At 48.3% G+C, this 122963-nt stretch overlaps 7 protein-coding genes and 1 non-coding gene across 31 annotated transcripts; 3 read left to right on the forward strand and 5 right to left on the reverse strand.

Moving 5' to 3' along the window:
* The first annotated feature begins 9601 nt into the window (after window positions 1-9601).
* REM2 (RRAD and GEM like GTPase 2) lies at window positions 9602-17772 on the forward strand. Its single transcript, XM_035136595.2, has 4 exons — window positions 9602-10820; window positions 11745-11818; window positions 15345-15552; window positions 15732-17772. Exons 1-4 carry the CDS (start codon window positions 10547-10549, stop codon window positions 16004-16006), a joined length of 831 nt encoding a protein of 276 aa, XP_034992486.1. The 5' UTR covers window positions 9602-10546; the 3' UTR covers window positions 16007-17772.
* A 5602-nt stretch (window positions 17773-23374) lies between these two features.
* RBM23 (RNA binding motif protein 23) lies at window positions 23375-40203 on the reverse strand. 19 transcript variants are annotated; one of them, XM_035134789.2, is made up of 16 exons: window positions 40061-40203; window positions 35005-35133; window positions 34814-34894; window positions 33066-33113; window positions 32868-32938; window positions 32733-32783; window positions 32010-32189; window positions 31071-31124; window positions 30058-30175; window positions 29681-29833; window positions 29035-29172; window positions 28861-28926; window positions 28176-28383; window positions 25625-25726; window positions 24886-24970; window positions 23375-24272 (listed from the first exon to the last, which is right to left on the reverse strand). In XM_035134789.2, exons 2-16 carry the CDS (start codon window positions 35038-35040, stop codon window positions 24269-24271), a joined length of 1395 nt encoding a protein of 464 aa, XP_034990680.1. In that variant the 5' UTR covers window positions 35041-35133; window positions 40061-40203; the 3' UTR covers window positions 23375-24268. The 19 variants fall into 19 exon arrangements, with proteins under 19 accessions (XP_034990680.1, XP_034990679.1, XP_034990685.1 ...); XM_035134788.2 differs by having other exon boundaries at window positions 40035-40201; XM_035134794.2 differs by having other exon boundaries at window positions 25625-25723; window positions 40031-40201.
* A 1293-nt stretch (window positions 40204-41496) lies between these two features.
* Window positions 41497-63334, reverse strand: PRMT5 (protein arginine methyltransferase 5). The gene is made up of 17 exons (XM_035136194.2): window positions 63200-63334; window positions 60668-60786; window positions 59329-59414; window positions 57697-57831; window positions 56605-56720; window positions 55614-55663; window positions 55319-55482; window positions 53981-54142; window positions 52985-53062; window positions 52313-52371; window positions 50979-51101; window positions 48170-48345; window positions 47748-47857; window positions 46665-46758; window positions 46304-46420; window positions 44280-44344; window positions 41497-42085 (listed from the first exon to the last, which is right to left on the reverse strand). Exons 1-17 carry the CDS (start codon window positions 63310-63312, stop codon window positions 41933-41935), a joined length of 1920 nt encoding a protein of 639 aa, XP_034992085.1. The 5' UTR covers window positions 63313-63334; the 3' UTR covers window positions 41497-41932.
* Window positions 63335-63770: 436 nt separating this feature from the next.
* TRNAR-ACG (transfer RNA arginine (anticodon ACG)) lies at window positions 63771-63843 on the forward strand. Its single transcript has one exon. It is a non-coding gene; the product is annotated as a tRNA-Arg (tRNA).
* A 1916-nt stretch (window positions 63844-65759) lies between these two features.
* Window positions 65760-82203, reverse strand: HAUS4 (HAUS augmin like complex subunit 4). 4 transcript variants are annotated; one of them, XM_035137132.2, is made up of 10 exons: window positions 82117-82203; window positions 79513-79585; window positions 79145-79287; window positions 77409-77525; window positions 71647-71787; window positions 69931-70027; window positions 69374-69519; window positions 68244-68374; window positions 67121-67189; window positions 65760-66020 (listed from the first exon to the last, which is right to left on the reverse strand). In XM_035137132.2, the coding sequence occupies exons 2-10, from the start codon at window positions 79559-79561 to the stop codon at window positions 65843-65845; spliced, it is 1071 nt and encodes a 356-aa protein (XP_034993023.1). In that variant the 5' UTR covers window positions 79562-79585; window positions 82117-82203; the 3' UTR covers window positions 65760-65842. The 4 variants fall into 4 exon arrangements, with proteins under 4 accessions (XP_034993023.1, XP_034993025.1, XP_034993024.1 ...); XM_035137134.2 differs by having other exon boundaries at window positions 82107-82203; XM_035137133.2 differs by lacking the exon at window positions 82117-82203 and adding an exon at window positions 81958-82098.
* Window positions 82204-82480: 277 nt separating this feature from the next.
* On the reverse strand, window positions 82481-95760 carry C13H14orf93 (chromosome 13 C14orf93 homolog). 3 transcript variants are annotated; one of them, XM_060281845.1, is made up of 7 exons: window positions 95589-95760; window positions 91385-92033; window positions 90441-90686; window positions 90188-90249; window positions 89513-89616; window positions 88882-88994; window positions 82481-86619 (listed from the first exon to the last, which is right to left on the reverse strand). In XM_060281845.1, exons 2-7 carry the CDS (start codon window positions 91904-91906, stop codon window positions 86218-86220), a joined length of 1449 nt encoding a protein of 482 aa, XP_060137828.1. In that variant the 5' UTR covers window positions 91907-92033; window positions 95589-95760; the 3' UTR covers window positions 82481-86217. The 3 variants fall into 3 exon arrangements, with proteins under 3 accessions (XP_060137828.1, XP_060137827.1, XP_034993059.1); XM_060281844.1 differs by having other exon boundaries at window positions 91385-92039; XM_035137168.2 differs by lacking the exon at window positions 95589-95760 and having other exon boundaries at window positions 91385-95509.
* A 1286-nt stretch (window positions 95761-97046) lies between these two features.
* PSMB5 (proteasome 20S subunit beta 5) lies at window positions 97047-102505 on the reverse strand. The gene is made up of 3 exons (XM_035136647.2): window positions 102194-102505; window positions 100338-100644; window positions 97047-97403 (listed from the first exon to the last, which is right to left on the reverse strand). The coding sequence occupies exons 1-3, from the start codon at window positions 102440-102442 to the stop codon at window positions 97105-97107; spliced, it is 855 nt and encodes a 284-aa protein (XP_034992538.1). The 5' UTR covers window positions 102443-102505; the 3' UTR covers window positions 97047-97104.
* Window positions 102506-105620: 3115 nt separating this feature from the next.
* On the forward strand, window positions 105621-110422 carry PSMB11 (proteasome subunit beta 11). Its single transcript, XM_035136985.1, has 2 exons — window positions 105621-105773; window positions 109637-110422. Exons 1-2 carry the CDS (start codon window positions 105621-105623, stop codon window positions 110420-110422), a joined length of 939 nt encoding a protein of 312 aa, XP_034992876.1.
* The last annotated feature ends 12541 nt before the right edge of the window (window positions 110423-122963 follow it).

Below are 122963 nucleotides of genomic sequence, written 5' to 3' on the forward strand. Positions count from 1 at the left end.
GCCGGACACTGAGGTCCAGCGCCAGGGGCCTTCTGACAGTTCCCTCCCTGCGAGAAGTGAGGTTACAGGGAACCAGGCAGAGGGCCTTCTCGGTGGTGGCCCCCACCCTGTGGAACTCCCTCCCATCCGATGTCGAGGAAATAAACAGCTATAACTTTTAGAAGACATGTGAAAGCAGCCCTGTTTAGGGAAGTTTATAATGTTTAATGGGACCCAGGTGGCGCTGTGGTTAAACCACTGAGCCTAGGGCTTGCTGATCAGAAGGTCGGCGGTTCGAATCCCTGTGACGGGGTGAACTCCCGTTGGTTGGTCCCAGCTCCTGCCAACCTAGCAGTTCGAAAGCACGTCAAAATGCAAGTAGATAAATAGGAACCGCTACAGCGGGAAGGTAAACAGTGTTTCCATGTGCTGCTCTGGTTTGCCAGAAGCGGCTTTGTCATGCTGACCACATGACCTGGAAGCTGTACACCAGCTCCCTCGGCCAATAATGCGAGATGAGCGCGCAACCCCAGAGTCGGTCACGACTGGACCTAATGGTCAGGGGTCCCTTTACCTTTACCTATAATGTTTAATGTTTTATCATGTTTTTAATATTCTATTGGGAGCCACCCAGAGTGGCTGCGGAAACCCAGCCAAATGGATGGGGTATAAATAATAATTATATATTTGTTGTTGTTGTTGTTGTTGTTGTTATGCCTTTGCAGGGGGGGGTCAGACTGAATGGCCTCTTGATGTTCCTTCCCAGCTCTTCTAACAAACATATCTACACACACTTCAGATTGATTTAACTAAGCAGCGTGCAGTAAATTCAGTACTACAAACAAAAGGTTGGCATACAGATCAACTTCTGTTACCTCTTTGCTAAGTGTCCAAATAGGGAAACATTGGGATGGGAAGCTTTGCTAAGAAAACGGCACGAGGGGAAGTGATCAGCTACCACCACCCAACAGGATGAGCTATCTTATTTGCAAATAACCCTTTACCAAGATTATCCCTTAATACCTTTTTTTCCCCAGCCTAAAAGTTCTTGTGGGTGAGGGGGTTTTGGAGCCATTTCAGCGACTGCCTAGGCCCGTTGGGAAAGAACCGCAGTTGGCACAGCTGCCAGGCACCAATAAACAGGGAAATCCCAGCAACTGTGTGTAAAAAAAAAATAAGCTATTGATTTTCAGTCATAAGGTTAAGGGGTAGCTTTGCTCTGCATGGCTAATATCATGCAGGCTGCATCGGGGGCCTTGTTCACACAGAAAGCTTTCCACATGCCGCACTGCTGTGCCAAATGGGTGGTCATTCTGGATTCATTAACACAGATGGAAAACGGAGGCCCAGAGTTTGTCCCTTTCTCTACCGCCGCCATGAGTTCAAATCCTCCCCGGGCTGCAATTAGGGCAAGGAGGACGCCTCGCTGATTGCAGCTGAGGCTGAATGTGTGTGTGTGTGTGTGTGTGTGAGTGTGTGTGTGTGTGTGTGTGAGAGAGAGAGAGAGAGAGATATGCCAAAAGCGCAAGGATGCTGAACCAGGGCTTGCAAAGCGACCAGGTGTGCTGTCATTTGGATGCCTCTAAACCTCTAAACACAAAGGAACAGAATCAGCAGTCAGGAGGGGGCGCTTGCCCGCAGAGGATCCCCACGGGCCCAGCCAGCCTCAGCCTTGTTTCCTGTGTCTCCCAGGGGGGCTCCCTTCTCTCACCCTATGGCAGGCATTAATTATGCCTAATTAGCATCCTCCCACCCGTGACTAACTCTGTAATTCCCTCCCCCCTGCCTAATTAGGCTGAGCAGCTAATTCAGCATCATTAAAGAGGGAGAGAGTCTCTCCTGCGCGCTCGCTCTCATCTCTGCCCATCCCCTTCCTATACGAAAACCCTTCACCAGTGGATGCTCCCCGCCCCCCCCCCCTCCCCACGCTCTTGGTTTCATTCTCCATCCAATTACTTTGTTTACTCTTTCTTCCTCCCGTGACTGTTTTGAATATCCATTTACCCACCTAACATTCACCGTCTTTCCACATCATCAGTTGCCTCGACGGCTGAATCCGTGTTTTGGATATACTGTATTTTTAAAGCCGTTTAAAATATAGGGGCAGGTAATAATAATAATGCATTGTTTTGCTTTTGTGTGCGCCCATGTTTTCCACCCTGGGCTCCTTTGGGATGAAGGCGGGGGATACAAATTTAACAAACCAATAAACACACACTACCTGCCGAAGTTCTAATTAGAGTAGACCCATTGAAATCAACGAACCTAATTTAGCCATGTGTTAATTAACTTCAGTGGGTCTGCTCTGCTGCAGGACTAGCAGCGGCTACAGCAGAGTGGATTTTGCAAATGTGCTTTCGCAATCACACAAATTGCCCTTATCAGTCTTTCCCTTAATCCCCCCATCCATCTGTCTCCTTTGTTTATCCCTCCATGCTCACTTTCTCATTATCTTATATGCCCCATACTCACTCTTTGCGTTAGGCTGTCTCGCTCTCGCTACTCCTTCCAACAAATACCCGCCCCCACACACAAACAAATATACACACACACCATATTTCTTTCTTTGGCCCCATTTGTGCTATACAGTACTGTAAATTTAAAGCAGTATCATGCCACTTTAAAATAGTCAATGCTTCTCCCAAATAATCCCGGGAAGCAGGGTCCCCCAAACTTGGGTCGGCAGCTGTCTTGGACTACAACTCCCATCATCCTTAGCTTGCAGGAACAGTGGTCAAGGGTGATGGGGATTGTAGTTCAAAAACCCTGCTGGGAAGTGCAGTTTGTTGAGCATGCTGACCGCTGTTAGGAGACCCCTGTATTCCCTTCAGAGAGCTCCCTGAGAAGATGGACAGACAGTTAAACCACTCTGGAAACCGTAGCACTGCAGGAGGCGGGTCTTCTAAAAACTCTCCAAACTGCAGCTCCCAGTAATCTTTTTTTTGGGGGGTGAGGGGAGCCATTGCCCTATAAAATTGTATGACGCTGTTTCAAATGCCTAGAACAGATGGGGGTCACCATTCCAGATCCTCAGTGTCTCTCACACACAGATATACCTCTACTGTATTGTTAATTTTATATTGCTCTACCTCAGGCTTCCTCAACCTCGGCCCTCCAGATGTTTTTGGCCTACAGCTCCCATGATCCCTAGCTAGCAGGACCAGTGGTCAGGGGTGATGGGAATTGTTGTAGTCTCAAAACATCTGGAGGGCCGAGGTTGATTGAGGGAGCCTGCTCTACCTACAGTGTGTGCAGCATGGCTCGCTTCCTTGAGTCGCCTGCAAGGCACTTTTACCGCAAGGCACCTTACCCACCCTCTTTGTGGACACTGGTCAGGGGGAAGGGGCTGGTGGGTGTGTAACCCTGTCCTGCAGCTGAGGGAATCGGCCACAGCACCTCCAAGCCCAGTTCTGAAAGGTGTTAAGGACCAATTGGTTGGGCAATGGCCAACCTAGCTCAACGTCCTGTTCTCACACAGTGGCCAAGCAGAGGCCTCTAGGGAGCCACACAAGCAAGACCTGGGTGCCACAGCGCTCTCCCCAGTTGTGATTCCCCCAGCAAGTGGCAATCAGAGACACAAAACAAAGCCCATGCCATGTCTTTTTTCACCCTTTCATCATGTTGGGTTTTAAACCTGGGGTTTAGTTGCCGAAAGGCAGAATAGATGTGTGTGTGTGTGTGTGTGTGTTCTCCTCCTTTGCCTGTCTCTCTTCTCCCTCAATCCACCAGCACCCTCGTCCCCCTAAGATTAATCAGCCTATTGATCCGTTCCCAGTGCAAATGTCCCTGCCTAGCAATTTGCCAAGCCATGCACAGATCCATAGGCTTTCTTAATCCCCCATATACATGCCCTAATCTTGTTTCCCATCTGGCTGTGCCTCCCTCCGTGCACCTCTCTCCCCCTCCCTCTCCATCCATCCTCCAATCATTTACTGTCTCTCTCTCTCTCTCTCTCTCCCCCCCCCTCCATGCTCTCCCCTCTCCATAAACACACCCCCTTCGCCTAGGTCCACCTGTCTATCATCCCAACACATCCCTCCTGCTAATTCTCCCCCTTCCTTCCTTCCTCCCTTCCTCCCTCCCTCCACATTTGGGCTGCAGGGAGCCGTGGGCATAACCTGGGATCCCCTCCAAAATTGGCATCCTCGCCTCTGGCTCTTGGCGTTCCGCGAACAGGTGGGTTTGAGGACAAGGACCGGCCTCGCAGTTTCCAAACATGTGCGACGACTCCCCTCCAGGGCGGGGCATCCCCAGGTTTGTTTGGATTATTTTCCCCCTGCTATTTTTGTGTTTTAAATAAGGGAGGGGAAGGGGTTTTAAAAGGGGAGCTTAGCTGGCAGCTCTAGAGGCAACAGGAAGAAGAAGGCAGATATTTAAAGGAAGGGGTGAAGCTGGTGGTGAGCTGGGTATAAATGTTCTCTGGTGTGTGTGTGTGTGGAGGGACTGTAGGTGGGGGAAGGCGATGTGGGTGGGTGTCCCCTTGACAAGGTATTGTGCCTTTGTCGCCGTGTCTACGACAGATGTCTGTGAGAGACAGCGTGTGCCAAGACTGGCATTGTTGCACAGATGAGTGTGCCAGCCAGGGTATGAGCGGAGAACATGGCAGAGCATGAGTGCCTCCGCCGGAGACATGAGATCAGAGTTGCCGGTGCCTCTGCGAGAGAGAGGGCCCTGACAGTCAAAAGCCCCCATCATCTGACAAAAGTAGGCTGCTGCCTGACTGCAAACGCTCCTGCCACAATCTAAGCGGTGATTAAACTGGTGCGCCGCCCTGCGCACTTTTCTGACCTGGAGAAACAATTGTGGCTATTCGAACTCTAGTCCACCTTGCTCCCATAATACTAGATTGGTGGGGAAAAGCATCCAGAGGAAACTAATTGCCCTAAAGGATTCCAGCAGGAACAACTCTTCCAGCAAGGTAGATTTTGACAAGCTTGGGGTGTGTGTGGTGGAGTATGGGGGGGGGGGTGTAAAGGGAGATGATCAAACCCACCACACGGTGGGCTCCTTCAGACAACTGAGTACCACTGAGAATACAATTCAGGCAGCCCATCTCGGCTCAACTGAATTCGCCTCTATGGTGCATTGTGGATTTTGCCTCCAAGTAAGAATCAGATGGGTCTAATGTGCGGTGCTTGCCAGTGTTGTCACAATGTTCACGAGTTTGTTGCAAGTTGTCTAATGTGGTAGCCTCACCGGACCCCTTTAGGCAACTGGTCACAGCTGCAATAGTCACAACTGGGGAAAATCATTGACATGTGCTTTGGTGTGCAACAGCCAAAAGTACAATTTAATGTTCGTGTTCCTGATTTTATGGTGGTGTTTGAGGACACGCACCTTGTCTGCATTGGGTGTGGGTGCTTGCAAGCAGCGTTCACAAGGAACGAGAGGGTTTGTGTGGATAAAAGAGTGTGTCTGTGGCATCAGCGAGATTGGTGCTACCACAGCGAGTGTGCCATGGGTCCCCATGCAGAAGTTGTGATTATGACAAAGGGTCTGGAAACCATGCCTTATGAAGAATGGTTGAGGGAGTTGCATGTGCTTAGGCTTGGAGAAGAGAAGACTTGAGAGGTGATAAGATAGCCATCTTCAAATATCTAAAGGGCTGTCACATTGGAAGACGGAGCAAGCTGGCTTCCTGCTGCTCCACGGGGTAGGACCTGAACCAATGGATTCAAATTGCAATGAAGGAGCTTCCAGCTAAATATTAGGAAGAACTTCCCAACGTTAAGAAGCGTTTGGCAGTGGAACTGACTCCCTCGGAAGGTGGTGGACTCTCCTTCCTTGGAGGTTTTTAAGCAGAGATTAGATGGCAGGGACCTGTGAGGGATTCTTTAGCATTGGATCCCTGCATTGCAGGGGGTTGGACTAGATGACCCCTGGGGGTCCCCCTTCCAACCCTACAGTTCTGTGATTCTAACCCATGCTCCGATGGAGCAGCTATATTTGGGCTGGCTCTTTGTTCTTGCGGCTCACGAGGTCGTGAGTGACATGCCGTAGACGTCTGTCATTCCAGTAGTCAATGAAATGGAGGGTAATTAGGTTTGTGTAAGTATTGATGTTTGGAATGCTATTATCTCTGCTATTAGGCTCACAAGGTGAGGAATGTCGATGTGTCTGTGTGGCGTTACTGCGCATGCCTCCATATTCCTTCAGTGTTCAGTAGACAACCTATGCATCAAATATTTGGGTGCCTGAGAGATGCATTGTGATGCCCGCTTAAACCTTAGCTATGTTTTGAGTCTGAAGCTGTGTACGCACGGTGCATTTGGTGCTTCTCCCATAGAATCCTGGTGCACGGTGCTTCTCCCATAGAATCCTGGGAACTGTAGTTTGCCAAGTGGAATTGCAGCTCTGTTAGGGGTAAACTACAGCTCCCAGTATTCTTTAGGGGTGGTACAATTAGCTACTAGTTCAAGATGCTAGTTTGGTCTATACACAGTGTGGGACCAGGACACCTGAAATATTGTCTCACCCCTTATACGCCCGCTCGATCTACAGCTGAGGGCTTCCTACAAGCACCACCTTATCAGGAGGTACGTTCCGCACAATGAAGATATCAGACTTTTAGTGTTGTTCCACCTGCCCTTTGGAATGTCTTCCCCTTGACCATCAGATGTGCGCCATCTCTGTTGTCTTCTAGGTGCTTGCTGAGCCCAAACATCTTCAACAAGCCATTGAATTGGAAGTCTTTCCCAGTTTGCATCTGTGCCTGAATCGTTTTTTTCAAGATATGCTTGTTGCTTAACCCCTTGTTTGCTACCCTCGACTCCTTTGGGAGGAAGGTGGGCTGGGCTATAAATGCAGTCAACACACACAGTGTGTATATACAGCCACGGTGTGCAGTTGCGCGTGTGCGCACACATGCCCTCTGCCAATGTGCGTACACAGCAAACCTGTTAGTTTTGGGGGGGGGCTCTGCGTTTCGGTGCCTACTGAACCCATCATGTGGATTGAATGAGGATATAGTTTTAACCCAAGCATGCATGGCGTTTGCAGGCACATGGCGATCATGCTGTTGTGCGCACGCCGGCCTTGTGACCCTGCCACATGTATTGGTGTGTTTCTCCAGGGAGGGACCACATGCACATGAGATGCAGTCCTGTTGTGTATTGGTGTTAAACTGACACTGTCTCTTTTGGTTGAGTATATTGGCTGGGCTGGTGTCATTTTCTGTGGGTGTGTCTGTCCGCCTATGTGAGCGGAAGGCGTTTGCTCGTTCTCTCGTTCTATTTGTGCATGCTCCTAAGCAGGGGGACGTGTGTGGGTTTTATCGGCAGGCCCTGGCTTTTCCCGAAGGTGTGTTTATTCCTGTGTTGTGTAGAATTAGAAAGCTGTAAAAGCAGCCCCCTTTTCTGCCTAAAGCCAGGATCCTGTTCCCACCTGTCCTTTTAAGATGGCCACTCCACACACCCCAGCAAAGCTCCTCTTCTGCCTTGTACAAACTGCACGCTAGGCAAAATGTATTCCGTTATTGCACCTCCAACCTAGAGAAAGCTCTGCCAGTTGAATTTCTGTCTGTATTGCAGAATAGGAGGTCTGCAAGGGGGAAAGAAAAAAAGCAGCGAGGTGGGGGAGCAACTTCACTTACTCAAATTCCCCTGACTTAGAAGGAGAGAGGCCCATATGCAAACCACAACAGTAGAACAGAAATAAACGCCCAGGTGCCGGGTAGCTCAAGAAAGCGAGCCAAGCTGCGAGGGATGGCAATACACGTCAAACTACGCAAGGGTCAACCCTGGTGAAAATTCTATGTGCCAATTCAGACATCAAAGCCTCAACCCCGGGTGTCTCTGAAAAACCATTTATTTCCCGTGGAGCAGAGAAAAAGACTTGACCCACTGCTTTCCTATCAAAATCGTCATAATCAGAGATCCTCCTGAGTGTGCTATATTGCTCAGAGATATTCCTGATTTGGAAAAGGGAAAGGGCCTTTTCAGTGGCTTCCTCCAAAGGGAGGCCCGCCTCGTAGCTTCTCAAATGGCTTTACTTACGACACTCCAAAATCTTATCTTGTGGTGCACAAAATCTTATCAGTGTGGTGTAGTGGTTAAGAGCGGTGGACTCGTAATCTGGTGAACCGGGTTTGCTTCCCCGCTCCTCCACATGCAGCTGCTGGGTGACCTTAGGCTAGTCACACTTCTTTGAAGTCTCTCAGCCTCACTCACCTCACAGAGTGTTTGTTGTGGGGGAGGAAGGGAAAGGAGAATGTTAGCCGCTTTGAGACTCCTTAGGGTAGTGATAAAGCAGGATATCAAATCCAAATTATTATTATTATTCTTATCTCTTTTGAGGGAGGACGGATATAAATTGTTGCTCCGTTTTTAGAAGTGACAAGTTGTATCCAGCTAGATTAGACCCACTAACCTAAGTCATGTCTATTCACTTCAATGACCCAGCAGGACTAGCATTGGATAAAAGCCGTAGCAATTGCTATGGTTTAATTACGTTTGATTGATTTAATGATTGCCGTACTGTTTCTCTTCTAAGTGTTTTATGGCTGCTTCGTTGAAGGCGATTAAATTGTTTATTAAAATTGCAAACTAAGCCTGGTGCCCCATGCTCACTTATTTAGTAGAAATATTATTACGTTTTTAAATTTTCATTTGACACTTGCAAAGTACCCACTATTTTTAAAGCACTGTACGTATGGTATATTAAAAAGTACACCAGCCCCTGCCTGCAGGTTCACAATCTTGAGTCATGATGCAAAAGGAATAACGAATGGGGAGGGAGGAGGAAAGCAAGCGTTTGAGCAGCTGAACATTCACTGGCCAATGGATGGGGCCAAGCTGGTCTGTTTCTTGCCCTGATGTAATTTCTGGGAGAATAGGGTACAGTCTTCTTCTATACAGACATGTATCAAATTCCACCATTATTTTCACTTGTATGATCACTCCTTGATCTCATGGAGAAAAGGCAAGGTGTAAATATTTTGAATAAACAAAGAGAGCATTGAATATTGTGCCTGCCTGCCTTTATACTCTGCAATATGGGTAGTTTTAATGTGTTTGTGAAGTAGAGAGTGTGCAAGAGAAGGCGGTAGAGAAAATGTGCTTGTTTGTGTGAGAGAGATGTGCATTGTTTATGTCAGGCTTCCTCAACCTCGGCCCTCCAGATGTTTTTTGCCTACAACTCCCATGATCCCTAGCTAGCAGGACAAGTGGTCAGGGATGATGGGAATTGTAGTCTCAAAACTTCTGGAGGGCCAAGGTTGAGGAAGCCTGTTTTATGTGCTTTACTGTGTCTCTAGCTGTGTGTGAAAAAGAAGGGGAGTTTGGTGCTTCTAACCAAAGTGTGATTGTGTGTTGTGCCATGTTGAAAACCTGCAGAACAGACACACGGTATTGCACACACTTTGGCTACATATACAACATAGATTTCAAGCACACACACACACACAGAGGAATGCTGGGAACTGTGCATTATGAAAGGGGCTGGGAATTGTAGCTCTGTGGGGGTAAACTACAGTTCCCAGTATTTTGGGGGGGAGAAGCCATGACTGTTAAAGAGGTAAATGGATTGTAAATGAACGGTGTGCACACTCAGCATCCTTCCCTCCTTCTCCCTCTGTCATGCCCCTGGTGAATATATTTGTATTTTTCCACGTGGGAACATAGGCATTGCCTCAGAGAATGTGTGCTATTAGCCTGGCACATGAGCCTAGTTGGTATTCTGTGTGTGGCATGGAGCTGTGATGAAAATAAAGTTTACCATTTAGAGATAACTCAAGATTTCCTCAAAGATACTTGTGGACATCTCAGCTACTAAAGGGCAAGCAAAGAAAACCCACAACAATTTTCATATTCCTTTTTTTCACACATTATTTTGGGGGCAGAGAGTACACTGAGTATCTTTGGACAACCTTGTGATATCTCTACACACCCTGTGGTAAAATTAATGGGATCCATTCGCTATTCCAGACTGTCCTTTTATGTAGTAAAGAGCCAGTGAGTGAAGAAGAACCACACAAGTATCATAAAGATATAACCAACATTATAAAATACAAATGCAAATAAAAAGAATTAAAACGGCAGCACAAAACCAATACATTCTGGGTTTAAAAAACTATTTAAGAGTCCATTTAAAGCACATGGCTTCCCCTCAAGGATCTTGGGAACTGTAGTTTGTTAAGGGTGCTGTGAATGGTGCCTCCGTGAGGAGGGGTAGCCTACAGTTCCCAGCATCCTTTGGAGGAAGCCACAAAGTGGCATAAATGTGCTTTAAACGCATGGGGCAGTTGTGACCAAAGATAATTCACTTGCCGCTGATAACTCCGCTATCTGGGTCACAGGCAACCTCAGACCCTCCAAGTGCCCCTATTTTCCAGGGACAGTCCTGGATTTAGAGAAGCCGACCCAGTTTCTGATTTGATCGTGGAAGCTCCCACTTTTCCTTAGGATGTCCCTGTTTTCTTTGGAGAAATGTTGGAGGGTAAGGAGTTATCTTGCCCCTGAGCCTGAGTGAATTGCACCTGAAAATGTTTTGTGTGCATGATGTGTCCTGGTGCTGAAATGCTCTGACCTCTTGCGCATCTCGCCCCTGTTCCTGCAGCTTGCCGTCCACCATGACGTTGCCCGCGGCGCTGGTGGGTGCTGGACCACGGCGTGGGAGCATGCCTTTGCCCATCAAGCACCAGCTGGTGAGGGCGTCGGCGGTGGATGAACTGGACTCTCCCCCCAGCTCCCCCGAAGTGGGAAGCACTGGGGGGGCAAGCCCCGCAGGAGGACGCGGCCCCTACAAAGTCATGTTGCTTGGCGAGAGCGGGGTGGGGAAGACCACCTTGGCGGCCATATTCGGAGGCCTTAGAGGAGGCGCCCACCATGAGGAAGAGCACACAGGTGAGCCCAAGAAGATGCCAGGGGAAGGCGTTGCAATATTTCACTCTGCAAAAAAAAGCAAAAGTTCAACGGGTCCTGCTTTTCCTGCCATACATGCAGCAGACGTGGAACAGGAGAGAACGGCGTGCTCCACCTGAGGACATTTTATTTTTATTGATTTAAATAGACAGGAGAAGAGCCATATTGGATCAGGCGTCCTGCTCTCGATTCACCTGTTGAATTTCTGCCTTCCATAGCATTGTTGTTGAGGAAGGGGAAGGTAGAAACTCGCCAGATAAATGGAGGTTTTGTGTTGAATTTAAGCTGTTAGGCCAGAATTTCAAAGTGGCAGCTGTGGGAAATGACTTTGCGCTGGTGATTTTCTTAAAATCCTGAGGGGGTAAGTATGGGAAGCTGTGAGATAGATCTTCTGAAAAAGTTTCAAATCGCTGCTATCTTAAAAACCTGACATCATATAATATATGTGTGTTTGTGTCTAAGGCTGTGTACACACTAAGCCTTCAAAGCACACGTGCAAATAAATAATGGGCAGGATGTAAGCTAAAGGTTGCTGGAAATTGTGACTCGGTGAGGGGTAAACTACACTACCTTGAGATGTTTCTCAAAAAATAATTCCATTTATCTAATTCCTACCCCACATTTATACCCAGAAGGCTCCCCTGAACTTTTCAAACTATTAAATGTATAGGGTTGCAGCTAGTCCTACTCAGAGCAGACCCACTGAAATTAATGGACATGGCTAATTTAGTCCCATTAATGGTTTCCTTTGAGTAGAATATGGTCAAATCCTACCCATATAACTTGACAAATCAGCCACAAAGTGGATATTTGATGGTACAGACATATCTGGCAATAGTTTGTAAGGTAATATTCAAGTTATACTAATCCTCTCTTTCCCCTTCCACATTTCTTTTATTCCCTCAGAGGATTCCTACGAAAGAAATTTCTACGTAGATGATGAAGAAGTCACTCTAATATTATACGACATCTGGGACCAGGTAGGTTCATTTCTGTCGCCTTGCTACCCATTGAGGTGGGATGTACCCAGAGTGTTAACCCCAGGAAATATTACAGGAAGAAGTTCTCTTATCCCATCTAACGGCTACAATGTTTAGTCATAAACCGATTTGAAAGCCTTTGACCAACTTAAAAGCGGATAAATCTGGCAACACACCAGAAAGAAAGATTTAAAAAATTATTATTAATGCAAGTAGTTGCGTCAGCCATAAGATGGAAGGCATGACCATATAGAATTATCTCTTACACACAAACGAAGGAATACCTTTGATTCTAAAATAAGCATCTGTTGGGACACAGACCACTTGGAATCCAAAACAACAAAAGGTGATAGTCAATGAAGTTTTACCCAGTGCAGACCCACCGAAATTAACGGGCCTAACATCGTCATGTTCGTTCCTTTCCAGTGGGTTTACTTTGGGCATGACTTATCTGAATACCACCCACAGAAAATGTGCTCTGGTCTTCAAAGCTGTTGGCTTGTTCATAAGCAAAGGCACGATGACTGAATCAAAACTCATAACCGGACCATACAATGGAGACTTGTGATTTGATCTCTCATTCCTTTTAGTTTTAACATACAGTGGTACCTCAGTTTAAGTACACAATTGGTTCCGGAAGTCTGTACTTAACCTGAAGCGTACTTAACCTGAAGCGAACATTCCCATGGAAAGTAATGGAAAGTGGATTAATCCGTTCCAGGCGGGTCTGTGGAGTACTCAACCTGAAGCGTACTTAACCCGAGGTATGAGTGTAATTGGTTCTGGAAGTCCGTACTTAACCTGAAGTGTACTTAACCCGAAGCGAACTTTCCCATTGAAAGTAATGGAAAGTGGATTAATCAATTCCAGACGGGTCCGCAGAGTACTCAACTGAAGCACACTTAACCCGAGGTAGGAGTGTAATTGGTTCTGGAAGTCCGTACTCAGGGCCGTCTTAAGCATACCTGGCGCGAAGATCCCTCCGGCGTTCCCCCGCCCCGTTTCCCAGCGCGGCTGTCTGGCGGGTGTAGCGCGGCAGCCGCAGGCACAGCTGTGCAGCGCCCCCGTCGGCCCGGCACCCCCCAGCCTTGCCGTAGGGCCGGCCCCGTCCGTACTTAACCTGAAGCGTACTTAACCTGAAGTGAACTTTCCCACTGAAAGTAATGGAAAGTGGATTAATCTGTTCCAGGCGGTCCACGGAGTACTTAAACTGAAAGTACTCAAACCGAAGCATACTTAAACCGAGGTATGACTGTACGGTACAGCTGTCACCAGGAGCAGAAGGGGTGGATTGCAACTGTAGCGGCATGGGTGGGGAATTTATCTTCCTCCCCAAACAGCATTTTGTGAGTCACGCACCCATCTACCAAAGTGGATTCATTGCCCCACGAATGGTAATATATATCTTTAGATGGGTGACAGCCCCAATCTAACCAGTCTAGCACAGTACATAGCAGGCTTCACCCTGACGAGATTGAGAGTATTTATTTACACCTTTGGTTCCAGCATCTGCCCTGGTTTTCTGTTTTCAAAATTGGGGTATTCCACAATTTTTCAGGTCTACAGAAATTCTCAGTTACAAATCCAGCATTCTGAGAATCTCTGTTGTTATTGTTTATTTGAACCAGTTTTCTACATCTTAAGTCTTAGGAGAATATTGTGGGCAATGCCAGGCAATATCAGAATGTTTTAGAGATTGTCGAGTGGGATTTCCGGTTGGCAAGGGCATAGTTTTCTCTGCAGTTCTTGGGTTACTGCAAGGGGCAAACGGAAACAAGACAAAATTATGCAAAAAAAAAAAATATGGCATGGTTGTGAGGAATGTATGCAATTATATCCAAGATTTACGCAAAGCTAGACAACCGGATGGAATTGCCTTGTTTTATTATTGTTTTGTTTTAGCATTTCGTTTGCATGGAAATGCGTTCCAAAATTGCACAGCATCCCTGAAGTGAGGGAGAGTGGTATGCAAATTTATGCAAATCCATATTAAATTAACACAGCCGTTTGGGAGTCAGGCGTGGGTGTATACCACTGACATGCATGGATATGCAAATTGTTCTGGAAACTGGCAGCGTTCTTGGGCGGCTTGATTGCAGCATACAGTGCTATTATGCAAATATATGGAGAGCATATTCAACTGCCCAGGAGAGTAAGCAATAGAACCCCCATTATCTGCATTCCTATTATCCAAATTCCCCGATTATCAAAATCTGCGTTTTCAAATACCTGCATGTCTTCTCCCCTCCCGCCGTTGCCAATTCGGAAGGGCCCAGGGAAGGATCCTGATGAGCTGCTCTATGTTTCAATATCATCTTAATTGCGATTTTGATTATTGTGTTTTGACTTTAGTTGTAAGTCACCTTGGAACAATTTGTATCCTTAAAGGTGAGGTGTGAATAATTATAATAAAAAAATATGTAAAACACACTCCTGTTTATCTGAACTTTCCAGTAACCAAACACACCAATCGGAAATGTTCAACAGCCACCCACCTTAATATCGCTGTCACGTTCACTCTGGTAACATGCTGGATTGATCCATTACATTTTCCAATATATTTAAAAGCTGCAGCTTTGGTTAACGTACCGTAGTTCTTTTTAATATCACCCACATATACAAAAAATGCAGGTAGTTCTTGGGAGAGAGAGAGAGGTTGCTTCTTTTAACATGTTGCTGATTATGAACAATTTGTTGTTTCTTCAGAACAATTTGTGTGTGTGAATATCTTTTTAAATCTCATACAGCTATAGAAAAATAAAACTTGCATGATTTACTAGCTAAGATTTAACAGGGGAAATGTCCATAGCAATAGATTCTGTATGTAGCTGTGAACTATAACTGGGTTATTGTTGTTGTTTAGTAGTTTAGTCGTGTCCGACTCTTCGGGACCCCATGGACCAGAGCACGCCAGGCACTCCTGTCTTCCCCTGCCTCCCGCAATTTGGTCAAACTCATGTTCGTAGCTTCGAGAACACTGTCCAACCCTCTCGTCCTCTGTCGTCCCCTTCTCCTAGTGCCCTCAATCTTTCCCAGCATCAGGGTCTTTTCCAAGGATTCTTCTCTTCTCATGAGGTGGCCAAAGTATTGGAGCCTCAGCTTCACGACCTGTCCTTCCAGTGAGCACTCAGGGCTGATTTCCTTAAGAATGGATAGGTTTGATTTTCTTGCAGTCCATGGGACTCTCAAGAGTCTCCTCCAGCACCATAATTCATCACCAAATAAGCCACACCAGCGTGGCTCTCGTGTCTCCATCCCCACCCCACCCCTCAAATATATGAGAGGCACTGTTTGGGAGGCAGGAGTGGGTTTCCCCCCATTTTGTGGTCCTGTCTCTTGTTCAGGTGGGGGAGCCGTTTTGTCTTATTATGCCACACCCCCAATGGCGGCCATTTTGTGACTGGCGCCCACGGCACTTCCCCCCAAATGCTATCAAACAAAGTTTGGCAGCCCCTGATCTGGACATGCACATGCCCTCACTTTCCCTGACTTTGACCTCTTCCCTCCCCGCAAACTATTTCCGCAGGGAGATCCCGGAGGCTGGATGCAGGAATCCTGCCTACAGACGGGAGACGCCTTCCTGTTGGTTTTCTCGGTGACCGATCGCCGCAGCTTCACACGGGTCCCCCCCACCCTGCTGAGCCTACGGGCAGGGTGCCCTCGGACAGACCCCCCTATTATCCTGGTGGGGAACAAGAGCGACTTGGCGCGATCCCGGGAGGTCTCACGCGAAGGTGAGTTGCTAGAGGTCCCGCTCCCTAAACGCTGGGGAGACCGTCTGTGCACCGCCCAGGTGGCTTCCGGCCTACCATTTGGGAATAATTCGTTCTTTCAGAAGGGCCGAGGCAGGAGAAGAAACCCAGGAGAATTGTTTGCTCGTTTATTTTCTCATGTTTCTTGCCTCCATATCCAGAGGGCCGCAGCCTAGCTGTCATGATGAACTGCAAGCACATCGAGACGTCCGCGGCGCTGCATCACAACACGGAGGAGCTCTTCGAAGGCGTCGTGCGGCAGATACGGCTGCGCCGCCATCGGCGCGAGGGCGATGCCTTCAGCAGGGAAGGGGCTGGGGGCCGGCGCGAGAGCCTCACCAAGAAAGCCAAACGCTTCCTCTCTAGCCTCGTGCCGAGGAATGGACGCTTCTTCAAGCAAAGGTCAAAATCCTGCAACGACCTTTCAGTGCTATGAGCCCCATCGCTCTCCATCGCCAGCCAGCATGCCAGAAATCTCTGCAACGAAAGGAAACACGTAAGACTCCCCTTACCCCCAGCTGCATCAAGTTCAGGAGAGCAGCCACGTCGGCCGAGGGCAGTTCCCAAACATAGCAAGGCTCCCAAAATCCTCCTTGGCTCAGCTCTCCTCCCATCATCTTCAAAGCATAACCGAACAAACTATTTGCTCCTGTCCTCTGCACCATCTTGGCTCTTCGAGAGGCCTTCTCAAACACACACACACACACACACACGTTTTTACAAAAAACACACATTTAATATACAGTATGCTTTACAGGACTGGAGGCGCCTACTGCTCTCCAAACTCACGTGCCTCTCACTTTTTCAAATATTGCTCGTGGCGCTCTTGTGAGATTTAAATTTTTTTGTCTGCCTTTAAGGGCGTCTGTCTTAAACGTGCCCAACTGGTACAAAACGCTTCAGTAAAGAGACTCAGGACTTTTGTTCAGGATTTCTGTTCTTTTCTTGTCCGTGACGCTCAGGTGCCCATAATCTCTCATGGGACAATTTTTCCCCCCCAAGGCACTAACTCTGGAGTGAAACGTTATGTCTACTGTATATGTAAACAAATGGCCCCTAGACTCTTTGCGCAAAGCCTTACCCCTCGTGCTATCTTAGGAGGCATTATTTTGCTGCCCTCTGCGTCTGTACATATACCGAAGAGGATACAGAGGATATGAAATGCTAGAAGTTTATTCTCTCTATAGTCGTGCGGCGCACCTCGCTTTTAAGAGGCCCTTGCTTAAAGGCACCAACTTTAGAATGTATGGTCTAGCAAACAGGAATGCTTTGTGTTCGCTTAAAGGCACCAGCTGGGGGATATTTCAATCTCATTGCATCGATACGGTGGAGGAATAGCATCTCTAAAGCTTTGTGTACCTCACTTTTAAAGAGCACATAAGGGCGTCCCCAAAACCTGTGCTTATTTCAACCATCTAACTGCAGCTTTGGAAAGCTTTAATTCCTTTGCTTAATGATGCTTCCTATGCCAATGCTCACCTTTTAAACAATTGCTCTGTTTTATTATTAAGGAATTCATCAAAGGAATTGCTGTTTTAAATACACATATGCTTCTCTTTTTAATATCACCATCCACCTGAAGGGCATGCTCTTCTTAAGGAGAGTCGTTGTGGAAGATGGATGATCAGTTAACCGCCATATCTAGCACATCGTTTTAAAGAAGCCATCGTGACAGCAGTCTTTTCCATTCAGCTACAGATGGAGAATCCCCCACATGCCGTAGCTTATAACCTCCCTTTTAAGAGGCAGACTAAAGGCACAAACCTCAAAGAATTTGAGATTGTGGGGCAGGGATGTGTGTGTGTGTGTCTTCTGACTGACTTGCTGGACCTTTTGTTTCGAAGGCTACACCAATAATGAAATGGAACATTTAATGATTAACCAGCTTGGAGCCTGGTTCTTTTAAGCAGCTCTTAAAGGGACAGGAAGAAAAAGACTGCTTTCAGCTTCCAAAAAGACGGATTTGAAGGATGTAGCCTTATATGTACACCCCACACCTGCCAAAAACAAACAAACAACAAAACACCTTGAGGAAGAGTGCCTGACAAATGCTGTGTGCTTATTTTCCAATTAAAGCCATTTTCTATTATAGTACCTTCATTTATCTTACCTGTAGCGTCTGGGCCAGGGGTTGCTCAGAAGTGGTGTGGGATGTAGAGAGCAAAAATGGTAAAGGGACCCCTGACCCATTCGGTCCAGTCATGACCGACTCTGGGATTGCGGCGCTTGTCTCGCATTATTGGCCGAGGGAGCCGGCGTACAGCTTCCAGGACATGTGGCCAGCATGACAAAGCCGCTTCTGGCGAACCAGAGCAGCACATGGAAATGCCGTTTACCTTCCCGCTTGGAGTGGTACCTATTTATCTACTTGCACTTTGACGTGCTTTCGAACTGCTAGGTTGGCAGGAGCTGGGACCGAGCAACGGGAGCTTAGCCCGCCGCAGGGATTCAAACCGCCGACCTTCTGATCAGCAAGCCCTAGGCTCTGTGGTTTAACCCACAGCGCCACCTGCAAAAAAGGGATGCAAAAGGATGGGCTGGCAGGGGAATTGCAGGGAAGGAGGAAGAACGCAGGAGGCAAGGCAGTGAGTGGTAAAGCCAGGAGATGACTTGTGGAAAGGCCATTAAAATTATGCGATCCTGGAAGTGCACAGCTCCTACTCAAGAAGTGGACATTAGCATGATTTGACAGCAGGGTGGGGCATAGGATGAGAAGCTCAAACGCAGTGGACCTCCATTGTGTTCACAACTGGATCAGGGCAGTTATACGTGATCCCGTTTTCCATGTTTGTGCCTGCAAGAGTTTCGAGGGAGACCGGCTGATCCACACCTTTGCTCAGCCCGATTCCCCTGGGTCAGAGAGCTTTTCTTGTCATTCTGTGGCTCTGCCTTGCACACAAAAAAACCCCAATCTTACCCACTGAATTGGATTTTATCAGATGCACAGAAAAATCTGAAGAAATATTTTGCTGAACTGAACTTCAGCTCAGCAGGCAAGATCACATTTTCGCAAGGCAGAACAGTGAGAAAAGCTCCCGAACCCAGAGGAATTAATCAGGAAGCAACACAATCGAAACAAGGGTCAACCCAAAGGGTGGCTAAGCTCACGGCTTTGTTTCCAATCAGCACGTGTCCCTTAACTTCCTGGTGAAATCCTGCAGGATTTTATACCACAAAATGCTCCTTTTTTGTTGTTGTGCTTTCGTGCAAGAGCTCCCCTCCAGACTCAGCAGTGGAGGAAGCATCGCAGAACGACTCGTGAATTAGACAGGGCAGTGTAAATCCTCCACCAATTCCCTATTAGTGAGTCATTACTAAAAGAAAGTACTTCTTCATGCAATGCATAGGTAAACTATGGAACTCACTTCCAGAGGCGGCAGCAGCAATGATCAACAATCAAGGTGGCTTATAAAAGAGGACTGAACCAATTAATGGAAGGCAAGGCTATAAACAGCTACTAGGCACAATGGCTAACGCTACCTTCGCTGAGACAGTCATGCTTCTTGAATACCACTAGCTGGGAAGCACAGGGAGGATGCTGTTGTGTTAAAATCCCGCTTGCGGGTTTGCAGGATGAGATGGGCCACTGGCCTGATCCAGAAGGCTCTTCTTAAAATTGCAGGGTGCATCCACACACAAAAAAGCCGAACAGAAAACCCACCGGTATGGAGGTCCCTCCAAGATGTGATTTCCTCTTAGCTTTGCAGGGACCTGGCTGTGACAAGAAAGGCAGGCCTTCTGTACATGCTCTGTTACCAGTCCATTCCTTCATCTGTTCCCTGGGCTTTAACCCACTCAAGAGCAGGTTTCAAGGGGCTGCACTTTGCCTCTATAGGCCGGGGGTGGGGAAAGGACAGATAAAGGAGCAGGAGAGGGAGAAAGAGGAGGGGGTTTGCCTACAGAAGCCGAGGCCTGATGAGCAATGAGAGCGGCAGAGCAGAGGAAGGAGTCAGCGGGGCTACAAGCGAAAGGCAGCGCAAGGAGCCTGCTTAAGATGCAAGCCGTGTGCCTCCCCTCATCAGCAGAGGAGACAGGCTGACGGTTCAAGCTGTCAGCGCTTTCCAGGGGCCCTCCTACGCCTGCCTTAAAAGAGAAGCACCTGCAACGAAGATTTCTATTCCCTCTCCACCCCTCCCCTCCCCTCCCTGCAAACCTTTGCACAGATCCTGAGCATCCACTGCCACCTTCAAAACATCCACCCTGAGCCGCCTCTGCCCCTGTGCCTTTACCACTGCTAAGGAGTGGGTAGGGAGAGAAAGGGGCTTATCAAAAACTTCAGAAGCACTTGCATTTTCTGAAGGGACCAGCTGGTCACACCTCACAGCCACAAGGCAGATTTGAGGTGGGCGGAGGGTGTCTGAGTCCTGTAGAAGAGAGGAACTTAACACCTGGATGTGTTATGTGTTATGCAACCCCTTTGCCCATTACAAGTTCTTAAACTTGGGAGGGCTTTAAAAGAGAGCCAGGCCAATCGAGGACGCAGAAGCCTATTGAAGGTAAAAGGTAAAGGGACCCCTGACCCTTTGGTCCAGTCGTGACCGACTCTGGGGTTGCGGCGCTCATCTCGCGTTATTGGCCGAGGGAGCTGGCGTACAGCTTCCAGGTGATGTGGCCAGCATGACAAAGCCGCTTCTGGCAAACCAGTACCTTCCCATCGCAGGTATTCGAACCGCCGACCTTCTAATCAGCAAGCCCTAGGCTCTGTGGTTTAAGCTACAGCGGGGTCCCTGGGTTAAGAATTGAAGGTATAAACAGGTATATATATTCCAGCGGTGGCCACTATGAAAACAGGATTCCTGACTAGATGGACTGCTGGCTATAGATGCATTAACACACACACACCTCCCTATGTATATTAGAAATCCTTACATTACACATTCTATGAGTATAACACTATACTGTTGGTGTACACTGGTTGTATACTTGCTGAATGTAATGTGTGAACACCCCTGCAGTTAGCTACATAGCCAAGTGGGGATTTGAACATCTCCCAGCTCCTAAACCAACGCTCTGAGCATGCTGGTCCTCAAAGTGAATCTGCCCCCCCCCCCCAAGAATTGAACCCACAAGAGAACCAACAGAATGCATCCTTGAATTTCAACCAAAGACGAAAAATGCCTCAATAATATAAACTTTCCCCTTCACACGTCTCCAAAACCAGATAACTGGTTCGAAGCAGACCCTCTCATTTTCATACACGGGAGCACATAAGACAGATTGCTCATCAACTAACACAGGTTTGTTCACCATGAAGATGGCTCTTTTTTTTAATAAAAAGGGGGGAGGGTAAAAAGAGAGATCATTCATTCAGTAAACACCTAAATGCAATTTCAGGTCACCAAGGACGGTAGTTGCCGCCGTACAAATATTGCAGAAAGAGGGTGCGATCTTTTTGCACAAGGAGCAAGGAATGCTTTCGCCTCTGCTGCCTCCTAGCTTAGCAAACCCAAACCCACATTGCAGCCCCTTATTCTCTCTCCCCTCCCCAATCCCTTCCTTTGCCAGCGAAAGCTATCAAAGCTATGACACTTGAGAAAATGAGGAACAAAATGTCTTCCCCTTCCCCTCCCCTCCCTTTCCATGGCTCAAGTGCTCAGAAATTGGATGAGCAAGGAAAAGGGGGGGATGGGAAGGAGATGTGCATCTCTTCACCATGGAAACACCCTTGTGGGTCCACAGCTGGGTGGTTGCCATGGAGACAAAATGTTTCCCATTGCCATAGCGATGATCATCGATTAAGCAAGCTGGCAGCCAGACTGCCACCCTAGCCTTCTGCAACCGAAATAAAGGACAAGGGGCTTGGGGGCGGGATATAAATAAAAAATTATTATTATTATTATTATTATTATTATTATTATTATTATTATTATTATTATGTGGAGTCCCCACAGATGAACCCAGGCCTGTAATCAGGGGAAAGGAACGCCATTTGGGAAAGAGGAGAAAAGGTTAAAGTTATTTATGGATCATCACTCTCCGTGTCCCTAGGGGAGGCCATGCAGGTGTACAGCTAGAGGTTGCGGGAGGCTGGGGGGGGGTAGATGCTGAATTTGCTGACAGATTTCACAGGCGTACATTCAGAGCCATCTGCAGCTCACAGCACCTGGGAGCCAAGGAGCAGGCAACCGAGAAGCCCGCCTTGCACAAAGAGCAGGAGGCAGCAGAAGAATGGGTCACATGATTTACTCCTGGGGTGTGCGCACACCCTCCACCTCCAAAGGAAGAAGGAGAAAAAGATCTGCCAAGATATCCATGAGCAAAAGCAGCATGGGGAAAAATAATAATAATAATCTCACACCCTACAAGTCACGCATTCCGTCACAAGGATGGCAGAAGGGAGCCTGGAGGGTTGCCCCTCCGCTCCCACACCAGCTGGATCCCGTGGCTTTCAAGCGACAAACAACAGCCACAGCTGAGCAACTGCTCTGGCCATCTTCCTGCAAGACCAGGAGCAAAAAAACCCCCTGAAGCGCACCAATGCATGTACATCTGCACTCACCCAAGCAGTGAACGTTTGACCCAATTACCAACATATGCCTTGTATTTCACAACTCTCTAAACGCGGCGAAGAGAACAAGAGGAGAGCATCAGAAAATAAGACAAGGTGGCAGCTCAGGGCAACGTGCGCTGTGAACAGCCATTTTCTCTACACTAACCACTCTCTCTGCCGGGCAAGGGGATCACGCATACTCGAGGAACCCCCTGGGAATAAAAGCTGCAGGAAATCCTTTGGGGGGTGGGGTAGCCCAGGGCTCTTAGCTGTTTCCCACCAGGAGGCAAGCTTAGGTGGGCCAACCAGGATCAAGAGACTCCTTTGAGTCACAAGGAGTGTGTGTAGGGGATGAGTGATGGCGAGTGGGCTGAATCTGGCCCAGGGACACCCAGGCAGCCTAACCGCGGATGTTGACTTGCACAGTTCAAGCAAGGCATCCTGCCCAGAGCCTCGGTGGAAAACAGTCCGTCTCCTTCTCAAATCAGTCGTTCCTGAACAGGGAGCCATGGGAGGGAAGACTGGGGATGTGCCATAAACAAGTTAAAAAACCAAAGGCTCCTGGCAAGTCGACAGAAGGGGAAAGCAGATCAAGATCTCATGGTAGATCTCAAGATCAGCTGTCGGGACCAACAAGGTTTCAGACTCCCAGTTATTTGACAGGAGCAACAAAAATGCGATCTCTTCTGCCTAAATCAGGTTGCTGAAACAAGCTGACAAACCGTGGACTTTTTGTGTGCCCAAATTCTGGCGCGGAAAATGAACTTCAAAGGCTGCTGAGGCACCTTCTTACCCTTTAATTCTAATTGTATAGCTTTCGGACCTGGCTCTCATTTTGAGGAAACAAGTGTTATTCCAGCAAACCTGAAAGTCTGCCTACCCCTAGTCCAGGGCTGCCCTGGACTTCCTTCCTTTGGCCTTGGGGCCTTCCACTCATCGACTCTGCCAGGGGTGGCAATTTTGCCAATTGTCTGGCATGAGGTATGAGCGGACCCATCAATCACTCGTGATGGAGAAATGCTTGGTTAGTTCTGAGGATGTTTCCGTTCTGACTTAATTTGGTGTACATGACTGAAGTGTGCATCTGCCCCCAGACGGTTTGGAAATGCTTATCTAGACTAAGAACCACAGCATCCGCCCTGTCTCTCCAACCAATACCTCTTAACCTGACAGACCCTCCCAATAACACTTTCAGCCCCATATTTCAGCCTCAACCTGCAGATGTGCATCACCTCTGCCCCTCAATTCCAGGAGTAGAAGCAACCTCACCTCTTGCTGCCCTTTCACTGCCACAAAATGAAAAACACACCTAGCTACATTTGGTGACTTTTTATTATTCATTTATAAGCAAAAAAGAGAAAAAAAGAGAAAAAAATTAAAGAGACAGATAAAAAGAAAACCAAAATACACCTTCAAATCTGGGGGTGGAGGGGGAAGGGGAAAGATGTGATCCAAGGGACTTGTTGAAGGGAAGGTGCAGCAGAAAACGGGAACATCAAGAAGAGGATACAGACCCAAGAAAAAGGAGGGGTGAGGGAAAGGAAAGGGAGGAACGGGACGACATCCCCACACTATAGGCAACCTCAGAGAGATCGAAAGGGGATTACAAAACACTGCTTGGGAAGGAGGGGGGTATCCCCTCAGGGCCAGGCCTCCCACCCAAATGCTGGTTCTCAACTCTCCCCATTTCCTCCCTCTCTGCTATGTACAAGACAACCACGCACACCCATCTGCAATGAGCTCAATTCGTGAAGCTGTCCAGCAAATACCCACGACACACCACTGGAGGGTGGGGAAGAGGAATGGCAAATGTACACCCTGGCACTGCAAGCCCTGCAGGGCCTCTGCCAGGAGGCGGCAAAAAAGAAGAGATGCTGAGAGCCCACGTCTGTGGGGAAAACGGGTCCCTGGTCCTCCTGAGGGTCCCATGCAGGGGATTTAATGCAACCCCCCCCCATTTGATTATGATTCCAGAATCAAGGGAAAGAACACCAACCCCCTCCCACCCCCAGGCTCCTGGTGAGAAGGGAATCGGAGTAAAATCAGTTCGCATTGAGAAGGGGCCCCGAGGAGGAGGGGGTGTTCCTTCAGAGTCCATCCCGCTCTGCCTTTCATTCAATGAGGGCGGTGATGTGGTGATGATGTGGAGATGATCATTCCCCTCCTGGCTCCGTGGGAGAGGGAGGGCAGGGGGGGAACTGGGTTGAGTTACCTGGGGAGAGAGAAAGAGAGACATAAAGGATTAGGAAGATACAGTATAAACCCTCTCTGTCTAGCATCCAGTTGCACAGATTCCATGCAAGCACAAACCGTAATCAACATAAAATACTGAGAGCAGATTAGGCCTTTGTGTGTCGGTTTCTAAAAGTAGAGTTTTCTGAGCCACAAGGTTGCAGAAAAGAAAAAAAAGGCTGGAAAACCAATTCTGGGAAACCACCTCTCTCTTTCCACCCCACTTCGCCACATAGGTTTCATGCCAAAATATTGCAGCTCAGAAAAAAATCACACAGAAGTTGTTTGATGTGAAAACTGAGTATATGCTGAGGAGAACTGTCAGAACACTGATGGACATCCTGACATCTGTGGGTAGCAAGTTTAGAAGTGAGGGGGACTCAGGGATAAGGCAGGAAGGGAACAGCCTGGCAGTGCATTTTGGGAATGCGGGAGAACAGTAGGCCAGGAGGCCTCCATTTCCACACACCATTTTAAGAGAGTATCAGCAAAATCTGGTTACGGGAAATTAAACAGGCACCATTAGATTTTCCGGCACATAAACCACAGTCCTTGCCCCCCACCCTACCCGTCTCTGTGATTCAGCCACTCACATTGTCTGGGGAGTGAAGAGGCCCGAAAGCTGGAAGCACTGGGAAGCCAACGTCTGTGAAGCCAGGTTCAGTGCTGGACTGAGAGCTAGAAGTGGAGAAGAACAGAGGAAAACATTAAGATATTTTTATTTTTTTAAAGGAAGCAATTCTCAAACAAGACAGTGGTAAAATGGCTTCATGCCTTAGGGTGCCACACAAGCTTCTTAGCAGAGCCCTCTGTAAGCAGGCTGGGCAAATGTCTGGTTGGATTATGGCCAGGGTAGCCTTCCCCTACTGGGTGCCCTCAAGAGGTTGGGCTGCAAATTCCCATCAGCCCCAGACAGCATCGTCAATATTAAGCAGTGATGGGAGCTTATGGTTCAATAATATCTGAAGAGCACCAGGTTAGGAAAGCTTCATCCACTGGAGAATAGCACAATGCATGCCTTGAACGCAGAGTGACCCACCTTTCCGTAATCTGCAGCATCTCAAGTTTAGAGAAGCTCATGCAGCAGAGGTGGAAAGGACCCATCCTGAAGACTGTGGAGAACTGCTGCCAGTCAGAGCAGACAAATGGGGCCGATGACTGGCTCAGTATAAAGAGGTATCTCCAGACACAATTCCCAGGAGTGTCCAACAATGGTCAGGGATCTGTCTCCTTGCTGAATATGCTTTATTAAAGATTGTGGCTGGACCTCGTGTCTCTCAAGTTCTCTCCAAACAAGCCCATCCGATGGATCGCACACATTTCCCACCTTACCTGTCAGGGCAGCTGGGTTCAGTGCTCCCAGGGGTATCGCTCCATTGAGCTGCAGGGCCGCCTGAGCTGCAGCTGTAGTTGACAATGGGATCCCGGAACCTGCTGAGAGGGGAGAAGCCCCAAAGGAGGCACTCAGCCACAGACACATTTTCATTCAACAAGCATTTCCTTAGCAGAAGGCATTAAGAGATTTAACAACTCTTTGCACTAGGCTGCTGCCCAAGCTACAACTATATTGGGACATGAATGAGGACCCTTTCAAAAGTTCCCCCTGCACTCCCCCCAAAACCCAATCTGAGGTTAGTGATATGCACTTTTCGGTGCGCCACCCCTCAACTGCAGGTGGCCACACAAACTCTCCGAAGCAACTGAAGAATCCAAGGGGATCTCTTTTTCAGTATGACTAAGTGCTCAAAAATAGTAAAAGCTGCTATGTGGATAACGTTACGATGAACCCAATGAACTTTTTTTTGCTCTCCTTCCCACAAAATGGTGAACTATAATCTTTTCGGACAATTCTGCAGGAAACGCAACTGTCCTCTTAGTGTCTCCTCTCCCCGTCATATTATTCTGATTTCCTTCCCAGCATATTACAAAGGCCCAGAGAGGACAGCACCCTCTAGTAATTTATCCTCACAAGCTTATGAGGCAGGCTATCTGGAGATCATAGCAGAGAGCATCGACCTCTGTAAGAAGCAAGACTCCTGTCATGTTGAATGGAGGGGTCTGGGGAAGAAGAGAGGCAGACCCGACTCTGCAGCCAAAAGGAGGCACAGTGTTCCTGCTTCTGCCACACTAACTCTTTTCTCCATGAGAACAGAAGATGAAGTATATTGAAGGGTTCTAATTTAGCAGGAGCTGTTATGTGCTGAACACAGACAGAGGAAGGGATAGATTTATTCCATCCCCTCGAATAGAACCAATGCAAGAAAAGGTGTAATTAGCCTACAGGGGTGGGTGGGGCTGAAGTTCTCTATACCTGAACTAGGGGGCAACCTACTTCTTCTTCTCCACTGCCACAACTGTTAATAACGAAAGAATAGAGGAGAGGCTGGAGATTTGTGATTTCCTCATCCCTCTACCCCAGCATTTCTCAACCGCTGTTCCGCGGCACACTAGTGTGCCGCGAGACGCTGGCTGGTGTGCCGCGACGAGAAGGGCGATTTGCATTGTCACGTGCCTGGCGGCCGCCAATACACAGCACTGGCCTGCCGGAAAGCAGCAATTGGCAAGTGTTTCTTACAGTCATAATTATATAGTCAATATAGGGCGGCACAGAGTTAATTTTTTAAACTTTTTTAATGGTGGTGTGCCTCGTGATTTTTTTCACGGAACAAGTGTGCCGTGGCCCAAAAAAGGTTGAGAAACACTGCTCTACCCCACTCTCACCCACCCCTAGGTTTACATAACTTCCAGCTTCGTTAAGAGTTCTGGAGAACTTGGAAGGTTGCTCAATGTTTTGTGACATTTCAGTTGGTCATAATAAAAGTATTAATTATACAGTGGTACCTCTACTTACGAATAACTCTACTTACGAATGTTTCTACTTACGAATGGAGCTCCGTCCACCATCTTGGATGCGGTTTAGATAGGATTTTTTCTACTTACGAATTTTTAGATAGGGTTGCTTCTACTTACGAATTTTTTCTTCCAATGCATTCCTATGGGATTCGACTTACAATTTTTTTCGACTTATGAATGTGCGTTCGGAACGCATTAAATTCGTAAGTAGAAGTACCACTGTAATTATGAAGTTTTCTATACCAGCCTTCATCCGAAGATCAGAGGGCAGTTCACAATATAAAAACACAGAAATATATAACATAACACACACACAATACACTCCCCGCCTGCACAATTAAATTCGCCAAAGGCCAATAGAAGAGGAACGTTTTCATCTGGCACCTAGAGATATGCAATGAAGCTGCCAGGTGAGCCTCCCTGGGGAGAGCATTCCATAAGTGGGGAGCCACTGCAGAAAAGGCCCGTTTGTGTGTTGCCACCCTCTGGACCTCTTGTGGAAGAGGCACACAAAGGGCCTCAGATGGTGATCGCAGGGTCCAGGTTGGTTCATATGTGGAGAGGCAGTCCTTGAGATATTGTGGTCCTGAGTATTGCCCAACAACTTGATTTTGGTGTGTTCCCAGTTAAAGAGAGTTCAAAGTTTTTAAGACCAAAATGGCCTGGGAATGGGATATCTGAAGGACCGTCTTCTACTGTACAATCCCTTGAAAACAAGAGATCTAGAGATGAGGTCTTATTTGCAAGCTAGGCAGACGTCTACTAGAAGCAGGTGCTTCCTGGTGGTACCTTCCCTTCTGTAAAATTTACTTCCTTTCAGATCAACACCCTCAATTGTAGTGCCAAGCTTTTAAAGACTGCTGCTCTCCAGATATCCGCCTTCTTGTCTCCAGCCTGTTTTAATATTGCTTTTATTGCTCCCTGCATGGCGTATCACTTCTTAATAAACAAATCAGTTTGTTTCCATGATTCATGTGAAAAAAAATCTCTCCCAGTTTCCTCGTTGCTCAATTCCTACCAGGAAACTCACCTTCTGCCAGTTTGGCCATGAGCTGGAGCTGGGAGCCAGTGGTGCTGAGATTAAGGGCCGACCGCTCGGTCTCATCACCATCTGGGAAGGTGATGTCGGTGGTGCCGTCCAGCCGCTCAGTGACCTGCCCCACCCGCATGGGTCGGCCGGCCAGCTCGAAACCATTCAGCTGCTCCAGGGCACGCCGGGCACACTCAGCCTCTGCAAACTGATAGGGGAAGAAAGTGCTTTAAAAGGGAAGTATCCAGGGCCGTCTTAAGCATATCTGGCACCGTGGTGCAGAAGGGGCGGGTGGCGACGTTCTCGGTGCTCCTCCCCCTCCCCGTCCCCTGCGCTGGGCAGCTTGAGGCTCACTTGCCATGCAGGCTTCCCCAGCAGTCCCGCTACTGTTGCGGGGCGGGCAGGAGGGAGAAGGGCGATGCATAGCTTTGTACACCGCTGCCGGTGCTTCCTCTCCCAAGCAGGAAGCGTGGCTGGCTGTAGGAAGAGCCGCCGCCGCCGCCACCATCCAGCATACCCTCGCAGCTGTTCCCAGTCAGTCCTGGACTCCCGCTGCTGGGTGCCCCTGATGGGCGGGCGCTGTGGTGCAGGGCGTCACTAACCCTAATGGGTAAGATGGCCCTGGAAGTACCGGTATCTGAGGCTCTCCACCCACCTTCAAAATCAGGAGAGAGGAGATACATACCGTGATGAAGCCATAGCCCTTGGACTGCCCGGTATCCTGGTCACGCATCAGCACAATGCTGTCAATCTGCATGTAGGGCAGAAAAGCCACAAATCAGAATTCCGTGAGCCCCCACCACACTCTGCCCACTCGCTCCTCCACCCCTCCCACCTCACCCCAGTTATGGCCTCCTACCTTGCCAAAGGGCTCAAAGATCCCACGCAGCATCTCTTTGGTGATGTTGCAGTGAAGGGAGCCAACATAGAGCCGCATGGGCCCCCCACTGCCTTTCTGAAGGTTGTTAGCCATGGCTGCCAGCCGGTTCTTCTCTGCCTAAGGCCAGGGAAAACCAGGCAGAATTAGAAACAGCCGCAAGCAATAGGCACCATTTTTTAAAAAATCAAAAATCAATTTCCCCCCCAAATATTTGTTCCCACAAGATGGCTCGCAATATTAAAAAACAGTAACAGCATTAAAAAGTCGAGAGCTGGATATGAGTCTTACACAAGTGTAAGAGGCTCCTCATCCCCTGGCATTTGGGAGGGAGAAGAGGGCTGCACAAACAGGCCCAAAGAAGTATCTTACTAACTCTGGGCTTGGGCTTTAAGAACTTCAAGCCCTTTCCTTAAAAACCCAACCCTGCCAGTTCCTCCCAACACTCCTTTGCTCCACCTCTCTGCATCCTCCCTAGCTCCATTTTCTGCCATCAACGTGCTCACCAGGTCACATACACCTACCCCATTCCACACCCCTCATTCTCTTTCTCAGGCCACACATACAAAATTTCTTTACCCGCCCCCTCAAACCTCAAATGTTGGCTAGTTCACACCCCGTCTCGCACCTGGGAGGCCTGGACAATGATGGGCACCCCGAGGAGGCGCTGCCCTGTCAGCCCAATGGCCAACGGTACCGACTGGATCTCACAGAACTCCACGTAGGCGATGCCCTTGGAGCGGCGGGAGTTTCGGTCGGAGATGATCCGCACATCACGCACCTGCTCAGAGGTACAAGGGGAGGCAAGTGAGAGACTGAATGGCTGCAGGAACCCCATAGAAGTGCAGCTGAGGATGACTAAAAAGGCGTTCCTGGTTGAGATCATACCATACAGAATACAGAGGGAACTGTGGGTTTCAAGTCTGCACTTGAAGGGGGTGGGGGGAGAGAAATAAGCAGATGTCAAAGCCCAATGGAGGGAGGGAGGGAGGGGAGACGGCCAACCTTGCCGACAGCGGAGAAAAAGTCCTCAAGGTCACGTGGGCGAATGCGGGCAGCCAGCTGCATGCAGAAGACAGTGCGGGCATCACGCTCCTCTGGGCTCAAGCTGCCCAAGGGCTCCCTGTGGGAGAAAAGCAGAAGTTGCCAAGGAGCAGAAAAGGAGGTTCAAACCTGGGAGGAGGAACTCAACAAGCCTTATTGGTTCTGGGGGACAAGGGGTGGGCAGGTGGGGAGGAATCCCTGGTCCTGAATGGGGTAACTGTGCCCCTGAAGGACCAGGTGCAAAGCCTGGGGGTCATTTTGGACTCACAGTTGTCCACGGAGGTGCAGGTTAATTCTACATGCAAGGCAACTGTCTACCAGCCCCATCTGGTACGCTGGCTGAGACCCCACCTGCCTGTGCCCTGTTTTGCCAGAGTGGTGCATGCTCTGGTTATCTCCCACCTTGACTACTGCAATGCGCTCTACATGGGGCTACCTTCGAAGGTGACTTGGAAACTACAACTAATCCAGAATGTAGCAGCTAGACTGGTCATTGCAAGCGGCCGCCGGGACCATATAACACCAGCCCAAAAGGATCTACACTGGCTCCCAGTACATTTCCAAGCCCAATTCAAAGTGTTGGTGCTGACCTTCAAAGCCCTAAATGGCCTCAGCCCTGTATACCTAAAGGACCGTCTCCATCCCATTGTTCACCCTGAACACTGAGATCCAGTGGGCCTTCTGGCGGAAGTGAGGTTACAGGGAACCAGGCAGAGAGCCCTCTTGGTAGTGGCACCCACCCTGTGGAATACCCTCCCATCAGATGTCAGATAAACAGCTTTTTTTTTACTTTTAGAAGACATCTGTATAGGGAAGCTATTAACATTTGATATTTTGTTGTGTTTTTATATTTTGCCCAGAGTAGCTAGGGCAACCCAGTCAGATTGGTGGCATATAAAAAATTAAATTATTATCATTATTATTATTCTGGCCCAAGAACCACCACCCAGCCCTCCCCAGTTGCAAACACTCACCGAAGGGGGCTTTTCTCTCTGTACAAGGGACTCTTGCTGTGCCCAAACCGACGCCTGAAAGGAAAGGGAACGGGACACAATGCAAGATGGCCTAGTTCAACCACAAGAGCATAAACAGAGCAAGCACTGTCAAAATACACAAACCACCAAGTCCTTTCTCATTTGCTTGAGATCAAAGCCAAGAGAAAACATCCCAATGCAAGTGACAGCCTGGCTATCCAGGGAGATGCTCAGTACCACTGCTACTATCTGCTGCCATATATTACCCACTCCCCAATACTGTTGCTTCTTTTCTTAGGTCTTTCACCTGAAACACCTTCCAGGGCAGGGTTCAGATAGGAAACAGCAATCCTACACTGTTTATATATAGATTGTCTAGCCAGTGCGGGGAACCTTTGGCCGTCTGGATGCTGCCAAACTACAACCCTCCTCAGCCCCAGCAATAACGACAAAGGGTCAAGGATCATCCGGGTTGTGGTTAAGCAAACATCTGGAAGGCCAAAGGTTCCCCACACTTGATATGTACATTGATTATTGTACATATCATTTGTATTGTACAATAAATTTGCATCGTTTGCGTATCGTCAGTCACTTTGGGCTTCCAGTCTGAAATTCGTTTTTAAAGAGAGAGACTTGTGCATTTAATGAAATGCCGGGGAGGGGGGAGATTGTTTCTGGGATACACAATGGGTGGAGAAAGTTTCAAGCCATGTAATGGAGATGCTGCTGTGGCAGAGAAGGCCGAGGATTTGGGAGACATGGAAAGGAGATGGAGGGAGAAGTTCAGAGGGAAATGGTCCACTGCTATAAGATTGGCATAACTCAGCCTTTCTCGCCATCCCTGATGCTGACACAGCTGAGATGAACTATTTCCTCTCTTTGCGTTAAACATTTGATCACCCGGGGCTTTTGTGACAGGACTATGGTGGTGTCCCTTACCCAGGGGGTGGGGGGCTCCGGTAGCGCACTCTCTCGTCCCGCCGGCGCTCTCTGCTGCGAGACCGACTGCCCCGCCTGCGGTCCCGGCTGCGGCTCCGGTGGCGGCTTCTGCTCCGGTGGCGGCTTCTGCGATCTCTGCTGCGGCTGCGCCTGCGGTGGCGGTCTCGGTCCCGACTACGGCTAGAATAGGTTTGAAGAATGAGAAAGGCTTATGAAACATGGTGATCTCCCCCAAACTGCCCTTGTTGCGCCTCCTACCACAGGACCGTGGGACAGGGAACTAAGCGTGCTGGGCGATAACCAGGCCCTCCTTTCACCCCACGGTGCACGACTCATTCAAAGTACATTCAGAATCCTGGGAACTGCAGTGTCCCCCCCCCTCACAGCGCTACAACTGCCAGGGCCCTTCTCCCGGGAAGTCTGCGGGGGAAGTTTGCGGAATGCACTTTAAACGTATGACGTGGATCTGCCCAAAGATACTGGCTGAAATGCACGCATGCAGCTAAAATCCAACCAGCCTGGCCAAAATCCTCCAATCTCTCTGGAGCATGCAAGGGGAAGTGCTTCCCCTCTTGCACTCCCTGGAAAAGGAAGGCAATAAGCTCCTGACAGCTACATGTTTGCCAACCATGGCAAGTGGGGGTCCTAAGCTAGCAACCCACACAACTCCTTACTCACTGCTCAATCCTCTCTCTGTGCTCATTGGAGCCCATCCCTACCTACCTATGTCTGTGGTCACGGCTCCTGCTACGACTCTTGCTCCTCTTCTTTTTGCTGCAATCGGGAAGGAAGGAGGTGAGAGATGCGCAGGAAAGAGAGAAGGGAGAAGGAAACGCCAGAGGAAGCAGACCAACTCACCTGCTGCTTTCCCCACTGCTGCTGGGGGCGCTTTCTTTCTTTGCGTCCTTTGCTTGCTCCTCCTGAGGTGGCTGGAAAAAGGGTCGGAAGACAGAAGAGAGGGGGGTAATATGCAGCGCCTGCTCCTCCCTCGCATGCCCTGAAGCCCAGCCCCACTCTGCCCCCCCCCAGCAGCTCCCGACCGCATTCATACATTACCTGTGCTGTGGGGGGATCAGCTGGTGACTTTGAGGGTCCTGGCTGGGCCTGGAGCAAACACAGGAGGGATGGGCCCAGCAGGGAAGGGTCACTGAGACACACAGGGAGGGGGGGGCATACATACACACACTCCACCATTCCTGACCCCACTCAAACCAAGAAAACAACAACCCAAAACACGTTTCTTTCCATATGTCTAGCACAGAACGGCACATCTGAGGGACCTGGGAGAATCACTGGCAGTACGTCCCAGCTCATTAATTATATGAGCCATGGCAGGGAGGACCCAGAACCCCAACACTTAGAATTAAAGCACCTGCACCCTCCCGTTCCTTGGAGGGTGCAGCTGCTTTAAGATACTACGCTTTGAACGTTTTGTCTTTTGTAAACATTGGGAGCACACCTGCAAGCACAACTGAGTACTTAAGCTGCCTCAGCAGACTGGGATATAAGAGCAAAACACACACATGCACCCCAATATAGGCTTGTCCCCCACCAAATGCTGGGAGGGGGACCTCCAGGGCTCTTTGGCAGGGAGATAAGCCACTTTTGAAGTTTGAAAACCAAAGTTTTTATTAGGAAAGTTAGAATTATTAGCTTTTCAAAACTCCCCCTGCCCATCATTCTACTACCAGGAATTGTTTCCTTTTAAAAAAAGGGCAATATTCTGTTCAACACAGAATTGTCATAAGTAGCTGATATTCAGCAACTCATCTTTCATCCCCTCTGCTTAAAGAAGGATCAAATCTGCTTGCCTTACACCCACTTTGAAACTGGTGCAGGATTTGCTTCCCTGAGAACCCCAACTTCTACTGTAAAGGAAAAAAACAACAACTTTTCACCCACTGTTGAGCCTACCCAAAATACCAGTGACACTTAACTGAGTTCTCTCCTATTGCCAAGACCCACTCTAGGAACATTTACCTGGCAAGTATTCAGTTTCCCGGGACGCGGGAACCTGCAGTCGGAATCAACAACAACAAAATTCCTCGATTTAATTAATACAGAATTTGTTGTTTTTGAGCTCATAACTGCATGAGCCAAGGCTCTGCATGGGGTGCTGCTGTTTTGGTCACAACAGCAAGTGGGGCAAAGTACTGCATGCAACCAATGCTTAGGGAGAGATAAATGTCACCACGGCCCAAAATTGTGGCCAGATTCGCACCCAATGATTTCTAATGGGAGCTGCTTCTAAATAAGTGCATTCCAGAACTACCTTAAATAAATAAAGGCCAGGGGAAAAACAGCATGTCACACAAATGCACATAGCTTTCTTTGGAATGGGTTATTCTGCTGCAAAGTTTGGGTGATCTTTGGCAGGGATGGAGAGGACAAGTGGTCTAAGGCTTATGAAAGAAAAGGAACGTTTTTATTTTATTTTCTAAACTCTAGGCAGCATGGTGACCGAATTGTGGCAAGCAACTGGCAACTCCTGAACCAAGAAGCTTGTTTCTGAATTATCATGATTTCACATCTTTAGTGGGAGCTGCCCCTGCACCTATATGCAGGCAAATAACCAATTTCTTTGGTGGCCTCACATTAACAATGGAAATAATAAAATGCAGCTACGTAGGTTAGAAATGATGCTTTAAAAAAAACAAAAAACAAAGTTGAGGCCCTCAGGGAAGGGAGCTACACAAGGAACTGCATTAGGCACTACACTGCAATCTTGGTAGCATGGCTAAGAACCTCTTTTTTTCACAGGCTGGGCATGCTGCTGCTGCTGCTTTCAAGAACTCACTCCTTACCTCCTCTTTCTTGTATGGGGCCTCCAACATGGCCTCTATCACGATATCAAAGTCATCCGAGGCCATGCCGTCCTCTTGGCTCTGCAAGTAGGAAGAGGGGGGAAAGGGTTAAATGCAGAGTTCCCTGCAATGAAACCCCACAACACTACCTTCCCGAAGAATAAGAGAAGGGGGTGAGGGTGGGTACTCACTGGGTCCTGGGATGGATTGGGGAACGCCGGATCCATGGCTGGCCCAAACGGGTGGGCTCCCCACCACCCCGAGACACAGGAGCTGCTAGTGGAGAAGGGCTTCTAGCAGGCAAAGAATTCGATCACAGCCTGGAGAAGATGGAGGCATGAGTGAAATTGAGAAGTGGGCTACGCAGGGGTGGGCAGGGAGGGTCGTGCATGTTGCTTGGATACGCTAGAGTTCTAGAATCTACGGATCTGTAAAACCAACTGGAGCCCACCATGTGACCTCTGGGATTCTGGAATGCCAAGACAAACATGAAAGAGCATCTCAAGTTGCCTGCCCACCTCCCATGCAAACAATACCTCTCCTCTAGCAACCTGCCCCTGCCTCCTTTTCTAATCTAGAATGATCTCAATCCATCCAGTAAACTCCTTCACATGGGAACCTGCACTCCACACTCCTTCCAGAGACCCCACACTGCAAAACATATATAAACACCCCACTTCTCCATCTGGGTAAAGGGGTGCCTATCAGATACACCTGCAAAATACTGGTTGCAGTATTTTTGCTTTAGAATGAGGTGGGCAGGAGTGGATGCAGGGAAATAATTATTATGTGACGTATTTTAATAAAATCAAGGTTTGGGCACAGAAACTGTATTTTTAGAGGGGGAGCAGAGACAGGACATAGAGGGACTGTGTACTGGCAACCTCTGTATTTTTACTCTAGAAAACCAGAGATCTATAGTGACACCTCATAATCTCAAATATCTCCACTCTGAACTGCCTTGCACTTAGTTCTATGGGATTTTGCATAGGATGGGGCAGTTAAGTCTTTCGCAAACAGGAGAGCTGTTGTTTTCTCTATAGCCATGAAGTCTTCACAGGCAATACCTGATTTTACATGAAAATGGTGAGATTCTTGTCTCATACCATTGTAGCAGTACTGAATTTTAGGCACACACCCCAATGCCAAAACACATGGTTCTTCAAACATTTTAAACTCTCATATTCTTCTGTGTTTACCCTAGCTACCTGAGCTCGGAAGTTACTATGCAGAAACCTTGCACCCTTTTTTTTACGTTTACTGTGAGTGTAAGGATCTGAGCACTGGGGCACTAATCTAACACTGGCAGTAGGAGAACCAGAAGTGGGCATCTCTGATCCCCTCCTACAGCCAGCCAGCCATTCAGAGAAGAAGGAAGAGCTGCTTGATCAGAAACTCTAGTCTGTTCCCTTCCTCTTTGCCGCCTTCACTGTTAGCAAAGTAGATTGGGTGGTTGCAAACTTCTGCTGCCAGGAGGAAAGCATATCTGGCTCTGCCTGTTGCAGGATCCACTGCCCTAAGAGTACCCCACAGTAGATTCACACAACCGAGAGTAACCCTAAGGCTAAGAAAAACCTTCACCTTTTGGATGCATGGAATTCACATAGTTTGTGCACTATCAAAGACCTGCTGAATAGTGAGTCATAGTCTGTAAACATGCAGGTTATGAGAGGCGTCCTCTGAAATTCCTAAGTATACATGTAGGAAGGAACCTTCATGTAGCTTTCCAACAGGGAAAAGACTATCACAACATTGTTTTAAATTTTAAGTTGATTCAAAGTTTCTAGTCCTTGTTGTTTCGTTCTAACAATTCGTTTTCTCACCGCTATGGAATTCTCCCCGTCTTTGCCCTGGAGTTTTTTGGGATTTAACTCTTCCATAGAAAAAAAGAGAACCTTGCTCTAGAATAGCAGCTGATCATTTACTGGGATACAGAAGCAACAATTTCCCACCTTCCAGTGATTTACTCAGGCAGAAAGATCAAGTGACAGTATCTGCTAGATATAACAGTACAATTAATTTCTTCATTTCTCTCTATAAATGCCTAGGCTTTATTACAACAGTGACAGCTTTTAAAGGACACACAGTCTACTGAAGACTCAGAAGCTAAAAATGGACTTCAGAAGTATTCCCAATGGTCATGCATGGCCTAGAAAACTCTCCATAACTCCTACAGGCTACCAAACACAGCCTAGATTCTGGGTTGGGTGGTGGTGTCCGTTCTTGGGTTTTTTTTAGCTTAAATATTCTGATGAAGCCTAAAAAGTGCCCCCAACAGACCATGCATATTGCACACATGCAGATATTTGCCTAAGCTTGGGTTTTCCTTGGAATTTGGAATGTGCCCAAGCTTAGTTAAGATCTCTCGTGGTGTATAGCTGCATTCAGTAGTGACAGCATGCATGGGCTTCTTATGTTAACAGACAAAAGATGCAGAGGAACTGCTCTTCCAGTCACTTGCAGATGTTTTCTGGAGTATCCAGAATTGCCCAGTTCGAGTCTTCATGGTACAGTAGAAGCTATTATGTTTCCATCATGAGGAATTTAACCACACCAAAGAAGGCTAGCAGAGAGAGGCTAGAACACAGGATCTTAACCACCCTGATAAAGAACTCACTTGGATCTCAGGCTTTTCAAATCTCTGTATCCCCTAAAACAGAAGCAGCCAACGTGGTGCCCTCCAGAAGCTGTTGGCCTGCAACTCCCACCACCCCACACCGCTAATGTGAGCTGGCAGTCCAACATCCAATGGAAGGCACCAATAGTGACTACCCCTGCCCTAAAGCATGAAAATGATAAAGCATCTATGAAGATCGTCAAGCCTCAAATTTAAGGATTCACTATGCAGAACCTGCTTGCTCCCTACTCGCCCCAATTCCAGTCTTTAATTACTGCTCAGGTTTTATTACAGTGTGCAACTTTTCCATCATGAAATCTATGACCAGCTTGATACCTGTAGCTCCAGACACCCACTAGTCTAAGGCAGTTGTGGGGAGCCTTTGGGCCTCCAGAGCTGGTTGGACTCCAACTCCCAGTAACCATTGACAACAAGGCCAGTAAGTAAGAGGTGATGTGAGTTGTAGTCCAGCAATATCTGGAAGAAGAAGAAGAAGAGTAGTAGTAGTAGTAGTAGTAGTAGTTTGGATTTGATATCCCGCTTTATCACTACCCGAAGGAGTCTCAAAGTGGCTAACTTTCTCCTTTCCCTTCCTCCCCCACAACAAACACACTGTGAGGTGAGTGGGGCTGAGAGACTTCAGAGAAGTGTGACTAGCCCAAGGTCACCCAGCAGCTGCATGTGGAGGAGCGGAGACACAAACCAGATTACCAGTCTACTGCTCTTAACCACTACACCACACTGGAAGGCCACAACATCCCCACCCCTGTTCTATCATGTCAGATATAGGTGAGGTGGCCACAGGACAAGTCCTCTTTAATATCAAAACAAACAAAACATGCAACTCCAACTCCATCATTTGTTTACTAGACTTTGGTCAAGGAGCTCACACATGTATTACAGAAGACCAACTCACAGCCTACTCCAGCTGAACTATTCCCTCTCCACCACAGAGCTACCTACCACCAACTGCACTGTGGGAAGGATTCTCGCAGGCAAAAATCACCCCAGAGTATACTCTGGCTACACTTCCTTCATTCTCCCATAGGGCAATACTACCAACAATGGCTGGATGGGAAGAATTGTGAAGGCTTTTACTGATGTTGTTGTTGTTGATGATGATTATTATATGTGTTTGAATGTTTCTTGCAAGTTGCCTTTGAGGAACTTGCAGCCTGAGTTATCCTGAAAGGAGGTTTTAAAGAAATGAAATGAACAGAAGCCACCATATTCTCAGGGGTAGCCTCCAAATGTTCTTATACTACAATTCCCATCTCCCCTGACTATTGGGCATGTTGTGTTCTAACAACATGAGGAAAGCACCACATTGCCTACCCCTAGCGTTAAATAAACCCTTAGTTTGACTTTTCCTAATATAACTCAGCTTTCCAGACTTCAATCAAGCAGAATCTAGAGACAGACAAGAATGGTTCACAACGTTCCAAAGTTCCCCCCTAAATAATATCCCTAGATAATTCCACTCCAGCACCTGCTGGCTCTTCTTCAACTCCCTGCCTACCCCAAATAGTCTACTGAACTTTGAAATATTAGATTCTCACAGCTCACTTAATACCTGTTCTGCCTTCAACTCAACTGTCAAAGTTACACATACTTCAGAGTTGATGAGGTTGGCAACAAGGGGACTGCAAACTACAAGAAGAAAAACAGCACTTCTTGTGCTTCAGGGACTGCAATACCATGCATGCTAACCTGAACACAACAGTGTTTACTTTTTAGGAAAGATACACAGGTCTATACTAGACCTGCAGTCTAACAGGGAACCCAATAGGCTGCAATCATGTACAGTACTTGCAACATCAGAACCTCACAGCATCCATACCGTATCTATGTACTATATGCACAACCCACTTTTCCACCAAAGTCTTCAAAGGGTCTCTTCACGTTTACCGAAGTACAATGGATACACCACAACAGTCACCTCCCCCACTCCAAAGTGTGGCCTTGAGGTTTTTCATCCTGAGGGGGGTTGGCCCTCCTCGAGTCCTAACTCTCTTTAAAATGGAGTAAGCTATACCACCACTCCAAAAACAAACACCGCCTGCAAGTAGGAAATGAGCCACATACATCTTGAACATTTATGTTGCAAACCGCCCTGCGATTCTTGGATGAAGGGCGGTATATAAATTTAATAAGGATGAGCATACATACATATATAAAACACACATACCGCCATGTTTAGCACCCCTCCCCCCGCTCTCTTTTAGGCTCAGAGGCACCATCTTGTTACCTGTCTGGAAACCCCCTCCCCACCCCAATCGGAAGGAGACCCTGCACCGCCTACCTGGCCTTTCATCCACCACCTGCCCCCGCCCGCAATGCGGGAGGCGGGTGGGAAGGAAAGCGGGAGGGCAACCAAAGGCCAGGCCAGGCCACGCCCCCTCCACCCAAAGCCCCGCCCTTTGCCTCTGCGGCCCTTCGGCCCGCGCTCCCGTCTTTTTCAGAACAGCGGGGAGCCCTAGAAACCCCTCCCGCTGACGTCACCGCCGCGGCCGTGACGTCACCGCCGCCACTTCTGCCCGTTCGGCGCCTCCGGGTTCTTCCCCCCTCCCTCCCCTCAGGCCTTTCTCGAAGTCACTCACCCACCTCCCCCTCCCCTTTGGCCGTTAGACCTCAGAGGTCTCTTTCCGGCCCGGGTCAGCTCCAAAGTCTTTCGCTCTCTCCTCAGACACGGCCGCAACAAGCAGCAGCGGCGATGCTAAGATGGCGGCGAACACTTCTCCCTCCAGAAGCTTCCCCCTCCCTTCTCCTTCGCCTCGCGAGGCCCCAAAGCGCATGCGCGTGGACTCTAACGCTGTTGATTGGCTAAGAGCGGAGGAGGAGGAGAAAAAAAGAGCAAGAATGGGAGGGGGGGTGTCATTACAATAAAGACGGCGATTGGTCGGGCTACAGTACGAAGGCGGGCTTTCAAGCTGTGATCTCGATGCTCACTCGATAATGGCTCAGGAACGTTTGAGGTAAGGTTTTCCTTTCGCCCCTGCCCCCGAGTGGAACCAATGGTTGCGAGGCGAAGGCGGGCCGAAGGCGGGATATACTTAAATGCGATTGGCCGAAACGACGGAGGAACTGTGAGGACGAAGTCTGATTGGGTAAAAGTGCGGAAAAAATAAAGTGTATTGTTCGCCATAACAATCAGTGTTGGCTGTCATTCCTCGAAGGAGAGGGGGCTCCTCGAGCTATCATTTAATTATATGAAAAGTTTAGGAAACAGCACACAATCGCTTGAGCTGATTGGACGGAGGCCTTCGTGGTGGAAGCGAATCCGATTGGCCGCTTTGCGGCAGCGGCAAGTCCTCTTTCCTGGTAGAGGCCAAAAGCCGCTGAGCTCCTGTAAAAAAGATGGAACGGAGGGGAGGAGGCTGTGCCGCGCAGTTGCCATGGCAACAGAACCACAGGTCTGCTACGACTCCCGCGGTCCTACGGGCCGCGGTGGAAGCCAATCACCGCCCAGCCCGATCCAAGATGGCTTCCCTCCCCGGGGCACCTCTCGCTCCACCTTTAAACCATATAGTGTAAAGTGGGGGGGGGGCATATGGGACACCCAAGAGCCATATTTTGCCACCCCTTCATATTCCCGGTGAATCCTGCATCAAGCATAAAAAGAGTCATTTCCTTTTAAATACCTTTGGGGGCAAAGGGCACATCACCAAATCAGATAAAATGATAATGGCAGCAGTACTTCATATACGCTGCTCCTGTGGTCAGAGCACATACCAGATTTAAACTGGTTTGCAACTAGTTTTGGCACCTGCGGGTCCACAACCCTGACCAGCAAAAAAAGAGCTGAAGCGTTTTGGAATGAGAAAGCTATGTGGGTGCTGAACCTGTTTGGGCACTTTGGAACTCCCTGCCTCTTGACATCAAGCAGGTGCCTCTGCTGTGCTCTTTTTCGGCACCTGCTGATGCTTAGGAAGTTGAAGGAATTTTAACCCGTTTTAGTATTTTAACTTTTGTATGTTTATCATAACAACTGTTGGGTGTTCTGCTTGGTAAGACCGGAGCGGCTCAGGGATGCTTGGGGCCTCCAGCTGACGTGCATCCTGTTGGCCCTGATTCCTGATAGACTGCCTCTGAACATGGAAGTTCTACTTAGCGGCGACAGTTAACAGCCATCAGCAGGGCTATCTTCAACTGGTTTTGTTGTTTAAAGCCATCTAAGTTAAGACAGAAGATGGCAGCTAATTCTATAATGGTTGTATCGCTTTCAAAACCCAATATTGAAAACGAGTTCCTTGCTTCATTACAGACAACAGCTCCAAATACACATTTGAATGACTTTATTGAAATTTCAGACCAGAAGCAACACATAGAACAATGGCAGGCATTAAGAATCGACCTTTCCTGGACCTAAACCCGCAGCGTGGTTGGAGCCCCTCCAGACCTCTGCACAGTCTCAGATGCTACTCTGAGTGGAAAGAGGATTTCTTGTCGCTCAGGGCTGGCAGCAAGAAGAACTTGGTTAAGGGGAATGGACTTGACTCCCCTCATAGTCCAATGGTGTAGGAACGTCCTGTGGGGTTGTGGATGACGGAGCACATGGGAGAGACTACGGCCCACTCGTACCACACTTTCTTCGAGTTGCTGCAGCGCCAGAAGGCCACACGAATGCGCTCGCCTGCCTGCACGTTCATGGGTTGCTGGGGGGGGGGGGTAGGGAGAAGAGCATTAATAGCTGGGGGTCCATTCATGAACCAGGAAAACACCACCCCAACACAGTATTAAATCAGGAACCTTTGTCCACAAGTCCTTTTCCCTCAGCAGTCTGCTAAAGACTTTTCTTCCCTTCTCTTGTTTGGCTGTAAATCACTTTGGGTTGCCTTGGGCAAGAGAGAGGTTTAAAGACTCTCTCAAGGCAAATCTAAAAAAATGTAGTATAAACACAGACAACTGGGAAACACTGGCCTGCGAGCACTCCAACTGGAGAACAGCTTTTACCAAAGGTGTCATGGGCGTTGAAGACGCTCGAACTCCAGTGTTGAAAGCAATGATTCTTCAACATCAACTTCGTTGGACTGGTCATGTTGTGCAGATGCCTGATTATCGTCTTTCAAAGCAGCTACTCTATTCTGAACTTTAAAATGGAAAGCGTAAAAACTGTCTCAAGGCAAATCTTTAAAAATGTAGTATAAACACCGACAACTGGGAAACACTGGCCTGCGAGCATTCCAACTGGAGAACAGCCTTTACCAAAGGTGTCATGGGCGGTGAAGGCGCTCGAACTCAGGACGAAAGGGAGAAACGTGCTAAGAGGAAGGAACATTTGGCAAACCCTCACAGTGATCAGTTCCTGCCCAGAAACCTATGTCCCCACTGTGGAAGGACGTGTGGATCCAGAAGTGGCCTCCACAGTCACTGTTAAAACCGTTTTCATGGAAGAAAATCTTACTTGGCTACGAGTGATCACCAAAGAAGAAGAATGCAACTAACAATGCGAGAAATAATAAATAATTTCCCCGCTGGAGGCAGTCTACTAGGGCAAACGGAGCACTGCTCCATCAAGCTCAGCCTGTGCTCAGACAGCTCTGACTTGCCTATGTATTCAAAACACGACCAGTTGGGAGGTGCCAGCCACTGGCTGCCAGCTCCCTTGATGTTGCCTTTGTAGCTCCTCCCTGCTAAGTTAGATTTAGTTGGCTCAGCCTATCACTGGGCTCTGGCTCTACCTACTATTACCCACCAGGCCTTCCACCCTTACCAGCACTGCACTGCTTTTCTCCCAGACAAGAACTTGTTTATTTATAAGATTTTATTGCATGCAGAGGAAAATGACAAGAAAGGGTTCGTTTAGGTGTGCTTGCCCTTGCCCTACACCTGCAGCTGGCTAAGATGTGAAAACTTGTGAGAGTAAGTCAAGAGAGCGACTTGGCACAATCTAAAGTATAAATACCCATGTGTTTGTAGCACGTTTGCCTTGGGCCCCTGCCCCTTGGCTAGAAACTAACCTGTGTTTTATTATTTTTGCTGTAAGCTGTCTGTTCGGAGAGACCAAGATTACTTTATGCTGCAACTGCATGTAACTGCTAAGATACGGATCTGCATTATACTTTGGACACTGAAGGAACTGACCTCACCCCAATGCCTGGTGCTCTTTTTTGACAACCCCATTCCAGGTTTTCCATTTGCACATTCAGCTGGCGTGTTGAATGGGCACTCTGCACATGCCCCAACAGACCTTGCCACACGGATCCCCCAAAAGTTACACTTTTGACATTCCTCCATATATCCCCAACCCTTTAATTTCTGGAAGTAAAAACCATCACATTTTAGAACTGCTTTGTTGCTCCTGTTCTGCTGTACACCTAAACGGAGAAGCGGCAAGCCTTCCTCCCTCAGTCCATGCTACACGAGAGCCAGAACCTGGTGCCTCCCACCCTACTCTTGACGAAAGCCTTGTGCTCTCAGCCCTAATCTTAAAGCGTTAGGAATGTGTGGGCTAGCTGGGAGAATCCTGTTTTGTTATTTCCCCCCGCCAAATAGGTTTTCTTATAGATGTGAAAACCAGTTTAGAAGAACCATCCAGTCCTACCACCACCACTAACAAAAAAGGAAAAAAGTCAAAAGGAGATCAAAAGCAAAGAAAAGGTGTGTAAGAGGGCAGAGGAGGAGACAGTGGGGGAAGAAGTAGCAAAGACAGAGACGAGGAGACAGAAACCGTGTTGCCTTAAATAGCATTTGATTATCCTGGCACACATTGTTGTGTTACCCCCCACTGAATGTAAAGCGCACAAAACGCCCACACCTCCTACAGCTGTTCTTATCACCTTGGAGGTTCCCAGCGGTAACAAGGGATGCCTTCCTCTCCCACAAGGGAGCGTTCAAGGAAGCACTTACCTTGAGAGGGAAGAAGATAGGGAACCATGAAAACATGCCAGGTGAGTGAGTCTCAGGCCGAATACCTAGGCGGAGGAAACATTGAAAAAAGGCATGTTCTGCAACATCAATGAACATCAACGCAAGATCGCTCACTCCACACCTTCAACCTCTGAGGGGGGGCACACCTGGTGGCTCCCCACCACCTGAGCTTCTGTTGGCCTTTGCTAGGAACCAAACCTTCAGTGTGACAGGTTCCCTACCCTGTGGAACTCCCTGCCATTAGAGGTTCAGCAGGAACCATTCAGAAGGAATGGCTCAGGACTGCAATACCTCAACTCCGCCTCTCTCCCTATGAACCTACCCGGACCCTGAGATCATCATCTGGACCATTCTGCGTGTGCCGCCTCCATGGGAAGTCCGAAGGGAGGCAACACGAGAACAAGCCTTTTCTGCAGTGGCTTCCTGTTTGTGCAATGCTTGGGCTGGCACTTTCATTATACACCTTTAAGTGCCGGGCAAAAATGTTCCTTTTCAACTAGGCCTTTGGCTGACTGACATCCAACACCCTTTGAAATGTGTTGTGGAAGGGGGATTGTTGAGTTGGTTTTGCTGTTATTTTTATTATGTACTAGCTGGCACTGCCACGCGTTGCTGTGGGTTATCCCTGTGGCTGCCCCCACCCTGTGACGATCCATGACGCGTTGCTGTGCCTGACTCAGGTTCCTTGTTTCCCAGGAAAGGGGGAGGATGTGTACGTTCCCCCCCTGGACTATGTGTTTTTTCCCTCTCCCCCCCCCCCCCGTTGTGTCTCAACCCTGTGATTCCTCCCATCCTGTAGCAACCCTTGAGGTATTTCGTCCCCCCTCCCCCGGGTCATCCCTATGACTCCCTCCACCCTGTCTCAACCCATTACCTATTCGGGCCCCTCCTCCCCCCACCCCCCACCCAGGGCTCCACTCGGGATATTCTGTAAAGTGGAGCCGAGGCCTAGTCTGTAAAGTAGAGCCAAGGCCTAGTCTGTAGGCTGTAGAGCAAAGCCGAGGCCTAGTCTGTAGGCTGTAAAGTAGAGCCGAGGCCTAATCTGTAGGCTGTAAAGCAAAGCCGAGGCCTAGTCTGTAGGCTGTAAAGTAGAGCCGAGGCCTAGTCTGTCGGCCTTGGCTTGGGCTAGTATGTAAATGCGAGCCAAGGCCTCCGCCCTGTATCTCCATTCCTTGGCCCTGGCCTGACTCTGTGGGTTTTTGCAGATGAGGGTTTGGGCTAGTTGCGTTGCTTGTTGTGTGAGCGTTTGCGGGTGTGTATGCGTGTATTTTTGGGTTGCGGCCTATGGCAGCGGGCTGTGGTGTCCTGTGGCAGTGGCTCTGGGTTTAGCCGTTTGCCTTTGTCTGGTAATGGCTGTCTTGGTGGTGTCCGTCCTTGGGCTTTGGGTGTGGAATGGCCGTTTTGGCGGTTGTTGGACGGTGGTTGATGATGTAACGATTTGGCCCCGCCCTCGGAGATCTGCCTTTCTATTGGATGCTGCTGGAATCTTCAGAGCTTTTGCTGGTGACGTCTAATTTGGGTGCCACTTTTTTGTGTTTAATCATTATTTTAGGTATAAAAGGTGTTTTTTAAAAAAATTAAAAAAAAGTATAACAGATTCCTCCCTAATGGGCAAGGTACGCTTTGTCCTAATTTGATGCAATTTGGTCCAGCGGTTACGGAGCAAGGGTGTTACCTCCACGCACGCAGTGTGAACATTTATATATATATAGATTTTGTGTGTTTTTTATATTGTAATTTTATGCCATGGACCGCCATGAGATCTACAGATACAGGGCGGTATACAAATTTAATAAATAATAGAATATTAATTCTTGCCTCTTGGGAGTCTCTAAAAAAAACCTGTTATTCGGACAGGCCTTCTACCAGTGGCTACTGACGTTTTAAATTGCTTTTGTTACAGTTTTGTATGCCGTACACCGCCCTGTCGTACTTTCCATGGGCATGCAGTTTAAAAGTATTTAAATGAAATAAATAACCCCACTTATCTGCCCTCAACTTACTGAGAGTGACGTCTCCATATAGAGTGGTCTCAAAGTAGCCGGCAAAACCGTGAAGCACTGTGTTTACATCCACAGGGAACTCCAGCGTCTGGTAGCGGTTGTTGTCTTTGACTCTGTCTACAAGGAGGGAGAGGGTGTGGTCAGCCAAGGCCACGCCCCCTCAAAGGGCGGCCCACCTTGCTCTCTTAAGAGCACAAGCTGATCGCCCACCACTCACCTGGGCTGTGCCAACCCAGGTTCTGTGGAGAGTTTGGTTTTTAAAGGTGTGACTAGCCGTTCCGGCCACATCACGTGGCTAGTCCAAGCCCCACCCTCCTCAGCAGGGAACATGTGGTTAGCTCCTCTGCAGCCCTTCTCCTACCTGGGTTAGGGTGCTTGAAGGAGAAGCATGCCTGCGGGGGTGCCAACTGGTGGAAGTTGTGAAGCCGGACAACGTAAGGCATTTCAAACTGAGCCTGGGGATGTGAAAGACAGGAACAGAACAAAACACTGTTAGGACACTGCTCTAAAATTCACCTTGCATGCATAGGCACCGACTGCTTGTCATACTTGAGAGAGCCATGTTAAAGGTTTGCAATTATTTCCTCCTATTATTTGGGAGGGCGGGGAGTGAGACAGTTGTACAAAAACTGTGTCGGACCTTCTTCAAAAGAATACAGTCTTTGTCTGCCGAGTTTGTGGAACTTGAACTGAACAGTTCAAAACAGCTCAGTTCATGTCACTAATCTCTCCTGTCCCTACAGAACATGTCATTCCCCGTGCTCTTAACACTGATTCTTTTACAAATGCATTAACAAGAAGCGTCTAGTCCTTAATGTAACAAGCTCTTCGCCTCTGATTACATTTAGGCTGGAAGCCAAGCCTTATGGGGAACGGTTGAGGGAGTTGGGCAGGTTTAGCCTGCAAAAGAGGCTGGGAGAAGATATGAGAGCCATATTGTAGCAACTGGAAAACTAGCACATTTATTATGTCCTAAAAGCCATCAGTAACACACACTGTGCCGTCCAGATGTTGTTGAACCACAATGTCCATCATCCCTGGTTGTTGGCTCTGCAGGTTTGGGCTGATGGGAGCTGAGAGTTCAATACTGACATACACTTTTCCAGATAAGAGTCCATTCCACAAAAGCTTATGGCCGTAACATATGTTCCCATCTTCCAGGCGCTACAAGACTCTGTTGTCTTAGCTGAATTTAGCTGTCTGGTCTCATATCCTTCCAAATACATTTGTGTGTGTGTGGTATTGAAACAATAAAGGGGTATTTCTTTTTAACCTTGACCCAATGTTTTCATGCATTACTGACGGTTAGGAAAAGCGCCATTTTCTGCCTGTGTTATTCACAAAGATCGCAGGATCCTGCTTTTTCTCCACGCAACAGTTTTTTATTTCTTTTATAAATGCAGAACTGCAGATTGCAGGGCACGGGGTATGGAGGAACTCCCACCTCGGGGTCGCGGTCTTTCTCGCGACAGACACGCACTTCATTGTAGAGCTTCGAGGATGAGATTGGGCCCAGGAAGGAAGTGTAGTCACCTGGGATGCTCACCCCTCCTTCTGCGTAGGTGGAGAAGAGAAAAGGCATCAAGTGCTTGGAATTGGCTGGTAGCCCCAACCCACTAAGCATCTAGATCAGGCACCCCCAAACTTCGGCCCTCCAGATGTTTTGGCCTACAACTCCCATGATCCCTAGCTAACAGGGCCAGTGGTTGGGGAAGATGCGAATTGTAGTCCAAAACATCTGGAGGGCCGAAGTTTGGGGGTACCTGATCTAGATGCTCAAAGCAGTGCTCCCTCCCTACTCAAAACGACCCCCCCCCAATTATACTCTCCCTGTCTGTGGGCTGCCCTCCACTGTGCCCCACTCACCTTTCAGGCAGTGCTCTGCCCCATCCAGGCACTCTGGGGACAACTCGTTGTCGGCAAAGGAGCCCAGCAACTCTGACACCATGAGGTCAGCCTTCTCGGGGGCTTCCCACTCACGCATGTCGCAAGAGACCACCGTCACCTGGGAACCCCATTCCTCGTACTGCCAGCTCTCCAGCCTGCAGGAAGGGAAGGGAGCGGTCAAGGGCGCCGAAGTGGCACAGTTTCAGCCTCAGCTGCTGTTGCCCTCAGGCAGGACCGGCTTGTGGGCTTCCAAGAAGAGACATCTAGTTGGCTACTGTGAGAACAGGATGCTGGACTAGATGGGCCCGATTCAGCTCTTCTTATGAGGCTCCTTAGGAGGGTCATAAAACACCTTGGTGTGCAGAGCAGGTTATCCCGACATTTCAACCCCACAAGGACATTAGGGAGACTCAAGGCATGGGCATGGGGACGCCTCAACCCCACTCAAAGGAAGGCTGGAATGAGTAACTGTTCCCAGCCTTTTCCATCCCTGGATCTTTGTTCCGGCGACACCACAGCTCCACCACCTTCCCCCTTATCGCTACAACACAAAGCAGGGGTTTTAGTGCAAGAACATAGGGGAAGCCCTGCTGGATTGAGTTACAGGCCCTTCTGGCCCAGTATTATCCTCTCTCAGTGGCCAACAAGACACCTAGGAGAAGCCTGCAAACTGGAGCACAACAGCACTGCAGTTTCATTCATTCATATTTTCTTTCGTGTGTGTGTGTGTGTGTGTGTGTGTGTGTGTGTGTGTGTGTGTACACACACACACATACACACACACACAGTTTTAGAATTGAGAATATACATTTAAACAACCTTAAGATATCAATGACTTCCCTTCTTCTCTTTCCATGCATATTTTATATAAACTAAACCATTCAGTATTCCATTATTACACCCATCAAAACTTATTTACACTGTTGCATTTATCTTAATGCTGCCAACATTTTCAAGTGTACACAGTTTCCCCCCAATATATTCAATAAACATTTTCCAATCATTAAGAAGAACAAATGTTCTTCTTGTTCTCTTATTCCTTAAGTTAGATCCACAAGCTGTGCATATTGCATCACTTTTAAGTTGCCATTCTTCTTTGGTTGGGACATCGCTCACATTCCATTTTTGGGCTAACAGAATACGGGCCACCATAGTGGCATACATAAATTACCTTTTTTTTGACACCTGGGAATTTTCATCTGAATTATCCCCAACAAAAAGAACTCTGGCTTTTTATGGGAAAGTGCTTTAAAAGATTTTTTTTTCCAATTCATGATAAATTATTTCCCAATACTCTTTTACCTTTTTACAGGTCCATCACATATGAAAGAACGTATCCTCGACCTCATTGCAATGTGCCCTGCAGTTTCTAGTAACTGGTAATCCCAGCAGCGGAAGGAGAGCCTAGCTATAAGGGTTAGTAGCCCTCAATAGCTTAATCCTCCGTGAATTTCTCTAATCCACTTTGAAAGCCATTCAAGTTAACCGCCACGTTCGCACAAGGCTGAGAAGGAAAGTCACAGCAAAAGCAAACTTTCTCTGTTTCCTAGTACAGTCATACCTCATGTTGCGTCCACTGCAGGTTTAGTTTTCCCCGGTTACAAATGCGGAGGACCCGGAAGTGTTTACTCATGGGTTTCGCCGTGCACGCATGTGCAGAAGCGCTCTACCGTGCTTTCGTGCATGTGCGAAAGCGCCACTTAGGTTGCAGACTTTTCAGGGTGCGAACGGCACCCTGGAACAGATCGGGTCCGCAACCCAAGGTACCACTGTAATACACCTCTGCAGTCCAGACTAGTTGTGGGGAAGCCTTTGCTGTTGCTGAACTACTACAACTGCGATCGGGCATACACGCTAAGGCTCATGGGAGTTGTAGTCCAGCAACAGCCAGAGGACTACAGGTCTTCCAAACCTGGCTAGGACAATGCCATTTCCCCAAGGGCACTGTGAACTGAAATCCACACCTGACTCACAGTATGAAGCTGTAAGATAAAAACGAGTGTGTCATCAGATCTCCCACCTGCAGCTTATATGGGGAGTACGACAGGGTTGGGTGAGGCCTCTAAGAAGGAACAAAGCCTTTTCCCACCTAATGCCGCAGTGAAGTACAGTAATAGTATTATTTATTGCTGTTATATTTAATAACGGGAAGTGCAAATGTGCCTGTAATTATATTTTAGCAGCCTGCTAAAATCTTTTGATTTATTAGGAACCTGCCCAAAGAATACTAACCAATGTACAAGATATCTGCCTAGAAGCTTCCATTTTAAACTAACATGTAATACCAAAGGGAAGGGGGACGGAGAGGAAACGCAAGCCCTCCCTCGTTCAGAAGGCATTTTCTCTTCCCCAGTTATGAAACAACAACAAAGAAGGGGGTGGGTGCCAGAGAGCAAAATCTGCACGTTAAAACTATCTGTTAATCTGCAGACAGCAAAACATTCTAGATTACGGTTTCCTGCGTTATCTCCCATCTCGGTTCCTGTTTTGGAGCATTTGCCTCAGGTAATAGATGCAATGGGCTGTGGGGTACTTACTGAAGTAAGTTACCGCCCAACTATTGTAAAAAAAAAAAAGTTATCTTTCAATTTGTTAGTTTGTGCAGGGTGAAGAGCAGAGCCCTGCTCCTGTAAACCTTCCCAAATCCTGCAGTTTTCCGGTTTCCTTTTCGTCACAGCCAGTACGGGGGCCTGTGTGGGTTTCACCTGCTCTCCTCTCAGAAGAGTGAGCACAAAACATTTCTTTTCCATTTCACCGGGGGGGGGGGGGCGGCGGCTGAAGTACTTACGTCACCACAGCATTGGGGTTTTTCTCCACGGCGTAAATCTTGATGTGCCTGTCAGCCTGTCGCGCAGCGCGGAGGGAGGCATTCACAAGGGGGCCCCGTCCTGCCCCCAGCACCATCACCACCCTGGGCGGTTGGGGAAGGAGAGAAGGGAGAAGAGGGAGAAGAGGCTGACTGGGGTGCTAAAGTAACAGGCAACAACTGAGCAGCTTATTCTCCAAGATGGCTGACCAGCTGGAAAGAGGCGTTGGCGCAGACCCCGAAAGCACAATAAAACTCAAGGCCCACCGACATCTTGTGTGGGAAGGCCACTATCTGTGCTCCGTTTCTGGAGTTACGCCAATTCCCGCTAGGCCACATTCGAACCCAAGTCGGGCTACTTCATTTTAACCGACGCACGCAGTTGGATTTTTGACCTTTACTCCTCAGGAGCGGTCATGCAGGGTTCAATGGTGTTCGCTCCCAATTTAAGTGTGTGCAGGAAACGGGCACAGCGCTCCCGAACACAGTCTTCTCAGCGAGGGAAGAGTTAAAATTGAAGGAGTGCCAATTTTTTCTTAAAAATGAGAAACCCTACTTCCGAACGGTTCATTCCTCTTTATTTATTTTTAATGCGCTGCAAGGAACTGCTGGAGCCTGCGCTCGGGGCAAGGCAGAGTCAAAAAAGGAGAAAGCATCATCAAACAGTGTGTTTCTCTGGGTGCACACTGTGGTAGTTTTGATGTCAAGCTTTACTTGGAAGAGCCGGCAGTAAATTTGTTGCTCCTGCGGGTGGGGGACGGCTTGAAAGACACTGTGCAGATTAGAGGATCTGGGAGTTCAAGCCGAGTACGAAGAAACAGGGAGAGGGCCCTTTTCAACTTATAATTTCTGAAAGGAAAATAGGGCAGGTGGTGCCGAACAAGAGTTTCATCCCCACTAAGGTGGCACCACAAGCTGAACAGAACTGAAATAGTATATTACCAAAGCTTCCCTGTCTGCTCATTTACTACCGAGCCTGCTGAAACTTTTCTATTCCTCCAGGCAATTGGAAATACGTCCTTCCACAACGGTTAACCACTGTTTGTTATTAACCTTTTAATACGTTTTTATTGTACGGTTATATGTTTTTATTGCTGTAAACAGCTTTGACACACACACACACACACACACACACACATATATGTTACCTATAACGACATACCAATATAGAAATGTTTTCATAAAGAAATATAACATGGCAATAAACGGCTGGCTAAAAAGCGCCCAAAATGTGCCTCCCACACCCATTTCCCAGCATTCTCTGCAAAGGCGGTCAAATGAGGCCAACCCGGCTCATCGTTGGGATTCTTACTCACTGAACGTTAGTTTCTTTCTCCTCCTCAGGCACACGGTCTAGCAGGTACTTGTATATCGCCTGATGGGAGGGAGAATAATGGGCTTTTGAGTGTGTCTGTAAAAGTCCGTTCCTCTCCCCGCCATTGAGAACTAGCTGATAATGTTCCCACTTCAATCTCCCCTTCACAAAACACCTTCCTTATAAGGCAGACATCCCCAAACTTCGGCCCTCCAGATGTTTTGGACTACAATTCCCATCTTCCCTGACCACTGGTCCTGTTAGCTAGGGATCATGGGAGTTGTAGGCCAAAACATCTGGAGGGCCACAGTTTGGGGATGCCTGTTATAAGGCCTCTACTCTCTAACCCGAATGTGGTGTCCTCCAGGTCCTGCTAAACTACAACTCCCATCATCCCTGACTATTTGCCATCAGCTGAGGCTGATAGGAGAGTTGGAGTCCAACAACACCAGGAAGGCCAATTAGCTACCCTTCCCTCTAGTTTCGCCTCCTTCCCACAAAATGTTGGCCCTTCAGTGCTCCAACCGGCTTCCGTGTTCCACCCAATCACAAATATTTGGCCTATGCTCCTCCCCACGTACCCCTCCCCTGCACTCTTTTCCCCTCCCCACTTCTTGCCCCTCTCTCATAGCTCCAACCTCCCTCCCACACCTTTTCTCCGCCACGCACCAACCTGTTGGTACTGGGAGTACTTGATAGGGTCCTTCTCAAACACCTCATAGGTCTGGGATTCCAGGTTGTCCATCAGGGGCTGCAGGGGGAGAAGCACCACAAGGAGAAAGGCTTCACACCCAGTGTGGGCAACACAGCAAACAAAGGGGCCGGGTGTGTGTTAGGGAGCAAGACTTCCAGCATTGTGGGTAAGGAGAGGGGCGGATGAAAAAGACACACCAAGGAAAAGGTCAAATGGGAAGATCACAGAATCATATAGCTCAGGCACCCCCAAACTTTGGCCCTCCAGGTGTTTTGGACTACAATTCCCATCATCCCTGACCACTGGTCCTGTTAGCTAGGGATCATGGGAGTTGTAGGCCAAAACATCTGGAGGGCCGCAGTTTGGGGGGTGCCCGATATAGCTGGAAGGGACCCCGAGGGAATTCCAGTCCAACCCCTGCAACGCAGGAATCTTAACTAAGGCATCACCATCATAATTTATTAGCATCCTTAAAGCATCCAGAGATAGACCAGACTATTTTAGTCCAACAACAACCAGGGCTACAATCCTGGCTGTGGTGGAAGTCAGATGAGGAAGAGGCGAGTGCGAAAGGCGACGTTGGCAGGGGGCAGCCCGACAGGGAGGGCCCCCCCTGCTCCTTTGCCTCTACAGGCTGGGGGAAAGGAGGCAGTCTTAACTGCTCCCTGTCCTGCCCCCCCCCCCAGTGCAATTTGGGAAGGGCGCCGACCAACCAGGAAAGAAGGCGCTTGGAAAACCGTAGCCAAGCAAGTTACACCAACGCAGAATATGTGCAGGCTTCCTCACTGCGGGTTTTGTACCAGGATGGTGGAATTCAGCCAAAACACATGGCAGTCCTCTTTGCAACATCTTTGATCTGATGCTTATAACACATCCAAGGGGGGGTCAAATTTCAGAGGTGGGGAATGAAGGCTGAGGGGGAGCAACTTGCGTATTTTTAAGAGCTGGAGAGGACCTTGAGCCCAGGAGACTCACCTGCAGCGGGGACTGGAGATAGTCTTCATAGCCCTTTGCAAAGAGCTCATAGGCAGAAGGAGGAGGGCGGTTCTGGCTCAGGTACTCCAGGTACTGCAGGTAGGAGCAGAACTCCTTTTCCGGATGGTGGTGGGAACCTGTGATGATGAACTGCACCTCAAGCTGGGGGAAGGGAATGGAAGGTCCAAGTTTATTTCTTTACACCCAGCCTTTCCCCAAGGAGCTCAAAGTGGTGAACAGGGTTCTCTACCTCCCTCCTTTATCCTCACAACAACCCTGCAAAGTAGGTCAGGCTGACAGACTGCGATAGACCCAAGGTCACCCAGCAAGCTTCATGGCCGAGTGGGGATTTGAACCCTGATCTCCTGTATCTTAGGTCCAACAGTCTGACCCCTACACCATCCTGGCTTATGGCCCATACTAAAATATTCGCTCACCCGCCCTGGTGACCCATCGCTCTGCAAATTATTCTTTGTGTACATGATGCTGCGGGGAACCTTCCTGGCCTGGCGGGCCACTTCCTCATCTCCCCTTTGCAAAACCTGCCTATGAATAATTTGATAGGTGACTGACACCTGTCAAAGTCCCGTGCGCAGCACTTCTCAAATGCCTAGCAACCATCCGGCTCTTGGGAAGTGCCATACAATAGGCTTTGCAGGCTCTGCAAATCACTCAAGCTCAACTTTTATCAGCCCCGCACCTGACATTACATCTAACGTGGAGCAGGGAGGCCTGGATTAGGCCCACATGCTGGATGATCGCGCCCCAGATCTAAAAACAGACCCACAGAAACAGGGGAAGGAGAGGGATGGAGGCGGGAACAAGCAGGCAAATAATGTAAGATTATTTCAACTGCAGGTTATTTTGGCTTCGCTAGATCTCCCAAACGCCTGCTTCAACCGCACAGACTGCAAGTCCCTCAGGAATTACCTGCCAGGCACCTGTTCTAGTCATACATCTTTTCACACGTAGAGCTAACGTTTTCTCTTCAAGAGGATTTAATTTAGCAAAATCACGTGGGGCCGTAGCTCAGAATTCTCTGCTGCTAATTCCCCCCGCCCTTCACTTCTTGTGTGCCCTCGCAAAAAACGAGGCTCTCTCCCGACATCGGGAAATGGCTTTGTTGCAGAAAATGGCGCCCTAGAGAGGACGGTGCTGTGCTCTTTCCAACAGGGAAAGGTAGAGAAGAATTTAGACAGGTAGCCCTTCACACAGGCGATTAACTCAGGGTTCCAGTGATGGAAAGAAGCAGGTAAGAACGCAAGAGGCTGCTGGATCAGGCCAATGGCCCATCCAGCCCAGCGTCCTGTTCTCAAGGTAGAAAAGGGGGAAGCTGACCTTCAGCAGGCGGAAGACCAGGCGCTGATGCATCTTGGAGAGGACAGGGAAGCCTTTCTTATTGGTCAGGAAGATGTTGGTGGGCAGTATAGCCGCTTTGATTGGCTCCCCCAGCCAGCGGTCAATGACGTGATTGGACGGCAGGTCGGGGCCCACCTCCAGCGCTGGGGAGAAGGCATAAAAAGGCGTCAAAGGAAGAGAAGAGGCACCCGTCTCTGCACCTCGAGGGTGCCAAGGGGTGCAAGCCTCCCTCCCTCTGGGGGTGCCCCCCCCGTCTCGGCCCAGCAGCACTCACCCACGGCAACACGCTTGTTGTAGTCACACAGCGTCCGGAAATTGTGCCACCTGGAGAAACAAGAAATGTGGCCCCATGGGAAGACTGGCATCTCTTGTCTCTTCCTCTGACCTGCATCGTCCTCTTCCCCTCCCTCCATTCCTCTCTCAGGACTTGTTTACGCAACTAGCGGAGCAACTGATGTGTTCAGGAGGTGAGTCAGAAGACTCAGGTGTTGAGTCTCGGGAGAGGGGAGCCAAAAGGGCAGCCCCACTTTACCACAAATGGCCACACGAATTGAAACAGCCGGTATCGAAGGGTCGAAACATTAAAGAAAAAAGAAAAAAGAACACGATTATCTAGTTCAGGCACCCCCAAACTGCAGCCCTCCAGATGTTTTGGCCTACAACTCCCATGATCCCTAGCTAGCAGGACCAGTGGTCAGGGATGATGGGAACTGTAGTCCAAAACATCTGGAGGGCCGAAGTTTGGGAATGCCTGATCTAGTTCTTCAGCAGCATAACAAGAGTTCCAAGAACAAATCTGGATTCCGCCCCTGCTTTTGAAGAGAGACGACAATCTCTAGCACGGTTGACCCCTTGATTCACTTCTTGCCCAGTTTGGGATAAATGAATACGGGGTTATGGAAACCATCTTACTCCTGCCTTAAGTACTGGGCTGAATCTAGGTGAAAAAGGACCTCTTTGCAATTGTTTATATACATGTTTATTTAGGTATGTGATTGTCTCAACTGTTTTCATATATGAAATTATGTATTTATTTGCCAAGTCATTTCAAGAGGTTTCATAGGAAGAGATTAATAGTTTTTTAAAAATAAAAATAAATTTGTATACCGCCCTTCATCCATAGATCTCAGAGCGGTTAAAATGAAAATAAAACAAACAAGCAAAACCTCAGCTTCAGAAGTGTGACTTGCACACTGTTCTTATTCAGTAGCAAACTGGCTCTACCTTCCCAACATCTGCCCAGATGCCGGCTGACAGCCACTCACCACTGCCAGGTCTTCTCCTCGCCTGCAGACTCATCCTCTACCTCCTGCACTGCCTCATTCTCGATAACGTCGTCCCGCAAGTCCTCAGGGTCCAGCAGTGGGACGCGCATCCAGAACTAGATTTGGGGGAGGGGGAGGGGGGAAGAGAGAGGGGGAGAAATGATCACATGCATGAGGCAGGAAGGATAGGGTTGGTCGGGCTTTATCTTCAACACTGACCTGAGCATACTGACAGAATCAGAGAATCGTGGGGTTGGAAGGAACCCCCAGGGGTCATCTAGTCCAACCCCCCCCAGCAATGCAGGAATCAGAGAGAAAGAATCCCTAGTGGATGTCCACCCAACCTCTGCATTAAAACCTCCATCAGCTTCTGATGAAAGATTAATTCCAATGAAAGGTAAATTAGGGTTTTCATTTTGGAAGCTGAATTTTAGAAGGCACCTGAAGGCAGCCCTATATAGGGAAGTTTTTAATTGATGTTTTATTGTGATTCTTAATATTCTGTTGGAAGCCAGCCAGATTGTGGTTGGGACAACCCAGCCAGATAAGGCAGCATATAAATGTTGTTGTTGTTGTTGATGATGTTGTTGTTTTGTATTGTGCTTCATTGCTTTGAATGGCATTTATTTTTTCTTTATTTTTTAAATACTTTATTAATTTCTCTCTTTAAAAACATAAACACTCAACAGGCGCACACACTTTTACAGACAAAAAGAACAATACATTCTGAAGATCCAATCATATAACCAAAAACGCAGTCACAAAAAAAAACAAGAATAAAAACAACAAAAATTAGAAAAAGTAAAGTCATTCATTTATATCTTCTTTTAACTGACTTCCGATTATTCTCTCTGTAATCTATGTATTCACCTTATTGTATCATATCACACAACTTTTATCTTCCATTTATAATAATCTTCCATTAAATTCAATTTAGGTTCAATCTTAGTCTGAATGGCATTTATTTTTTCTTTTATTTTTTTCAATTGTTGTACCAACAAACAAAACAGCATGTCAGAGGGATGCGGTGAGGTTTCTGCAGGTGTACTGTGGATATAATGGCAGAAGGGGGGACGTATTTGATGGCCTTACCATGGAAGTGTGATGCCCTGTATTGATGTGGTTACACAGAACGCGGGCCAAGTTGGGGTTGTCGGCCTGCTTCAGGGGCAGCAGGAACGCTGGGAGTCCCAAGTATGCCCCAAAATTCAGCTCCTGTAACATGGCCTGCGGAGGACAGAGAAAGCATAGAATAGCATGTAAAGTTATTGCCAAAATCAAACTTGAAAGCATATGCAGCACAACTGGAGGAAGGTTTAGAATGGCTGGTGTTTTGTCTTTGAAAGGGCAATGCAATAAAAGAAAGGAAACCTCATTTTCCCTCCACAACAACTCCAAGCGATACAAGGAAACGAGCCAATGAGAGGTTCAGGACAAAAGAAAAGGAAGAACTATTGGAAATGGCCAGCAGCTAAGATGGCTCCCTCAAGATTTTGTTGGACTACAACTCCCATCATCTCTAACCATTGGTCACACCACACATGCCGGGTATGATAATAGTTGAAGTCCAACAGCATCTTAGAGCAGGGAGGCACAACTTGCGGCCCTCCAGATGTTTCTGGACTACAACTCCCATCATCCCTGATCACTGGCTGGAGGGTAGCAGGTTGTGTACCCCTGGTCTAGAGTGTACCGTATTGGCTACTCCTGGCTTAGTGGCTCAGGGTTCAATCCTCAGAATCTCTAGCTAAAAGAATATCAGGTAGCAGGCCTGGAAAGAGTCCCTGGAGAGTTTCCACCAATCAGAGTAGCTGATGCTGGGCTAGAACGACCAAAGTTCTGTCTCTTTATGCAATGCACAAGTAATTTACAGAATTCAGTGCCACAGATGTCATGACAGCCACTGGCATTATTATCATTAATTCAATTTATATGCCGCCCTTTATCAAACGATGCTAGGGTAGCGTACAATATTATAAACACATTACAGAACATCAATGACAAAAACATAATAAAAACATAGTAAAAAGCATACCAACGTACAGCCTAATAATAAAATCATCATAACAGTCTTATCCCCCACAATTTTACAGGTCATAGATTATTCAATAGCCATAGACCTGAGTAAAGAGAAAAGTTTTTGCCTGGTGCCTAAAGATATGTAACGATGGTACCAGGCGAGCCTCTCTGGGGAGAGCTTTCCATAATTGGGGAACCATCACAGAAAAGGCCCATTCTCTTGCTGCCACCCTCTGAAACGCTCTGGGAGGGTGGGGACATAGTGAAGGGCCTCCGATGACAAGTGCAGGGTCGGGTCGGTTTGTATGGGGAGAGGCGGTCCTTAAGCTACTGACCAGTTACACGTACCTGGTCAAAAAAAGGAAGCTCCTTCTAATTTATATTTCAGAGGACATTAGTTAGGATGGCTAGGACCAGACGTTCTCATGCAAGATACCTCCAATTTCCATATGCCAGGAGCACACAGACCATCATCTCTGTTGAAATGTTTATTCGGCACGTCAACAATAAATGGAATTTGCAGAGATTTTAATAGACAAATCTTGCTTATGATCTGGCTGGCCACTTCTGAAACGGTGGCCAAGACGGAGTTTTGAGTCTAGCAAGTCTTGGTGGACAGTTTCCCCCTCTCCCAAGCACTGCACGCAAACCTTCGCAGACCAGCCCAGAAACACCTCCCAACCCTTCGTTGCCAAGCTCACTCACCGCCTCAGAATTCCTGCGAACCTTTTCCACATTGGAATCTGCCCGGATCCATGGGGACAGTTTGCCCACAATCAGGGTGTTCCAGTCTGCAAGGAAGCAGGATGTAAAGGAGAATGTTCATTTGGGGAGGGACAGGCAGCTTGTTCAGAGCCAATAGCCACAATGAGAATGCAGCTTGCCCTTTAAAATCAAATGAAAGCTTTTTTTAAAAAACAAACAAACACCCTTTTACTACTCATGGGTCACACAGTAACAAGTACTCAGTGACCTCCTCCTACTAAGGAATTATCTCCCCTCCCCATTTTTTGGTCCAAATCCTGACCTGAATACCTTCCAGCATTTGTAGTGGAAAACATTTGTCTGAACTGGCAATCACTGGAGAGAGATGGACATACAGTGGTACCTCGGTTTATGAACACAATTGGTTCCGGAAGTCTGTTCATAAACTGAAGCGTTCATAAACTGAAGCGAACTTTCCCATTGAAAGTAATGGAAAGTGGATTAATCTGTTCCAGACGGTCCGCGGGGTACTTAAACTGAAGCGTTCATAAACTGAAGCGAACTTTCCCATTGAAAGTAATGGAAAGTGGATTAATCCGTTCCAGATGGGTCCGCGGAGTACTTAAACTGAAGCGTTCATAAACTGAAGCATGGGTAGCACCTTAAAGACCAACTAAGTTTATATTTTGGTATGAGCTTTCGTGTGCATGCACACTTCTTCAGATACCTGTTACAGGTAGGTAGCCGTGTTGGTCTGAGTCGAAGCAAAATAAGAAAATTCCTTCAGTAGCAACTTAAAGACCAACTAAGTTTATAAACTTAGTTGGTCTTTAAGGTGCTACTGAAGGAATTTTGCTTCGACTCAGACCAACACGGCTACCTACCTGTAACTTGAAGCATGGGTGTAATTGGTTCCGGAAGTCTGTTCATAAACTGAAGCGTTCATAAACTGAAGCGAACTTTCCCATTGAAAGTAATGGAAAATGAATTAATCCGTTCCAGATGGGTCTGCGGTGTTCATAAACTGAAAATTCATAAACCGAGGTGTTCATAAACCGAGGTTCCACTGTACTTCAATTGCTGTGTTTTTTACTGCAATTTTGTCCCTTTCTTTTAAACTTTGTTTCCTGTAAACTGCATAGAGGTCATTCATCAAGTAAGTGTGTGTGTGTGTGTGTGTGCGCGCACCAAAATAAAAAATAAACCAAAGCGGCTTTCCTATACCACGCCCTTGAGAATATCACTACATTTTAACAAGTGAACAAATCCATTACTTCCCGCCCTGTCTTTTATAGACAGAGAAAGCAACAGCAAGCAATCTGGGCTCCCAAGTTCTCACCTCTCCCCGAGAGCAAGAGGTCAGAGCGTGTCTGGGGTCCCGGTCGGTTTTTAGCTGGCTCCTGGAAAAACTCCCTCTTGTAGCGAGGGTGGAAAATGGGCATGCAAAGGAAATCAAACCTATAGGGTGAGGAGAAAGGAAATTGTGAAGTTAAGATCCTGGTACCGCGAGTTAAAATGACAACACTGCATCCCACCAGCACCTGAGATGTGTTTGGTTGGGATGCAGAAAAGAACCTTCTCTGTGGATGTGTCTGGAGTCGCATCTTAACATTGTTGTTGTTTAGTCGTTTAGTCGTGTCCGACTCTTCGTGACCCCATGGACCATAGCACGCCAGGCACTCCTGTCTTGCACTGCCTCCCGCAGTTTGGTCAAACTCATGTTCGTAGCTTTGAGAACACTGTCCAACCACCTTGTCCTCTGACGTCCCCTTCTCCTAGTGCCCTCAATCTTTCCCAACATCAGGGTCTTTTCCAAGGATTCTTCTCTTCTCATGAGGTGGCTAAAGTATTGGAGCCTCAGCTTCACGATCTGTCCTTCCAGGGAGCGCATCTTAACATACAGACCCCATATTTTCTAGACATTTAAAACAGTATCATGCTACAGTTTGCTAAGGGTGCTGAGAATTGTCAGGTGTTCCCTACTCCTCTCAAAGAGCTTCATTTCCCTGAGTGCTTTAAGAAATCTATCCTTTTTCTCAGGGATCTCTGGAGGAAGCTATGTCTGTTTGAACTGGCATGATATTGCTTTAACGTATAGTGCAGATTGAGCCACTCGCTCTGTTGGCATTTGATTGTTGTGCAACCCCATTTATTTCCCACTTGGTCGCCCAGGCAATTAAATTTAACCTCCCTGATATGTTAGTTCATGTGCTACCTACTGCCTCTTCTCTCTTTTATCGCTGATTATTTCATGGGTTTTTTTGTTTTTGTTTTTAACCTGCCAATCAGAATGTAAGCACCTTCAGCATCTCTACTAATTGAAAGATAGAATAGCAAATGCTTTTATAAAAAAAGATAAGCTGCCTGTAGTTTTTCTAAGTTTATTAATTAATGGATTAAAATGATTAACTAGTGGATTAAAATTTTAATACGGTTGTACAGCTTATGCCAACATCCCTTCCCCATTTCTTTTCTTTTTGGGGATGATGTTATCTTTATAGTGGTGATAATCAACACTGTCTCCAGTGAATTGTTGAGTTTTTTTCTACAGAATCCCTTGAGACAGAATTGAAGCTTGAGCAAGAACTGGGGGAAACTCTCACTTGTTGGAAAAGTTAATTTCTTTTCTCCTCCAAGGTCATCAATATCCACTAACAACAGTCACAGGGTTCACCTACAGCTCTGCGGGTTTGTGACTACAGGAATTTGACTGAGAAGAAATCTTACAATATACAGTACAAAGACTGAATCTAATTTTTTAGAGCTACAAAATATATACGGTGAAGGATGTCACTACAAAGCTAGAACGTAGTGTCTAAACACAGCAACTCACCCAGATGATATCCAAGTTCATGGCTGGCTAGGTGGTTACAAGCTACTTCCCAAGCGAGGATGAGGGTGAGGAAACTCAGTTTAAGTGTTTCCGCAATGAATCATAGAGTTGGACGGGACCCTAAGGGTCATCTGGCCCAACCCCCTGCACTGCAGGAATCCTGCCCATGGCCATTCCTGGGTGAGCTCAAACAGCCAGAGTGTCCCATTGTGCTACCTGCTTCACTCATCAGTGAGCTTAACAGCAGAAATCAAGCAGAGTTGCCACCACACCCTACATCAGGCATCCCCAAACTGTGGCCTTTAGGATGTTTTGGCCTACAACTCCCATGATCCTAACAGGACCAGTGGTTGGGGAAGATGGGAATTGTAGTCCAAAACATCTGGAGGGCCGAAGTTTGGGGATGCCTGCTCTACGTCCAGATGCCGTTATAGACTCCAGTTTTGTCAGCCCCAGCCATGGCGGCCAACCCCTTGACTGGGTTACAAAAGTTGTAGGCCAGCAAGATCTGGAATGCCAAAGGTTCCATTGTCCTGATCTATGAAGCGGAGACGTTAATCCCCCTCAATCTATCTGTTCAAAAGTGGAACGGTCTCCCTCGGGTGGAGGTGGACTTTCCTTCACTGGAGGTTTATAAGCTGAGGCAGGATGGCCACCTGTCATGGATGCTTGATGAGATTCCTGTGCTGCAGGGGGTTGGACTAGATGACTCTTGGGGGTCCCTTCCAACTCTACCATTCTACGATCTTTTATGGTAGGGGAGTCTCTGCCTGCTGGGAAGCTGTTGAAGCCACACAGAGGCAGCACCTTTGCATTCTCTGAGGTCAAGGGTCAGGTGGCATGACCTCCCCTGGGGTCAGAGGTCACCCCAGGAATCCTGAGTAAATGGGAAGGCATTAAAAAAATAAAGCAAAGCAAACCCAACCAGCCCTCAGCCCAGGATGGTCCCAGGTGACCCGCAGGTAGAGGTCAGGGGTCACCATGGCACACTTAAGGGAGGGGTCAAGGGTCAGCAGAGGACCACGTGGTCCCTCTCACCCCTGCCTGGCGACCGCTCCGAGGGTGCCCGCCACTTCCGGGACGCAGCTCAAGTCCCTCCCGCAGGAGACGCGCGCCGCCGCCGCCCCCGGCCCCACTGCTGCCGCCGCCATCGCCGCCGCTGCGCTCGCCGCCATGTCCCGCCACACAAGGAGCCGGGAGCCCGGCAGCCGCGCCCACTTCGTCGTCCTGGCCAATCAGCGGACGTCCTCGGAGGGGAAAAAATAATAATAAAAGGTCCAGCCAATCGCAGGAGGCCGTTCCCGGGCAGGAATGAGAGGAGGAGCCAATTAGACTCCAAACCGGGGGCGGGGAAACAGCTTTTTAGCTCAATGAGGCGTCCGGGGAAAGAAATCAGTTTCCCATCATGCTCTTGGGTTGAGAGGCGCCTGAGGTTTTTTATGTTCCCCTGCTGTTCTTACTAAAGATCAGCATGCCTTGCTCTCTGCTCGTGTGAGGACTGCAGTTCCCGGCATGCATCGCGGCACAGGCTTTTAGCTGTCGTTCATCCCGCTCGCCCACCGTAGCGTGCTCTATAAGGAAGGTGCCGTGAAACTCCCAAAACGTCCAAGGGCCAGTGGCGCAATGGATAACGCGTCTGACTACGGATCAGAAGATTCTAGGTTCGACTCCTGGCTGGCTCGGAAAGGACGTAATTTTGCCCCCACCACCCAAAAAAGACAAAAGAATTATAAAATTGTAACTAGATAATATTATTGCCATTTAGGCATTGGCGTTATTTTACATCTAGCCTCCGCCTCATACTGCAGGGGGAATCTGCAAAAAAATAAGCCTGCCCAAACGTGGCAGAAAGCTTTGCCCACAAATTATAAAAAAATATTTTCATATGAACCCATTAGCTTTGAGCAATATTTAAATACATCAGGAAAAGTCCTATTTTTTCACATTGGGCTTAAGCAATTGAATATTTCCTTACATCATATTTGCATTTTAAATTCCCAAGCAATGAATATTTGCTTGCAAACCTAAGAAACCCTTTAGCTACTACTGGGACCAAGATAGGAAGCTGGTTTTCTTTTATGCAGTTAAATATGGGCTTCTGGCAGAATGCCCTTATTTGTTTTTCCTAAATAATGCAGTAGCTGAGCACATCATCATTGAAAAGGCATCCCTTCTTCTCGCCTTCAAGAGGTATTTTTTAAATGCATCAAAGTTAGCCTCTTCAATAAGCAATAACGCTTTTAAAAATAATCAAAAACATCAAGCAACAAATAGCAACCATTACAAAGTTAATTAATTGAAGTTGTCCAAGATATACTGAAAAATACTGGAGGTGTCTTCTTTTTAAATCCCTTTATACCAACAGCAGTCTCTTTTTAATTTCTGCCTGCTAAAAATTTTTCACAAGTGTGTCACACTTTATGGCTGTTTAGTAACTCAAAATATAGCCGGAAAACCTGCTATCCACAAAATAAAAATAAAATAGAAAAATTCCTTCCAGTAGCACCTTAGAAACCAACTAAGTTTGCCATTGGTGTGAGCTTTCGTGTGCATGCACACTTCTTCAGATACCACAGGAATCCACAGGTCTGGAAGCAGATAGATAGATAGATAGATAGATAGATAGATAGATAGATAGATAGACAGACAGACAGATATTCATGTATTGTATTCATAATTCAGTTGAATATTATATTTATACGTGTCTTTGAAGCCAACTGGCTCCCACGGAAGCTTAAAATTACAGCCCAAACAGAAGCAGAACAATTTATTTTGGGTACAGTATCTGGAGATGTTTAAGGCTGTATTTCCAGGTTCTTTCTCCAGCAGGATGCGCTGCAGATGGAACTTGGGAGCTGGTCAAGATGCCAAGCCACAAAAGCCATCCTTCCACTTATCTGCACATTTCACAAAGTAAGAAAGCACGGGGACAAACAGTTGCAGGGTGTGTGGTTTTTTTTTTGCTTTTGGGTAAAGAGCAAGCCAGGAAAAGCCACAGGGACAACCACAACAACTGCCGGTGTGATTCATTTGCTCTAATTAACAAAAGGTTTGCAGACTTCACCAACACGATGTGCAAATCTGGTCATTATGGAATATGTAAGTGCAACCTTTTCTTCTGGGAAATGCTAATGTTTTAGGTAAAGGGACCCCTGACGATTAGGTCCAGTCGTGACCGACTCTGGGGTTGCGCGCTCATCTCGCATTATTGGCCGAGGGAGCCAGCGTATAGCTTCCAGGTCATGTGGCCAGCATGACAAAGCCGCTTCTGGCAAACCAGAGCAGCACATGGAAACGCCGTTTACCTTCCCGCTGTAGCGGTTCCTATTTATCTACTTGCATTTTGACGTGCTTTCGAACTGCTAGGTTGGCAGGAGCTGGGACCGAGCAACGGGAGCTCACCCCGTCACAGGGATTCGAGCCGCCGACCTTCTGATCAGCAAGCCCTAGGCTCAGTGGTTTAACCACAGCGCCACCTGGGTCCCTCTGCTAATGTTTTAGTGAGAAATACCGCGAGAAATCCAGCAGGGGAGAAAAGCAGGACCCATGTGTCTATCCATTAGAGGGAAAGCAATAGAGACATGTGAAGCCAGCCAGCCTTTCCTCCATACTTTATTGTACAAAACAGTCGTTACACACTAAACGGATCAATATTCAACCAGTCCGTGGCCAAACAGGGCCTCAGTCTTTGCTGAATTCTCTCAGGGCCCAGCGCCTGTTCTCAATGATGGCTTGCAGCCGGGCATATTCCTTCACCAGTTCTTCGAACTCTGGGCCCAGTGTCTCATAGTTGGAGACGATTTTGCGAGAAGTGGCCAGGTCTTGCTCCTCTTGGCTTAGTGCTGTCTGCAGTTTGTCCCTAGGGGAAAAAAACGAAGAATGAAGGACTGGTATGTAGGACGAGCTTTTGCAAAATCTATGCAGAGACACACTTTTCTAGTCTCCTAGCAGCTACCCAACACCCAGCTTCATTCCAAATCCGTTCCTGTCCATCTGGAAAAAAGTCCGACTAGAGTCGTGTTACTGAGAAGGTACTTCCTTGCCTTTGGCCTATCTCCACAGGTAGCTGAAAGAAGCCTCTTCAGTGTTATCTCCTTGTGCCCTCCAAGCCTCAAGAACAAAGACCATTCCTTATATTTCTGGTATGGCATATTGGTTAGAGCATGGTTGCCAATCCAGTGCCCGCGGGCACCAGGGTACCCGCAAAGACTACCTTCTCAGCCTAGCCTGCCTCACAGGGTTGTCCTCCTTGGAGGAAAGGAGGGATAGAAACATAATGGTACTCAGGCTGTGAGTACTATTGCTTTTGTCAAAGCCAAAAATGGCACCACACACACAGAGAAATGGGACGTACAGTACTGTATTGGCAGGCCTGGGGAACCCCGAGGTGTACAAAAAAACAACAACAACCCCCAACTAGAATGAAGACTAAGAATGTTCAGAGTACTGGCTGACCTTGGGAGGTAGGGTATGGAGGAAGAAAGAGAATGAACAGAAAGCCAGCCAGGAGGAAGAATGGAGGGGATCAGATGGAATACTGAACAGCAACATTTTTGTTGCTGGTCCCAGTTCTCCAATTCTCTATGTAGGGCTGGACAGAGACCACAAACAAGCAAGTTTCCTGCATTGCAGGGGTTGGACTAGATGACCCTTTAGGTCCCTCCTGAGACTACAGTTCTGTGATTCAATAAGATCTTGGCATTACCCCCTAGTGCAGATGCAAAGTCAGCAAAAGCTCTGCAGCACAACTCGTCGTGACTTAGGGTACCTCAGAGATTTTTAAAAATAAATAAATAAAAGGGAGATGCCTGCCAACAAAACACCATTTGCTGGTAATCACCTTCCAGCTGCTATCTGTATTCACACCTGCCACAGCAGTGGGACCCACGGGAGTCTCCGTGTTTAGCTTTACGGCCATAAATAAAGACTGGCCGCTCCAACTCACTCTCTCTCTCTTACCTCATCATCCGATGCACATCCACTTTCTCAGGTGTGTAGGTGTCCAAAAGGATGCTCAGCTCCTCGAGCCTGTAGCAGACAGAATTATTTGGAGGAGCAGGATTGACAGACACTAGAGTCCTCTTCCTATAACGCCGTACGGCTTCTGCTCTGCCCCTCACTCACAGATGACCGCAACACTCCGAACCGCTGAGCTGTACCCAACTTCCTACTCAGAAAAGGCCTACTCAAATTAACAAACCCGAGTTAGTCATGTCCCTTCGTTTCAAAGGGTCTGTTGCAAGTTCGACCAGCATTATGTGCAAACCAAAGTTTCAAAGCGTCTCCTGGATTCTAATTCTCTCTTGGGAACTACAGAAAACCTCCCTTTAGGGACATAATGACTTGCTACCCTATGACAGACACCCCAGGTTGGATACAAGGCGGATCTCTAAACCATATTCACCAGATAGATCTGATCTGGGTGAGTGTAGGAAGTTGCCTTACACCGAGTCAGACCATTGGTCAATCAGGCTCCATATTGTCTGCACTGACCGGCAGTGGATTTTCAGGCAGGGTTCTCCCCGCACCCTACCCAGAGACGCCACCTTACTTTACCATTCAGAGAGTCTTTAATGATCACAGCAAAAGAAAAAAGCAGCCATTCTCGGAATGAAGGTGCTCCCAGTTAAGGTTTCCACCCACTTTCCGCCTAGTCACTTCTGCACCTTGCAACCTGATCTCGCAACCAATGTGCTTTTTGTGTATCCAACTTATCTGCTCTACGTGACCTTGGACTGATAGGCTGGACACTTTCCAGTGAGAGAGTCTGTTTAGCTCAGACTCTCTCTTCTAGTTCTTCTTCATTTTGCTGTCCACCCCCCGGTTTTTCCCAACTTTTGTCTTTAGAACTATGCCCCTCAGCAAACCACTGTTCTAAGTCTATACTGCTCCACAGCTCCTGGGAAGCTTCAGGGTCCTGGTCAGGAGCAGGGGGAGGGGGAGGCTCCCACCATTCCTCATCAGAGCAGTACTCCTCAGCCTGGTCTCTGACACGGGGTGAAATCTAAACCATCTTTCGTTTCATCCCCAGCCTTGCAAGCAATCTCTGACCTGGCATGAACAGACACAGCCAAGGCCTCACCGTATCTTGAAGAACATGGCATTGCACTTGGTCTCTAGGTACTGGGTGTTGAAATAGTCGAGTTCAGACTGAGCGTTAAGGCGGAGCTCACGGGCCAAGCGTTTCAGTATGGCCAAGCAGCGTAACAAGACCTGCGGCGCATGGGAGAGTGAAATTAGTGCTTAATCGATTAATCACTTTCTCGGCGGCTTACAAAGCTTTAAAGACATAGGGCTGGGCTGGGCTGAACCCTGATCAGAGCATTGAAATTAATGGACCTAACTTAAGTCATGACGTATACAGGCAGAAGCAAGTTGTGAATGAAAATGTCCGGCTTGTTTTCATCAGACAAAAATGAAGTGCCTCTGTTTGATAGACAGGGTGTAAATATGCATATTTAGGAAACGATAAAGCGCAATGTTATCTGGCAGAGGCATTGATTCATTTTAAAGATTTGCTGTAGGGCTAGCAACACATTTATTTCCAGGTTATTTAATATTTACCTAGTTACAATTTATTCAAGAGAAACAGGGTATTTTGCACAGTGGCGGAGCTCCATGCTCCGGCACCGGGGGCGGGGCTGGCACCCGTTCTGGGGGCAGGGCGCGCCTGCCGGAGGGGTGTGATACACATTGCGGGGGAGGGGTGGGTGCCCGCAATGGTGCCCCTTGGAGCCCGCTGCTCGGGGCGGCCTGCCCCTACCGCCTCTATCTTCCTACGCCCCTGATTTTGCACTTAAAAAAAATAAATCAAAGCAGTCGGTGGTCTCCAACATTTTTGGAATACTCAGAAAAAATATTGGACTCATTGAAACATTCTGATTTTTTTTAACAAGGTGCTCCACTTACACAACAAGACTTTGCTTTCCTCTCCTCTCCCCATGTCCCCCCAAAATCTGTCCCAGGGTGTCCCCTGTCCTTCAGGGGCAAATTTTGAGAGGGGGTGAGCACAAGGGAGAGGAAGGAAAATATTGCTTTTAACTATGTTATCAATTTAATCCTCCCCGCGACAAACACACAAAATGTGTTTTAAACTGTGCAAGCTGAAGGAATTTTCCCCCTTATTTGCACCATTTTCTTGGCAAAGCGTGCACGGAGGCTTCTGGCATGCCCACAGCACACACTGGCAGACTTCCCTCCTCCAGCTGTTACCTGGGGATAGGCGGCTTTCTGCTGCTCCAGCAACCCCACCAGTTCCTGGTGCCGAGCCTGGCTTTCTCGCAGACGCTGCTTCTCTGCAGCCAAGCACTCTGCCAAGGTCCCCAGCATTGCTGCCCGTGCAACGTCTCCAGCGCCATCTGAGAAGAAGAGAGGTCAGGTCAACAGGCATCCTTAAATCTCCTGGAATTGCCATGGGCTTCCCACACACACACCTGCAGGGGGCTCCCCCCTATTTGTATTACAAGTATTTGTACCCCACTCTTCAGCCAAAAAGGCTCCCGGAGCAGTTGGCACACAATCCATTAAAACTAAACGGTCCCTGCTGCACATAGGCCTACAAACTAGAAAACACGACACACAAGGGAGAGGGGACAGGGAGGGAAGAGGGGGAAAGCAAACTTAGGCAACGCTTCTTCCGATAATGACCAGCTGGCGCAGAAACAGCTCAAGGGCAGAAGGCGCCCGCTGGAGCCGATGTCTCGGCAAAGCCTGATGGAACAAGAAACCCTCTCCTGTGAGGCAGCCCAGGGGGAAGAACGGCATCTCACCACTCTCAGGGAGGTAGTAACCGAGCACGGCAAGGCATTTGGACTTAAGGCGTTTCTCCAGTTCCGCAGGGAGGTGTTTTCGCATTTGCTCCAGCTCCTGTGGCAAAGTGCAGAAAAGAGAGGTACTATAAATGTGAATGAGCTTAACTGTCGCCGGGGATTTTTCCAAGAGTGCTTTCAGGTAGCGTTGGGCAAATTGGATCTGTACATCAAACACTCGCAAGCCATGTCGACTGAAGTAACAGGGAGAGAGGAGATAAAAGCCCCTAAAGGACCATCCCCTCATGCAGTGACCATACTACTACTACTAATAGTAACACAGTGGTGCCTCGGCTTAAGTACACAATTGGTTCCGGAAGTCTGTACTTAACCTGAAGCGTACTTAACCTGAAGCGTACTTAACCTGAAGTGAACTTTCCCATTGAAAGGAATGGAAAGTGGATTAATCCGTTCCAGACAGGTCCGCGGAGTACTTAAACTGAAAGTACTCAAACCGAAGCGTACTTAAACCGAGGTATGACTGTAATTTATTATTTATACCCCGCCTATCTGGCTGGGTTTCCCCAGCCACTCTGGGCAGCTCCCAATAGAATATTTAAAAAGCAATAAAATATCAAATATTTAAAATTTCCCTAAACAGGGCTGCCTTCAGATGTCTTCTAAAGGTCAAGATAGTTGTTTATTTCCTTGACATCCAGTGGGAGGGTGTTCCACAGGATGGGCGCCGCCACCGAGAAGGCCCTCTTCCTGGTTCCCTGTAACCTCACTTCTCGCAACGAGGGAACTGCCAGAAGGCCCTCGGCGGTGGACTCAGTGTCCGGGCTAAATGATGGGGTGGAGACACTCCTTCAGGTATACAGGACCGAGGCCTTTTAGGGCTTTAAAGGTCAGCACCAACACTTTGAATTGTGCTCGGAAAAGTCCTGGGAGCCAATGTAGGTCTTTCAGGACCGGTGTTACATGGTCCCGACGGCCACTCCCAGTCACCGGACTAGCTGTCGCATTCTGGATTAATTGTAGTTTCTGGGTCACCTTCAAAGGCAGCCCCACATAGAGCACATTGCAGTAGTCCAAGCGGGAACTAACTAGAGCATGCACCACTCCAGACTAGTAGGTCTTTCTTTCTTGAAAAATAGCTTCACTCACACCTAGTTTGGTGATAAAAACATGGATTGTGGGGGTGGGAGGGAATACCACCATTTTTAATTTCACAAAGGCACTAAGAACTCCCTTACTAAGCTAAGATTTCCAGGGTTCATTGAGAGGAAACGTGGCAAGTTAAGCCATGTTTTTTTCTGGTAAAGACGCACCTTTTGGGGGAGGTGGGGGTTTCACGTTGGCCCAGGACACAGACAGGATCTCTCATATATTAGCCCCTGCCCTACAGATGAATCTTCACCAGGCACCCCCAAACTCACCCCTCCAGATGTTTTGGGACTACAATTCCCATCACCCCTGACCACTGGTCCTGTTAGCTAGGGATGATGGGAGTCCCAAAACATCTGGAGGGCCAAGTTTGGGGGTGCCTGATCTTCACCATGCCCATTAAGCCTACCTTGAACAGGAGGGAAAGGCCAGTTGGGGAATAACACACCCTCTTCCTGCAGTAAATTATAAGTTTCGTAATGGGATCTAAAAACGAAGGATCGGGCCTCTACGCTTGGGCCTCTCAACAGGTCTACTTGTTGGGAATTCTCCTGCTTATGCCCATCTTACTTGGTTAGGGGGAAGAAGCTCCTGTAGATCAGAGGCCTCCAAACCCAAAAGAGACGGTTGTGTGTCTTGCAGAGAAGGGCCGAGATCAAGCATCCGTTTCAGCTCAGCTACCGAAAGCTGCTGCTCCAGGACCTCAAGGAACTGAGGGACAGGAATGAAAGAGGTTGGGGGAAGGGAAGCAAATCCCCCCCACACAAAGCCTCTCATCAGCCTCGCCAGACCTTCCACACACACAAGGCTTTTCTCTGAAGCTTGCATAACACCATCACATTTCACTGTTTCAAGGCTTGATGTTCCCGTTTATCACCCCATGTTTCTTTCCCCGACAAGAAGCAGCCAGGAGTTGACCTGCTCCTCTAAACGGCCAGAATCTACACAGACAAAACTTCATTATAAGAACAGTAGGTTTAAGAACATGGGCTTGAGCTTGCTTCTCTTTTCCTCTCTCTTCCATCCCATTTTCCTCATGGGTCATGGGTTTCTTAGATAGTAGACTGGCAAGATCATCTTAGTACTCATTTCTGTAAGCTACCAGAGTCTTTCTGGCTAAAGGGCACGGTGTAAATGCCTTAAACAAACAAACCAAGATCTCTGAAATATACTCGGAGTCAAGAGTGAATTTCATGCTCTTTATTCAGCTCATAGTCATCAAGGAGGAGAAGAGAAGACGAATGGCTCTTTTCCCCAAACCGTCTGCTTATATACATTATTTACACAATGGGCCTTGCGTGATTGGCTACTTCAGGGCTACACCTGTGGGCCAATTATATTGTGGATTGACTTCTGCCTGCAGCCTGATTGGCTGCTCCTACAGGCCAATCAGGTAGCAGATTCACTTCTGCCAGCCGCCTGATTGGCTGCTCCAGCAGGCCAATCAGGTTGCGGATTCACTTCCACCTGGAGTTGGATTGGGTAGCTCCCGCTGATTCTGAATCCTATTGTTCTAGGATTCAGCTCAGTACATAACACCCCTCCCCTCTAAGTTCCAGTCCTGCCCAGGAAGTTGCATTCGTAGTCCCCAAGGTCTGCTGGCCGCCTCCGTGTGCGTTGTGGCCTGGGGTGTTCCTTGGTCAGGGGTTCTGGTTCTGGCTCGTGTTCCGAGGCTGCTGGCTGTGCCAGGGCTGTCTGGTCTGGCGCCACTGAACCACTAGGTTGTAGCTCTGGTTCCGGTGTCCTTCCAGCCTCGGGGCGCCCCTCTGTGCCTACTGCTTCTGCTTCCCCTGCCCACCCCTCTCGCTCTACAGGCCTCACTGCCCTGCTGTCCCCTTGGGACCCCTCTGTCCCGCTCTCCTCCCGGGTTCCTCCTGGGAATCGTCGCCGTAGCTGGTCGCAGTGGCGGCGCCAACATTGCCCCCCTTCCGTTAGTACCTCGTACGACACGGGACCGGTCACCTTGGTGACTGTGGCGGGTACCCATGCTGGGCCTGCCCCAAAATTCTTTGCATACACTGGGTCCTGGGCCACAAATGTCCGGGGGTTCCTGCCTTTCCCCACCACTACCTCATCCTGAGCTCTGTCGGGGTGAAGTCGGTCCAGTCTAGTTGCAAGGCGCCGGCCCATTAGTAATTCAGCTGGGCTCCGGCCCGTCGTTGTGCTTGGGGTGCTGTGCTGTGCTAGAAGAAATGCGGCAAGGCGGTATTCCCAGTCCCCTTGTGTCATGCGGCGGAGGCTGTCCTTGGTGGTCCGCACCATGCGCTCCGCTTGGCCATTGGTGGCAGGGTGGAATGGTGCTGAGCGGATGTGGCGGATGGCGTTCTGCGCTGTGAAGGTCTGGAACTCCTCTGACGTGAATGCGGTTCCATTGTCCGAGACGAGGGTGTCAGGGAGCCCGTGGGTCGCAAACAGCTTACGTAGTACCCGGATGGCCGCCGCCGTAGAAGTGGATGGTACCAGTGCGACCTCCAGCCATTTGGTGTAGGAATCCACCACTATGAAGAATGTTTTTCCCTGGAAGGGGCCAGCGAAGTCCACGTGCAAGCGTGACCATGGATGTCGGGCGGACTCCCAGGGCTGGACTGGGGCCCTTGGGGGATCCGGGCGGGATTCTTGGCAGGTCTGGCAGTGTTGGACCCAGGCCTCTATCTCTCTGTCAATCCCCGGCCACCACACATAACTCCTGGCAAGGGCCTTCATCCTCACTACCCCTGGGTGTGTCTCGTGTAGGGCTGTGAGGACCCTTTTGCGGAGGGGCTGGGGAACAACAACCCTGCTTCCCCATAACAGGCACCCCTTGTGGGCCGACAGTTCATGTTTGCGGTTTGTGTAGCCAGCGAATTCTGGCCCGGGGCTGCTGCTGGGCCATCCTCGCCACACCCAGTCCAGGACCCGGGAGATGACCCTATCTTTTGTGGAATGGTGCGCAACTTCTTGTGCCTGAATGGGTCGGTCGGGAAGCAGCTCCAGGGTCATAACCTCTTGCGCAGGTGCTGGGTCGGGGCCTGTTTCTGGTAGTGGTAGCCTGCTGAGGGCGTCTGCGTGGCCCATCGCCTTCCCAGGGCGGTGGATTAGTGCATACTGGTAGCCGGCAAGGAAAATTGACCACCTGAGGACACGTGGAGACAACACTTGGGGGGTCTGCTTCTCAGGAGCAAACAGGCCAAGCAACGGCTTGTGGTCAGTCACTATGGTAAAGGGCCGCCCGTACAAGAAATCATGGAATTTTTTTACGCCCTTCACGATTGCCAGACCCTCCTTGTCAATCTGTGAGTAGTTTTGTTCGGCTGCAGCAAGCGTCTGGGAGAAGTATGCCACCGGCACCTCTCTTCCATCCGGGAGTTGGTGTCCCAGGACAGCGCCGATGCCATAGGGAGAGGCGTCACATGCCAGCACCACTGGCAGCCTCTCGTCGAAGTGTGCTAAGACCGAGTTCGAGACGAGCAAGTCCTTGACTGCCTGGAATGCGGCCCTTTGTCGCTGGCCCCACACCCAAGGGGCCCTTTTATCTAGGAGTCTGTGTAGGGGCTCCGCTACCGCTGCCTTATGGGGAAGGAAGGCATGGTAAAAGTTCAATAGTCCCAAGAATGATTGAAGTTCGGGCTTGCTCTTGGGCGCTGGGGCCTCACAAATGGCCCGTACCTTGTCACCGGTTGGATGGACCCCTTCTGCGTCCACCTTAAATCCCAGAAAGTCCACCTGCGGCACTCCCAGTAAACACTTTTCCCGCTTCACCTTGAGGCCCGCCGTCTGGAAACGGTGCAGGACGGAGCGGAGGCGGTCCTCAAATTCCTCTGGTGTGGGCCCGGCGATCAGTACATCATCGAAGAAGGGGGTGACGCCAGGAATCCCTTTAAGGAGAGAGTCCATTAGATTCTGGAATATGCCTGGTGCCACGCTAACGCCAAATTGCAGCCGCTTAACTCTGAATGCCCCTCTGTGCGTCACAATCGTCTGAGCCTCTGCTGTGGCTTCGTCCACTGGCAACTGTTGATACGCTTGGGCCAAGTCCAGTTTGCCAAAGATTTTTGACCCAGCCAGGGTGGCGAGGACATGGCTGACCACTGGCACTGGGTATGCATGGGCCGTGAGAGCCTTGTTTATGGTGCATTTGTAGTCTGCACAGATGCGGACCGAACCGTTAGGCTTGACGGGTGTGACAATTGGAGTTTCCCAGGGGGCGTTGGGCACCGGCTCCAGTACTCCTTGCTCCACGAGCCGGTCCAATTCCTCGTCTATGCGGGGTTTCAGGGCGAACGGGACCCGGCGGGCCTTGTGCCTGATGGGTCGTACAGCGGGGTCTAGCTGTAGGGCAATGGGGGGTCCTGTATATCGTCCCAATGCCCCATCGAAAACCCCTGGAAACTCTTTGCATATGGCGTCCACGTCCACTTGTAAGCTAGTGCGGTTCACCCCGGTAACGGCTAGCCCCAGAGGTCCAAACCATGCCAGTCCCAGTAAGCTAACGTAGGGGCCCTTAACTACCAGCAAGTCCAATTGTTGCTTTCGCCCTCGATATTGCACCCTGAAGGTCCCCACCCCCATAGTAGGGACCTTACGTTTCTGGAAGTCCCGGAGGGTGAATGGGGCCGGCCTTAGTTTGGGACCCCCATTAGGGCACAGTTCCCTTAATGTTCGGGCCGAGATTATGGATAGAGTTGAACCCGTGTCCAGCTCCATGCGGCATGGGGCTCCCTCTATCTGTACCTCTATATAAATTTTCTCTGTGCTGGGATGGGGCAACTGGAATACCTGGTAGTCCGTGATCTCCGTCGAATTGCCTTGGTGCATGGTGCCGTGTGACCTGGGGCTCCTGGGTCGGTCATCTGATGCTTGTCGACGGGTGAGTCGAGCCCGACACACCCGGGCGATGTGTCCCAATTTTCTGCACTGCCTGCACTCTGCGTTGCGGAAACGACAGGTCCTCCTCTCGTGGTTCTCCCCGCAGCTTGCACAGTTCCCTCCTTCTCGTCGAGGCTGCTGTGGTGTGTGTGCTGCTTGAGTGCGCCGCTGTACTCGGTGTACTTCCTCCCTGTCAGATTCGGATTCGTCGGTGAGGTCTTCGTGGTAGACCCTCGGTTGGGATGGCGGGGACGGTCGTGCCTCTTGCGTTGACCTCTCGGCGGCTTCGGTTGCCAGGGCTTCCTCCAGAGCAATCTGGAACGTGAGGTCTTTTTTGGCGTAGAGGCGTCGTTGCAACATCTCGTCCCTCAGGCCACCGACGAGGCCGTCACGAAGCATGTTCTCCAATTCTGAGAAGTTGCATAACCGGGCGGCTTGGCGGAGGGAGGTCACAAACCCAGTTATGGTTTCCCCCGGGGCTTGCCGCTTTGCATAGAAGGCATTTCGGCAAGCTACCACCGAGGGCTGTGGTGAGAAGTGCTCCTTCAGCCGTTCCATTATTGTTTTGTAAGAGACGGTAGCGACATCTCTAGGTGCAAGGAGAGCCCGGGCAATTTCAAACGTCTCCTCTCCACAGACGCTGAAGAATGTTGCCCTCTTCATGGCATCGTTGGTGACTTCTTTCGCTTGCAGGAGGAAGTTGAAACGGGCGGCGTACCCTTCCCAGTCTCCTGATGCTGGTTTGAATGGCGAGAAGCTGCTGTCGGTTGCCATTCTGGGTTCCTTGGGTCCTGGAGCTGAAGCCTGGATGCACGGTGCGATGCAGCGGTGCAGCAGGTGGCGGTGCTGCGGTGCAGTGCGTGGTGGCGGTCAGCTCAGCAGGATCCCATCCTCGTCGCCAGTGAAATATACTCGGAGTCAAGAGTGAATTTCATGCTCTTTATTCAGCTCATAGTCATCAAGGAGGAGAAGAGAAGACGAATGGCTCTTTTCCCCAAACCGTCTGCTTATATACATTATTTACACAATGGGCCTTGCGTGATTGGCTACTTCAGGGCTACACCTGTGGGCCAATTATATTGTGGATTGACTTCTGCCTGCAGCCTGATTGGCTGCTCCTACAGGCCAATCAGGTAGCAGATTCACTTCTGCCAGCCGCCTGATTGGCTGCTCCAGCAGGCCAATCAGGTTGCGGATTCACTTCCACCTGGAGTTGGATTGGGTAGCTCCCGCTGATTCTGAATCCTATTGTTCTAGGATTCAGCTCAGTACATAACAATCTCGCTGTCTGTTTCTGAGCCTTGTTAGAGCGCTCCAGGAACCCACTTCAAAAGCCGACTATAAGCACACCATTTTTCTTCAGTGATGCTTATTGCCAAACGCTTTAACCAGCCTTTCTCAAAGCTCTGCCTACTTCCAGATTCCTACTGACAGCCCTCACTCACCCTCCAATTCCCCCCCACACACTTTTTCCCTTCAAGCATTACTTTTTGGTCCCGTGGAGACAGGCCAGTTCCCAGTTCCCTTAGCGCCTCCTGCAGAAGCCGGTGGACCACTTCCCATTTCAACCAGTTTCCTCGGCACCGCTGCAATTCCTTTCTTGCCTACGAAAGAGGAAATGTGTGGCCATTGGGGGGGGGGCAGAAGAGAGAGACAGCAGTGAGGATACCTCCTTCATAATAAAATAAACACACTCTTACAGTCTTAATGTACAAATCCTACATTAGGCAATGGAGGAGGACCAATGCAGCTCAGAGGAAAGCCAAATCATGCAACCTGAATTCTATTCTTCTTCTTCTTCTTCTTCTTCTTCTTCTTCTTCTTCTTCTTCTTCTTCTTCTTCTTCTTTGGTGATCACTTGTAGCCGAGTAAGATTGTCTTCCATAAACATGATTTTAACAATGGGTCCCTAAGTGACTGTGGAGGCCAATTCTGGATCCACACGTCCTTCCACAGTGGGGACATTGGTTTCCAGGCGGGAGTTGATCACGGTGTGGATTTGCCGAGTGTGCCTTCCTCCTAGCACGTTTCTCCCTTGCGTCCTGAGATCGAGTTTCATCAAAGCCCATGACACCTTTGGTAAAGGCTGTTCTCCAACTGGAGCGCTCGCAGGCCAGTGTTTCCTAGTTTTCAGTGTTTATACTACATTTTTAAAGATTTGACTTGAGACAGTCTTTAAACCTCTTTTGTTGACCACCAGCATTACGCTTTCCATTTTTAAGTTCGGAATAGAGTAGTTGCTTTGGAAGACGATCACCAGGCATCTGCACAACATGACCAGTCCAATGAAGTTGATGTTGAAGAATCATTGCTTCAACACTGGTGATCTTTGCTTCTTCCAGTACATGGGCATTAGTTTGCCTGTCTTCCCAAGTGATGTGGATCCTAAAAAGGGCTGCTCAGTCATGGATACAGCTGCCGAGCTGCTCAACTGCCTCATTCCTTGAGTCAGAACGACTGAATCTGTATCCACCGCCCATGTGCCGGTCTATGACAAGGGGCTTCCAGATTTCACGATCCTGCCCCCGTTACCATTTGCCGATTTCCATGGGACTTTTGGGGTTTGGGTTGGGTTTTTGGAAGACGCCTGTGCGTGATTTTGTTTTATGTGTGTAGATCAGTGCACGCTGACCAGTGCACAGTCTTCACAGTAGGGCTCTGTTCCGATGGCATGAAGTAGTCACGACAAACCAGTAGATTCCTATCTGCTGCAGCTGAATTCTATATAGGGCAGGGCAAACAGGTCACATGGGGATGGGCCACTGAGCCTTGCCATAATGGCTAGTAACCATCAGTAGCTGTTTCTTCCCTAAATTTGCCTAAACCTCTTTCATAGCCGTCCAAGTTGATAGCCATCATTGCTTCCCTGTGGGAGCGAGTTCTATAGTTTTAACTATTCACTGCATGAAGAAATACTTCTTTGTTTATCTGCCCTGAGGCGACCAAAACTGTGCACAGTATTCCAAATGCAGCTACACCATAGATTTGTACGAGGGCACTTTGCATAACAGCACAGCTGAGAGTCGGCATGTCAACACCCTGCCACTTTCAGGACTCACGTCTGTCGCCATCAACCCTGGAATCTTACCACGGCAGAGCCAGAAGGGACACCCTTCCGCCTAAAAATGAGAGGTCGGATTTGCAGTCTGGCGGTTTTTATTGTCCAACACGGCCGCATGGTCATGAAGCACAGAGTAGCCTGGATGAGACAACCTGCTCTTACCTCCTCCATTTGTTGTGCCAAGTGTACACTGAGCCCACTGGAGTCCATATGGCTGGTCAGGCCCAAAAGGAGGTTAGCCAAGCCAGGGTAGGCAGCCAGGTCCTCATCGGTGAGTGAGCAAGGGGGCAGGCAGCTCCCACAACCTGCGGGGACAGGAAATGGCAAAAGAGAGTAAAGCTCTGTGCCAGGAGCAGAGAACTTTTGTCCCTCCAGATGTTGCTGAACTACAAATCCCATCAGTTCTGGCAAGCATAGCCAATGGCCAGGGATAGTAGGCATTGTAGTTCAGCAGCATCTGGGGGGTTAAAGGTGCCCCCCACATTTGCTTTACACCTCAGTCTCCCCTCAGATAACCCCAGTGAAGTTACCTGGCTGCCGCAGCAACTGAACACCGACAGTCCCTAAGGCAGATGCCATTGGCCCTTTACCAGGGAAAATCAGCTAGAAAAGAAAAAGGTGAGATGAGAGCTGTTAGCAGGCATAAAGATAGACAGGTCCCTCGGGGGAAATATATACTTGCTGCCATACAGAAACAGCCCCTACTGTGCAGCAACAAGCAAACCTAGAAGCACAGCTGGTCTCTGGCATATCAGTGCTGGCTGAAGAAGGAATCTACATACCTCTGCCAGCCAGATAAGGATATGTAAAAGGTGTCAGCGGAAGGGAAGGTAATGAGTTTGTCTCACGCCAACTTTAGGAGATGCCTGTTGGAAGTGTGCCCCAACATATACATAGGCACTGCTATGGAGGCATCTACTCAAAGCTTCCTACACAGGAATACATAAACTCCTCCCCTCCATCACCCCCAATTTCAGGGAAGTCATGCTAATCCCTAAAGGAGATCCACACATATGCCAAACTCCAACCTGACACTCTGAGCTAAACTGAGGAAGACCCTTTTTGTTCTCTCCTTACGGAATCAGATAATTATCGAGTTAAACGGGACCTCAAGGCTCATCTAGTCCAACCCCTGCTTTAAAACCTCCAAGGAAGAAGAGTCCACAACCTCCAGAGGGAGACAGTCCCATTGTCAAAACAGCTCTTACTATCAGGAAGTTCTTCCCGATGTCAAGTTGGAATCTTCTTTCTTGTAACTTGAACCAAGTTGGTTTGGGTCCTAATCTCCGAAGCAAGAGAAAACAAGCTCCTCCAGGTGTAAGCCAGGTGTCCCCCATCTTATATTTGTGCAGCTGCTTCTTCCTGCCTAAGTGCAGAACCTGTAATTTGTCTCTATTGAAATTCACTTTGTGAGTTTGGGCCTGGCTCTCCAATCTGTTAGGGTCACCTTGAATCCCAATTCTCTCTTCAGCGGCACTGGCTACCCCTCCCTGTTTGGTGTCATCTGAAAATGAGCATACTAGGTCATGCTAACCTATAAGAAGCATCCTTGAACGTCTTCACAGAGATTGTGTGATCCTAAAGTAGATCTGTGTGTGATCCTAAAGTAGATTAATGAGGGTGAAAGAGGAGAGCGCAAAATATGGTCTGAAGCTCAACATCAAAAAAAACCCAAGATCATGGCCACTGGTCCCATCACCTCCTGGCAAATAGAAGGGGAAGAAATGGAGGCAGTGAGAGATTTCACCTTCTTGGGCTCCTTGATCACTGCAGATGGTGACAGCAGTCACAAAATTAAAAGACGCCTGCTTCTTGGGAGAAAAGCAATGACAAACCTAGACAGCATCTTAAAAAGCAGAGACATCACCTTGCTGACAAAGGTCCGTATAGTTAAAGCTATGGTTTTCCCAGTAGTGATGTATGGAAGTGAGAGCTGGACCATAAAGAAGGCTGATCGCCGAAGAATTGATGCTTTTGAATTGTGGTGCTGGAGGAGACTCTTGAGAGTCCCATGGACTGCAAGAAGATCAAACCTATCCATTCTTAAGGAAATCAGCCCTGAGTGCTCCCTGGAAGGACAGATCGTGAAGCTGAGGCTCCAATACTTTGGCCACCTCATAAGAAGAGAAGAATCCTTGGAAAAGACCCTGATGTTGGGAAAGATGGAGGGCACTAGGAGAAGGGGACGTCAGAGGACAAGATGGTTGGACAGTGTTCTCGAAGCTACGAACATGAGTTTGAACAAACTGCGGGAGGCAGTGCAAGACAGGAGTGCCTGGCGTGCTATGGTCCATGGGGTCACGAAGAGTCGGACACGACTAAACGACTAAACAACAACAAAAGTAGATCTACTTTAAGGCACCCCAGTTAATTGGTCCTCCTCTTGCTAATCCCACGGTAAGCACGAGGAAGGTGTCCTTCCCATTTGCTCTCCCTCAAGGGGTAGGACAAGTTGAGGGAGACATCACTAAATGCTGCTACAGCCAATCACACTGACCCAAAACCAGACTCTTCATCCCATTGCCCCAGAATGCAATGGGCCCACACCAAGCTAAACATCCCATCCTTTGCACAGATCCACCACTGCCATCACACGACATTTCCAGCCCTGTGCTTGAGGCAACTGGTCTTCAACTGGCAGGCCCAGGAGGCCGCAGCAGCAGCACTGCCACCATACAAAGATATGGCAGAGGAAAGAAATGGGTCCTCCCAATGCGTATAAATAGGATTTTAGGCGCTTCTTTCCAGGAGGGTCATTGCTTCCTGTGGGAAAAGCTCCACGGCCTTAAAAATCTGCTAGGCGGGCAGAAATTCAATTGGTGCAGTTTCCCTTTAAAACGAAGAGGGGAAGCTTCACCAGGTGAATGTCTGCCTGCCTGCCTGCCTGGTGCAAAACAGTCAAAAAGCATGTGCACCTTGCCATATATGGATTTTTTAAAAAAAAGTGTTAGCCCACAAACACCCCGCCTACTCACCCCAAAAGCCCATTTTCTTTGCAAAAAGTAAAAATTAGCATGAGGTAAACATCGAGGCACATCAATATGCCCACCACCAATTCCGCGCTCGTTTCTTTTTTAGGGGAAAAAGTGGGGGTTCTGCTAGTGACGTCACGAGAACCTTTCACCTATTCCCACCTTTTCTTTCTGCCCCTGAGGGCTCGATTTGCACGCGGCCAAAATAGGGCTTCCAACCGTCTCCCCCGCGCGCCCGGTAAAGCCAAAGTTCCGAGAGGAGGCGGAGCCACCTACTTGGGGCGCGCCTTAGAAACCGGAAGCCAATGAGGAGCGGCGAGAAGAAAAGGAAGGCGGGAGGTTGGTGTCAGAAAGGGCGGGACCTCGTCCGCTTATTTACAACCCGATTGGTCTGTGTCTGCAAACCGCCTTCGTTGGGCGCTTTTAATATTCATTCTGAATCTTAAGGCCTTCACCCGCTGGGGCCGATGGGAGTTGTAGTCGTAAACATCTGGAGGGGCTGGCGAGGAGTTTTATTTTAGTTAGTCTATTCTGTTGTGGTTTTAACATTCTGTAGATTATGGTTGTAGATTTCTTTAGTTATAATTTTATCGTTTTATCTTTTTTGTAAACCGCATTAAGGTATTTTCTACAATCAAGCAGTGTATAAATTTTATGAAATAAAAATTCCCAGCCAATGCTTTTGTTTTTGCACGACTCCCAATGTTCTTTCTCTGTGTCCCCAGCATCACAGATGCACCTCAAGACTTATTGGGGAGTGACACACCGACAACAGAACAAAGGGCTCCCTCTTTAATAGTTTACTTGCAAGGTGGGATTTTGTCAGGGCATCTGGTCATGTCACAGCACTGCAGAAGTGAAGAAAGCTACACTCAAAAGATTTCTCTCTCCTAATATTATCATTATTATTAATTTTATTAATCATTTTTAGGTCACACCAACTCAAAGCCACTTACAATATTTTAAGCAAAAACCAAATACCAACCTTTTCTAAATAAACCATATTAAAACATCCCCACTCGTGCAAAAAGGCCACAGATAGTTAAAAGCCAAAGGCCTGATTAAAAAGGAATGTTTTTGCGTAAAGATATGCAACAATGGCACCAGGCCAGCTCTCCTTGGGGAGAGCATTCCTACAACTATTAAAGGTACAGGAGTCCTGTCTGCTCTTTTTGTACCCAGTCATCACGGCAGGATATAGTGTTAGCCTTGAGACCAGGTGACTTAGTTCTTCCTCTGGCACAGACCGATTACCTGGGAAACTTTAGGAGAATCACTAGCTCAGCCTCAGCTTACCCTGTTTGTAAAATAGGTGTATTCTATTAATGGACCACACAAAAGATTTATAGCAAGCTTTTGTTTTTCCATGGTCGAGTGGGGTCCTTATGGGCTCATGTGAACCACTATGAGATTCAGCTTGGTAAGGAATTTGTTACAAAACTGTACAGCACTGTGTACAGTACACTAGAAACTGCTTTTAAAAAGTGTGTATACATGTAGTAGCAGGTAGTGGGAGGAGTCCACTTTTCCCACTACCTTAAATTGGCCTTGTGAAACCAGCCCAAAACTCAGTTGTTTCAGTATTGTTGCCACCCATACGACTACCGTAGGTGATGGCCATGCCTAGCATCTGCTATTTGAACTGTCTCTGTCCTTGGTAGCTTCTTTTGATTGATAGGTTTTGCAAGACCTCTCTATAGATTTCAGTTTGTGTTCATCTGTGGAGCTGAGATTCTATCTGGACCAGGAAAACATAGCCAGGGGACAACCGTTAGCCCAGATCAATTAAAAAGGAGTTTTACAAGTGTGTTAGGTGCCTTAGGCATACCTACAGTAAAATTTTGCCTCTTGGTCCACCTACCCCTGTGCTCTAGGTGGCAGCGTATCTCCATTCCAATGTTCCTGGCAATGTTATTTCCCATCACTGGAACCTGATCTTAACTAGTGACCTATTGTCCCATTCATTCAATGCATTCTCTTATGGTCAGAATGGAGTTTCTTATTATTGCTCGTCACTGTAAATAGAGACAGATGGATTGTCATAGAAACCAAGATACAGGGTCATGGGTTACAGGGAACAGAGTGAGCATCAAGGAAAGGAATAGAGGGCTGCAGCAGGCATAATAATAACACTGCTTTTTTCTATATCAAACAAAGACTGATAACAGGTGTCTGCCCAGCCAGAGAGGAAAAGGACCATCCATCCTTTTGTACTATCTAAAAAAAGCCACTAGAGGACAGTGATGGCTCAATAAATATCCAGTTTATGCTTTTGATATAGTAGTAGGCATAAGAATGGTACCGTGGCCCTCTTTTGGGGGGCTGTTTTGTACCCCCAATGTCTCCACACCTGACAGCACCCTCTAAAATATGTTTCTCATAAGTCCATCCATGTACATAAGAACATGAGAAGAGCCTGTAGGCTCAGGCTAATGGGCCATTTAGTCCAGCATCCTGTTCTCACAGCAGCTAGCCAGGTGTCTGTGAGAAGCCCACAAACAGAATCCAAGCAGAAGAGCATTCCTCAAAAGCATTACTGACTCTAGCTGTGGAGGCAGAGCATAGCCATCATGGCTAGTAGAGCCAACAACAGCCTCCTCCATGAATTTGTCCAATCCTCTTTTACAGCCAATATTAGTTGGTGGCCATCACTGCCTCCCGTGGGAGCGAGTTCCATAGTTTAATGACAGGTCAGTGGTAAGACTGACGCATAGATAATTTGAAACAAATTCTATTAAAAACTTGAGCCAGGCAAGTCAACACGTACTTTTACTTAGTAAGAACAATGATGAGTCCCGTGGCACCTTAACACACTCATGGCGGCATAAACTTTTATGAACTAGAGTCCACTTCATCAGATGCATGAAGTGTTAATGACTCTTTACTGTTTTGGCTGCAACATTCTAGCACAGCCAATCCTCTGGAAATTAATTAGTGTACATTTATGTGAATTAACATATGCAAATGTTTTTTTAAAAAAAACAAAAAGCCTGGTGTTTTACTACTGGTAAAAGCCAGAGATATTTTTTTTTCTCCTGTTGTAGGGGACCTGGAGTTTGACAATAGAGAGCTATTCCTGAAACCTAGCAAAGGGGAAGTTATCACAAGAATGCAATAATAAAAACCAGGAGTGTTGTTTCTTAGCTCTTCTTCACATTCCTACACAAGATTTTTACTCTTCCTGCAAATAAGAGGGAGGAATAGGAACTTTGCGAGTAGGAGGGGGGTTTATGAAGGAATAAAATACACACCTGCCTAATGTTTACAGATACAGGTGAGAACAGTCAACTTGATATCACTAAATGTTTCTAATGTAAAAGCATTGCTATCAATGAAGAGTCAGAGGCGCTCTAAGTGCTCTCGTAACTCTTGTAGTCCCAAAAGCAGTTTCACTAAGCAATGAGCAATCCCCATAATTTCAGAAAAGGTCTCAGACATTTTTCTGCGCTACTATTAACTCAATAGGGACGCGGGTGGCGCTGTGGGTTAAACCACAGAGCCTAGGGCTTGCCGATCAGGTTGGCGGTTTGAATCCCCACGACGGGGTGAGCTCCCGTTGCTCGGTTCCAGCTCCTGCTAACCTAGCAGTTCAAAAGCATGTCAGGCGCAAGTAGATAAATAGGTACCACATCCAGCGTTTCCATGTGCTGCTCTGGTTTACCAGAAGCGGCTTTGTCATGCTGGCCACATGACCTGGAAGCTGTACGCCAGCTCCCTCGGCCAATAAAGCGAGATGAACGCCACAACCCCAGAGTCGGTCACGACTGGACCTAATGGTCAGGGGTACCTTTACCTTTACTTTTATTAACTCAATAGTATAACAGAGTAGTTTTGCACTGTGAAAGGTTCTGCAAAGTTTCTGATCCACCCAGTCCACAATGTAGTTAGTTTTTACAAAAAAAATCCTATTTTTGTGAGCTTTTGAAGGCTCACAAAAGACTTACTTCTCTTTGCAACATTGTACTCTTCATGTTCACACCATCAACCTGTTGGATATATAGACCAAACAGCCACATATTTGTGAAGGGCTACATTTTCCAGTGGTGTCCCTCTCTATCCCCCATTTCTTCCCCATCATGACCTAGAAGTAATAGCTCCTTATGGAGCGAAGATGCATCTCAACCCACAAACGCATCCTGGCGCATGGCAGACAATTTGCTTCCCTCCTCCTCGGGAAGATACTGAGTTCAGCTGGTGGTGATCCTGTATTCTCTCATTGTCTTCCTTTTGGCTGCCATATTAAACACAATCAGCATTCTCAGGTCACTCATCCTTTTCCACTTTGATCTCAACGAATGAGCTGAGGTCAGGACAAAAGCCTTTGTGGCTGGGCGGCCTAGGCGGTGTGCCCGCCCTGGCTCCTTCCTCTTGAAAATGGGGGTTGTAGAGGTGCAAAGGCAAAAGCTGAGCTTCAGCGGAGGGCAGGCGGTCAGAGGGCGACCCATAAACCCGGTTAGCTTTGGTGCCATGCTTTGAGTTGGCATCAAGTCGGTAGCAAAGCTGAGTGAGAGGGGTAGCGCGGAATCGTGGGGGGCGTGCCACCCACACACCTGGTTCACTTAGGCTGTCTTCCTCATCTGACATGAGCTCCTCTGTCACACCTTGCCACAAACGCTGCTCTTCAGGGCCCAGCAGACGCGCCACCCCTGAACGATTTGCAAAAAGCTAATGGTAAGACAAAATGAAGTCTAATTAGTCATTCTAAGAATATCATCTTTGCCTACGCCCCTGCAATTACTCACCCCATCTGTCCTCATTGGTCTGTCTTTCCCAAATGTCTCTCCCTGCCCCCAAACTCCTCTATCATACCTTATCATATCTCTGCCCCCATTTTGTCGTCCCCCCCCCAGTGTTGGAGGACTCCAAAACTCAGCTCTATCCGGGCCTGCCATATTGCAGGCCCCCACCACCTTACGAATTTGCTTGCTTGCTGCCCAGTGTCTTTTGAAAACTGGAGCCCGCTCTGTGGCATGTATCTGAAAATCAGAGCTTTCTTCTGCCCAGCATTTGACAAGCTAGGGATTGGGAGTCATCTCTGCAGCAGAAATAGAACACATGCTCCAAGGCCTGCAGTTTATAATGCAAACACCTCTTGGCAGCTGTGGGTTGATGGGCTCATTTGCCCCACCACCCGAGTGTCTGCTCCCCTGGGTGAAGGAAAGTCTCTTCTGCTACAGGGAGGTCTCAGAAGAGAGTGAAGCTTTACTCTGAGGCAGGCTTCATTTTTCTTTCTTTTTAAAGGAAGACTAGCACTGCTTTGATAAATGAGATTGGAAAACAAGTGGGATGCAGACATAATGATCCAGTTCCCTGGTTTTGTCCTCTTGCTTTTTTTTGCCTTTTTCTTTTTTAGGCTGCTGTTTTAGAAGCACACACTTGCAAATAAGCCTTATTGAACTCAATGGGCCTTATGTCTGAGTAAATACACTTAGGAACGAACTGCTAGGTAGAAAGCTAATTAGAATGAATTGTAGCTTGTTTAACAACTTAGATCAAGTAATTTATTTTTGACTGAGAGAATCCTCTCACCCTGCTAACAGACCAATCCTGTGCGTATTTATTCAGAAGTCATTTTTTTTCAATGGGATTACCTTATGTATGTTCATGAGACTGCAGCCTTTAAAAATGACATTTCAGTTGCAATCCTAACCTATCCAGGATTACGCCCTATTGGAGTCAATAGGAATTCTAAGCAGACATAGGATAGCACTGCTCATTAAGGATTTAACCAGTTAAATCACTTCTAAAACTTCAATAACATTTTGTAAACCGTCTCCAGTTACCTTTGGCAACTTTCCATAAAGCATAGGCATATTTAACTCAGATGTAAGTCTCACTGCAGTTCATAGGGCTTATTCTCAAGAAGTGTACATAAGATGACAGCCTTAAGGAGTAAGCTCCATTGAACACAGTGCCATTTACTTCTTAGTTAGGATCAGGTTATAAAAAAGGGAATGAAATGGTGTTGTCTGAGGAAATGTCGTTACGGCTGGAATCCAAGAACAGTCAGAACTCAAATGTTATGAAAGTCACAGCTGAGGAGCAAACATGCACTTATTAATTAGGAAATCTGAGTTATTTAACACCTAAACTGCTTGATGAAACTAATGGAATGTATTTGCAGTAGTTTGAACATATATTTACTTCAGGTAATTTCAACATCACATAGTTCACTGAAGATATATAGCAGTTCCCACTACATGTAGCCTGTTCTAAGCTGCCTTATATAATCAGGGTTAGAAAGGACCACAAAGATCTATGAGTGGGGAACCTTTGGCCCTCCAGAGGTTGTTAAACTACAACTTCCACCATCCATGGCCATAGACTATGCTTTTTGGGGCTGATGGGAAGTTGTTGTTCAACATCTGAAGGGCCAAGTCCAATCCCCCTGCCAATGCAGGAAATTCTCTACAAAGAGTCCAACTTCTGAGGCAGGTCTGTTCCACTGTTAAGCAAACCATCCCATTCAACAACTGGAGTGTGCTGAGCAGAGATGAAATGGCCTAAGAGACCAGCCCTGCAATGAAAATTTGGAAGGAGTTGTGGTATGTTTAGCCTGGAGCAATGAGCATAAGAAGCCATTTTTAAATATTTGAAAGTCTGTCACATAGATGACAGAGCAAATTTCCAAGGAATAGGACAATACCTACAGTTCAAATTACAAGGAAGAGAATTCCAACTAAATATTAAGAACTTTCTTAGTGCACCGAACTTATTCCTTCACCTGTCTTATACAGTGTTGCTTCTTTATGTTTCTAACCAGAATATAAATGTCATTTCCTACTCAACTTCAGTGTGATTTCTGGAATTGATTGGATGCATTTGGGCTTAAATAAAAAAGGGGCAAAAAACTATTTTTGGTAGATAATGTAGCATTGAGATAATACAGGAGAAATACTTCCTCGGAATAATGGATTGGTCCCTTACCCGGTAGCGCCTACTTCGTAGTTTCTTCTCCTCCTTCTCCTTGAGTCCTTTGAAGGGATTGAGAGAGTTGCGATACTCACGTCGTTTGGTTAGAAAGTAGGCCACACAAGCACCTAACAGAACAAAACGTGGGCAGAGCAATTGCAGGCATGAAAAGCAGGAACCGGGGCACACTTGAGTGACCAGAGGATATTTATGTCTGCGTGTCTGTGTATATGAACAGCCAGCATTTCAATGTCACCAGAAGGTAAAGACTTTTATCTTTACCTGGGATTTTTGGCTCCTAAATTGAAGGGTGGCACTGTGGCCTCTTTTAGTGTGGTAGAGTTTGCAAATCCTGCCTTGTTTGTGCATAGCTGTGCTTTTACATTGTCATTGGATATTCTGAACTGCTTCCAACATAAGTCACTTTAGTCACTTTCTGAGAAAAGTGACTGACAAATATAACAGCAGCAGCAGCAGCAGCAGCAGCAGTAAGTTCCAGAGTGAACACCAAGAGAGATATTTATTTTCAGACCTGAAGTAAAATTTACCAGCAAAGTGTATAAGGATTACTCAACAGGTAAAAATTTCCTAACAATAAAATCCAGACATGAAACAAGTGAAGTGTTTTTATTCACCCTCATCTTACCTTTTAGTTCTTTGTCAGTGTAATTGTGGTGATTTGATACCAATTCATGCTTCAGTTTCTCCAGCAAGAATTTCACTACAGAGATATTCCATGAAGATTTAATGCTGGGGTGGCGGGACAGAGAAAGAGAATGGAGAAACGTAAAGACTAGAACAAATCCATCCTCAAAACCCATGTTTTTAGCAATGCCTTCAGCACAACCTCCAAGTCCTCATACCATAATCTAACTAACCCTAAGCACATTATTCTCCCATCTTTACCGTGACTCTCTCCTTCTTCTCCTTCCTGTTGTCTCCCATGTGTTGCATTCTATATTACAAGCCCTTAAGGCAGAGACCTCTCCTCTTGTAGTTTATAAAGCATGTTGCAAACAGATGGCCCTATACAGTATAAGCATTAATAACCTGAAGGTTATTAAGGTGCCTTAATAAGGGATAATAATCATAATGAAGGCTGACTATTCAGGATGTCAATATTAATTTCAGTAGGAACATGGGTTGCCAGATCAATAAAGGTGTTCTGTGCTTCTATTAGCTATGCAGAAAAGACCAGCTTGATCCATACAACTTCCTTCTCCCACCACAACACAATGAGAAGAGAAGCCACACTTGTTGGTTATCTTTCATTAGCAGTTACTCTTCCTTATCTTATTTGACAATCCCACCCAGAGCTCACCTCTCAGAGCCATCAAACCTCTTGTCATTGGTGATGTGGTTGTGGACATTATGGACCAGTTTCTGGGAGAGTAAACAGAAAGAGATAAGTGCCCCTCCACAGTAACTCTGCAAACCCCAAGCTATTAAAACAGAGCAGCATGCCCCAGAAAGTTAATTAAAATAAGATTTGCAGTGTCTAAGCTGCTGGGCCCATGCCAAGTTCCGTGTAAGACACAAACTCCAATATGTGGCAGCTATCTAAGGCAACTAACCGAGAGCACCAAGTCCCTCTTGCGCCTTGCATTCTTCTGTCCCATGCTTCGGTTTCTACAAGGAAGACTTGCAAAGCCCAAAGAGAAACGTGGCTCCCTGCACATGTTGTCCTCCAAGGTGATGCTGTTGGGGGATACCTCTGGGCAAGAGAGGGAAGGATCATCCAGAGGCTGAGAAGAGGGGGAAGGTGGTGCGGCATAGACCCTTTGAATGGAGACATCTACTGTGGGTGATTCTTCTGCTGCCTGAGAACAAGAAAAAAAAACTTGTACAACTTAATATGATATCCTTCATTCCAAACAGCAGCTACCCTTCCTATCGCAGCTGCTATTCCAATTCTACAGCTCTGGCTCAAATTGTGGGCCTTTAATTCATCTCTGCTCTACTATCCTTTAAAGTTCCTCCAAACCTTCTTTTGTGTGTTTTCACGCACGCACACAAAACGCATTGGCCTGCAAACACAAGTGTGTAATAGCCAAAACACATAGCTGAATTTTAAAGCCTCTTTTTATCTTTCACCAACAAAAGTTCACAGCTGGCTCAAGTGGTACGGAAGGCTCAAAGGCACTTCTCATAGCACCATATATATGAAAACATTCTAACACTAACCCACTAGAATGTCCGCCAACCAGTGTTGCCAATGCCCCTTAATCATCGCAAACAGCTCCAGCCTGACTCCCGTACCAGCTTTGGTATCACATATACAAATACACATACACTTTTAGCTCTTGCCAGTGCCCCCCAACCCCAGGCCACAACAGCAGAGCAGAGCTTGGCATGGCTCCCAGAATGCATCTCTCCTGAGCAGGTCATTGGCAGAGGAGGCGAGAGATGCCATCAAATATTCATGAGCCCATCTGTGTCTGACCGGAGGGACATGGGGACTGTGTGTATTTTGTGAGGTGGGAGGGACAAAGCAACTCTTAATCTTCAGCCTACATACCCCGCCAAGCCCCCCAGGCCCCAGATGCACAGGCGAGAAACCCAAGTGTTCAGGTGGCCCTGCTGCCGCTCCCAGCTGCCGCAGCTCTTCAATGACCACCTGGACGCCACTTCTGAAGCCTTCGGCCTCTTGTTCCTCCTCATTCTGCTCTTCATTGTCCTCTTGCCGCTCCTCAGGACCACTCAAGGGGCTGGCTTTGAGGACAGGGGCCGTCCTTCGGCGCAGTGTCCCCATTTCCTCCTCCAGCCGCCTCAGGGCTTCATTATTGGCCTTGGCCAGGCTCAGCGCCACCTCAGCAAGGCCCACTGCCTTCTCTATACGTTGATAGATAACATGGAGCAGTTGCTCTGAAGACTGTACCGCTAGCCCAGTGCCTGTAACCGTGATCGGGGTGCTCGATGAAGATGGTGGCGGGGACGGCGTAGTCGCCTGAGCCCCCGGTTCCTGCTTGCAGGTACAGCAGCAGCATTTTGCCTCTTTGGTGTTGGGAGGGGAGAACAAAATTGTGGCACTGAATGACATGACGATGCAGGTTTATGAGGGATTCTTGGTGTTCCCCAGCTAGTTCTCTTGGAGGAGGCAAGGCAAGCTTCGGATCTAGCCTTGAATGCTCTGCAGTGGAGGTATGCCCATAGCAATGCTCCGAAGGCTGGGTCTCAGCAAACAAGAGGAAAGATATTAAAGAAATATTTCCAAAAGTATGACTGGAGAGCAGACAGTCATGTTGTAGTACATCTGGACCTACCTGCTTCTGATCACCTAAATTGCTTAGATTTAGGCTCTAACCTCTGTACACAGATCTGCTGTAGCCAAACCCAACAGGGCAGGCCATTTCATATTTGCATTCAGACACTGTTTGTCTAAATCTGTGGTTCGGAAACTACCCACTCCCTAACCCCTTGATGAATTGCAATGCCCTTTGCTAGATGCTGTATTTTTAACTGTATTTTCCTTTGTTCTTTTATTTCTTATATTTTATCAAGCTGAATTACAATTTGGATTCCATAATATTCAAATTATAATTCAATAAATATGAGAAATAAAAGAAGCAATTAAAATACAATCCAAAATCATTATCTTTAAGACAGACATGCCACAGACCACCTGAATAAAGAAACTCAACAGACTATAAATCAGATTGTGAACTCCGATCTAAATTTATGCTCAGTGCGATTAACATTAGGAGGGATTCAGCACTATCTTCCAGCCACACAGCTTGTCCATTTGGATCTATATTAACCCACAGCTGACCTCTTGTAAATCTTATTGCTTTTACAGTCTATATCTATTGATTATTTTGGCAGTCAAAAGTCCTGCAATGAACTCAAGAGCTGAACTAGCAGTTCAGGTTTTGGCTACCTCTTTTCAATTTCTTTGTAGAAGCACTGAGACCCTGCCAAAAGAAGAAGAAAAAATGGGGGGGGGGCCTCTGCTTTGTTTCAGTAGTTCACACTGTGCAACGTTTGTTTTTTCCCCTCAGCAGTACAGTTTGCTTTTAACCAGCAGAGCATTCAGCTCTTGCAAAGCACTTGCAAACAGCCCTCGAAGAAGCAATGTTTTTGAATCTCCCGTAACTGGGGACGGAGGAGGGTTCCGAGTCTGAGGTGATAATGGAAAGTAAAGCGGAGGAGAAACTACCCATCCCCATTCTTAGGAAGCTGTTCCCCTTTTCCAATTTCAAATGCTCAAAAGTGGTTTTAAAGTTCATGCAAGCCATCTCTTTGCATATTTAAAATTCGCAACCCCCAAGGCAGGAAACGTGTCCGAGGCTTCTCGTTTGGTTCGGTGGCCCAACGGTTTAGAATCCCACGCTCCCCAGCATTCCATCCCGCGTGTGCAGCGCCCGGGGGGGGGGGGAGCGGCAGGAGAAGCAAGAGCGCCGCAGTCGTGTACGAACGGAACAGCCCTCCGTCCGCCCCGTCCGCTCTCCGATTGGCTATTGCGGAAGAGCAGGAGGGAGCCAATTGGTTGAAGACGGTGGCGCCTAGGCCCGGGGATAGGAGCGAAGGGCGGGGGAAAGGAACATGGACGGGGGAGAAGGGGGCTCTCTGAGGAGGTCCGCGAAGCTGGGTCCTTTTCAAGGCCGCCTTCCCCACACTGGGTGGCCGAGGGCTTTCCTTTCCTAAAATCCAATATAAGGACATGTCAAACACCCAGTAATTACACACAAACGACAACAGCGTATAAAATAAATGATTTCCAAAAAAAAAAAAATGCCTTGACTGGAGTATCTTCCAAAATGGCTGACCAGGCCCAAGGTCATGTCAAGACTTGCGCCCCACTGGCAAAAGTCCTGGCACACAGGGGCACCAAGGCCTTGAAAAAGAAACCCACCACATTTAAATCTTCAGTTTCTAATAATATTGTTTCTCCCTGGATTTATTGCTGGGTTTTGTTGCCCCCCTGCCCACCCAGTTACTGGGTATCTGATAAATATTTTCCCCCTAAGTCTTCCTCCCTCAGCTGGTATCCCTGACTAGCAAAGCTGTCTGTCCCCAATGGGCTTGTGTGTCACTGACAATTTTAAAATTTACGTCGCCAGTCTTTCCCTTTTTCCCTTCTTAATTTACCGGTACCCTTGCTTTCAAAGTGAAGGTTAATTTATTACTTGGGGGGGGGGTATTGACAGGCCTCACAGCGCCTGCTTCCCAAACACCTGACACAACCCTTCCACACAATATAGTATACAGATCCTCCCAATTTATTAGCTGCCATGTTCCCACTGCTATGTCAGGGCTAGCACACCCCCAGGGTCATAAACACTTTGAGTACTCTTTTATTCCAGGGAAGACAGGCGAACTAATGCCAGTGTACTGGAAGAAGCAAAGATCAATAGTATCGAAGCAATGATTCTTCAACATCAACTTCGTTGGACTGGTCTTGATGTTTGGGTGCCTGATTATCGTCTTCCAAAGCAACTACTCTATTCCGAACTTAAAAAGAGAAAGCGTAATGCTGGCAGGCAACAAAAGAGGTTTAAAGACTCTTGAGGCAAATTTATAAAAATGTAGTACAGTATAAACACCGACAACTGGGAGAGAACAGCCTTTACCAAAGGTGTCATGGGCTTTGAAGACACTCGAACTCAGGACGAAAGGGAGAAACGTGCTAAGAGGAAGGCATGCTTGGCAAATCCATACCATGATCTACTCCCACCCGGAAACAAACCTATGTCCCCACTGTGGAAGGATGTGCGGATCCAGAACTGGCCTCCACCATGTTAATGGTAGGCAATCTTACTCAGTTATGAGGGATCACCAAAGAAGAAGAAGAAAACCCTTTTATTCCAGGTTAATTTAAGTCCAAAATGATTCCGCAGCCAGTCACTAATGAAAAATTGGGCCAAAGGAAATTCACCGTTTCACTGCTTTACAGCAATCCTGACAGGGTGAACAAAAGAATTAATAATGCATGTTAGCATATTTGTCACCCCAAATGCTATTGAATAAGCCCCCTGTGCCTTTTCTAATCACCCTCTTGTAGAAACAAAAGCATGATTAGATTGAGACGAGAGAAGGTATATTTGATTAAAAAATCCAACGCAGATGCATGCATTATTCCTCTGCAAGCCTGATCATGTAGACACACATCCTGTGTGCCTAATTAGTATACTCACAGCCTCACCTCTCCACTTATTTTCCTATCCGCTCTTCTTGAAACACCATTTACCTCTACAGCATCACAGCCAAATCACATTACTTTACACGCCGTTAAATAACCCAGACTAACTGCCTTGTTATTAATGACCACTACTAATTCCCATTAAAATTCTCACATCATCCACAATAAAATGAAGAAAGATATCCCCCCCCACATTCTTTAAAGCCCCATAGCAGTTAAAGGGTTTGGAGGGGTAAACTGATCTATGATCTCTGAGTGTTACCCATTTTCCTGTTCACTTATCCATTCCCCAGCATTATATAGACCTCTTTCTCCCTCTCTTCGCTATATCCATGTACAAAAACCTACAAAGCTACTCTGTTCCTGCATGTACATATATTTTCTGCCAAGCATATCCCTGCTCTCCTGCTTTCCCCCCTCCCACATTCTGCCACATACAAGCCTCTCTCTCCCTTGGCGTATATTTTCCATGGCAAGGCCAAACAAGGGATTGGGGTGCCTCCCTTTTCAATCCCTCCCCAGATCCTTTCCCCCCCACCCCACCCCCCCAATTCCATCCCACACGTCCCTGGGAAAAGGATACTGGAAGGTCGTGCAGCTCTTTGTATTCGTGTGTGTGCAAAGGGGGAGGATGTGCACCCTGCTGCCAACCGCCACACCCCCATGCTCCCCCCTTCTGCCCTGATTGGCCAATCTCCTGTACGCACACAAACACACACCAAAGCTGCACACGCATTCCTGAGCAGGGCCCCAGCAGGGGACACCTAGACTAGCTGGGCACTGCCAATTTCCCCCTTTCCTGGACATGTACAATCAGGCTGTTTTTTATTCCTCCAATTTACACTTCCCTTTGATCCTTGCCACCCTTTACTTCTGCGTGCTATTTTGTTTCTCAAAGCCTTCCTCTCATGCTCCTGCTAGTCCCTCGTTTCTTCTTCTATGTTTCACTCTGAACTGTTTCTGTTTTTGCTCTCCCTTTGGCTCCTGTGTACACACGGCTTTCACCTCATTGCCTTCCTCCTTCTGTTCATCTTTCTTGCCGGCTCTTCCCTTCCTCAACCTTTGCAGCTGTAGTACCCCCCCCCCAATCCAGGAAACCCCTTGGCCCATGCCTCACTCATTTTGTAGTGTACTGTAACCCTAATTTTCTTCCTCTCCACCCTCTAAACACGCAGGGGGGGGCAGATTTGGAAAAGGAAAGGCCGTTTACCCAGGAAGGTTTATTTTGTTTTCAACTCTCTACAAAACTACGCCTCCATCTTGGCTGCTTTGTTCATTCTATTCCTGCTGCCCTGCAGCTGGCAATAACCTTTTCTGTTCACATTAGGTTCTACGCACTGCACACACATCGCTCGCGTCAATTGGGTGGGAACCAGAGAATGCAACAGTGCATAAAAGTATTTGGGATGGCTATGCTTGGCGAGGGGGCCAGCATGGGTTAATATTGGCATGCACTTCATCATCTACGACTGTCAACATTCAACAAGCATAGATTTGGGGTGGGTGAGGGGGTGGGATCCGTAGGAAAGGCAAGGGGCCGTTTTGATCAAATGTGTGTGAAGATGCAAGTGAAGCAACACAGGCTTATCATGGGGGAAAGGAGCAATTATTTAACAATCGTTTGACTTCCTCCCTCCCTTGGTATCGGCAGACACGTATGCTTCAGTGCCTGTGGGAACAGCCGACCTTCTGCTTTCTTGCCTAGGAACAATGAATTTCAAGAGACGTTTATCTCCCACCTCCTGTGCCCAATCACTAACGCCCACAGAGGCAGCCAGCATGTTTGCCCCTCCAAGGCATCCCTCCGTTGGCAGGAATCCAAAGCCAACAACACACCTCTGACGGGACTGGAGTAGCCAAGATCTCCCTTGCCCACTCTCGTTTTTCAAGTGAAGACAAAAAACAGTTTGGACAGCAAAAGTTTAATTCTGAACAAGGAAAAAAAACGAAAACAAAACCCAAATACTACATGAAACATGGGTTACAAGCATGAGACATCTTCCCAGATGGCGGCATCTATGAGTCCCGCCCTTCCTCCAGCCAGCAACCCTTAAGAGACCCCAAATCAGCACCCTAGCTTTCTCCCAAAGTCCATCATCTCAAGCTACTGTTTCTGTGGCTTTGTCATTATACAATTCATGCAGTTTGGACACGTCATCGCTGGAGACACGGATCCAGCCATCCTGGCGCACGTGGTAGAGGTTGACTGTGCCACCTGAGTAGGCATCACGGTATGTAGCCTGGTAGATGGCGCGACGGGCCAGATCGTAGGCTTCTTCGACGGTGAGATCGTTAGAGTAGCCACGGTCCATCACTCCATAGGCATAGACAGATCCGGAGCCCACCGAGAAAACTTTGCCCGAGATGCGGTTCCCTTCACTGTCCACGTAATAAAGTCCTGAAAGGCAGGGCAGGGAAGTTTGTGTTACTGTGGCTTTTCACAAAATCATTACAATTATCTTATCAGCACCAAAGTTTGTCTTGCACACCCTTCCTGAAGCTGCACATGTCCCAACATGGGGCTATGCAACATCCAAAGGAAATGTGGCAACTGGAATGCTAGATTGCAGGTGGCGGTACGTTTATTAGGAGGAGCTACAGCTATGCATTTTGTACCAAGCTCAAGGATAAACTTGGCCACAGCTCCAGGCATCTTCTGCCCAGTATTCCCTGCTCTAATCAGCCTTCCTGGACAGTTGACAAAACCCAAAAGGATTACGGTAATCTTCAAGATCAGTTTCCTAGCCTGATGGAACAAGCTACACAGATACCTTCACATGAAAACACTGGGGTTTCCTTTTCTATAAAAAGAGCTGCAACACACAGCTATGTGTCCTGTATCCTACACCAGAGATAGGGAACCTGTAGCCCTCAAAATGTTGCTAGTCTCCAACTCTCATCAGCCTATGGCCTATGGTCAGGGATGATGGAAGTTGCAGTCCAACACCTGGAGGGGAAAGGTAGTCCTGGGAAGAAGTTGCTTTTAAGTGCTTAGGTGGGGGACAGAATCCTTTGGGGAATGTTAAATGAAGAGGTATTTTAGGATATCCTGAAACTGTAGGCACTGATTTAGAAAGAAGGGGGGTTTTTCCCTGAGAGCACAGCCTGATGGAAAGGGTAGAATATGATGCAGAATATGGAACAAGATCCTCATGGATTGCCTAAGTCAGAGGAATAAAGGAAAACAGAAAGGTTATCCTAGTCCTTTGCATACACTACTTGGATGCAAAGTATCACTGATTTCAGGGGAATCAAAGACTGCAGCTTCTCTCAGCCTCAACCATATATTGGGTATTCCACATGGAAAGACAGGCTGTAACAAATAAACATATGGGAGAGGGATTTATCAAAGGGACTAGTCAGTGCAAACATTGAGGAAATTAAAAATGTGCAGAGCCCATGTAAATTCTTTGGATTTTTTCTCAGGAGAGCAGCCAACCTGGCCCAATTGGTCTGCTATGTAAATATTAAAAGTAGACAAAACAATTTTAAATAGGATCACCACACTGTGATTCTATGCTAGTGCAACCTAGTGCTTCCAGAGGAAGGCCTTCATGGGCAACAAGTACTGGGTACCAACAATCTATGTGGGGATTGTGGGGATATTCCTGCTGACAAATGCAAGTCCAGTCAACTTAGTAGAGGCATAGACAACCTTGGCTCTCCAGATGTTTTGGAACTACAACTCCCACGATCCCTGACCACTGGCCCTCTTAGCTAGGGATCATGGGAGTTATAGTTCCAAAACAACTGGAGAGCCAAGGTTGCCTATGCCTGACTTAGTACACACACCCTTCCCCTGGTATCCTCCAGAATTCTTGGACCACTGCTCCCATCAGTCCCAGACAGCACAGCTGTGGACTAAAATGTCTGGAGGGAACCAGGTACAGGAACATTTAGTAGAATCCATGTGCATGGCACAGCAATTAGCTGTACCAAAGCAACAATGGCTGTAGCAAGCACACTTTACCTGGAGATATCACCTCCCTAGTTAGCAGATTCAACTGGAGGCACAATTGCCCTTGCTTCTAAACACATTTTTACACAACCAGAGACTTGGCAGGAGTTTCTAGCAGCAGCCCTGCAGAAGCTAAATAGGTCGGGGTCTGATCTGTGCCTGAATGGGAGACCCCTTGTGAGCCCTACATGCATCATCTTAAGTTTCAAGATGGAAGAAAGTGGGATATAAAATAATATACTTAATTGGTAAACTATGATTACCTCACCACTAGCAAGTTGGTTGTAAAAGTGCAGCATTGTTGGGGGGAAGTAAGTTGCAGCTACGACTACAAGTGAGACATTGGCCCCAACTGTCCTATATATTTGAAGCATCATCATACCATTTTAAACACTACATTTCCCAGGATTCTTTGGGGGAACCCATGTTTGTTAAGGGTGCTAAATGTTGTTAGGATGCTCCTACTCACCTCACAGAGCTACAACTCTCAAGACTTCCCAGGGAAGAGAGGTTGACTGTTCTGCAAATTCTGGCTCTTGTGAGGGGCATATAAGCCTTATAACAACTCTCAGCTGTTCCCAGGATTCTTTTGGAAGCCATGACTGTTTAAAGTGGTATGATACTGCTTTCAATGAATGGTGCAAATAGGGTGATTATTATGAGTCACTTCTCCAGTAATTTATCCAGGTTTCTGCCAGATATTTTAATCCAGCTAGCAGAGCAGTATGTTTCCTATGTTACTGGCTCCACCTCCCCACAGAGTTGAACACTTACCTATAAAGAATAGTTTTCCGAGGAAGTAGAAACAAACAAAAGTGGGCTAGAGAGAGCAGGAGCCAGAATATCACTTGAGATGCACAGCAGAATTCAGAACCAGTGCATGTCCTTTTCCCAGTGTCAAAATGCAGTCAGAAAACCCAACCCAAAACTTGGGACAGCATGTGAGGTGGGGGTACAGCCTTAATTAGTCCTAAACTAATGCAACTATAAAGGTTGGGGAGTCTCAGAAGGTTGTTTTAAGTGAAAAAAGCAGGATCAGGAAGACACTGGACTCCAGAAAGGTAATCTTAACCACCATTATTTTTTTTATCCTGCCCTTTCTCCCAAAGGAGCCCAGGGTGCCAGATAAAAAAAAACTGCATTCAGGAACATCACACAATGGATTTATCACCACCTGCATAGCACTTCCCTCAGCAAATGCTAATGTAAATACAGACAAGGATTGTGGAGTCACCAGAACATAGGGATGGGCATGATCAAGGGAAATAGCGCAAAGGCTAAATCTGGTTAGAATTTAGTAAGACAGGGAAGTGGAGAGGACATTTAAATCTTATGAAAGCCCCCCGCCCCCGCAGAAAAATGTGGTGTCCTCACCTGGCCCTCGCTTGTCCCAGCCACAGATCATGGTACCCATAGAGAGCCCCATTCCCTTGTACTGATACACCATGTTGGCCAACAGCTTCGAGGCAGCAGCCACTGATATCTGCTCCTTGTTGCGGAGTTCATAGATGCGACACTGCCGTGCCAGCAGCCGCTCCCAGAAGCTGCAATCGGCTGCTCCACCAGCCATGGTGCCCAGCAGGTAAGGGTTAATCTCGATGACCTTCTTGACCGTCTGAGAAGCAATGTAGACACCTGCTGTTGCCCGGGAATCCACGGCCACTATCACACCATGCTGAAACTGGAGGATCAAGGAATCGAAGGTCAAGATCATGATGAACAAACCACAAAGGATACACACAACCTGAATGAATGGCAATCCAAAGTGTGCCCACCCTGCTTGAAGGCACCAATGCAAGAGGGTTCCTCACACCTTATTACATGGTCCAGGTGATAAGATACCATCCTGAGGCAACATTCACCTGCCAATCCAGTATGGGATTTGCCAAAGCAACCTACCTCTGTCTCAACCTGAATCACCAGTCCAAAAGTACACCAGGGTTTGTGAGGCCAGTATCCCTCTCCCTCAAAAGTGCCCACAAGACATCAAAAGTTCATTAATTCTATTCCGGAAAACTCAGGTGATAATCTCAAAGTGACTTTGTAAGACAATGCCACCCATTGCCCACCTTCTCAGGTCCCCGCTTCCTGAAGCCTTTCCTTGCGACTTCCTTCCAGTGAATCCCTCTCCACTCCCCAATTTTCTATGCCCCCAACTGAACCAACCTATTCTCCCAAATTATCCCAACATGGTCTCCAGTATCCTTTGCACATATCTGAACACCAGTTTCAGGCCTCTTATTTGCCACCCACTACCAACTATAGCCACCACCAGCCCAATATATGTGAACCCTACTCCCAGGATAGTTTATATAATTTAAGCCATTAACACTTGTTCTTTAAACCACCTTGTGATCCTCAGGTGAAAGGCAGTATAAAAATTAATTAAAGAAATAAATATTGTTATTATTTATTAAATTTGTATATCACCCATCATCCATAGATCTCATGATGGTTCACAATAATAAAAACACAGTATCAAAACACTAATTACCTAATAAGAACAGGAACAAAAAAAGCCCCGAACCAACATTCTGACAGACACCACCCTGGGCATATATATAAAAAATTATATGCCACCCTTTCCTCCAAGGAGCTTACGGTGGTGTACATGGTTCTGCATTTTAACCTCACAATAAGCACCCACCACCCTGTGAGGCTGGGAGATGGTGACTGGCTTAAGGTCACGCAGAGGGGCTTCATGGCTGAGTGGGGATTCAAACCCTGGTCTCCCGGATTCTAGTCCCCGACACTGTAAACCAGGGTCACGCAGAGGGGCTTCATGGCTGAGTGGGGATTCAAACCCTGGTCTCCCGGATTCTAGTCCCCGACACTGTAAACCAGGCATCCCCAAACTCGGCCCTCCAGATGTTTTGGAACTACAATTCCCATCATCCCTTACCACTGGTCCTGTTAGATAGGGGTGATTGGAGTTGTAGTCCCAAAACATCTGGAGGGCCGAGTTTGGGGATGCCTGCTGCAAACGCTGCACTTTGCCTTCCACGTGCAAATAACAAAAACAGCGATGAACAGCTTTGAGCAAACAAACAAACTAGATACAGTACAGGTTTCAAAACCATGGTTTGTAATCCAATGCTGGCCTACTCAAGAGAGGACCCAACTCATTCGTCTCAATGAGTCTTCCCCAAGTAGTGCTCGCCCCCAACCCCCCCCTTATGCCCAAAGCGCCCCCTTTCAGCCCCCAAAGGGGCGTGTCCCCCACTCCCCACCTTGAAGGCCAGGGTGGTCGTGCCATGCAGCAGCTCGATCTTGGCATCCCCCGCGGCGGTGCCTGGGTCCAGGCCGGGACAAGGGGCCGCCAGAAGCAGCGGTAGCCCCGAGGCCTGGGCTTCCGCCCCATGGCTGCCCCCACCGCAGGTGCCGAGCGTGGGGAGTCGGAACTCGTTGCCGGCCCCGAAACCGAAGAACCCGGCCCTGTTCACGGGCAGCTGCGGCTCCAGGAGACTGGCTAGCGCCATCTTGGATAAGGGCTAGTCACCGTGACTCAGGGCCTACAGCCTATATAGGCTCCGGGCGCCATGTTTGGTGTGGGCAGAGCTAGCGGGAGCCGCACGCATACAGTATAAGCAAGTGGCGGGCGCCATCTTGGTGCGGCCTCGTTCTCATTTCACGCCGCGTGTGAGAAGTTGGATTCGCCATTATTAGTGAGGGGCCAGCTCTGTTGCCTGAGGCTTGCTGGTGCGAATAAAAAGCCAGGCGCCATCTTGGGTGAGGGCAAGGCTAGGCCTGAGAGACTGGTTGCCCCGGCGAAAGCAAATAGGCCTCCAGTCCCATGGAAAGGAAACGCGTCAGTCACCATCTTCATTTCCTGGGAGGGGGTGGTGGAAGGGATGTCGTTTGGGGATGGGAAAGGACGAGTGCTTTTATCCCTTTACATTCTGAGCAACCAGTGAAGTTAGGGGTTGGACTAGATGACCCACAGGACCCCTTCCAACTCTACAATTCTAGGATTCTAGGACACGGATGAAGCAAAGCAAAGGAACGAGTTTTCCTTGTTCGGTGAAAGATGCACAAAGTGTTAGTTTCTTTTCCTGTGGAACTCACCGCCACATGGTGGCATGGAGGCCAACAACAAATACAGGGCTAAAACAAGTAAGCAAGATAGCCCCTCATTCGTGATTGGACAATAGCTGGCAGAATTCAAGTACAGTACCCTGAAGTGTCTGATCTTTGCAAATGTGAAAAATTGGGGTTAAAGACTCATGTTCAATTGTGCTGCTCTTCTTCTGAACTATTCTGTACTAAAGCTTGTTTTCTGATGCTCCAGAGAAGCAGACACAGAGCAATGGATTCAAGCTACAAGAAAGAAGATTCCACCTAAACATTAGGAAGAACTTCCTGACAGTAGGAGCTGTTCGACAGTGGAATTTGCTGCCAAGGAGTGTGGTGGAGTCTCCTTCTTTGGAGGTCTTTAAGCGGAGGCTTGACAGCCATCTGTCAGAAATGCTTTGATGGTGTTTCCTGCTTGACAGGGGGTTGGACTGGATGGCCCTTGTGGTCTCTTCCAACTATGATTATTATTAAATTTATTTTCAGCTTTTCACCATCTAGGTCCCATAGCACCTTATAACAATAAAATGACAAAAACAAACAGAATGTAAAGCATAAATCTAACCTCATAAAATTTAAATAATAAAAATGAAAAATAAACCTAAAGCATCAGAAAATGTAAAACTTCAGAGACGCAGTCATGTTGCAAAGGCTTCTTGAAATAAAACAATTTTAACCAGGCACCTGAAACTCAGCAGGGATGGTGACAGACTAATATCTAGTGCAGGAATAGCCTATGTGGTGCCTTCCCTGTGTTGCTGGACTACAACTTCAATCAATCCCAGCCAGCATGTCCAATGGTAAGAGGTAAAGGGAGTTATAGTCCCAACAACCAATGGGGAGAAGCACATTGGCTTAGCTACCTCTGTTCTAGTGGGAGGGAGTTCCATAGAGTTAGGTCCATAATGCAGTACTGAAGTCACAACTCCTTGTTAACATGATGATCCCCCTGATGATCTCTAAAGTGATTGACTTAAGGTGTACAGGGTGGGTGAAGCAATCCTTAAGGTATCCTGGGCCTAAGTTGTTGGCACCCATCTTTCTCAAGAGATAATGGAATACGCCTCGTGCCTGGGGGGGGGGGGTGGTGAAGTCAAACTGCTGCAGTAGCAGCCCTGATGTGACTTCCCTAGGGCACAAGCCTGGCCAGTGTGTCTGGAGGTCCTTGGCTGCCCAGTCGACAAGACCCCCTCTCTCGGCTTCACTGATGCAGTCGGTGAATGACAGGGCGAGCTCCTGTTGCTTGGTCTCTGCTCCTGCCAACCTAGCAGTTCGAAAGCATGTCAAAGTGCAAGTAGATAAATAGGTACCGCTTCAGCGGGAAGGTAAACGGCGTTTCCGTGCGCTGCTCTGGTTCGCCAGAAGCGGCTTTGTCATGCTGGCCACGTAACACCGGTCCTGAAAGACCTACATTGGCTCCCAGTACGTTTCCGAGCACAATTCAAAGTGTTGGTGCTGACCTTTAAAGCCCTAAACGGCCTCGGTCCAGTATACCTGAAGGAGCGTCTCCACCCCCATCGTTCTGCCCGGACACTGAGGTCCAGGGCCGAGGGCCTTCTGGCGGTTCCCTCACTACGAGAAGCCAAGCTACAGGGAACCAAGCAGAGGGCCTTCTTGGTAGTAGCACCCACCCTGTGGAATGCCCTCCCACTAGAGGTCAAAGAGAACAACAATTACCAGATCTTTAGAAGGCATCTCTAAATAAATGGCCTCGGTCCAGTATACCTGAAGGAGCGTCTCCACCTCCATCATTCTGCCCGGACACTGAGGTCCAGCACCGAGGGCCTTCTGGCGGTTCCCTCGTTGCGAGAAGCCAAGTTGCAGGGAACTAGGCAGAGGGCCTTCTCGGTGGTGGCACCTCCCAACAGATGTCAAAGAGGAAAACAACTACCAGACTTTTAGAAGACATCTGAAGGCAGCCCTGTTCAGGGAGACTTTTAATGTTTAATAGATTACTGTGTTTTATTTTTCTGTTGGAAGCCGCCCAGAGTGGCTGGGGAAACCCAGCCAGATAGGCGGGGTATAAATAATAAATTATTACTATTACTATTAATATTAATATTAATATTAATATTACTATTAATATTAATATTAATATTATATCTCAAGGCAGACGTTTAGGGAAGCTTTTAATGTTTGATGGATTTCTGTATTTTAATATTTTGTTGGAAGCCGCCCAGAGTGGCTGGGGGAACCCGGCCAGTTGGGCGGGATATAAATAATAAATTGTTGTTGTTGTTGTTGTTGTTGTTGTTGTTGTTTAAATAATAAATTGTTGTTGTTGTTGTTGTTGTTGTTGTTGTTGTTTATTAAGTGACCCAGAAGCTGTCTGCGGACAAACACCGTCTCCCTCGGCCAGTAAAGCAAGATGAGCGCCACAACCCCAATCATCTTTTACAATGACTTCGATAGGAAGCCTTTTAACACTGGTGTCATATGTTGACAGTACAGTGCCACGTCATCCTGCACTAGCAGAAGCTTTGGCTGGAGAGTTCAGGGAGCAGCCAGTATCCCCACATCTTTGGTATCAGCCTCTTCACCTTCTCCCTGGCACCATCGGGGTGGGGTGGGGGGGAAGCCACCAAGATGGAGCGTGTGCATTTACACACGGGCTTCCTAGAGATGGCACTGCTCTCCAGCGAGCCTGAGCGCCGTGCCATTGCACAGCACTTGAAGGATACTGATGCACGAAGACAGGAGTCCCTTCTACCATCCATCGTGCCCCAGCAGCTGCCTGACGTTAGCGGGGCAGCTGGCTAGGCCTTTTTGCTTCAGGTGGTGGAAAGGGAAAACTCCCAAGCCTGCATCCGTGGTCCCTGGCAGCTGCCTGTTAAAGCCCAGAGGAATGCAAGAAGAGCCAGCCTCGTTCAGCACCCTCTTCTCACAGTGGCCAACCGGATGCCCAAATGGGAAACCCGCAAGCGGGGCCTGCATACAACAGCTCTCTCTGCTCCTGTGGTTTCCAAAACAGCTGGTATTCAGAAGCATTGCTGCCTCCAGCCGTGGAGGCAGAACATAGCCATGAGGGCTAGTAGCCACCGACGACCCTCTCCCCCAGGAATTCGTCTAATCCTTTTAAAGCCACGTTGGTGGTCATAACCGATTCCTGTGGCAGCGGGTCCCATAGTTCTACTCTGCATTGCATGGAGAAGTTCTTCCTTTTACCTGTCCTGAACCTTCCATCATTCAGCTTCATGGAATGTCCACGAGTCCTAGAGTTACGAGGGATAAAAACTGTTTTCCGTCCACGTTCTCCATGGCAGACATCATTTTATAAACTTAACTGTGACTTGAATTTACCAGACACAAACACACACACACACCGTGCCAAGTTCGGAATGCATTCGCACGTACCTTTTCTGCAGCAGAGTTAAGTCCTCCGAATTGTACTCCTCCAGTTCCAGTGATAAATGCTCTGCTTCCCATTCATGCAGCGTGAGCCCTAAACATCGTCTGAAAAGGAGCTTCTGCTTCCCATCAACATAGGCGTCTCCCACCACCCTACTCTTTTCTGCTGGAAATGCCTGTTTGCTTTGTACACCTTTAACGGCGCTGAAGCCAACTGTTTTGGCCTCGGAGGACAGGGGACGTCCTCCAAAAAAAAGCCAAACCGCCTGCACTCAGCACCAGTTTCTCTAAGACGTTTTGCATGCAGAGGGTGTCTGGTTTGGTCCCCAACGGCGTCTCCAGTTAGGGCTGCCCAAAATCCTGCCGGCCAGTGCAGGCAATACTGAGTTAGGCAGACCAACTGTCTGAATTAGCACAAGGCAGCATCCTGCAGTTGCTATCCATAGCAGGATCATCCAGAGGTCTTGACTATCACTGAGCTAAGTGTGACCCCCCCCCCTTTCCCGGCAAAGGCCAAGGCACTTCTGGAGAGAAAGCGGAGAGAAGCCATTCGTGCAAGGCCTGGTGACAGAGTGCACAGGATCGCCCCATCACCATGTAACTGGATCACAACCTTTGAGGGTCTTCTTCACACACACACACACCCCTCCCATTCCATCCTGGCTCCCACATTCCCCCGCTCCCTTCCCCCAGCCCCCCCAAGCGCTAGGTGGATGCTGCTGGGGGACTCGGCATCACGTGCATTTGAGGGTGACAGATGCTGACAGGGCAGCGTCTCTTTTAGGTCAGGGCGGGAGGGAAGGGAGAGGTAACCCTCTCGGTGCTGGGGACCAGTTCGGCTCAGGGTCCCACTCTCGCTAGGCCAAGGTGTCCGGGCTGCACAAAGGGCTACCAATACGAAGCTGAGTTGGTCGGTGCCTATTTTGTGCTGACGGGCCATCCTTGCCAATAACTGGAGGAGACGAGAAAACGAAGCAATGTTTATTATGAGCTAAATTGCAAGCAGCAAAAGCATATTTGATGTGTCTGGTTGTATAATTCCAGCTGCCAGTTTGCTCTCTCAGAGACTGACCTAAAGCAGCTTCCCAGGAGCCAAACACAAAAGCAGATTGCAGCCTCTGCCAAGAAAGAACCCCATCGCTTTTGCCTTTGACATGGCACTGGGGACGCGGCAAGGGCGAAACCTGCTTTATTGGTCTGACTGGGCTTCTACTTGGCCCCCGTCCAAAACGCTTGGGGGAGCAACAATACCGTCACTCGATTGTGATGGCTCTGGATGTAGTGAGGTTTTTGAGGAACCTTGATGGCAAAGTAAATGGGAAGTTCTCCTTGTGCAGAAAGGAGATAGTCCCAGGCTCAAGTCCCCACATCTCCAGGTAGGCCTGGGAGAGACACCATGCCTGAAACCCAGTGTGTGATGGTTTGTCAGACTAGGCCGTGGGAGACCAGAATCCAACCCCCTGCTTGACCATGAAGCTCAGTGGGTTACCTTGGGCCAGCCACTTCCTGATTGCCTAATTACCTCCCAAGGCTGGCTCAATAAATGTTGCCGCTTGAGGCAGAACAGAACATGGCACACACCAACACACCGCCTGAAGCAACTGGACATGGCCTGGGGAACCTCTGCCATGCTGAGGGGGATGGGAGGGAAGGGAGGCTAGAGAGGAGCAGGTGGTGGCCCCTGCTCTTTGCAGGAGGCAGAGAACAGCACGCTCCTTGGGGGCCTGGATTTGCCGCCCCTCTCGGCTGTCCCCACCTGAGGCAAGTGCCTCACCCAAGCGAACGGGTCCTTGCAGGGATTGAATGTGGAGGGAGTGGGAGGTACCACACACACCACCTCGAGCTCCTTGGAGAAGATGGGTTGTCAATAAAATAAATAAAATACACCCAGTCAGCATAGGCTTATCCTGGGCTAGATGGAAAAATAGTCTGACTCGAGTCTAAGGCAGGTTCTTCGGTCTCTCTGGGGGCCCAAGAGACGGGAGAGGGAACAACTCACTAACTTCTGTCATCTATGCTCTAGTAACCTCTAGGTTGGATCACTGGAATGCATTACACGTAGGGCTGCCTCTGAAGACGGTTCGGAAACTTCAGCTGGTGCAAAATTAAGCGGCCAGGTTGCTCACCAGGGCAAGGTGGTTTGAGCGTATAATGCCAAATCCTGGCCCAACTGCACTGGCTGCCAATTAGTTTCCAGGCCCAATTCAAAGTGTTGGTTTTGACGGATAAAATCTTAAATAAATTATTATTGTTGTTTAGGGAAGTTTTTAATTGGTGACATTTTATTGTATTTTAATCTTTGTTGGAAGCCGCCCAGAGTGGCTGGGGAGACCCAGCCGGAAGGGCAGGGTACAAATAATAATAATAATAATAATAATAATAATAATAATAATAATAATAATTAAATGGCTCAGGACCTCAATACCTCAAGGACCACCTCTTTCCATATGAACCTACCCGGGATCTGAGATCACCGTCTGAGGCCCTTCGTCATGTGCATTCTGCACAAGAGGTCCAGAGGGTGGCAGCACACGAAAGGGCCTTTCTGTGGTGGCTCCCCATTTGTGCGGTGCTCTCCCCAGGGAGGCTTACCTGGCACCTTTATTATACACCTTTAGGTGGCAGGCGAAAATGTTCCTCTTCAACCAGGCCTTGGGCTGATTAACATTCTATGTCCTTTTAAACGTCTTTGTGGAAGGTGGGGTTATGGGTTTGTTCTTGCCCTTGTTACATATTTTTGTGTTTTCATTTTGTATGCTTACCGTATGTTGTGAACTGCCCCAAGATCTTCGGAGGAAGGGCAGTATGCAAATTTAACAAATAAATGAAGAAGACGCACCACGGGGTGTGAATGAGACCCAGCTTTTCTTGCTGTATCATTCACCGCTCACTGTTTCAACCCCATTATGAAGTACTCACACACACACGCTACTTGGGCTGCAGTCCTAGACACAGGCTTGGGAGTGTGCCAAACAGAATACAATAGAATCCACTGCTCATAAACGAAGGATGCTTCTCCCAGTCCCACCTGCCTTTAGACTAAAATAAAAAAGGAAATTAGTCAGTGTCAAAAAACAGGCCGGAGCCTGTCACCTAGCAGAAGCTTCCTGAAGCTTTTCGTCACCCTCCTTTCCCCACCGTTAAACATGCAACTTTACCTGACCCATCTCACCTTGTCTCCAGCCCCTCCTCTATCTCTGATCCTTCCCGGAATCTAGCCCCCCTCCCTCCTTTTATAAGCTCTCTTCTCCCAGTGTTTCCAGAACCCCTCCCAAATGGCTCTCCAGAACGTCTTGGGCATGGACCTCCCGCCGCAGGCCCCCAGCTGGCCCCTGCCACCCCCCGGCGGGAGAGTGGCGCCCCTGCCGTTTCCACTGTCCCACGGCACCACCACGCTGGCCTTCCGCTGCAGCCATGGGGTGGTGGTGGCAGCGGACACCCGCGCTTCGAGCGGGAGCCTCGTGTCTGACCCGTCCGCCCGCAAGGTCATGACCCTCCACCGCCACCTCCTGGCGACCACGTCTGGGACATCGGCCGACTGCGCCTCCTGGTTGCGCCTGCTGCGGTGCTCTCTGCGCCTGAGGCAGCTCCACGGCGGGCGCCAGGTCAGCGTGGCAGGGGCCGCCAAGCTGCTGGCTTTCCTCTTGCGGGGCTGCCGCCACAAGGACTTGTGCGTGGCCACCGTGCTGTGCGGATGGGACGATGGCGGGCCTGCTCTGCGCTACGTCTACAGCGATGGCACATGCCTCCAAGGAGACCTGTTCGCAGTGGGCTCCGGGTCTCCCTACGCCTACGGGGTGATGGACGGCTCATACCGCTTCGACCTACCACGCGACGAGGCTTTCATGCTGGCCCGGCAGGCTGTGGCTCACGCCGCCCACCGAGACGCCTACTCCGGGGGGAACGTGGACCTCTACCACGTGCGGCCAAGCGGCTGGGTGTGCGTCTCCCGGGAAGATCTCGGCCAGGTCTATCGGGGCTTGGGGCCACTGGGCGAGGGCGAGGGCGACACTAAAGAAAGGCACCGTGGAATCGACTAGATACCAGCCTAAAACGGGACGGGTCTGTCGGTTTCAGCAAGAAGCAGCCATAACTCAGATAATATTCAGAAACCCTTCATTTCAGCAAAGCGGTGCAGAGAAAGCAAAGCACAGGTTGCAAAATAGAGAGGGGGAATCCCCCCTCCCGAGTGGACTAAATTGATTTAAAAAAACAAACAACCTGCAAAGACAGCAGCTTGGACCAGTGCAAACCCAACATAGGGACAATCTCGTAGCAGCAAGATGCTTAGCGCAGAGAGAAACCAATCGCCTGTTTCCACAAACGGCAAATCAGAACCCCAAATAATTCACAAATATGGTGAAAAGCAATCAGCGTGGTTTATTAAAAAAGCAGCTTGATTTAGCATAGGGCCAATTATGGAGCAGATGGTAGCACAGCGTACATTAGATGCGGGGCGGCGGGGGGAGCCTTGGGCCAGTGTAAACCAGTATGGAACTGACTGCTGGTTCTGATGTATGGAACTGATCTGTGGAGGCCGAAATGACGCCCAGGATCCCTTTGGACCAGCCAGGATGGCGGCTAGCAACCCTCCTAGGCCTGGGCTCATGTTTGTGCAACTGTGTCGAAATAACCTGCGAGTATCCTTGGATGGACCAAACATGTTCACCCTTCTGCCTTGGGAGGAAAAAACCAGACGCAGCCGGAACCAAGGGGGACTGAGCCTCGGCTGCTCCATTGTTTGAGAAAATAAATGGGGGGCGTCTGCTGGCCGGCGCCTTTCATCGCATCATCTCCTCCTCCATCCGCCGCGCTGCTGAACGTGTCCCGGCGACGGTGACAGATAGGCGCTGTTATCTCTGCCGTCTCGCCGCCGCCTCGTATCTTGCTGCCATCTCCCCGCTTCAATGTCCTTCTGCCCGGCCCGCCTCGCCGCCCGTCATCTCATTACACTCCCCCCGCAGCCCTCCACAGCATTGTCTGCCGACGCCGCCGGGAGAGCAGCCTCCTTCTTCCTTATCGCGCCTATCCATCTCCCCGGCGCGGCTGCTGCTGGAGAGAAAACAGCTCCGCGGAGGGAGGAGGACGGCGATCGAACCTTCGGCAGCAACGCGCCGCGGGCCGGATCGCGGCCCCTGGGTCCCTAAAGCGCCCCCTAGTGGTTGCCCTCCCCCCCAAAAAAACCAGCCGCCTAACCACAGCTCCTTGCATGCTAGGCCTGGCGCGCTTCCCGGCTGCGTTCTGGGGACGCCGCGCCATTGTGCGCCCTTATCTTAATTGGCATCTCCCGGCCGCGGCTGCGATGCTGGTGGAAGGCCCGCTTCCGCGCCCCTCCCCGCTTCTCCGGCCTCGCCCTGTCGCTCCCGATCCGTCTGCCTCCTGCCGATGCCTCCACCTTCCCCTTCTCTTCTCCATCTGCCCCTTTCTCCTTCTATCCATCATCCGGCGCCCCACGTCCCCTCCTTCTCCGCGCTCCCCTTTTGCCTCCCGTTCCCCCCCCCCCCCCAGCGGCGCCTGCCCCCTTTTCTTCCTGGGCCCATGGCTCCATTCTTCTTCTTCTGCTGCCGCTGCCTCTTTCCATCTTCTCCAGCCCGCCCTCCGATTCTTTCCATCCCTTTTTCATTATTTCTGCCTTCCGTCTTTCCCCACTACCCCCATCCCTATCTTGCGTTGGCTCCTATTCCCCCCCCCGACCACTCCTCTCCTCCCCACGTGGCCCTCTGTGGGGTGGGGTGGGGGGTGCCCGGGCCTGTCCATCAGCGCTCTTGCGCCACGGGGTGTCAGTCCATTAGCAGGCGCCGCGGGGGAGGGGGCGCCAATTATCAGCACTTTAGCTGTTTCACGCCTGGGTGGAGGCTGCACCTTGAGGCGCAGAAGAGAGCGAAGGAATGAAAAAGTGGCTGGGAAGGAGTGCAGATGGAAAGGGAGAGGCAAGGAGGGAGGCAGAGAGAGACAGTGTGCTTGGGGGGGCACGCTGAGAGGGGAAAGCGAAGGGGAATAAATGTTCTGGGGAGAAGGGTGTTAGGGGCGAGGCAACAGCGGAGCGAAGGAGTGTGAAAGTGATGCAAAAGGAATGCAGAATGGGAGCGGAGGAGGCCAGTGAATTTAATGGAGGGAGCGAAGGGAATAGGGAGGTGAGAGAGGAGTGCAGAGAAAGACGGGCGGAAGGAATGAGGAAAGAACGGCAAAGGAATGGGAGAAGGGAGAAACAAGGCAGTGAAGAAGGGACAGTATGGTGAATTGTGGAGGAGGGATGCGGAGAGCCCTGAGGAGAAGGCCAAGGAAAGCAGGAGGTGGCTGAGGGATGCAGAACGAAGGAATGAGAAAGGAGTTCTGGAGATAACCATGCCAGTGAGCAAAGGCAAAGAAAGAATTTTATTTTATTTTAGGTTTTATACCCTCAAGGAGCTCTCCAGGCAATCCTCACGACAACCCTGCGAGGTAGGTTAGGCTGAGAGATAGCCCCCCCCTCCCCAAGGTGGGGCTTCGAACCCTGGTCTCACAGGTCCTGGTCTAAACACCCTAGCCCACTACATTGCAGTGGCAGTTCCATAGCCGAGCGAGCCAGCGCTGGCCTCAAAGCTCAGGCAGATCTGGAACGGATGGCAGGCCAAGAAGGGAGAACACCGCGAACCAGCCTTCGTCTTATTAAAATATTCATATACACCGCCCACTCATAAAATACCAAGGCGGTGTACAGCAGCGTGTGTACCAGACACAACAGAAGGTAGAATGCCATTAAAAGAAGCAGTGCAGAATTAATCGTAAAAGTTGATTGGCTCAATGCAAGGAGGGGGGGCGAGGAGGAAGGGAATGTGCCTTGTTAAGTAATAAAAAGGGACAGTGGGCCAAGTGTGGAGATCAAGACGGAGGAGATGAATGGAGGAACAAGAGGGGGATCAAAGGAATGAAGGGGGGAAAGGGGATTGCCGATGCATACAGACAAGGGGAGAGGAAGCGAAGGAATGAGAAAGCAGGAAAAGGAGTCAGCCGTGTGGATGTGGCCAGGGATGAAGTGGAGGAGGGAAGAGGAGCGTGCCTGCTTGCACTTGAGCTCTGCACTCCCCTTGGAAAGTAATTAATATTCTTGTAGTGCTGGGCACAGAGGGGGCAGGCCCGCCCTCCTCATTTGCATATAAATTAAACGACAGACAAAGAGACTGAAAAGCCAGAAAAGCAATCACAGCCCCAGCTCCCTCCAGCCCAGGGGTACCACTGCCACCCTCCAGGCCTTCTGCCCCAGACAAGCCCAGAAGTGCCCATGATAGCACTTCTCCCTGCACCAAATCACGGGAGCACAATCCCACCCCGAGAGAGTCCTTGGACTGACATGAAATCTGTCTTGAAACTCCTCCAGAGCCTTGATTCCTTCTCCATGCTGGGATGAGAGCAGCCCAGGAGCTGCTCACCTTTTCCAACCAGCTCTTCAGTGACGCTCCAAACCCAGGAGATGTATCCCCCTCTCTTCCAAACCAGTCAGGTATCACACCTTCCTTTCCCCCCTCCTGCCGTAAAAACCATATTGTGAGCCGGGCACATTTCTTGCACATTTATCATTACTTGTCTTTTTATCATAGGGATGGGCAACTTTAACCGAACCCTGGTTGCCTTACCAATGTTCGTCCAAACTACAGTAGGGTTGACATATTTCAAAAAGTAAAAACCAGGACACCCTGAAATTGGGTTGTTGAGCTGTTTTTAAGGAAACCTCCAAAATCGTTGAGTGCCACCTTTCGGGACCCCCCCCCCCCGGGATGTCAATTCTGCCTTTGAAATCCTGGTAATGTCCGTGAAAATCAAACTGTATGGCAGCCCTAACCTACAGAAAAGAGAAATGTCTTTTTAAGTTGTAAGAAATAAAGAGAATTCCCACAATAATGTCATTAGCCTCTGGGTCTTTTGCTTGCTTGCTTGCTTGTATTTAGCAAGTAATTTTTCCCTGCGTGTGTGATACATACAAAATCCTTATTGATTGATGGTACCAGTTCTTTTACAGAGCCCAATCACTTGTAAGCTGGTCAGTTTGTGCCACAATGATACACTTCTAGCCTCCGGTCAGTTCTCCTAGGCGCTGGGTAGTTTGGTGGGGTTGTAGAATTGGACATTCCCACTATAGAATGCTAGGTAGGCAGGAGCTGGGACCGAGCAACGGGAGCTCACCCCGTTGAAGGGATTCGAACCGCCGACCTTCTGATCAGCAAGCCCTAGACTCGTGTTGGTTTAACCCACAGTGCCACCTGGGTTCCAGCCTCCGGTCAGTTCTCCTAGGCGCTGGGTAGCTTGGTGGGGTTGTAGAATTGGGCATTCCTGCTATACAATGCAACATTCTTAAATGCACAAAGTGCTCTACATGAGAGGAGCTTTGTAGGATCAGACTAAAGGCCCACCAAATCCAGCATCCTGTTGTGGCCAGTGGCAGACCAGACGTGTCTGGGAAGCCACCAAGCAGGGTTTTGAATGCCACGTTCCTCCCCTCTTGATGCTCCTCAGCACCTGATAATCAGGGGCATGTCCTGCCTTTGCATGAATGTTCTCTGTACAGGCACCACTCCCCAAAACTGTGAACTCGGCTGGTGAGTAACTGAAGTCAGAAGAGGGTAGCTGAGCTCCCTCTCTGCACTATACCTTTAAAGCAGTATCACACTTCTTCAAGCAGTCATATTCTCTTCCCAGAGAATTCTGGGATGTGTAGTTTGCTAAGGGTGCTAAGAGTTGTTAGGAGACCCATCTACAGTATTGCCCTCACGGAACTACAATTATCAGAGCAGCGTAACAATCCTTGCACGGAATCCTGGGAACTGTAGCTCTGTGATGGGAATGGGGATCTCCTAACTTCTCTCAGCACCCTTAAACTACATTTCCCAGGATTCTTTGGCTGTTTAAAGTGGCATAACACGGCTTTAAATGCATAGTGCAGATAGGGCCTGAGAAACAAGAGTATTGGCCTGAAAACCAGGGAATAAGGTGGGATGTCCTTTTTGTGCACTTTAGTATTCTGGGAAAAAATGTGGCTGAACAGGAAGACTCATAGGAAGGTCCACCTACCTCTGTATTGTCTACACGGACTGGCAGCAGCTCTGCAGGTTGTCTCTTCCAGCCCCTTCCCCAAATGTGGAGAGGCTACGCCACTGCATTTTCTTTCAGGTCCCGTTTGTCTCAGCCAATCGCCTCTGATATATGTCCCCTCCTCCTCTCTGAACTTGGCTAAACCATTTTAAAAGCCATCTACGTTAATTGGCTATCACCGCATCTTTTGGCAGCGGCTTCCGTCAATTAATTCTGTGCGGTGTTAAGAAGGGCTTTCTCTTGCGCCTCTTGAATTTATTGCCAGTCGCCTGGCGGACCCTTTGGCCTAGTATTATCAGAGAGGAAGGGATGCGTGTGAAATCTCTCTCACAATTTTATTTATTATTATTATTATTATTAATTTATTACACAAATGAAAACACAAAAGAGATAATACACATACATTCATATAACAGAAAATAATCAAGAAATAATAATGCGCTTACATTCCTACCTATCCATCATATACATAATACAAACAGACCTATGTCATTGGTATTTATATTACTCAATTTTCCGAATTTAAAATCCCAAAAGAACTAATACTTGGCAGTTGCATTGAAAGAGGGAAAAGCGAGGGGAGAAAAGGAAAAAAAGAAAATAATAATAATAATAGTAGTAGTAGTAGTAGTAATAATTATAATAACCGAGGGAAAAAATCAACAAAAAGAAAGAAAAAGGATGAAGAAAGGAAAAAAATTTAACCACACCTTGCATAATACAGCGTTATAAACCTCTTGTCGTGCTCTGTGTTTGTCGTTTAGCCCAAGGCCACACAGAAAACATGACAGGAAAGTGGGATATGGGCCCAACTCCCCCAGACATCCTGTCCAAACCTTGACTTCTGACCTTTCGGCTGCTCAATGGCGGAGGGGGGGACCTGTGGCCCTATCAGCCCCAGGCAACATGGCCAATAATCAGGGGTGATGGGAATTGTAGTCTAGCAAGAGCAGGTGCCCCCATCCTGGCTATGTGGGACTCCCCCCCCCCAAGTCCCTCAGGACCACTTACAACTTTGCAAACAGGGGTACAAATCCTGCAGGACTTACCCTCCCTAGATATTTAGCATTGCGGCTGCTTTAAAAGAGATGAAACTTCACAATTATTTTGTTCGTTTGTGTTTTGCTTTGCTGGGCAGCCGGAGGCGTCCCGATGCATTTATTACCAGGCTTAAGGGTGTGTGTGTGTGTGTAATTATTTAGGGTACGCGTTTGCCTGTGTTCTCAATCTCCACCTCGCTTTTAATAATATCGCACGCTGTTTCTAAAAAGTGGTGCGTTTGTGGTATAATATTCATCCCCTTCCGGTTGACCTATAGGGCCTGTGCTTTGCAGTAGATTTCTGCAAAAACAAAAAAACAAAAACTCCAAAGCCGAACGTTTTGCTTTTATTTATTTATTTATTTTGCCAGCCCAGATTCCAGCACTTTCTGTGACAGGAGGGGCGTTGTGACTTTGGCTCATTTGCTTCCCTGTGGCATTTTGATTTCGAAGCAGCAGGGGAAAATTTCAAATACCTGGGCCTTAAAAAAAAAAAGTGATGAGAAGGCCAGAGAGTTAAAAAGAGAGAGAGAGAGAGAGATTACTTTGCCAGCATCCTCTAAATGGGTCTGTCTCCTAGTGCCAACAGAGATTGTGTTATGGCCTTCACTCCTTCAATTGAAGGTGTTAGGGGTGGGATGGGAGGAAAAGGGTAGAAAAAAATGTGGGGCAGGATATAAACTTTGCCAGTGGGGAAAGGAATGGAAGGTCGTGGCACTAGAGACTGGAGGTTGTGTCTAATGTTAGCCCTGCTCGGATCAGACCCACTGAAAATAATGGGTGCATTACTGGAATAAAAGAATCGCAGAACTGGAAACGGTTTCGGAGGGCCATCTAGTCCAACCCACTGCAATGCAGGAATCTTTTGCCCAACATGGGACTTGAACCCGCAGTCCATTTGTTTCAGCAGGTCTGCTTTGAGTTCATTTTAGTTGGAAAGCAGTAGGGGAGGGCTTAGCCTTTTTCAGTGCCAGGACTACAGTCGTGGAACATTTGGGTGTTCTACAATGAAAGGGGAGAAAGAGTCTCTGAGCACGTGCAAAATGTTTTTCCCCCCCTCAGGACAGAGAAGGCCTAAAGAGTCCACACAAATCTGGGGTTGAGGAAACAGGGTTGCAGGACACGGCAGCAGCGGGAAAGGCAGTTTAGGGGCTGAGGGAAGAAAGAGCAGATTGGAAAGGTGAAGTGAACAGGATTATGGAGTGTAAATGAACCTTGGAACTCCCTGCCTATTGAGATGGCGGCTTGACTGTACACTTTTTGGTGACTGCTATAAACATTCCTGTTTAGACAAGCCTATAGAAGTGAAAGGGAAGTCACAAAGGGACACCCAGATGTTAACAAGAGTGAGCCAGAGCCTGCTTTTTGTATTTTAATATACTAATACTTGATATGGGGCGGTCATAAATAATCCCAGAATTCTTTAGGAGAAGCCATGACCATTTCACATGGTATCATAACACTTTAAATGCATGGTGTGAATATGACCCTAATCACAGTTTCCCTCCTTATGGTGAAATGGATTGCATTTCCAGTTACATTATAGCAGGCATCCCCAAACTTCGGCCCTCCAGATGTTTTGGACTACAATTCCCATCATCCCTGATCACTGGTCCTGTTAGCTAGGGATCATGGGAGTTGTAGGCCAAAACATCTGGAGGGCCGCAGTTTGGGGATGCCTGCATTATAGTCATTTTTTGATATTTGCATACCCTCCAACACTAGTTTGAAACCCACTAGAATTCCACGTTCCCATTTTTTAAAAAAAGAGCCCAGCAGCCATTTTTGTTGCCATGATTTCGCGTGATATCATGCTGCTGTTCTCACCCACCCAAAAAAGTGCTTTTTGGGGGTGCAAGATTCACGGCAGCCAAAATGGCTGCCATTCTCTCGCGATAAAAAAGGATGTTCCCTCCCCCCCCCTAAGACGCTTGCATTTGCATCTATATGTATAACTTAGCATATATGCAAAAGCGTACATGACTCTGTCCTCTTTTTTGGCAATATGAAAGTTCAATATGAAAGAGCAAAAGAGTGTCTCTGCGCCACGTGCAGATTGCCTTTCAGTACCAGATTGGGGGGGTCAGGAGTTTCCAGAGCAGAGGGCGCAACTCCTAGGCAGGCTTTGAGGCCTAGCAACCTCCTGGTCCTCTCGGCTCCGGGATGCCTGGGTCCTGAGCCTATTTCCCACAGAGCCGCTCGCTCCTCTGTGTGGGAGTGAATCCATAAACTATCGACATTATTTTGGAGGCCGCCGTTGTCTCGGCATCAGAGACGGTGACGGCATTAACAGCAGGTGAGCCAGCCTTGAGCTGCGGACGAGGGTCAGAAGAAAGGAAACAGAACGAGTGCAGCTCAAATAACGGGGGGAAATGAAAAGAGGACCCAGCCTTTGAAACGGAGCGATGCGAGTGATAGAGAAACAAGGCAGCGGGAAGGAAGACACCCTTTTGAACGAGGGAGATCAGCTGCTTTCAAGATGGTTACTAGAAGATCAAAGAAGCAAGGATACAGTATTCTCTTATTCCATCCTCTGTCTCTGAGCCCCACCCGGGTACCAGGATTTCGAGTTGTAGGAGTGGCCAGCATTCAACATCTAAATTCTCTGTCTCGCCCCACATTTGCACAATTTCCCTTTGCGGCATCAAAAAGACCCACGTGGGACCACCATCTTCCACATTATTAAAGTGGGGCTCAGCAGCTTGGGGTAGTGGGTAGAGTCCAAAGTCCTTTTTTTTGAAGTTCTCTGTGTTAATCCATTAGGATCAGGGCTCAGGATCCAGCTGGGTAGGTACAGTTCCTTCGGGGTCCTCGCTCCTGCCCATCAGCCGTTAAGCAGGGATCCGCTTAAAGGTAAAACGGCTTTGATGTTGTGCAAAGTGTGCAGCGCATCATCTCTTGCCTCAGCAAAAAAATAAAAATAAAAAATCTGTTGCAAGAATATCAATGCAGAGGGGTTGGAAATGCCTCAGCACAGAAGCAGACTTGCAAATACCGGTATGAGAAAAAATTGGAAATTGCACGCATGCGATTTCCAGGATGCAATTGCATTTTGAAATTCATGGCTTTGAGTTAAGGGAGGGGTGGCAGTTCAGCTGTGCCTTGAAGTTCTTTTTGCCATTTGCAAAGTCAGGATAGATAAGGGGTACTGGAGAAGTTTTTTATTTATTCTTTTTTCCTTTGCATGCTAGAGTGGAGTTAGTTGCTAACAATTAAATAGATGCCTGTTTCCGACAGAAAAGTTATTTATTTATGTTGTTTATTATTAGGTTTGTATCCCGAGCTTCCTCCGAGAGCAGCAAAGACCAAGGGGTTTAAAATAGTACCACTTAAAAATCAAACAGAAACACATTTAAAACATTTAAAAACTAAAAACCATCTAAAAACTAGCTGAAATACCTGTCTGTGTGATTGTGTGTGGATCTGACCTCGCCCACTACTGGAATGTGGCCCTCTAACCGCTTTCCAACAGGTGATGCGGTCCAAAAAGTTTCCTCACTCCTATGCTTGAGGCGCACACAGGTACATTACTTTAAAAAAAATTCTTTAAAAACATGGTTAGAAATTAACATTCTCGGGAAGTTAACTGCTTCGTCATCCATATTGCCAGCAGTGGAGTCTATTTGAAATGTGTTGCTTAGGGCTTGGTTATCTGCATATGCTCCTGATAAGGCTTAATTAAATTAAATTAAAATGTTTAAGGAAGATACATCCTTGGTGCAGGGAGGGGCCCCAGGAATTATCCTCGCTGTTCCTTTTTGGTGCCAGATATGTCCTCTTTCTCAGCAGTGGCTCACAAGGACACAGGAAGCTGCATTGCACTGATCCATCTAACTTGGGGACAGTGACTCTCCAGGATTTCAGCAGGGAACATTCCCAGCTTTACTGGGAAATGGCATTAGGGACAGACGGTGTTCTGTGCCCGAGCTACAAACCTCCACCTAGAACATGAGTAGGCAAACTAAGGCCCGGGGGCCGGATCCAGCCCAATCGGCTTCTAAATCCGGCCCATGGACGGTCCGGGAATCAACGTGTTTTAAATGAGTAGGATGTGTGTTTTTATTTAAAATGCATCTCTGATCCTGCCCCACATTTTTTTTTCTACCCTTTTCCTCGGCAGGGGGTTGGACTGGATGGCCCTTGTGGTCTCTTCCAACTCTACGATTCTATGATTCTATGAGTTATTTGTGGGGCCTGCCTGGTGTTTTTACATGAGTAGAATGTGTCCTTTTATTTAAAATGCACCTCTGAGTTATTTGTGGGGCCTGCCTGGTGTTTTGACATGAGTAGAATGTGTGCTTTTATTTAAAATTCATCTCTGGGTTATTTGTGGGGCATAGGAATTCATTCAGTTTCCCCCCCCCCAAATCTAGTCCAGCCCCCCACAAGGTCTGAGGGACAGTGGCCGGCCCCCTACTGAAAAAGTTTGCTGATCCCTGACCTAGAACATGAAGGCAATAGGCTTCTCTTGCTTATGGGTAACTCACAGGTAGAGTGCCTCTGCTCCTGAAGGAACCGATTATTGTCGTTGTGTTCAGTGGCTGATAAAGACAGTCCCTTTATCAGTAGGCAATGTCCTCTGCCTTGTCGTATTATCTGCTAAGCGATTGGAAGGATGCTGCCAGGAGGGAAGGAGAGCCTAGCAGGGAGGGGGTCCTTACCTGGCCTGGCTGGGAGGAGACACATCAGCTCAGTTTATCCCAGCTGTGCTGCCTGGAGGCTGATGGGAGTCGGATCCTGACAGGCTCCAGAAAGCCACAGGTGCTGCACCTTATAGATCTTATTCTCCAGGTCAAGCCAACAGGTGCTCATAGCACTCAGGGCCTGTGGGAGGGGGCAGCTTTTTCACCCAGGGGAGTTGAGACCCAGCCCTGGGGGAATGCTACGCCTTAATAAGCAAGGAAAGAGACAGAACGCCTTGCAGAACTGCTTTTGCCACCCTCTTTTGCCCCTCCAGCTGCTTGCACGGCAGCTCCCGTAACAGAACCCGGCAGCCTGCCCTCCAACACACCCTGTTCCCCACCTATTATACTGCCCACCCTGCTCATCTTCTACACTAGGCTAGACCTTCGCTTGCAAAAGCTCACGCCAGCTACGGCCAACTCATAAAGAGGGCCGTGCCAGATCAGGTGAAAGACCTTTCAGTCTGGTCTAGAGTTCTGTTCCAAGAGTAGCCAACCAAATGCCAGTCTTTACTGAGCATTTAACCTGATCTGTTTGCAGGGAGACTAGACGCCAGTTGGCCATTTAATAAGCACTCCTGATTTGTTTGCGGGGAGGTGAAGAAACTCTGTCAAAGCAAGCTACCGGTATCTCACAACCACCAGCACATTGCAAAAAGTCCAATCTTTTGGGGAGGTGGAGGGTTTGTTTTTGCACAAGACCGCCTAATGCCTGAATTTGCCAGAATCCCGTCCCCAAATAGCGACAACCTGGAAGGGCCCAAAGTTTTATTGGTTGTCATGCTATCATGGGGGTGTGGGAGTTGTTAGCGGGAAAGGTAGTACTTCTGCGGGGGGGGGGGAGACACACACACACAGTGCTCCTTCTGGGGTAGTTTGGCCACCTTTGCACTCAGCTCTCACCTGTGGCTCCTGAAAGCTGCCAGCAATGTGACAGTGGCCACACCCCGGGAAACAGCTTCAACTGGCCAGCTAAATCAGGTGAGGGAAGCCGATGGGTCTCAAACCCTCGGGACTTCCTCTGCATGTGAAGACAGGCTCTGGCAGACTGAGTGGATGAGAGCAAGAATAGGCCCAGCGGTCAGGAAGGCACTTTCTGCATATGCTGTAGAGCAGGCACGTCCAACAGGTAGATCGTGATCTACCAGTAGATCACTGGACGCCTGTGCTAGATCACTGGCAGATCACTGGCTCCCCCCCAAAGAAGCTCAACAACTTTGGTTCCCATAAAAAAGCTCATTTTTTTTGCCCTGCACCCCCCAAAATGGCACTTTCCTTCTTCCTAAAAAAAAGCTCAACAACAACTTTGATCTGAATGCCTAAAAATGGGCCTTCCTCCTCCCCAAAAAAGCTCAACAACTTTGACCTGAACCTCCCAAAAGGGGGTAGATCACTGTAAGTTTTTAACTCTAAGTAGATTGCAGTCTGGCCACCCCTGCTGTAGAGGAAAGAGAAGGGCAAGTGGGAAGGTAGTCCATCTAGGAGAAGGGTTTCCACAAATCCAGTGTGGAAACCCTAAGGCAGGCACCCCCAAACTGCAGCCCTCCAGATGTTTTGGCCTACAACTCCCATAATCCCTAGCTAACAGGACCAGTGGTCAGGGATGATGGGAATTGTAGTCCAAAACATCTAGAGGGCCGAAGTTGGGGGATGCCTGCCCTAAGGCAATTAGATGGCGCTGCCTTTTACTCCTTCCTGCAACTCTTGCAGCCAAGCTGGTGCCAAATGTCTTGCTCTGCTTTCCTTTGGACCACATCAGTGAGGCCGAGAGGGGGGTATCGTAGTCTGGGCAG

The sequence above is a fragment of the Zootoca vivipara genome, chromosome 13 (assembly GCF_963506605.1).
Source record: "Zootoca vivipara chromosome 13, rZooViv1.1, whole genome shotgun sequence".
Lineage (NCBI taxonomy): Eukaryota > Metazoa > Chordata > Lepidosauria > Squamata > Lacertidae > Zootoca > Zootoca vivipara.

Excerpts from the sequence above, each read along its gene's own strand:
- REM2 (XM_035136595.2), top strand. The coding sequence starts at position 10,547 with ATGACGTTGCCCGCGGCGCTGGTGGGTGCTGGACCACGGCGTGGGAGC. Across the intron at positions 10,821-11,744 it reads CCATGAGGAAGAGCACACAG|AGGATTCCTACGAAAGAAAT; the intron begins GTGAGCCCAAGA and ends TTATTCCCTCAG. Across the intron at positions 15,553-15,731 it reads CCGGGAGGTCTCACGCGAAG|AGGGCCGCAGCCTAGCTGTC; the intron begins GTGAGTTGCTAG and ends CTCCATATCCAG.
- RBM23 (XM_035134789.2), bottom strand. The coding sequence starts at position 35,040 with ATGGATCCGGCGTTCCCCAATCCATCCCAGGACCCA. Across the intron at positions 32,784-32,867 it reads AGCAGTGGGGAAAGCAGCAG|CAAAAAGAAGAGGAGCAAGA; the intron begins GTGAGTTGGTCT and ends TCCCGATTGCAG. Across the intron at positions 28,384-28,860 it reads AGGGCTATGGCTTCATCACG|TTTGCAGAGGCTGAGTGTGC; the intron begins GTATGTATCTCC and ends TTCCCCTATCAG.
- PSMB11 (XM_035136985.1), top strand. The coding sequence starts at position 105,621 with ATGGAGCGTGTGCATTTACACACGGGCTTCCTAGAGATGGCACTGCTC. Across the intron at positions 105,774-109,636 it reads TGCCCCAGCAGCTGCCTGAC|TGTTTCCAGAACCCCTCCCA; the intron begins GTTAGCGGGGCA and ends CTCTTCTCCCAG.
- HAUS4 (XM_060281843.1), bottom strand. The coding sequence starts at position 80,319 with ATGGGGGACACCTGGCTTACACCTGGAGGAGCTTGTTTTCTCTTGCTT. Across the intron at positions 70,028-71,646 it reads AGCTTCTTCCCCCTAACCAA|GAGCTGGAGCAAATGCGAAA; the intron begins GTAAGATGGGCA and ends ACTTTGCCACAG. Across the intron at positions 68,375-69,373 it reads AGAAAGCCGCCTATCCCCAG|GTCTTGTTACGCTGCTTGGC; the intron begins GTAACAGCTGGA and ends CATGCGCCGCAG.
- PRMT5 (XM_035136194.2), bottom strand. The coding sequence starts at position 63,312 with ATGGCGGCGGCAGCAGTGGGGCCGGGGGCGGCGGCGGCGCGCGTCTCC. Across the intron at positions 60,787-63,199 it reads GGAGCGGTCGCCAGGCAGGG|GTTTGATTTCCTTTGCATGC; the intron begins GTGAGAGGGACC and ends CTCACCCTATAG. Across the intron at positions 46,421-46,664 it reads CTTCAAGCACCCTAACCCAG|ACAGAGTCAAAGACAACAAC; the intron begins GTAGGAGAAGGG and ends CCCTCCTTGTAG.
- C13H14orf93 (XM_060281845.1), bottom strand. The coding sequence starts at position 91,906 with ATGTCATTCAGTGCCACAATTTTGTTCTCCCCTCCCAACACCAAAGAG. Across the intron at positions 90,250-90,440 it reads AGAGGGACTTGGTGCTCTCG|AAACTGGTCCATAATGTCCA; the intron begins GTTAGTTGCCTT and ends TTACTCTCCCAG. Across the intron at positions 89,617-90,187 it reads AGGTTTGATGGCTCTGAGAG|CATTAAATCTTCATGGAATA; the intron begins GTGAGCTCTGGG and ends CCGCCACCCCAG.
- PSMB5 (XM_035136647.2), bottom strand. The coding sequence starts at position 102,442 with ATGGCGCTAGCCAGTCTCCTGGAGCCGCAGCTGCCCGTGAACAGGGCC. Across the intron at positions 100,645-102,193 it reads CGACCACCCTGGCCTTCAAG|TTTCAGCATGGTGTGATAGT; the intron begins GTGGGGAGTGGG and ends TTGATCCTCCAG. Across the intron at positions 97,404-100,337 it reads CTGGGACAAGCGAGGGCCAG|GACTTTATTACGTGGACAGT; the intron begins GTGAGGACACCA and ends CCTGCCTTTCAG.